Source organism: Epinephelus fuscoguttatus, linkage group LG4 (assembly GCF_011397635.1).
Source record: "Epinephelus fuscoguttatus linkage group LG4, E.fuscoguttatus.final_Chr_v1".
NCBI classification, from domain to species: domain Eukaryota; kingdom Metazoa; phylum Chordata; class Actinopteri; order Perciformes; family Serranidae; genus Epinephelus; species Epinephelus fuscoguttatus.
In genome coordinates, this window is record NC_064755.1 from 46,775,030 (window position 1) to 46,902,529 (window position 127,500).

At 43.9% G+C, this 127,500-nt stretch overlaps 2 protein-coding genes across 7 annotated transcripts; both read left to right on the forward strand.

The window, feature by feature from the left end:
* Positions 1 to 12,935: 12,935 nt before the first annotated feature.
* Positions 12,936 to 18,304, forward strand: LOC125888112 (calcitonin-1-like). 4 transcript variants are annotated; one of them, XM_049575328.1, is made up of 5 exons: positions 12,936 to 13,069; positions 13,914 to 14,005; positions 15,168 to 15,302; positions 16,929 to 17,116; positions 17,356 to 18,304. In XM_049575328.1, the coding sequence occupies exons 2-4, from the start codon at positions 13,920 to 13,922 to the stop codon at positions 17,089 to 17,091; spliced, it is 384 nt and encodes a 127-aa protein (XP_049431285.1). In that variant the 5' UTR covers positions 12,936 to 13,069; positions 13,914 to 13,919; the 3' UTR covers positions 17,092 to 17,116; positions 17,356 to 18,304. The 4 variants fall into 4 exon arrangements, with proteins under 4 accessions (XP_049431285.1, XP_049431286.1, XP_049431284.1 ...); XM_049575329.1 differs by having other exon boundaries at positions 12,939 to 13,069; positions 16,932 to 17,116; XM_049575327.1 differs by lacking the exons at positions 12,936 to 13,069; positions 17,356 to 18,304 and adding exons at positions 13,665 to 13,800; positions 16,079 to 16,747 and having other exon boundaries at positions 16,929 to 17,002.
* Positions 18,305 to 31,008: 12,704 nt separating this feature from the next.
* Positions 31,009 to 101,030, forward strand: LOC125887332 (protein inscuteable homolog). Of its 3 annotated transcripts, none has more exons than XM_049574046.1 (13): positions 31,009 to 31,208; positions 58,411 to 58,502; positions 74,576 to 74,942; positions 76,674 to 76,726; positions 76,815 to 76,938; positions 77,358 to 77,471; positions 84,639 to 84,764; positions 92,109 to 92,280; positions 93,165 to 93,343; positions 94,871 to 94,937; positions 95,888 to 96,043; positions 98,240 to 98,316; positions 100,208 to 101,030. In XM_049574046.1, the coding sequence occupies exons 2-13, from the start codon at positions 58,429 to 58,431 to the stop codon at positions 100,334 to 100,336; spliced, it is 1,638 nt and encodes a 545-aa protein (XP_049430003.1). In that variant the 5' UTR covers positions 31,009 to 31,208; positions 58,411 to 58,428; the 3' UTR covers positions 100,337 to 101,030. The 3 variants fall into 3 exon arrangements, with proteins under 3 accessions (XP_049430003.1, XP_049430004.1, XP_049430005.1); XM_049574047.1 differs by lacking the exon at positions 31,009 to 31,208 and adding an exon at positions 44,464 to 44,577; XM_049574048.1 differs by lacking the exon at positions 31,009 to 31,208 and adding an exon at positions 53,856 to 54,116.
* Positions 101,031 to 127,500: the final 26,470 nt, after the last annotated feature.

Below are 127,500 nucleotides of genomic sequence, written 5' to 3' on the forward strand. Positions count from 1 at the left end.
CACATGTGGACGTGGAAAGTCCATGACCAAACGTGGACATGTGACGAGGTCACAGTGAGGATGATGATGTCATGTCAGAGTCTAGTTGTTAATTGGTTGTTTATGAGCTTCAGTGTCTGTAATGTTTGATAGAAGCGTCCAGACTGCAGCTGTTTATGAATCCAGACGTCTTTTACGGATGAAATGAATGATTGAATGATTCTAATAATGTTTTATAAACTCGAGCTGGCAGACACAATCGCTGCTCAGCCCAAATCCAATTCCAGCGTATCTCTGCTGGTCAGGTCGCTGTAATCATGATGAATAGGACTCTCAGCGGCCACTTTTCGGAAACACAGCGCTGCTCCTCAGCATCTGTCAGTGTCTGCAGACTGCAGAGAGGGTTCTCTCTCTTGAATGGAGGTGCAGCAGATGGAGTCAGCCTGCAGCCGGTCACACAGAGATATCAGAGTCCCTCCCATGCTGCGATGTTGAAGACCTCAGACTGATGCTTTCAGGTCGTCTCCCTACAGACTGTGGATGAACAAGGAGAAGTGAGAGCTGCTCCTTGACATTTAGATGCTTCCTTAACTGATGAGCTGTCCCCAAATGTTAGCACGACCTTCACTCAGCCACTCGTCCTGCGCTTTAACAAACAGTACGATGTGTTCAAGAGTCTAGCACCTGCTGAAACCACACATCCTCCTCTCCTCCAGGTGTTCAAACAGCCTCCTCCTGCTCCTCCTCCTCCTCCTCCTCCTCCCTGATGGAGAAGCAGCTACACCACTTGAACTTGTATTTAATCAGGTGGCGAGGCTCCTGTGCGGTGGCAGGCCCTGATTAGATTTGGAGATGGAGAGCCATTACAGGAGGCTGCAGATGGATAATGACTTAAGTGCTGTTTGGCCTTCCTTTCTCTTCAGGAAGTGATTTATCTGGATGGGCCCGGCCTTAACTGACTGGGAAGCGCCCAGCGGCGAGCGCTGCTGCTCATAGATCATATCTCTGAGCTCTGACCCCGTCAACACTCACTGTCCTGCCAGAGCAGAGTTATGCTTCCTATACATGACATTATAACACTGAGTATATGTTCACATGTTCTCGTCCTTCACTCAGAGTCAGCTGTCTCATGTCATTTCAGACATGCGGAGCTGAAACGATGAACAGATCAGTTGACTGGCAGAGAAACATATGGTCATCTTCGTCATTAAAAAAAAAGAAGCAGGTTAGATTTTATTTGTAGGACCAGTTTTATAATAATCAAAACTGAATTAGAAAATAAAGACGAGTCACCATTGATCGCTCAGCGTTCGGCCAAATGTTTATCGTGATATGAAACATCAGATTTTTGTCTCGTATTGAAGACAAGCTGATGTGATTGTGTTTCTCACTCTGTGTGTGAGACTCCAGTGAGTCCGTGACCTGTCAGGTGGAGCGTGAAAACATTTGCATAAACACACTGAGCCTTTCGCATTAGTTGAACTAGTTCCTGCTCCTTTTGTCTGAAACTAAATATGAGTGTTGTCTGTGCTGTCCTAATCTGACCCACGTTCATGTCAGAGCCATTTGGTGAATTATTAGAAATACACAACACAAATAAAAACAACTCTTCAATCAGCAGAGACTGACAGGAAAGATGTCAAAGTTAACACATTAATAGAGTTAGCCCAAATTCCTTTTAACGCCACTCATTTTTTTGATGTGTGATTAACACATGTACGTTCTGTAATTATGACCCTCGGCCCACACCGTCATTTGGGAAATCAGGAAGTGATGCAGCAGGAGCAAACCTCCGTGAGAAGACATGGATAAAGAAAGGCGTCTTTTGAATCCCTGACAGATGGCTCTCTCCACACGACTAAAGTTATCTGCATTTCCTGTCGACCTGAGTTCCTGTCGGAGTCCATCGAGCTGCTTCAACAAACAGGATGTTTAGTTCACCTGCACAGGTGTGACGTGGGACGCTACATTTGGTTAGTGTTATGGTCTGCTTTGAGCACATGTTTGGATCAGTCAGAACCTCGGACTGATAACAGCCCTAATTTATTTCCACGTGCACATTAAGTATTAGAAATGTGAAAAATATTTGGCGATTAGAGCCCATGGTGATGTCATCTATCAAAGACATAGTAGATCAGGGAAGGCCCCCAGTGGAGTCAGATGCTGGTGATGGTGATGATGATGAGATGAAGATGGAGGTGAGGATCATCAGCTCTGTCATGGCGTCAAAACTTTGTCAGTGATACTTTAACACACAGAATAAATGCAGCTGATGTAAATGTAAAATATGAAAATAAAGCTTTGAGGAAAACTCAGAATAAACCATAAGAACCAAACTGACATGCTGACTGTGGAACATATCAATATGTGTTTGTTTACAGGGACAGGATGATCCTCTGTTGGCGTCCTGTAGAATAACCACAGTGTTAAACTCAGTCTTCTGTGTCCATGGTCCACTCAGTGATTTCCTCTGTTTCTCAGATCGTCCTTCATCTGGTGTGAACGTCTCTCTGTGGGTGGCTCCTCAGCCTGTGGAACCAGAGCGTCACTGCGGCTCCATCAGACAGCTTAATGGTTTTCTTTACGAGTTATTGAAGGTAAAACAACGATGAATATAAGTATTGGATTTAAGATCCAATATGAAGCCAACTTCACTCTAATTGTTTTAGTGTAGGAGGAGAGAGCAGAGCAGCAGCTGTCAGATGAGACACAGCGAGACACAGCGAGCGTCTCCTCCACAAACAACATGGTGTTCTGCGGTTTTTATTTCATACTGAGCTTTAATATCATCACAGCAGAGAGACGGGACGCTCTGTCCCTCTGATAGGACATCAGGCCCACTGTGATGGGAGAAGTACTCGGATACTTTAAGGAAATAGAGAAACCACTGCCCATAAAAATACTTCCTGACACACGTCCTCACTGTGACCTCGTCACATGTCCACGTTTGGTCATGTACTTTCCACGTCCACATATGACGTCCATATGACGTGTGTTGGTTGTTGACGTTCTGGGACGCCGTGTCAACTTCAGCCTGTTACATGCATTGTCTGTTTTCAAAATACACTTCTGTTTTCACAGGAAATGTACAGTTTGATACAGTCTCTTTCAAAATAAAAGCACTACGTCGGTACAACACCACCAACTGATGTTTTTTTCCTTCAACAACAACACGTGGTTACGTTTAGCCAACACACACACGCGGTTACGTTTAGCCAACACGCACACACGGTTACTTTTAGCAAACACACACACACGGTTACATTTAGCCAACACACACACACACACACACACACACACACACACACACACACACACACACGCAGTTACGTTTAGCCAACACACACACACGGTTACTTTTAGCAAACACACACACGCGGTTACGTTTAGCCAACACACACATGCGGTTACGTTTAGCCAACACGCACACGTGGATACGTTTAGCCAACACACACATGCGGTTACGTTTAGCCAACACGCACACACACGCGGTTACGTTTAGCCAACACGCACACACGGTTACGTTTAGCCAACACACACACGTGGTTACATTTAGCCAACACACACACGTGGTTACGTTTAGCCAACACGCACACGCATGGTTACGTTTAGCCAACACACACACACGGTTACGTTTAGCCAACACGCACACGCGTGGTTACGTTTAGCCAACACGCACACGCGTGGTTACGTTTAGCCAACACACACACACGGTTACGTTTAGCCAACACGCACACGCGTGGTTACGTTTAGCCAACACACACACGCGGTTACGTTTAGCCAACACACACACACACACGGTTACGTTTAGCCAACACACACACACACACACACGTGGTTACATTTAGCCAACACACACACGCGTGGTTACGTTTAGCCAACACGCACACGCATGGTTACGTTTAGCCAACACACACACACACGGTTACGTTTAGCCAACACGCACACGCGTGGTTACGTTTAGCCAACACGCACACGCGTGGTTACGTTTAGCCAACACACACACACGGTTACGTTTAGCCAACACGCACACGCGTGGTTACGTTTAGCCAACACACACACGCGGTTACGTTTAGCCAACACACACACGCTGCGTTATTTAGCCAACACGCACACGCGTGGTTACGTTTAGCCAACACACACACACGGTTACGTTTAGCCAACACGCACACGCGTGGTTACGTTTAGCCAACACACACACGCGGTTACGTTTAGCCAACACACACACACACACGGTTACGTTTAGCCAACACACACACACACACACACGTGGTTACATTTAGCCAACACACACACGTGATTGGGTTTAGAAAAAAAGAACAGGTTTAGGCTTTACAGTCTGACAGGAAGTGCGTCTGTGGCTGTTGAACCCACCCACCCTACTTGGACTTCCGCTGCCTTAACTTACGTTGTTGTCCCGCCGTGTTTCCACCTGACGCAGCTGGGTGCCTTTTAACAGTAACAGCGACCGGCCGTGTATCGTGCTGACGTAGAAGGACAGCTTTTTTTGTGTCTGATGCCGGAAGTCACTGACCAGGCACCGGTTTGCAGCGACTTCACACACGACTTACTCAAAATGTTTCCTACAGTGCAGAAGTTTCACCTGCAGAATTACTCAGAGGACCAAAATGTAAAGTGCTCACTGTGTTACAAAATATAAGTTTGACATATGATTAACAGAAATACTGTCTGATTTGTGAGGAGTTTTCCCTGAACAGACTTTTCCACAGCAGATATTTGAGGTGTTCCAGCAGGAGAGGCGCCAGGTGAACACGATGATGTTAACGACACCAGAGCTGCATGTCTGAATGTGACAGAGGTCTGTAGAGGGTCTAAAGATGGAGAGGTTACATGCTGTGCAGATTGTTGATTTCTCTGAGGTGAAGTTATAGTTTGGGGCTGTAAAAATAAAACTGACTTGACAAAGAAAAAGAAATCAGGTTTTGGGTGAAGTGGTTACAACCTGAAGATGAATGTATCCTATGACAAACATGGATTTATTTTAATGTTCAGCAAACAAAAAGGTTTCCTGTTTGGGAGTCACTCATCTTCTCCCTTTCTGCGTTCATGGGTTTCAACAAAGACCTTTGCTCGGAGGTTTCTATGACTCATGTGACAGGGAGGAAAGTAAAGTTTAATAAAGTGTCTTTACAGCTGTCAAACTGAGGAACAACTACAGTTAAGTAAATACAACAGTTTAATTTCTTCACTGCATTAAATAAAACTAAATAAACCTCAAAGAAATCCTGGATCAGTCGAGAAACTGTTTGGTATAAAGTGACCTGAATAAAACCTGAGTGTCTGATGAGTTAATGAGGAGCAGCTGTGAGGGCAGGTGGACGATAACGAGGATGATAACGAGGACGACAGGTGACTCACAGAGGACAAAGACCTGTATGAGATCAGAGAACAGACAGAAAACAGAAAACAAAGATCGACATGATTATTCTTGTAAAATCAGCGGAGTGTTTTTTTACATAGTTGATGCAGTTTAGTAGATGAGCCTCTGAAAGCATCAGCAGGAGGTTCAGATGTGCCACAGAGATGGTTAATATTTAGCTTTCTGTAGCAGCTGGAGGTCACGAGCATTTTTGATTAAATGTTTAGTCTTTTGTTACACTGATGATTTCAGATTGCAGCTGGTCTGGAGGAAATCACAACAGGTTCCTCACCACGTAATATGAATGATATTCACCTGGAGAAATCTCACGATGAAGAAATGCCTCTTTAATAATGATAAACAGCTTTTTGACATTAAACAAATGTGTTTATTTGTCGGGGCTCTTTTGGGGTTTAATGAAAATAAGCCTATAAATAAAATCAGAGAACAACACCTGTGGGTGTCAGGTTATTGTCAGACGAGCAAGAACTGAAAAACACGATGACGTGCTGTGATGCAGGCGACAGAGCAGGAAGTTGTTGTGTCACATTTCCTCTTCTGAGCTTTGAGAGTGAACCAAACAGCATGGACACCAAGAGGCGAAGCTCAATAGAACGCCCCATAGCAACAGACTCGCCCATGGTTTCGTCCTACCGCCGCCATTTTGGACTGTCAGCAGACCGCAGCAGACCCGCTTGCATACAAAAACACACAGACAAACTGAAGTATATCGCTATTAATTATGCTTACAATGCTACTCACCTCGTGATAGCTTGGTCACAGCTGCTTTTTCACGTTTTTGTAAAGCAAAATATAGACTTTAAAAAAAACAAAACGAAGAAAAGCGGCCGAGATGGCATCTCTACATATTACATCCACTTATGAGAAGATTAACTTAATTACTCCTTCAAAATCACCCCATAAACCAATCTACCAAAAAATAAATTAATAAATAATAAAAAAATAAATCAATATTTTAACTACAAACACATTAATGGCGACGTCACATAGTCAGGAATAAAGATTTATTTACAGTTTGTACAGTAAGGGGACAGTAATAATAATAATAATAATAATAATAATAATGATAATAATATATAGGCTATTTTAATATGATAGATTTTTTTTTATTTTTTGGTAGATTGGCTTATGGGGTGATTTTGAAGGAGTAATTAAGTTAATCTTCTATAAGTGTTATCTTCCCTCCAAAACTGGCATATTAAATTGATGTTAAAACACTTTAAAAGTTACACCTCAGGAGTTCTTACCTGTCGGGATCCTTCGGGAAACGGTGGAAGGCCAGGTGCGGGGTGTTCCACTGATAGTTGTTGCAGTTAATTGCACTACACTGTTTTCTTTTACTTTCCTCTCCTCTCTCCTTGACATCCTGCATGTTGTCTGGGCGCAACAGTCCAAGCTCAACAGTCCAAAATGGCGGCAGCGCCCCTAGTGGCTGTTGGCAAAAATTCAACGGAGCTTCGCCTCTTGGTATCCATGCTCTTTGAGTGAACTAAATCTCTGTCTGACGTTATCTGCTGACATGAGCTCTGTATCAGGTGGAGGAAGAACCAGCACGTCCTGGATGTGTCTCTCCTCACCTCTATTAAGTCCTGAGGAAGGGGCGTGGTCACACTCTGATTGGCTCAGAGGGAAATGAACCAAGCTGCTGTCAGTTCAGAATCAGACTCCGCCCACTGAGCGACAGGTAATCTCAATAATCCTCCAATCAGCTCAGGTGAACTGTGACGTTCAGATAAAACGAGACACAACAAAGTCTTCGTTTCAGAGGCCGTTTACACGTGGCCGGCTATTTTCATAAACGGACATTTCACCGTCTCCGTTTTCAAAAAGATCTTCGTTTACATTTACCCGTGTATATATACACAAGAGCACACCAAACCTGCAGGTGGCAGTGTAACGAGAAGCTCAAACCTTCCATGTATCCATTGTCACCATAGCAACATAGGTCGCACTTTTGACACAGGCGCAAGTTCCGGCGCATACTGTGACGCCAGCTGCCTATAACTCCGTTTATCTCCGTTTATCTCAGTTTACATGCAAACGCGCAACCGGAGTTTTCAAAATCTCCACTCTGGCCGGAGTTTTTAGAAAGACTCATTTTCAGAGGAGAAATCTCCGTTTGCGTGTAAACGAAGGGCACAAACGAAGGAAGATGTCTCCGTTTATCAAAATCACCGTGAACGTGTAAACGGCCTCTCAGATGATTTCAAACTGATTCTGCCAACAGGTGCTCCGAACCCTGCTCACCTTTCAATTATTCATCCTAACATGCACCCTCAGCTCCCGTCTGACCGACATCATGAGGTGAACACACAGCAGAGTGAACACGTCTTTCTGCTCGTGTGTGTGTGTGTGTGTGAGCGCCTACATATGTGTGTGTTCTGCAGATACTGAAATCTGGTGACTTTAACATCACACTGACATAAAACACAGAGTCCAGTTATATCAATAACTCTGTGTGTGTGAGTGTGTGTGTGTGTGTGTGTGTCTCAGCATCACTCCTGCAGGTGTGCTGTACATTTACACATGAGCTGCTTCACAGACTCGAGTCATTAAAATGACACACAGCACAATGTTAGTTCACACCCAATAAGACGCAGCATCAGATGCAGCGGCGGCGGCCGTCCCCGTGTCCCTGGTAATAAGTTCCAGCAGGGTGGGCGTGATGATGTCAGCGGGGGAGGCCCGCCATCAAAGGTTACCGTATCGACTTCACCGCTCTAAAGTTTATTCAGGAAGTGAAGGAAACTTCAGAGGAGTCAGGGCGGCCTGCAGCTCCCCAAGGAGAAGACGACCCAGAGGGAACGCCCACGCTGAAAACACTAGCACATATACGTCAGCACACACATACAGTAAGATACACACACACACACACACACACACACACACTCAGTTTGTCCGATCAATGTTCAAACACTCGGCACACACTGACGAAGATAATATCAAAACTGAACTCTTACAAGACGGACGTCCTTTTGTTTTATACACACACTCTCTTACACACACACACACACACACACACACACACACACACCTTATTCTCTTTGTGCTCAGACTGGTACGTAGAAAGTCAAACTGGTCAGTTTACAGGTGTAACATGTAAACAAACTTGAGGGCAAACACAGACGTCATTGTAAACAATCTCAGGAGAGTTCAGAGTCGTGGTTTCATGTCACCTGCAGCGTGGAGATAAACTCAGCAATGACGTACGTTACACAACAGGTGGAAGGAACAGTGACGTCGTCTCAGCCCGACAGTGGCCGAGGAAACGGTCAGTCGCTCACATGTTGATATTTAGGAACGGATTTTCTCCTGAAACAAAAGTTGGTTCACTGATGTTTAAGATGTTTTTACTCGCTTTTTATCAGCAGCCAGAAGATTTGTAAAAAAACAATTACAAATACTTGTTTTGGCAAATATCTATCACAACAAAGGAAACAAATAAACCACAAGCCAGAAACAAACAAACAAACAAAAGATAAACAACCCAAAGCAAACAGAGGGGATGGTGGATGGTGTGACAGAGACACGCCTGTTGAGCTGCAGACAGTAGCCCTTTCAAACAGGAGTTGTGCAAATGTGCAGGAAAGCCCAATCAGTGTTTTTCAGCATTGGCAGTATAAAAACAAAATCGGGGAGTGCAGCAAAATGCCGCCTACCTACTTTTGTTTATACAGAATGTGCCTTTTTCGGGGCAATGGGGGGCGTGAGCAAGTAACAAAACGTGTAGCTCAGCGTGTGACGTAAACAGTGACGTGGGAGGGAAGCCGCGGCTGGTCAGTCCTTCGGTGATTCTCTCGTAAGTCGGCCCGTCCTTCACCGTCCCCGTCATCTGACGGTTAATGGCCTCTTCGTTTGCGAGGACAAGGAGGGCGCACAATTCCTTGTCTCCCCAGTTGCTCATCTTTACAGTGTCTGTCAGGTTTGTGTTTCCCTCTTGCTACTAGCTGCTCGCTAATTCCTGCTATCAGCTGTTTCCTGTTTATCCACCGCCAGTGGCTCGCACGTGCGGCGTCATCAACAGCTCCTCCCACAAGTCATCAACAGCTCCTCCCACAAGTCATCAACAGCTCCTCCCACAAGTCATCAACAGCTCCTCCCACAAGTCTTCAACAGCCCCCCCACAAGTCATCAACAGCCCCTCCCACAAGTCATCAACAGCTCCTCCCACAAGTCATCAACAGCTCCTCCCACAAGTCATCAACAGCCCCTCCCACAAGTCATCAACAGCCCCTCCCACAAGTCATCAACAGCTCCTCCCACAAGTCTTCAACAGCCCCTCCCACAAGTCTTCAACAGCTCCTCCCACAAGTCATCAACAGCTCCTCCCACAAGTCATCAACAGCTCCTCCCACAAGTCATCAACAGCCCCTCCCACAAGTCATCAACAGCTCCTCCCACAAGTCATCAACAGCCCCTCCCACAAGTCATCAACAGCTCCTCCCACAAGTCATCAACAGCCCCTCCCACAAGTCATCAACAGCCCCTCCCACAAGTCATCAACAGCCCCTCCCACAAGTCATCAACAGCCCCTCCCACAAGTCATCAACAGCCCCTCCCACAAGTCATCAACAGCCCCTCCCGTTGCAGAAGGCCACCTCAGTCTGTTTAAACTAAAAGGGTTCCACCAATACGTCTACCCTACGAGGCGGAAAATTGGGCACCTCGGATCAACTCGCCAATCCGGCGCTGTGTGTCAAAACGGCCCAACATTCGTGGAAAACCTGGCAGTGTAAAAGGGGCTAGTGTTCAACACCAACAAACAGCACCGGGTGTGTTTCAGTGACTTGTCTCTGTGTTTCCAAACCTTGGTATGTTGCAGTGATCTGTCAGCACGACTGTTTCCTCCTCAGCCGAAAACCTTTTTAGCCAAAACATGAAGTTTTCCAAAGCAGAACCAGGTGTTTCTGCGCCTGAAGCTGACCACACCTTAACCACAGTGTTGCTGAAAGCACAGTGTGATTTTGCCCAGTAGGACGTGTTCCTGGACCAACACTGCAATCAACCAATCACAGCTCTCTGACATCATCAGTGTGCTGCTCCTGTGCTTCTTCTGAACGAAGTTTTCCAAATTAAAGTTACAACAACTGAACAAAAAGCTGCGGCAGAGTTAGTGAGTTAGCTTGCTAGCCATGTCGGTTATGCTAACGACTAAACTCCCTAATGGGCTAAAATATTGCTCACTTATATTCAGCGTTATGTTGATCCAAGACCATCTTCATGTTGATCCAGGACCATCATCGTGTTGATCCAGGACCATCATCGTGTTGATCCAGGACCATCTTCATGTTGATCCAGGACCATCATCGTGTTGATCCAGGACCATCATCGTGTTGATCCAGGACCATCTTCCTGTTGATCCAGGACCATCTTCATGTTGATCCAGGACCATCTTCGTGTTGATCCAGGACCATCGTTGTGTTGATCCAGGACCATCTTCATGTTGATCCAGGACCATCATCGTGTTGATCCAGGACCATCTTCATGTTGATCCAGGACCATCTTCGTTTTGATCCAGGACCATCTTCGTGTTGATCCAGGACCATCATTGTGTTGATCCAGGACCATCGTTGTGTTGATCCAGGACCATCTTCATGTTGATCCAGGACCATCGTCATGTTGATCCAGGACCATCATTGTGTTGATCCAGGACCATTGTTGTGTTGATCCAGGACCATCTTCATGTTGATCCAGGACCATCTTCGTTTTGATCCAGGACCATCTTCATGTTGATCCAGGACCATCGTCATGTTGATCCAGGACCATCTTCATGTTGATCCAGGACCATCTTCATGTTGATCCAGGACCATCGTTGTGTTGATCCAGGACCATCTTCATGTTGATCCAGGACCATCTTCCTGTTGATCCAGGACCATCTTCATGTTGATCCAGGACCATCGTCATGTTGATCCAGGACCATCTTCATGTTGATCCAGGACCATCGTTGTGTTGATCCAGGACCATCTTCATGTTGATCCAGAACCATCGCTGCAGTGTTGATGTCGACATAAACAAATTATAGTTTCAGCATAATATCATGCACATGTCGCCTGTGGCCTGTAGAAATGTACAATAAAGACATTTTCCTGGCCGTTGCTCAGCTCTGACCCGGCGGTGCAGGACACAGAGTTTGGGCTGAAGCTGAATATGAGAACTGAAGTTTGATGTTTAAACAGTTGTTGCTGTCCTGGTCGGTCTGCAGCGGTGCGTCGTGCAGCATGGAGGACATGCAGATAGAAAGTAGTGATGGAGGTTGGTGTGTTGAGTCCCAGCGTCTGTCTGTGTGAACTGTGATTTAGCGTCTGACATGGCCGAGCCGTGCAGCTCAATAGCACTAAAAGGCTCATCCTGTCTAATGGGGTTCCTCTATGACGCAGACGCAACCCTCCCTTATCTTACTCTGACATATGATCCACAACACACACACACACACCTACTGTACATCCATTCATTCTGTGCACACACACACACACTGATCAAACACACACTTACTGTACACACACACACACACACACACACACACACACGCTGCCCTGCACACTAATGAAAAGGAAGGGAACTGAGAGGACGCTGCACGACAAACAGTTGTGTAATTGCTTTTGAGAAACGGCTCTTGTCGGAGGCTGTCATCGATCGGCTCTGCCGAGGACCACTGGTTTACTCAGTGTGTGGGCGGAGGCAGTGATCATTACTGGACCCACTGTGGTATCACTTTATTAAGTCAATGTGGTTGGATGTTTGAGTGGAGGTGGGGGAGGGAGGTTGTCATGCTTCATACAGGCGCTGCTGCCACATGATGAAACACATACACACAGTTAAAGCTGCAGACAATGAAGATGCTTCAGAGTCTGAGAGGAGTTCATCAGACAGAGTTGATCCACATGTTTTGGTGCAGGATGTGAAGTGAGTTGATGATTTGTGTTGAATCATCTCGGCCCAGATCAGATGCAGATATCACAGGAGCTGATGGAGAGTTGGGTGGTGCACGCTGAGCTGAGCTGAGGCACGATGGGCGTAGTGCTGGACTTCTCCAAACAGCGTTATGAATGAAGAGCTCAGGAGTGCGTCACTGTGTAGTATTCATCCCTCCCCAGCAGATGGCCCCGCCTGCCAGGGCTGAGCTGGGAGGGTGGCGGCGGCGCTGGGGGGGTGAGGAGGGGGGGCCCCTATCGATTTGGCATTTGAGATATAGCGTGCAGTGTAACATTTTTGGAAGGTTCTTAAAATATTTATTGCTGGTGATGCTTCTCCACGGACACCAGTTTGCTTTGCCTCCTATTTAATTAATGACATCAATGCAAATTGGGGGTGTGGGGGTGATGGGGGGGGGGGGGGGGGGGGGTAGCAAATGGTCCAAATGACTGAAGGATTTTGTGAATGGAGCACTTACTGACTGAGCAATGACGTCAGCGCAAAGCCATATCCCTTATTAGTGAGCCAGGGCTGAGGGGAGGCATCCCATTGGCTCGCCGTGGCATCAGAGCAACGCCATTGGCTGCTGGCGGATAATTAAACACCTACACAGTCAATGCACAAATCCAAGTGGTGGGATATATAGGCTGCTGCGTTGGCGCTGCGTGCAACAGAATCAAGAGTTGTTCTGCAAGTTGAGAGAAAGTCAGCTGATCGAGTTTCACACAGAGATCCATACATTTATTTTATTTTTGTTGCTGGTGATTTTCACTGAAGGTAAGAGACGCCTGTGTGTGTGTGTGTGTGTGTGCGGATCAGAGGGGGATGTGGACACTGTGTTCGGCTGTGGTGACGTGATGGTGGTCGTTAATGGGATTGGAGCGTGGCGGCCGGGGTCAGCAGTATCAGCAGCACCATCTGCTGAGGGTCCGTCTGAGAGCTGAAGGCCAGAGACAGAGAGACAGAGACTGAAGTGAACGACAGAGAGTGACAGAGGGGAAGAAGAGATGGACGGAGGAACGGGTGTGTGTGTGTGTGTGTGCTGGCAGCTCATTACACTAATGCACTGCTCCCTCAGGGAGTTGGCAGGCTCGGAGTCCCCCCTCCCTCTCTTCCCTTTTCACCCCTCCTCTTCCAGCAAGTGCTACATGCACCGCGCTGTGTCGGACCCCCACCTACCCTCACACACACACACACACACACTCACATGCAAACACACACTTCTACCTGCAGGCATGTCACAGTGAGCGTACGACATGAGAGAACTACCTGTCCTGAGCCGTGGGCTGAATGTTTTGGAGGAGCACAGTAGAGGAGTGGGGGGGGGGGGGGGGGTGTATCAGGTTTGAGGGTGTTGAGGTAAAAGCGAGGATGTGCAGCAGGAGACCAGAGACAAACAGCGGCACGCTGAGCTGAGCTGAGCTCAACCTCTCTGAGAAGTGACAGGAAGCTCTGATTCTCTGGCTGTAACTTTGAACAGGATCAGACTCAGCTCCTGTGTTTCACACGTATGTTGATGTGTGTAGATGTGTTGTGAACTTGTTGCAGAGTGTGAGTGTGAGCAGTGATGATGGAGGAGTGTCTGATCGAGCTGATGGACGCTGTCTTTCTTGCCGTGTAGGGGACCATGGTTATGTTGAAGATCTCTGCTTTCCTCGTTGCCTACGCCCTGGTCATTTGCCAGATGTACTGCTCACAAGCCGCCCCCGCCAGGTGAGACGCTGCACTGTCTACACACCTCACACACCTCACACACTCCCAGCTGACGGGTCGTTTACCTGCTGCCTACCACACACATGTTGGGAGAGGACGACAAACTGTTAGGATCACAAGCAACCGGTGGGAGAGGAGAGGAGAGGAGAGGAGAGGAGAGGCAAAAAATGCACCTAAAAAAATCTGCAGATATTTTGCACTTCTTTAAAGCTAAATATGTTCACAGTGTTTTTCAGTGCTGCTGGAAAAATATCAAGACGTGAGAGATGTTGGTGACGGGGAGAGATGGAGGGTGCAGGTTTGGGTGGAGGTGGAAGGTGGGGGGGGGGGGGGGGGGGGTTGGAGTCCTTGCACAACATTTTAGGCATCAAACATTCAATTTATTTCATCCTGGTGATTTCTGTGCATTTTTGTACATTTTTAATTTGTCAAAATGAAACTTGTGTGCTTCTCTCATGTTTTTGCAGAGATGCAGACTCACTGACAGACAGTGTGTGACAATATTCATGCACAGAGACTTTACATTTATTTGTTCTGGTTCATCTTAATAATTTATGATGTTGAGTTTCAGCACTTTGTGTGAGCTGGTTAGATTCAGGCTCCAGCTCAGACTGACAGTGTTTAAAATGTGTTTTATGAGTAAATAAGATTCAATAAATGTAATTTCCTCATCAGTATCTAAAGTTAGTTCTTCCTCTCTGTAGAGTTGATTTAAAAAGTGAAGCAGTACAGGAGCGAAGGTGTAATTCACTGAGGGCAGATAAATGACATCTATATATTTATATGAAGCCCCTCCCCTCTCTGTTCCCATGAAGCTATCGATTTAGTCATAAATCTGAGGCGGCTGAACATCAGCTCTTCTCTCAGATGGGGCACTTTCCGCAGATTGTTTCTCGGTGTTGGCCGGGGGCCCTCCAACTCAGACGTCATCCCTCTCTGAGTTGGTGACGTCCCAGTCAACCCCCCTGACCCCTCCTATCCATCCAGCCTCTCCGCCAGCACCCCACCCCTCCACCCCTCCGTCCCCCCCGCCCCTCCCTTTAACTGCAGGTGATCATTCCAGCGAAGGATTTAATGCTTCATCTCAACGTCTTCTTCCTCCTCTCCCCCAATCCCCCTCTGACCCCTGAACCTTCCTCACTCACCCTCCTCTTCACCACAGACCGGGTTTAGAGTCCATGTCAGACCAAGTCACGCTCACGGACTACGAGGCACGAAGGTTACTCAACGCCATTGTCAAGGAGTTTGTGCAGATGACGGCGGAGGAGCTGGAGCAGCAGGCGACTGAAGGAAACAGGTACACAGACGACAAACACGCCACTCCTCTTTTTTAACCCTTTGTTGGACAGAGTGGGTTCCTTTAAAGAACAGGAAGTCAACGTAAACGGGGCAGCTGGACTCTGTGCAGATACTTAGAGAGCGTATCACACTCTGGTTTCACTTTAACTCCACTGAGGATGCGTCTTCTTAGCGCCCGGCTCGGGTTCAGTCAGCCGTAGAGGTATGTGCTTGTTAGCTGATCAAATGGGAGAAAAACATCAGAGGAAAGACGTTAAGACACAAACAAACCCCTCCTCTCCGTCCTGATCCCGCTCCCGCATGGATGAGTTTGATTTCTGAGCCGATGAGTGTTTCCAGGCTGCCTGCCTGCCTGCCTGCCTGCCTGCAGGGCATGTGAACGGTGTGAACACATGAACAGTGTTTGCCTAACAGAACCAACGAGTGTGCATGATGTCAATTATGTGGAGTTGCATGACAGTGGGAAGCGACTGGTTTCTGTTTGTTCTGTGGGTGGAAAAGATGTGACGGAGGGGGCTGACTGGGGGGGGAGGGGGGGGGTGGTGCATGATGGGATGGATGACAGGTTCTTTGAATTGTTGGGGGGGGGGCACGATGCTGTAGAGAGGGGGTTTTGTTTTATATACGTGTGATGGCATGAGACTGAGATGCATGAGAGATGAATGCTGTGAGAATGAAAGATAAGACAGAGGAGATGAAGAGTGTTGCATGTTTTTCTTGCCATGCCTATGAGCCTGTTCTCTGCATGTGTCTCTGTGTGTCCTCCCCCGACAGCATGGACAGGCCTCTAACCAAGCGCTGCTCCAACCTCAGCACCTGCGTGTTGGGCAAACTGTCTCAGGAGCTGCACAAGTTGCAGACGTTCCCTCGCACAAACGTGGGAGCAGGAACACCCGGCAAGAAGCGCAGTGCGCCTGAGAGCGACAGCTATGCAAGCTACGGCGAGACGTTTGACAGCATCTAACCGCTCCTTCATCCTCCCTCAGCTCCTCTTCCTCCTCCTCATCCCTTCTTGTTTTTGGATTTTGTGCCAGTGCATGTTGATTTGACCTGCTTGATTGAGAAGAATACGACCCTTAATTCCTTCTTCCTTCCTCCTCCTCGTTTGTCAGAGAATGATTTGTCCCTTTAATTTCAGACAATCAGATTTAGTTTTCATCAGGAGCCAGTTCAGACCTCCATCTCTGTGTACTGTGCGTGGAGTCATCAGATGGCGTCTCAAAGCCCCTCAAGTTTAAGAATAAAACGACATCACTTAGTAGAAACCATTAATAAATGATCCACTCATGCGACACCATGTTTCTTCTTCAATAAACGTATTTTTCTACCAGGAAGCCGTAGCTCATTTTCATTCTTAAGGTTAAACAGTCAGTGGGTACTTCATGTGTGTAGGATTTTAGAGAATCCTTGAAATGATGTGTGAAGCTCTCGTCCTGCTCGAAGGTAAGAAAAATAAATATGTCATCAGACCTCACATGGTTGATGCATATTTCAACCTGTAGTTTTTCTGTGCTGTGACGTTGATCTAAATGATCTGTGTGCAGAGATACTGTGAGGCTGTGTGTCAGTATTGTGTTAATGTCACAGCTGATCTCGCCTTAACCCCTCGTTTGCTTTCTTGAAGCAGCGTTACAGCACAGAAGCGAGCCTGCAACACGGCAACTTGCGTGACTCACCGTCTGGCGGACTTCCTGAGCCGGTCGGGGGGAATGGGCAACAGCAACTTCGTCCCCACCAACGTCGGCGCCAAGGCCTTCGGCAGGCGGAGGAGAAGTGTCCAGATGTGAGGACTTCAAAACCTTCAGGGACACGGTACGTAGGGTTTCTGCTTTGTCTGTTCTTTGACTGTGATTTCTACCTTTTCTTCATCCTCAGTGTTTCATTATGCAGCGCCTGAAGAGTATCATTACATAAATGTCATCTTCTAAAACATGAAAATATACTAAAGCGTTGTGGACTCATCATGCAGAGATCTATAAAAGGACTAATGATGAACATTAACACCTTTCTTTCTCTCTTTCTTTCTCTCTGTCTTTCTTCCTTCCTTCCAGAGGTTGAAACCTGACAAGAAACATCAGAAAAAAAATCCTGAGAACAAAAACCAACAAAAACAGAATCAAGCAGAGAAAGTAAAACAGTGAACTGGCCCTTTATCCACTCCTCCACCTTCTTACGGGAAAGAAACTCCACCGGACCTCTCGTCCACATCTCCATCCTGTTAGTCCAACTTTTGCTTTTGGCAGAATAAGAGTTAAAAAAGAGAAAAAAAGCACTTTAGTTTCTGTCCATGAACAAATGAACTGATGGTTCCTCTTTTTTATACATGAGTATCATTGGAAAATAAAATGAAAGCTGCAGTGGTTATCACCTGATTTCTTCTCTCCTTTCACCTGGTGCGAGCACATATCTCCTGAGATCCATACATCCTCCATGTTCCCCCCTCCTCCTGAGGGTTCCCTGAGGGACGCCATTAAAGATCAGCCTACCCAAGGCCCCCCCACAACGGCTGTTGTCTTGTGCCTTGATGTAGAACAATTTACATGATTGTACAGTTGTGTTTCGAGACGATAAAGAAGACCCGAGCGGGGACGAAGAGAACGAAGACACATTAATATTGTAAACAATATTGTGAAAACAAATTTCAGCAAGATTAAAATGTATTTTAGATACACTCGGGTTTGGGGTACTTGTGTTGTTCTTCTGAAGGTTTTGAAGCTCTTAGCAATAGGAGGAGGTGTGGGCCGTCACAGCTCATGTTTATACATTCATCACTGGAATATTGATGTTAATGAGAATATTTCCAGAAACACACACGCCCTGAATATCTGTAGCACACATCTAACAAACATTAAAAGCAGACCCACAGTCGAACACTGTTGGGGTCACTCTGTATGCAGCGACAGTCTGCAGGTGGAAACACATCACTTTGACTGAGCGACTCCACGGCAGCATGATGAGATGAAACAAGAGAAACAAGTGCATGGCTAACAGCTTAATAAAAGGCAGACAAACCTGCAGTCAGACTTGTTCTTCTTCAGCGGAGGGAAACAAACACCACACCTGTGTTTAACCAGACTCAGCCCAGATCAGCTATCACAGTCAGCAGAGGGAGAAGTTACAAATATTCTGCAGGTCTTATTGTGCAGAGAAATTATTATTCTTTATTTCAGACACAGCTCACAGAAGCAGCTGCTTCATGTATAATCATTAATAATACTCAGTCTCATTCAGGCTGCACGGAACATGTTGTTTTTACAGCAGCACTCCAACAGGTGGCATCGTAATGATCTGAACAGTCTCACAAGTCAGGTTTTAAAACACGTCTCCTCTGGTGCTGAACGGTCAGCCGCCGCAGCAGATGGTATGTTTATGGTTTGTGTCTTTGCACAGATGAGACGAGGACACCAGTGATTTGATGATGTTTGAACAGCGTCACTCTTCAGCGCTGTGTGAACACAGTGAGGTGTAAAACACTGACCTGTTGAGCTCTGCTGTAGGAAGTCATGGAGCTGTGAGTCATAACAACGACGTGTGGTTTGGATGTGTTTTGATTAATGTCTTTGAAAAGATGACACCTAAAAATCACCTTCTGCTGCTGCTGCTGAGACATCCAATAATAACACCTCACAGGCTGTGAGCTCAGGTCTGGACCCACTGCAGATATCCAGGTGTAGACACTGGTTCCCTGTCCGCTTCAAAAGCATTGGCAGGTTTACCTCTTTGATTTCAGTTGTTGTAGTTGTTTTGCATCTCTTAGTCATTGTTAGATAAAATAAGAACTGTATTTATGTTGTGGGAAACTGCTGTGCAGCAGCAGCAACACAAAGCTAATATATATAAAGGAGTGCAGATACAAAGACTTCAATAATCAAAGACTTAAACAGAGCAAAATACAGCAGATATAGAAATACACTAGCAAACAGTAAGGTTCAAAATATAAAACTTAGCGGTAACACTTTCTACAATGACCACATCTATAATGCATTATAAGGCCACTGATAGTGAATTCTAATGCAGTTATAATGCTCTATGACTGCGCTCATAAACACACATGATGCTTCCTGATGCACTTTATCAACAGTCATTAAACATTAGCCTATAGACGTGAATTATAATGAATTATAAGTGTCTCATGGATCACATAGCATTCAAACACACATATCAGCAAACTAACAGTTGTATAACATACATACATATACACACATAACATATCAGCATAAACACTCATAGTGTGTTATAACAGTCCATGCTATAGCATATAGTGCTATAACACATAGCATATAGCATAACCACATAGCATATCACATAACAGGTTGTAGCACATAACACATAGTATTTAGTATGCTATATAGCCATAACATAACCAGCATATAGCATATGTTTATAACACATAGATTACTAGCTATAACATATACACAACATGTAACACTTTATAGCATATAGCACATAACACATAGCATATGCATACGGCACATAGCACACACATATAGCTAACGTTAACATATACAAGTAACATAACATATGTTTATACATATAGCATATAGCACATAACATATAGCATATAGCACACATATAGCACATATAGCACATAGCACATAACATATAGCATATAGCACATAACACATAGCACATAGCATATAGCACATAACATATAGCATATAACACATAGCACATAACATACAGCACATAACACATAGCATATAGCACATAACACATAGCACAAAGCACATAACATATAGCACATAGCACATAACATATAGCATATAGCACATAACACATAGCACATAGCATATAGCACATAACATATAGCATATAACACATAGCACATAGCATACAGCACAAACCAAATAACATATAGTACATAACACATAGAACATATCACATAGCAAATAGCACATAGCATACACACATAGCATATAGCATACATAGCATAGTATATAGCACATAACATATAGCATATAACACATAGCATATAGCACATAACACATAGCATATAGCACATAACACATATAGCATATAGCACATAGCACATAACATACAGCACATAACACATAGCACATAACACATAGCATATAGCACATAACACATAGCATATAGCACATAGCACATAACACATAGCATATAGCACATAACATATAGCATATAGCACATAGCACATAACATATAGCACATAACACATAGCATATAGCGTATAGCACAAAGCACATAACATATAGTACATAACATATAGCACATAGCACATAACATACAGCACATAACACATAGCATATAGTACATAACATATAGCACATAACACATAGCATATAGCACATAACACATAGCATATAGTACATAACATATAGCACATAACACATAGCATATAGCATATAGCACATAACACATAGCATATAGCACATAACACATAACATATAGCATATAGCACATAACACATAACATATAGCACATAGCACATAACATACAGCACATAACACATAGCATATAGTACATAACACATAGCATATAGTACATAACATATAGCACATAACACATAGCATATAGTACATAACATATAGCACATAACACATAGCATATAGCATATAGCACATAACACATAGCATATAGCACATAACATATAGCACATAACACATAGCATATAGCACATAACACATAGCATATAGCACATAACACATAACATATAGTACATAACATATAGTACATAGCATATAGCATATAGCACATAACATATAGCACATAACACATAGCATATAGCACATAACACATAGCATATAGCACATAACACATAGCATATAGCACATAACATATAGCATATAGCACATAGCACATAGCATATAGCACATAACATATAGCATATAACACATAGCACATAACATACAGCACATAACACATAGCATATAGCACATAACACATAGCATATAGCACATAACATATAGCATATAGCACATAGCACATAACACATAGCATATAGCACATAACATATAGCATATAGCACATAACATATAGCACATAACACATAGCATATAGCACATAACACATAGCATATAGCACATAACACATAGCATATAGCACATAACATATAGCACATAACACATAGCATATAGTACATAACATATAGCACATAACACATAGCATATAGCATATAGCACATAACACATAGCATATAGCACATAACATATAGCACATAACACATAGCATATAGCACATAACACATAGCATATAGCACATAGCACATAACACATAGCATATAGCACATAGCACATAACACATAGCATATAGCACATAACATATAGCACATAACACATAGCATATAGCACATAACACATAGCATATAGCACATAGCACATAACACATAGCATATAGCACATAGCACATAACACATAGCATATAGCATATAGCACATAACACATAGCATATAGCACATAACATATAGCACATAACACATAGCATATAGCACATAACACATAGCATATAGCACATAGCACATAACATATAGTACATAGCATATAGCACATAACACATAGCATATAGCACATAGCACATAACACATAGCATATAGCACATAACACATAACATATAGTACATAGCATATAGCATATAGCACATAACACATAGCACATAACACATAGCATATAGCATATAGCACATAACACATAGCATATAGCACATAATACATAGCATATAGCATATAGCACATAACACATAGCATATAGCACATAATACATAGCATATAACACATAGCACATAGCATATAGCATATAGCACATAACATATAGCACATAACACATAACATATAGTACATAGCATATAGCATATAGCACATAACATATAGCACATAGCACATAACACATAGCATATAGCATATAGCACATAACACATAGCATATAGCACATAATACATAGCATATAACACATAGCACATAGCATATAGCATATAGCACATAACATACAGCACATAACACATAGCATATAGCACATAACATATAGCACATAGCACATAACACATAGCATATAGCATATAGCACATAACACATAGCATATAGCACATAACACATAGCATATAGCACATAGCACATAGCATATAGCACATAACATATAGCACATAACACATAGCATATAGCACATAACACATAGCATATAGCACATAACATATAGCATATAGCACATAACACATAGCATATAGCACATAACATATAGCATATAGCACATAACATATAGTACATAACATATAGCATATAGCACATAACATATAGTACATAACACATAGCATATAGCACATAGCACATAGCATATAGCACATAACACATAGCATATAGCACATAACATATAGCACATAACACATAGCATATAGCACATAACACATAGCATATAGCACATAACATATAGCATATAGCACATAACATATAGTACATAACATATAGCATATAGCACATAACATATAGTACATAACACATAGCATATAGCACATAGCATATAGCACATAGCACATAGCATATAGCACATAGCACATAACATACAGCACATAACACATAGCATATAGCATATAGCACATAACATATAGTACATAACATATAGCACATAGCATATAGCACATAACACATAACATATAGCACATAGCATATAGCATATAACATATAGCACATAACACATAGCATATAGCACATAACACATAGCATATAGCACATAACATATAGCATATAGCACATAACATATAGTACATAACATATAGCATATAGCACATAACATATAGTACATAACACATAGCATATAGCACATAGCACATAGCATATAGCACATAGCACATAGCATATAGCACATAACATACAGCACATAACACATAGCATATAGCATATAGCACATAACATATAGTACATAACATATAGCATATAGCACATAGCATATAGCACATAACACATAGCATATAGCACATAGCATATAGCATATAACATATAGTACATAACATATAGCATATAGCACATAACATATAATACATAACATATAGCATATAGCACATAGCATATAGCACATAACACATAGCATATAGCACATAACGCATAGCATATAGCACATAGCATATAGCACATAACACATAGCATATAGCACATAACGCATAGCATATAGCACATAGCATATAGCACATAACACATAGCATATAGCACATAACGCATAGCATATAGCACATAGCATATAGCACATAACATATAGTACATAACATATAGCACATAGCACATAACGCATAGCATATAGCATATAGCATATAGCACATAACACATAGCATATAGCACATAACGCATAGCATATAGCATATAGCATATAGCACATAACATAGCATATAGCATATAGCACATAACATATAGCATATAATACATAACATATAGCATATAGCATATAGCACATAACATATAGTACATAACATATAGCATATAGCTCATAACATACAGCACATAACACATAGCATATAGCACATAGCATATAGCATATAGCACATAACACATAGCATATAGCACATAACACATAGCATACAGCACATAACACATAGCATATAGCATATAGCACATAACACATAGCATATAGCATATAGCACATAGCATATAGCATATAGCACATAATACATAGCATATAGCATACTTCCTGGGATTTTGAGGGCTGCAACAATGTCTGTCCACTTTGTTGTTTTTGAAGCTAACAGTCTTTCAGTCAGTGACTGCAAGATCCCCAATTTTTGCAAAATCTTATTCCGACTAAAAACTCTCTGACTCATGACACATTGTGTTTAGATGTGAGAGGGTGTCAGACTTTAGTCTTTTCAAATTATTCTTAAGTTATTAATTATTCTATTAAAAGTATTCGAGCATATGATCGACATTAATCACTTATGATGCCTGCTGCTGGGGTTCTGACACTTTGGGCCTGTGGACCTTCTTCTTCTCCAACCAGTCATCAGTAGAGAACTGGTTGTACTGGGCAGCTCCTCAGAGGATTTCTTACAGAGAACATTTCTGTGTTGTACCTCTGGGATCGTTGAGTAAAGAAAAAACATAAGGCGAGGTGAACTTCATTAGTGAAGAATAGTCCTGATGAATATTTACAAAGACCTGTAACAGGAAGTAAACCATTAATTTCACATAAATCAGACTAAGTGCACAAACTGGAGCCTGTAAAGTCATAATTACAGTAACATTCCCACTCTGTATCTGAGCTGCAGCAGACACAGAGCTAAGAGGAGCCTGCAGGGAGGATAAATAAAGGCCCTGCAGTTGTTTGGATGACAAATATGGGATGTAAGTTTGGAAATTCAGGGGATAATGGGCCCATTCAATAAGGGTGAAATTGAAAAACAGGATACAGTTGATCCTGTTTAGTTGCACGGATGAATGCCAAGTGTGCAACGGAGCAAACACAGGACATTTGTCACAGTGTGCATCACACCAGAGGAACACACGAGCAACCAGAACGTCTTAGGTTCAGATGAAATACAAGAAATCTGTGAGAGAGAGTCAACAGCGGACATGTTGTGAAAACTTAAAGCTCTAAATGATTCGCTCTGAAGGAAACTGGGTGACTTGTTAACTCCCAGCTGAGAAGAGACGCATGAAAATATGTGACCTCATGGTATCAGAGGACGAACTGCAGAGAGGGTTAGGGCTGGTGGGGTTCACCTCAAGGGTTAAAAGCCTCATCTGGCAGTTGTTCTTTCCTCTGTCTGTCTGTCTGTCTGACTGTGTGCGTGTGTGTGTGTGTGTGTGTCTGGAGTCATGTGAGAGTCCACAGGGAACCGTTCCCTGCATGACTGAGGAGGAGAAACTGCTCCTGTCTCTCTCTGCATGCTGATAATTGAGGGGGACGGGAGGCTGAGGGCTGATTTGGTGGGTCTCTTTGGTTTTGAGCTTCTTTCTCAGCAGTAATCAAACAACCTCGCCATGCCAACGAGAAACGCAGGCCTAATGGCACACAGCTGCTTTGAATGGGGCCCTTCCAGTTGGAAATTAGATGGTTTGAATGAGAGAAACCGAGAACGAGACCCCATCTCCAGAGAGAAGACGTGTCACAAGTCCACTTCCCAGAAACCCACGCCGCAAACTCATTTCAAAACCTGAGGCTTTGGTACAATCTTCTCTCTTGTGTTTTAAAGGAGCAGTTTGGGAAACAGAGAGCCTGAGTCATGATGTCAGTCTCTTATTGAGCCTTTCTTTAACTCCCTGTCCACCACAGCAGCTGCTGTTAAACTAAAACCTTTGAAATCTAAACAAACTTGCAGTCACAAAGAAAAACTACAGCTCCCATTAAAATCTACGAGCGCAGCAGCAGAGGTGTCTGCATCATCCAAACGTCTCTGAAGAGATTTGTAGTTGTAATATCTGCTGAGTAAAAACTTCTGCAGTGTCTCAACTCTTCTGTCCAACTGTGACCTTCATGGTACGTTCCATTTAAACTGGAAATTTCCAAGTTTCCAGTCAGAGATTTCAACTGGAACGTCCCCTGAGGTCGGATTTCCGACTCAGAAAGTTGGAGGAACGTCACCAATTATGACCTAAAAATCCAGTATGGCTGCTCCGAGCATCAGCGGCAGTGAAAGCTGTCATAAAATAGAATTTATATTTGTCTCATCTGTGTCTCATTAAAACAGTCGTACACACAGTCCTGTCCGCAGACATGTTGTTATTAACTGGTACTGCCAACAACATCTGGGTTTTCCAGCTTGTTGAACGGGACCGTGATCAACTTGGATGTGACGTCATTCCCAGCGGGAACTGCCCATTGGTCCGACATCCCATTTGTTCCGACCATATTAAACCCATTCCAAGTCCGTTCCGAAATCATCATGATGCCCTGTGGTTAAGGTCTGGTTAGGTTTAGGCACAAAAACCACTTGGTTAGTGTCAGGAAAAGATCATGGTGTGGGTTAAAATGAAAAAGAAAGTGACAAACACATAAGCCGTGAGCCTGCTCCGCCTCAAGCGACGCACCATATGCCCACCGCGAGCCGTTCAGCACCACGGACAGTCGGACTAATGGGCTGTCGGACCAATGACATGGACCCATTCCCAGCTCCAAACTTGGACTACACATATCAAGGTAAATGGAACGCAGCATTGACCCGCCGTTGTCGAGGGATTACGAGAAAAAATGTTGCGCCACATATGCAAAAAATGACACAAATCAGACAATGAAACAGAAACTGTTTGTCCTGTTATTACAAAACTTGCATGATACATTAAATTCTAGTGGTAAACCACATGTGTTAAATTTCCTTGAAATCAGTCAATAGGGGGCGCCACCTGTTCCAAATGTACAAACAGCCTTTTGCATAATGTGACCATAATCAATAAGGGTTGTTTTCAAACATCAACAAACTCTGAGGACTTTTTCATTTCAAGAGGCAACAGATAGGATTTCTCACAGTAAATGATACCAATATGTACAGTACCAGTACAAACAGCTCACAGTGAATGACACCAATATGTACAGTACCAGTACAAACAGCTCACAGTGAATGATACCAATATGTACAGTACCAGTACAAACAGCTCACAGTAAATGATACCAATATGTACAGTACCAGTACAAACAGCTCACAGTAAATGACACCAATATGTACAGTACCAGTACAAACAGCTCACAGTAAATGACACCAATATGTACAGTACCAGTACAAACAGCTCACAGTAAATGATACCAATATGTACAGTACCAGTACAAACAGCTCACAGTAAATGATACCAATATGTACAGTACCAGTACAAACAGCTCACAGTAAATGACACCAATATGTACAGTACCAGTACAAACAGCTCACAGTGAATGATACCAATATGTACAGTACCAGTACAAACAGCTCACAGTGAATGACACCAATATGTACAGTACCAGTACAAACAGCTCACAGTAAATGATACCAATATGTACAGTACCAGTACAAACAGCTCACAGTGAATGACACCAATATGTACAGTACCAGTACAAACAGCTCACAGTAAATGACACCAATATGTACAGTACCAGTACAAACAGCTCACAGTGAATGATACCAATATGTACAGTACCAGTACAAACAGCTCACAGTGAATGATACCAATATGTACAGTACCAGTACAAACAGCTCACAGTAAATGATACCAATATGTACAGTACCAGTACAAACAGCTCACAGTAAATGACACCAATATGTACAGTACCAGTACAAACAGCTCACAGTAAATGACACCAATATGTACAGTACCAGTACAAACAGCTCACAGTAAATGATACCAATATGTACAGTACCAGTACAAACAGCTCACAGTAAATGACACCAATATGTACAGTACCAGTACAAACAGCTCACAGTGAATGATACCAATATGTACAGTACCAGTACAAACAGCTCACAGTAAATGATACCAATATGTACAGTACCAGTACAAACAGCTCACAGTGAATGATACCAATATGTACAGTACCAGTACAAACAGCTCACAGTAAATGATACCAATATGTACAGTACCAGTACAAACAGCTCACAGTAAATGACACCAATATGTACAGTACCAGTACAAACAGCTCACAGTGAATGATACCAATATGTACAGTACCAGTACAAACAGCTCACAGTGAATGATACCAATATGTACAGTACCAGTACAAACAGCTCACAGTAAATGATACCAATATGTACAGTACCAGTACAAACAGCTCACAGTAAATGACACCAATATGTACAGTACCAGTACAAACAGCTCACAGTAAATGACACCAATATGTACAGTATCAGTACAGACAACAGTAGACACAGTGGAATTATACCAATATGCACATATAAACAGTCCCCATTCTAGAATAAACGCTACCGTATGGAAACCATGCGGCCGGTTGGAGCTCAAATTGAATGGGAAACAAAGTCCAGTGTTCACTTAGCTGGGCGTAACTTAGCTGGGCGATGTCCGTGGATAGCTGCCTCCGTGAGAGAACAGAAGGAAGGGAGGGTATCACTGTCCGAGGGCTGCCGTAGAATGGCAACCAGGATGTCAGCCGACCAACACTCGCTACCAGCTCCTGGTTGCGGCGATTTGCGATGCTGGCCAGCTAGGAATGAACTAGCAGCCAGTACAGTCAGTCCTCTGTGGTCTAGCTAACATTTAGCCGTGTTACTTACTGATCCATTAGAAAGAAAGCTAGCTGGACATGGGTTTTGAAGCCTCTTTGGTCACGGAGCTCCCTCCATCTCTTGAACGCCTGACTGAGGTTTACTCTTGTTTTTCCTCTTCTTTTATCACTCTCCTTTTTGCTCTTCTTTGCCTCCTCACACAGAGGAGCTCCTTTTCTTTTGCTAGGCCGTTTTTCACTTGTCTCCAAACTTTGTCCGTCTGCCATTGTGCTCGTGACTCAACTATCTCATGCCCAACTCCTCATAAGGACCAGCTCCAGTCCCTGATTGGCTGACCGACCAGTTTCACAATACATGACGCGTTTCCTGCCGTAAAGCAGATTTTTTCCACGAAATTTCGCCCCCGGTGGCAGAAGCTTATTGCAAAGATTGCACAGCCACTAAGTAACCTATGTAAACGCTGATAGTCTGATTTTACTGTGGACACTACCCTGTGCAACCCACATTATTTTCATCATGATATATTTAGGAAAAGATGCTGTCTGTTGCCTCTTTAAGCCATTAAAGCATGTCACCAAAATGTCTCTGCAGTTGACCAACAGGAAGTGACACAGTTTCCAAGATGAGCGTGGCCCAGGAGAGGTTTAGACGTAAACAAACGAGCATCCGTCTGATCGTCATAAAACCTGTTGGTGATTTTTAATGCAGACGTCATGAACCATCAAAGGTCCTGATCTCACTCAGCTTTAAGTCTTAAAGGTCCGTTAAACTGCCGCTTGCTGATATATTTTTATTTTATTTTTACTCATTGAAGATAACCTGCATGATCTGGTTTGGTTTATTCACTTTCTTGATAGAGCCAACAAAAAAATGTCATAGCTTAGTTTAGCTTAGCTTAGCTTAGCATAAAGACTGGAAGCAGGGGGCAAAGCTAGCCTGACCCTTTGGCCTAAAGAAAAGACACCGTAGTAATCAGTGAGCTTTAGAGGTGCAGGTTGCCAGTTGTGTTCACCTTTCACCAAGCTGGACCAGCTGTTCCCTTTGTCTCCAGGAAGCCAATTTTCATAGAGGCCAAACAGTGGTACTGCAGTTTCCAGGGTCTGTCACGTGATGCCATTGGGCAAAAAAAAAAACAAACTTTGCCCATTGACTCACATTGTGAAAGAGACATCTGTAAATCAGTGTATGATTTTTTTGAGTGTCACAAACCCGCAAAATGATTCCTTCCACTGTCAGGATTTGATCCAGTAACATTTGGAAAGTCTAGAAGAGCTGCAAGAGTAAATCATTTTATCCCCCTTCAAGTTAGCGGAGTGCTGAACAAGTCTGTAGTGCGCCTGTTCTCTGGGCCTGATGATACAGAGGCAGCGCTGATCATCTGGGTAATTTCATACCGTGGAAACTGAGCTTTTTTCACTTCATGCACGACTGAGCCACTTTCACAGGAATGTCTTGCCTTCAGCGCTGTATCCAGGTCTCTTCACACATCCATGGTTTCCTCCTGTGTCCAGTCTTCATGCTAAGCTAAGCTAACCATCTTCTGATTGGGGTACTCTTGGTGTGGAAATGTCTTTGCCGAAATGTAGAACTAGTCCTTTAAAGGATGAGGGCTGCCTGAGAATGACCTTCACACATTGCAATGCGTCTCTAAATGTGTTTCAGAGCGCTCTCAGCTGTCGTATTTGCCAGGAAATGAGGTAAAAATTTGGAGGAAATTATCTGTTTACATTCAGATTGAAGCTAAAGCTAATATTTATTGACTCTATATAGTGTGACAGGCCCTTATGTGCTCATGGGAGAGAGCGTGGCACCGCCTCCTTCACATAATCACATGATAATTATTCACTAAAGAATACACCGTGATATTAACTGCAGTAACTCGGAGCAGCTGAGTCCTGCCCGTAATGGGAACCAGCCCACTGCCGTTTATATTTTCATTTTCCTTCCCCATTTTTAAAGCTCCCAATTTTTCCATAAGGTAGTCATTTCCAAGGCCGAGGTGAAACCAGACACCCGGGAGCGCTCGTGGTGAAGGTCCAGAAACAACACCAGGCCGGCCTGACATCCTCTCACCTTCCCCAGTCCCCCTCTCCGTCTTTGTGCGACTGTTTCTGGGAAGGTAAACACCTTTTCACCGTGTCTTAGGGTGGATTTCATTCTGCTGCCATGGCAGTTCCTTCATCTCCCCCTCCTCTGTCCCTCCTCCTCCTCCTCCTCCTCCTCCTCCTCCTCCTCCTCCTCCCTCTGCTGCCACATCTGGAACCCAGCTCCTCATTTATTTATGTGGTCTGTGTTGTTTCTCTTTTTTCAGAGTCTTATTTAAAAGTCCTTTACCTTGTCTTGTTGGCAGTTTCTCTCCATCTGATGAGGTCTGCAATTACATCTGGCCATAACTGGTCACTCTGCAATTACACGGCCCACCACAGAATCCTTCTCCCCCTCCTCCGAGCAGCACCAGCGCTCATACGGCAGACCGAAATAGAATAGTTTCATGTCTGTTTGGACGGCGGCCCAGCTGAAACTATGCTCCGCTGCTTGACTGACAGTGGGATGTGGGCTTTTTTCTCCCCATGAAAACCCTTTAAGGCCAGTCACGTTTAGACTGAGAGCAGTCCCACTCCAGCAGCCTGTGGTGGAGGTTGGACCAGCTGGGCTCCAGGACGACAGTGAGACACAGAGACGGAGTCACTGACAGAGAGGACAGACACAGAGACAGAGTGAAAGAGAGGACAGAGACAGACACAGACACAGAGTGAAGAAGACGAGAACCTTGAAGCTGAGACCATGAACCCTCGTGGGAACAGTTAACCTTTCAGTTGCTGACGGGGTAAGTTTGGAAACACTTCGGTCTGATCTGTGGGAACGCTGAATTGATGCTGGGAGGAACGTTCAGAGTCTTTCAGTTAAGTGTGACTTGAGCAGTGTGTAGTACCTGAGTTACATGCAGTAACACAGTTGTCCACTGGGCTGAGTATTTTCTAATTGGTGATGCAGATGTTGTGCAAGGTGTTCCCACTGCTTTCAAACTCCTGCATTTAAACGGGAAACTTCATGGATGTTAAAGGCTTCTTGAGCAACATCCAGGTTTGCTTTTTTAATCACAGAAACCTTGAAGGTTTCTAAAGATGTCGGCAGTATTCTTACTTCAGAGCTTCTGATTTAAAAAGGATAAAAGTAACAATACTGATCATCTGGACTCTCAGATTCACACAAAACTCTTTTTACACTGTTACATTTAAGATGCTCTGGGGTTTTCTATTACAGTATACCACTGTCGCCCCTAAAAAATTAGATGAAGCACAAAAAAACACTGTGTCACTGCAAAGTCACTCAGAATTCAACTAAACCTTGAACCAAAATCTAAAACCAGTGTGTTGCAGTAATGAAAGTAAAAATACATTAAAATTACTGACACAAAATGATCAGATTAGAGACTGTACACATGCCTCGTTTTTTGCGGCCTCAAATTCATTGTTTTCAGTGTAAACACGTTGCAGGTGCTCAAACACCAGAGCAATGCCGTCGTACCCCACATGCGTTCCTGAGCACCTATTTCACACGGCGCAACAGTTTAGCTTTTGGAACGCAGTCATATGACGAGGACCAGCCAATAGGCTAGGTCAATAGGCTGAGATACTGTGCTTGTTGTGGTTGCTTAGTAACCTTAGATGTAACCGACTGTCGTGCTCTCGAAAACTGGCACAGAAAAGCTACAAGAGTAGCGCCCAGTGCCTGACCTTGTGTTCCTTCTAAGCAGGGTACAGCAGAGGTAGCTACTTTGGGGCTTCAGAGTTTCAGCTAGTATTAAATCATTTTGTCTCAGATGTCAAAGGGATGTAATCCACATATATACCATACAACAAATGCCAGCCCAGGAGTCTCTCTGCTCCCACAGGATCAGTAAACTTTCTGTTGCTGCATATACACAGCTTTGGCCTGTGGCCCTGGTGCTGGGGTTTGCGTCAGCTACATTCAAGTTGTGACAGTTGCAAAATGAAGGCCCTGGTGAAGTCATCCTCTACAAGCCCACATGAACAGTGTGAAGCCAATTTGTCGCTGTGGCCAGAAGTTGAATTACATCTTCCTGGTCCATCACATGATGTCATGGGGCCCCAAATTGACTTTATCCATAGACTCACGTGGTGAAAGAGACGTCAGTGAATCAGTGGAGACGACTCGTTTCACTATCAGAATTGAATGTAATGAATGTGCTAACATTTGGAAAGTCTATAAGAGACAAACATTTAAATAATTTTATCCACATTCACGTTAGCGGAGCGCAAACAGGAAGTTAGCCTCTCTGCTGTGCTTGGCTGCAGCTGGGAGAAATCTTCCTTGAGGGCTTTCTACCAGAAAGGGATCTCTTCGTTAAGGTTTGGAAAAAAGTCCTGGTTTGGGTTAAAATGAATAGATTTCTGTCAGAAAGGTCATTCTGGGAGAAAGCCTTCAAGGAAAACATCTTCCATGTGCCGCTCGGCTGCTCAGCCATCGTATGTGTGCCGGCTCTGTGGACCCCAGGATGTGGAGGATCTGAGTAATTTCATACCACTCAAATACATCTTTCTTGGCTTCACGTGCCACTGAGTAATTTTAATAGAAATGAACGGGGCTCCGCCTCCAACACTGTATCCAGGTCCTTTTATACATCTGCAACTGCGACTGCAGAGTTTGCTAGCAGCTAACTGTTGTGGTCTGATAAACAGAGAGTGGACGGTAAGGAGGGGCTGAGTGCAGATCTGAAATGAATGAACTGTAGAGTTAAGACCAATATGACAGATTCAGTCCTGATACTGTAACAGGACGCCACAGTCAGTGTACAGGAAACACCTGACACGGGCAGGAAGGTCCAATCAGCTGTCAGAATGTCACTGTTAGCTGTTAGCTATGAGACAGATCAGTGCAGCTGACATCAGGACTGTAGACACACTTTGCATTAGTTCAGTAAAATTCATGTGTTGCAAGGTTTGGATTTATACAACAGATCTTCACATCTGCTCTGACGTCTGTACGGAGAACACCGAGCAGGTCGGGAGCAGCTGAACAAGCTGTAAACACACCATGACATCACCTTTTAAATATGGCTGTACACATCCTGTGGAGACACAGTAACATTAGCTTTCACTACGAGTCTTTGTGTTTGTGTCCACCTGATGAATGTAAGTCTAATATTCACCCTCTGTTAGCTCTGTGTTTGGTCTCCACCGACTCCTGACAGATATATCTGTGTCTTTAGCAGCTGAATGTGAAGATTGTATCTGCTGATGGGTGCAGTGCAGATAACGCACAGCTGCTTTACTGAAGCTTTTGTTTTAAAAGCAGCTGCTGTTGGAAATGATGAGAGCGCTGAGAGTGAAGCCGAACAGAAGAAGTTGTCGACTTTAAAACCAAAAGTCTGAGCTGAAAGATGCTAAAACAGTCAGGAGAGCTGCTCTGAACTGAGTCAGGTGATAAGATCATTTTACATCTCACACACTGATTCTGTCTGGTGTTCACATAAAGATACTGAGAGGTGCAGCTTTAAAGCCTTTACAGTTAAAGGACTGTACCAACTGACAGCAGGGTGACAGACAGTCATGTTTCTGTACACAGGTCTGTCTGATGCTAATACAGCCACACATTTTCATTTTAAATCCAACACACTATCCATCAGCGTCCCGTCTGTGGGAACCTGCACTTGCCAATCGATGCTATCAAGATAAATGTGAAGGGTCCTTTGGGGAAACTGCTCATTGCTCTCAATCGGAAAATATTTTCTGTTTTTGTTCTGAGTCACGCTGGAGCGGCGTGCTGGAGCTGAGCGGCATGGTGTCTGTTTAGAGTGGGCTGGTCTGGTTTGTGTGGGAGACATTGGAAAACAACAAAGATTACAGTGATGACGAGGACACGGCGACCACATGTCTTTACTCCAGGCTTCTGTGTGTGTGATGTGGTGGAGGAGAAATGAGTGTGTTTGAGACAGAGACAATTAGAGATTACAGCAGAGGTGTGTCATTATCTTTCTCTGTATTTTCCTTCTTCTCTTTTTGCTCCTCAGTCTCAGTCACAGTCTCAGTGTCCGTCAGCTTCTCTTGAGGCAGTGAACCCTCACTGATGGGCTCTGATTGACATCACCTGTGTGCTCAGTGTTAACGCCTGAGTGGAAAAAGGTGCAGAGACTCTGAACACTGATATGAACTGAACTGAACAGTAAATATGTTGCAAAGACCAGAAGTAAATCTGCAGCCATGTTGTCATGTTGTCACTATATAATTATGTGACAAACAACAACATAGAGCCGAGTACTCAGATATATAATTTAACTTGTTCCGGTTCCTGTTTTGTGTTCGATGTTTTTAGAGCAACATGTGAACATTTTAGTGTCTCAGCAGTTACTGTCATAAAATTCTGCTCAGACATTCATGTTCCCCAGAGGATAAATACAAACTTTATTTAACCAGAACAGGTCCCACTAAGATTAAAAATCTCTTTTCAAAGGTTGTCCTGGTCGAAACAGACAGACAGCAGCTCAAGATGAAAACAGGTGATTATTATCAGACACAAAACAGAACAGATAATACTGCTATATTAAACAGCAACGGGACGATGAGCCGTACAAGCCGTACAATGTATCCTCATGCAACACTTTATATAATATCCTAAGAATCAGCTCCCCACGATTGATGGCACACACTATACATCAAGTGAAACAGGTAAGTAAGCTTCCATTGATTCATTTTGGAAATTAAATTTATGTAGATTAGTGTTAGGAAAGGGAAGTTATGCAGGGTTAGGGTTAGTAATTACAGTAGATTTGTTTTAGAAGAGATTCATAGATTAGGGTTAGTAAAAGAAACATGGTGATGAATTACCTTAATAACTTTGATGATTCTCCGACTTTCCATCTGGAGCCATAATCACATCAAAATTTAACTTGTCCAATACTTTGATTTACGACCTGTGAAACTTACGACATTCTTATCACAGCTGTACTTTGTGTTTACTGCTGTTTAGCTAATGTTAGCATGCTTAAATAAGATGGTGAACATGGTCACCATTACACCTGGCAGTGGCATGTTTGCATTGTCTGTAGACCCTTTCACACTGTCTGTTCAAGGTGGGACTCTCACACCATTATGCTCTGTGAAAAAGGTACAATCACAGAATGGGTCGTGTCACCTTTAAGTCGGCAGTGGTGGTAGCAGCAGCAACGAGACGACGTCTGTATAAACAGGTTAGCTGGCAGGATGGGTCTGACACTTTGACGACTCTCTGTGTGTGTGACCCACCACAGGAGATGTAAAAAGCAGCTGTTAGCAGTTAGCAGCTAACGCAAAGAAGAAGAACAGCAGCTGTTAGCACTTAGAAGCTAACTCAAAGAAGAACAGTAGCTGCTAGCAGTTAGCAGCTAACTCAAAGAAGAAGAACAGCAGCAGCTGTTAGCGGTTAGAGGCTAACTCAAAGAAGAAGAACAGCAGCTGTTAGCACTTAGAAGCTAACTCAAAGAAGAACAGTAGCTGCTAGCAGTTAGCAGCTAACTCAAAGAAGAAGAACAGCAGCAGCTGTTAGCGGTTAGCAGCTAACAAACAATGAGGTCCAGGAGCTCCTTACCCTCCGGGCAGAGGACGAGATCAGCCGCCATATAACAGGGACGCTAAATGATTGTTATTGACATGTGATGTCATTGCTGTTGTTTATAAAGAGCTGCTGTCACATATGTTATATGTCACACTAGAGGCCGACGCTGTTGTGTTACATGTCACGCCTCTTTAGATTATGGAGTGTTGTCTGGTTGTCTCTGAAAAGCAAAAGGAGGACCTCTGTGACGTTAAAGACACACAAACACAATAAGAATGAGCTGAAACATCGTCAGTGTTTCGCTCTGGTCGGCCTGTTTTGACCCCGACTGTTTGGGTCCAAAAATAACCTTTGTGAGAATGTGATTGTTGCGTTCATCACTCTCACAGTAAATGATAGCTTAGCATCAGTTGTAAAGAGAAAGAGCTTCAAACTGAGCGGTTCATTTAGCTACGACGACCACTTCCTGTAAACATCTGCTGAGCTCCTCTGTCTAATAATATGGACCGGTTGGGGATAAATCCAGCAGCATCCTGCCTGGTGAACAGCTGAGGAGGGCGTAGCTAGCGTGGTGAACATGAACCACGGGTGCAGGTGTGGCCGTCACTGTGCTGTCACACTGTTTAATTAGGTTTCTCCTCCTTGGCGGGCGGAGGGGTGGAGACTGTCAAGGTTTCCATCTCTGCTGTGTCTCACCCACACAGTCATTGTCTGAGACATTCAGAGTTTACAGACTATCACTGAGGGTGTGACTGAACCGTGACACCGCAGCTAAAGTTGGAAACACGAAGCTGAACTTGGCTCCACACACGTCTGGTTTTCAGGAGTTGAGTCGAAGCATTGTGAAGTCAGACCAGTGTTCACACAGAACTGGTTTAACATGAAGACTTGGTTCAGTCGTCAGAGACAGAGGTCAGTCCGTCCTCTATAGCTGCTTCTTTGATAAGGTCCCACAGTGTGAGCTGGACCCTGCAGGCCTCCGTCCCTCGCTGTCAGCAGCGTCTCTCTCCTGGCTGAGGTCGTTTCTTTGTGTCTTTGAGTCAGGGCCGGCTCATCTTGGTTCTCCTCCCACGACTCTGCTGCTCCCCACAAGCCATTTCTCACACAGCGACGGGTTCGATCCAGATGCCCACGAACTGTGTTTACCTCAGGGAAACAACTGTGTCACATTTATTCTCTTTCAACCACTCAACATGAATGAATGAATGAATGAATGAATGAATGAAGAACACAGTGTTTAGCCTCTGACTGACTGACTCAGTGATGAAGCTGAGTCCCGTGACAGATGTGGTACATTCCTACACACACATGGCGACAACAACAACATCAGTGGCTCGGGCTGCTGCCTTTGAGGTGCTGACCTTTGACCTCGGTGGAGTCCAGACAACATCTTCCTCCACATGGAGCCAGCTGCTCGTCTCTGACATTCATCACTTTTTACAGCCTCTGTGATCAAAGACAGTTCAGTGAAAGTTAAAATCAGAAGCTGATTCAAACATTCGTTCATCCAAAGAATCAAATGTTTCACAATAAACATTAAAATTAAACTGTTGGAGATTTAGGACTCAAACCTTCTCTGCTGACACAGTTTGAATAAAGCTGGACTGCAGCGTGATGCCTGGATGAGAACATCCCATGTTAATGTGTCAGATTATGGCCGCTGCACGTGTCACGTGTTCATCTTTGACGCCGCTGCATCGTGGGTAACTGTGAGTGTGGACATTTGAGTGTGATGGCGTTCATGACTCAGTGGAGGCTCCTTCTTCAAAGTGGGGACTCAATTAGGAGAGTGCAGGTATAAATTTTTGCGTAGGTGGGCCGAATATGGCAGCCACCGAGGGGCCCAAGGCTGGGAAATAAATCAATACGAGACCGGTTGAATTAGAGCGTCAGCTCAGAGCTCCTCCTGCGCTGACCTCCTTTCCTTCTCCTTCCATCTTCATCTGCTAATTGGAGGGAGGTCACGGCTCTGTGGGCTTCAGTCTGTTTATCTGTCACTGCCATGTTTGCTCTGTGGCTCTCGTTACGGTTCATTGGGGAGATCATGAGAGGAAATGGAGGCTTCAGTTTGCTCTGTGATTCACAAGCTCATTGCTCCTTCCTCCTCCTCCTCCTCCTCCTCCTCCTCCTAGTTGGAGCCGCGTTTGCCTCGTTTTCAAACTGTATGCTTTGACTAAAATGAACAATGACAGCAATATAGTCCACGATGAGCAGCGCTAAAATCAACCTGCGTAGTTGTCCCTCCATTGTGACATTAGAAAGTGTCACATTTATCTTGCAAGTGTACTCTTCTTCAACGTTTGCTTTACTTCCTGGATTTTTCCCACATGGAAATTCTGACCAATCAAGAGCAGCTTTCTCACACAAGGCATTTGATCTGGTCCTCTTGTAAATGCTGCAACACCAACCAACTCTAGGCAATTATACAACTTTGGAACAACCTGAGTCCCTGATTCAGACCAGAGGAGACCACTCTAGGACTGACAGCAGTCTAACAGGTCGAGGGGAAGTGTTCAAAGTCCCAGTTTTGTCTGACCAACAACCAAAAACCAAAATATATTTAAGTTACAATGATATTAATGGAAAAAAGAACAAATCCTCACATTTAACATGAGAATATTTATTTTTGCATGAAAAAATACTAAAACAATTAAAATACTTGATGAATTTTCTCTTGATGAGTTACTTTATACTTTAGACACTGTAAATTGACCCTTTTTGGATTTTTCCTCACTGCACACGACTTTATTTATTTATTGTCATTTGGTTGACTGAACTTATGAAAATAAATTCAATCAATTTTATTTATAAAGCCCAATATCACAAATCACAATTTGCCTCACAGGGCTTTACAGCATACGACATCCCTCTGTCCTTATGACCCTCACAGCTGATCAGGAAAAACTCCCCAAAAAACCCTTTAATGGGGAAAAAACTAAACCATGGTTTAAAGAGAGGGAATAACTGTCAGGAGTTACCTCTGTCACCTCTCTGATATCTGACGTTGAAATCAGCTTCGTTCAGTGTTTATTTCTGAGGATATTGTGTGTGTCTGAAATGAGACATGGCCGACTGTTTTCAGACCTAATTACCCAGAAATCTCTCTGTGTTTACTTTTCGTGCCTGAGGTGCAGAAAATAGCATTTGTTTTTTTGAAGTGCCACGTGTGTTCTCGCTGCAGCTTTTCCTGCATACCTTGTGATTTCTGCAGCAGATATTTACTTATCACTCTGACCATGTGTGTCCCATTTACCCTGCATGAGCCGTCAGCTCAGCACTCAACAACAGGCGCAGGGAAACGCCTTAAATAACTCCACCCTGCCCTGAGCTGGTGCCGGCATTACTCCGTTCAGATGTGAGTGCTGGACGAATCCTCCACCCCTGATTCTTCTCCTCTCAACACACACACACACACACACACACACACACACGGACCCAGCCCACCTAATTTACTCCCACCTCCTAATGTCAAACAGCTGTAGAGTCGACTTGCTGCTGTTACGTCTTCTTCCCGCTCTGCTCTCTTTTTCTGTGTGGCCCCAAATATCAGGTCACTCAGGAGCCCAAATCAGAACCCAGTATCTGTCCAGGTTTATTTATGATCCGCCTGTTGGATCTGAGGTCATGGATTTACATTGAAGGTGCGTGTGGGTGGAGATGGATAGACAGACAGCCGGCTATAAATCGTGCGTATGGATCGTGGTAGACGGCGGTGTTTTCAGCGGCCTGCGCTCTCTGACATGTTAAGGTGGGCCGTAACTGGGCCGATGCCATTTCCAAGGCACTTCATCTAACTGAAGGAGCTGCACGACATAAATGCCACTGACGTCAGTTTCCCTGTGACTGACAGAAAGAAAATCAGGCAGCGATTGCGAGGCTTCGGAGCAGCAGCTGCTGACGGGAATCCGCTTCAAAGGATTGCTTTGGCGTCGTGCCTGACGTCCAACCTGGAGGCTGGTTTCTCAGGAAGTTAACCCTGAAGCTTGGGACACAATGTTCAGGACAGAAAAGCAGCAGACCTGCTCTGTGCTGAGATCACTGGAGATACAGAACATTAACAAGAGTGTTTAGTTCAGCTAAAATTAAAAAGAATAAGAGAAAACAGGCAAAACAGAAACTTTAATAAAAACAGCTTCATCAAAATCACCAGCTGGTGTCAAAACCCCCTCCCTGATGTTCCACCTGACAGTCAGGCAGATTCCTCACAGACTTTCTGTTGTAAAATAAACCTGCTGAGTTGTTTTTATGGAGCGTTCTCATTGAGGGAAGCTGAGAGGTCTTGCTGTTTTATAGAGAGCTCATACTGAGTCTTCCTCCAGAGTCTCTGGGAGTTGTTGTTGGTGCCTGGAAGAAATGTACTGTGGAGTTAAAGATGATTTTACACTCATCCTCTAGGGGGCGTCGTCACTGCTACTGGCTTTAAATTCATGCTTTATGGAATGGCAACTACAGTTAGGTTAAAGGAATACTTCACCCCCCAACGACCACGTGTAAATCAGTTATCTCGTGTTACATCGAATCCTTGAAAAAAAAAACATTTTCTCGCACGCCTCCGATAAACAAAGATTACAAACATGGAGTCACATGAGGCGGCGTTTCACTATTCTACCTTGATTTTTTAAAGATTAGTTTGGACTCACCAGAATCGCACAGTTACACAAACAAAAAAACAAACCAAGTGATCAGGCTGTCTGCTCTGCTTTTAAGGTTTTCTACAAAAAGTCATTTTCTAGAAAACACTAATGAATGTATAATCCACACATTTGGGAAAGTTGCGTTCACGTTACCGATGCACTGACGAGAGTACAGACTAAAGAAGGAAGTTTGGAGGTTAAAGTGGTGGATGGGTCACAGAACACTTTTCCCAGAGGACCAGTGTTTTCAGATCAGTGTGAACTTTGAGTCATTTTAAGGTTCATCGTCACCATGTTTCTTTTCCTAAACCTAACCTCTGTAACTTCATGTTCAGGATGCACTGTCATTCATGGGAGCTAATCTGTAGGATATCATACAAGCCTGATCGATGGAGGCAGCTCCTGTGTTCAGTGAGGTACAATTACTGTTTTTGTCAGTGGAGTCTTGAAGAGATGACAGATGAGTCTACTGTCAGTTGGAAAGGTCTGTTTGTGAAGAACTGAGCATCTGACAATGAGACTTGGGTTGTGGTACGAGGCCCCCGTTTACTTCAATTCATCAAGACTTGCTGTGTGGGAGGAATAAAGTTTCCTTCACTAACACAGGGTGGGTAACTGATACTCAGACGGTCGTGGGGGGGGGGGGGGGGTATTCCTCTCAGGTCAGGGGCAGGTTGTAGTTATAGGAGATAATTTACAGCTCAGGGTGGTCTGGGACTCGGCAGATAAAAACCTTGGCTCTGCTTTGGGAAAGATGGTTAATAAAAATCCACCCATTAACTGCAGGTCTGTGACAGGAAGCAAACTCCAGACTCCTACATTTATTCCACACATGACTGTCCCCTTTACCTTCCACCTCGCTACGTGTAGGGCACGCCACTTCCTGTGTTGGCACTGGATGTAAATTATGAGGTGCAGAATTTTCCAGTGTGGACATAATTCCTCAGGACGCTGGGCTGCATGCCAGTGTCAGGTTTATATCCTCTCTGCACAGGTCACATGATGTCACATGGACCAGCACTGAGACCCAGTGCCCCGTCATGCTGCCATGGGTCTACACACGTGTGTTACAGTTGTGTGTCTTGATTCAGCGACATGTCAGACACTCATCTCTGCATCATCAGAGAAACATCATGAGTTCTGTTGGAGTTGTCCAGCCTGTACGTCCAGGTGTCTTGAAACCATCTTGGGACCCTTCGACTGGTCTGATGATGATGATGATGATGATGATGATGATGATGATGATGAGCCTCTGGGCTGAGACTTCCTGTTCCATGTGCAAGTCATTTCGGCTAAAATGAAGATATTGGCAGATGATATCCGATGGGTTCTGAGACTGCATTTCGGCTGCTGTGTTCTGTTTCTTCACACGGACTGTTTACTTGCTGCCACGCATGGTTTGTTGTTATGACTATAAGAAAGAAACCCGGGTGTTTCCAGTACCAACACTTTGTCCCTTAAATACACCTGCAGCAGGGCAGGAACAGTTCACAGTATTCATGGTTCAGTTTGATACGACACAGCGGAGTCACAGTTTGTTTTTGATACAGTGAAAAAGAAGAATTAGTGGAAAGATGCTCTTGGTTTTTATCTCAGTAGTTATTTTGGTGAATTTGTGGTCGATGTCATCTTTAAGTTCATTTCTCATTCTGGTTGTAATTTTATCTTTGACGAATCTCAGGTCTGATTTCAGTTTGTTCTGCATGATCTGAATCTGTTTGCTGACGCCATCCAGGCTGGTCTGAGACACTGCCGTGGTGTCGTTAGCTTCAGGTGTTAGCATGGTCTTTCTGTCGGTCGGGCAGCTTGACCTTAGTTGTCTGTGTTTTTCTCAGTCTTTGTTTTCGCTGCACCTCAGCTCACTCTCGGGGTTTTTGAGCCCATCTGTGTTTGTCTAGCTCTAAAGTCTGATCTCTATTTTTTACATGTGATGCTGAGTTTTACCTGAGTGACCTGTTACTGCTGATGTCAGAGCTCACTGCATCAGTGTTGTTTCTGTCAGCCCACTGTGTGTCAGCTGTACTGTCCCTCTGGGTTAGCTCCTGACGAGAGCCTGTGGCTGAGCGTCGGCTCGTTCTTTAGCTCGGTGTGTTTTTATCCAACACTCTGTCTCTCCTCATAATTCACAGTGAAACCAACGTGGCTCCAAACAGCAGACCTGCCGGTTATCAGACGGAGACGGTCTTCTGTGTCTGGTCTGGTGATGGTGTTACTCGCCATCTTGTAAGGAGCTAGCGTAGCGTAGCATCTCTCCCAGTGTGTCTGACTGCAGTGAAATGTTATGGTTTGGGTGCGAGCTAACAGAACAATTCAACATATTGTTCAGTTTGTAGTTCGTACCTAACCAAAGCCTCGTACCAAACAGTTCAGTACGAATATGTGTATTTTTACGCCCCTCAGGCTGTTCCTATAAAAAGTTGTACATATCCTGCGTGCTTTTAAAGACTGTGATCACGTGCCCCATGTGCTGATGGCAGTAAACAAGGAAGGTAGGTTGGAGTGGAGGATGGGTCACAGACTTTTGCCTGGAGTCACGTGTTCAGATCAGTGTGAACTCTGACTCATTTTAAGGCACATCTTCACCATGTTCCTTTTCCTAAACCGAACCTCAGTAACTGTACATTAAGGACGTATGATCATAGGATATCATATGAACTGTTCTATGAAAAAACATTGCACCTTAAAATGAGAGTTAAAACCATGTGCAACACATAACCTGATCATAACCACCGTACCTGTAACACTTTATATCTAGATTCTCTTTTTGTTACTACTTGTACGATGTTATTATAATTTATACATACAGTGTTTTAGTGGTTGGAGGGAGAGTGTGCCCTGAGTCTGTAATAAAGGTTAATGTGACAGATAATCACGTTGACCCTTGAACCTTGTGGAAACCAGAGAGTCCTGACCTGGTGTGTGTGTGTGTGTGTGTGTGTGTGTGTGTGTGTTGTGCAACATATCCTTGACTCTAATGCACAAGCATGATTAAACTTGATGGTGTTTATTTCTGTGAGTGTTTCAGCTCCTTCAGGCCCCTGAATGTTATTCTGTGCACGAACCCTCGATACTTTTCAGGGACAGCGGCCACATATTTCATGACACTGTGGTTCAATCTGAGCTGTGTTTAGATTTGAGTTTTGGCTCGGAGTCCTGCGTTGACTTAATCTTGTGACAAAGGCCCAGTCAGTCCAAACCACAGGTTCTCAGATGGATGCAGTCGTGTCTCCTGGTTTTAACCTCAGTGTTTGTTGACACTCGGCTCCGAGGTGACTCAGCTGATGTTTCAGAGGAGAGAAGAAGGCCAGACGATTCTTCGACTCTGATTTGGTTTCCCCCTCGTCTTTGCCACGAGGACGGTGTCTCAGCCAGTTGTGTTCAGTTTGTGAGGCGGGTGTGGTGAAGGTTAGGTCATACATGACAACACCCATCAACCCTGTTATTTTGAACACCACGCTGGGCTGTGACTGGTTTCTTCTTCAGTGGTGCCTCTTCTGTTTTTAATGTCAGTAAAACTCAGTGAAACTAAATGAAGTTTTTAGGCATAAACACCTGTGAGGCTGGCTGTGTGAGGAGCGTGACCTGCTGCAGGGTGACGACAGAGCACTGTGTGAGCAGCATGTGTCAGGTGTCTCTGGCTGATTATGGTCGCATACTCTGCTTTTACCTGACCACGCTGTGAGCCTGTCTCCAATTATGTCAGCGTGACTCCCTGTTAGCCATGTGCTGTGTGTCCGTGTGTGTTTCTCTCTGCAGGCCTGGCTCATTCATTATTAAGCAGCTCCTGATGTTGTGCTGGCCGTTGCTGCTCTGGTGTCAGGTACCCTCCACTGAACCACACCGAGCCAGGATCCAGTTCCAGGAGCTGCTCCTGCAGCCGCTCAGCTCCAAACCCTCGTTAGCTCTGGATCTTATTTATCTGACCAACTGTCGATGGAACTGGGAAACTTAAAATGCATTTGGATATTTCTCTTGGCGTGACGTTGGGGCAGTTTGAGCTCTCAGGAGGTACAGTGTTGCTATCATGTTATTTTTTTCTTGAAAATGAGAATTACGGGTTCTTTTATAGCCGATCATAAAGAACCAGGGCAACAGTGTGTTCACTTCAGCAGACTTGTGGTTCATTTCAGTTCATTTCATTTTTTGCGGAACAAAATGTGTCTGAGGCTCCTCTGGTGTGTGAGGGAGGAGGAGCTGAAGTGTAAGTGCTATCAGTCGTAGCGATCTGTCCTCTTTTATTAGTGTGACATTCAGCAGGGCGGCTGGTTTTATCCCGTGGTCGAGGTTACAGGTCTGTGTGTGCAACATGACCCCGTCTGATCTCATCTGCAGAACTGAAGCCCGTTTAACTTCCATATTATTATGCCAGAGGAAAGAATGCTCCCAGACCCAAATAGAAAGCTCAGTTTTTGGCCTTACAAGGGAATCTTCTCTTTCAGTCCAGTCAGTGGACGGGGACGTTTTCATCTCCCAAACTGGTGCACACAGAGACAGCAGGGCCAGTATGGACAGGCCCAGTCTCTAGTTAACCTTTAATAGACTGTGCTCTCTGCATGAACTGCTATAGATGTAGACCATTTAACTTTTTGTGAACTATGTGACATGTTTGTTGGTGGGCGGGGCTTAGCTGGAGGCAAAACAGTTCTCCACAGACATTCGCTAGCGCTAGCTAACAAGTTGTGTTGTCTTGTTTTAGACGATGGAGGAAGATGATGTGAGTGGTGCGTTCAGAAACACTCATTGTGAGTGTGGGAGCGCACTCTGACACAAACTGGAGCGTTGATAAATTGGGAGCGCTGTCTGAATGAAGCGTTGGGTTATCCAGAGCAGCGCACTCTCAGAGTGGCAGAGCGCACTCTGGACACTCTGTCTGTGGAGACGGAGCAGCAGAGCGCCGAGCGGAGTGAGTGTGTGATTAACTTAACCGTTGGTTCATTCATGTAGAAATATAACGCTGCGTTTCTTCCACCAACAGGGCTCTCATTTTAGTGTAGAGCGTCAGACTGAATTTACCAACGCACCATGTCAGGTCACTCACTCTCCGGGACCGCCAGTGTTACTTGAATAAGTAAACACTGACCAACGGGACCAGACTGGGCGACCCGTATGCTCTCACTCAGTGGATGGATGTTGTCAGAGGAAGCCAATCTTACAAAGGAGGACCACACTTGTTTGTTTTGCTATGGAAGCTAACGTTAGCTAATGTGCTAAAAAGTTAGCGTTGCAGAGAAATCCAATCTTCCTCTTAATCCCTCCCCAGTTTCTGATGAGGTGGACATGATAACCCTTAATACACATAACCTTATTCATCCCTACAACAGGAAATACTTTTTCCCTAACCTGATATGAAGTGTGCGCTGCACATGTGAGCATTTTTGATGATGGCCTCCGTCCAGTCCTTTGGTCTTATCACATTTAACCATAGTTGTCTTTGTTTTTGTTGACGGGCAGTGGCGGCTGGTTTTGAGCCATGACTCCTTCTATTCTGGCTCCCAATAACACAACAAGACAAACACATTTTAACACTCCTATGGAGCCTACAGCCCTGTGGGGGAGAGGCAGGTTTTGCCTCCAGGTGATGACATGACATCATCATTATAAAAGGGTCTATATGTGTGTCTGTTTGCTGCTGTCATCAGGTTGTAGATGAGACGTCTGTTAACCTTTTGAACTGCAGCAGAATGACTCCTCTTGTTGAGCTGTGTCTCTAAGTGTGCAGTACACAGTAGAGTCTGTTTCCTGCCTGATTGCAGCTTTAAAGAGAAAGAAAACTTTTATTCCTATAAAACAGAGACAAGTTCACCACAGTGAGCTGCTCCTGCTTCGCCCTGAGCTCCAGAGTATGTCCTGGTAACAGTGGATGGATGCAGTGTGACTGACAGAAGTACAATGGGAGTAAAACTGTGGTTGTGCTGTCAGGTGCACTGTCAGGGGAGCATTTCACATGTCAGCCGAGTCCATCTCGTCTGTGGAGGCTGCTGTCAGACGCTGAACAATAAGCGGCTCTCTCCAGCTCCCAGATGGATTTATAAAGTCAGGAAGACTTAAATGATCCATTAAGGAGTCATCCTCAGCACAGCATCCACCCTCGCTTCCCTGCGCTGTTTAACTTTCTAACACTTTCATCTCAGAACTATTTCAGCCCTGCGCCATCGCTACAGAAACTTTAGGTAACCTCTGATTCACCCATCGTCCCGTTCAAACTTTAACTTCCCTGTAAACTGCTGAGCAGATGACTCACACTGACCACTCATCAGTACACTGTATACACACTGGAGTCTGTCTCATTCCTACTGAAACACAGTTTACTCCACAGCTGCACTTTATTTGGCTCTGTGTTTGGTGTGAGTCTTAATTACCTGCACATCTCCTGCTGCACGGTCGGTCGCTCACAGACACAGGTGTGTTTGTGTGAATCTAAAGGTGCAGTAATCAAAGCAATATAATGCAGTCCAATGTTTTTAGTTTTTATTTGTTGTATTTGTTGTCACGATAGATAGGTATAAAAATAATGGACGTAACCCCTGTGACCTCACCTACTGGTGATGATGATTCATAATTAATACATTATCTAAAACCTAATTTATTTTATATACAGTAATATTCATGCTGTTTTAAATAAATAATTTGATTGTATTTCCTGATCTTTGCTGTGCAACAGTTGCTGTTATGTGAAAGAAATTAAAGGCCTGTCCCAAATATCGGCCTGTTGATTTAAATGTTAATAGCCCGGCGTGCTAACTGAAGTTTAACAGAAGTGTGTTTTAATGTCTTGTTGCAGTGAGTTAATGCTTAAGTTGTCGTACCTCTGGTTTCATGTTAAATTAAGACAGCTGGATCAAAGCAGGTTGAATTGACTTCGTAAAAACAGGAACATCATTCGGATCAGATCAGTGACCAGAAGGTTAAACACCGGCCCGTGAATAGAAAACTTTCACTCAACATTTGTGTATTTCTGAGGTGTCTTTGTCTCGACAGCAGACAGTGGGGAGCTGAGAGAAAAGACAGGGACAGAGAGTATAGATGACGGCGGTGGTCCTGAATCAGACTCGAATGCAGTACATTAAAGTGGTCTTAGACATCTTGACACCTGAGACACCAGGAAGCAACATTATATTCAGATATATAGATATCAGATATATAGATATAATATTCAACAAATATTCAGATGACGGCAGTGTGGCTGATTGCAGAGCTAAAATTGTAGTCAGTGTTTGTTCGCTTTGCTGAAGTTTACTAAAACCAGACTCCATGTAGATACCGTCCGGCTCCTCTTGACTCTGAACTCTTACAGTAACCTGAACTTCTGCTGTTTAATAAATATTGAATAAACTCTGAAAAACCCATCAGCTGTATTTAGAGAGCTGCTCATGTTACAGGAGTGTTTGCACAGTGCTGTGTTGTTACCTACTTTACCCACAAATCCATCTCCTATATTTCCACTGGTCGTTTCCTCCTCTTCCTTCTCAACTCTTTCAGTCTCCGTCCCAAACATCGTGGAGCCACCATCTGTAGTAAAAATATATGGAAACAGGAATGGTGCACATTTATTCCTGACATCACAGTGTGTCACACTCAAACTGTGACGCTCCTGACGCTGCTGTCACCATCACCAGGAGACATGTCAGGACGGTGACACTGGTTTTCTATCATTAGCCACAGATACATGGAGCTGCTGTACAGTGTGGTGTTGTGTGTCTTTGGGCAGAGTTATATTAAGAACAACAGCCTTCAGTCAGCATGCAGAATGAGTCCATATACTGTACTCTTATTTATTGCATTATTATTTATACATCCTCACTTTAAAATAAAAAAAGTGATGAGGAGACAGTGGAGTGAACTGTGGGAGCTGTCAGTGATTCCAGTGGTGGTTCCCACTGTGATGACCTGGATGTAAGCAGAGTGAAATAAGGTTAACGGGTGGTGAAGCTATAGGGATTATATTACTGTACATCCATGTTCTTATACAGGGACAATAATATCAAGATTAAACAGTCTGCAGCACTTTACTTTACTTTAAAATAACTCAGAGTTTATGTGTTTTCACACAGGACACAAATTTTCTCAGGGAAAAGTCCTGTGTTTGCTTGTCCGAGTGAAACCAACCATATTCTGCAGGATGGAGCAGGTCAGTTTGTTTCAAGAATAATTAACAAGATCAACTTATCCTAATATAATGGCTTATATCTCATGAATGAGTGCCCTGCAGATGGTGTTGTCCCGTTATGTACTTAACGTAAAGTTACGTAGCCTACATTATGCAAAGTTATGTAGGTTAAGTTAAGGAAAAAAACAAGGTCTGAGTGTTGTTACTTTACGTACTTAAAGTTAGGTACTTACAGCTAAGCTATGTGGGTTAGTTTTAGACAAATAAAGTTACGTAGATTAGATTTAAAAAAGTAAAGTTTCGTAGGTAACGTAAAGTTATCAAAGTTATGTGAAGGAAAAAAAAAAGTAATAACGTACCTTAGAATAAGTCAGAGTTTACACACGGGACACGAACACCATGCTCTCGGGGTAAAGTCCTGTGTTTGTTTGACCAATCCACCACCTCATTGTTCCTCCTTACAAAGAGTTTCACTCTTTATACTCCTACTTCCTGCTCCGGTCGGTGCTTGATAATGTGATTGCTGCCTTTACAGTTATGTGGGTTACACATGAATTCTTGTGTGTTACTTTTAGTAGATGGACGTGGCCCATTTCAGAATTGCGGGTACATTTCAAGTTTAGATATAAAACAAAAAATAAGAATGAATTTTTCCATTAAACTTTTTTTCATTCTCATAGAGCACACTTTGAATTTAACATTTCCAGTATTTGCTAACCTTAAACCTGTACCATTTAAAATATTTAATCTGAAAATCAGTGTACTAACAGAAAAAATGTTCAACTCTGTTGCAGACAAGTTGGGTCAAATATATATAGTACTCAAATGTAATACAATTTAAAACCATGTCTTCCCAAGGAGAACTGTTGTCTTTACATCCATTAATTCAATTTTAAGTCTTGCAAGAGAAAGACTCTTTTTCCTAGAGTAAAAACATTAACACATTCAACTGAAAAGTAGCCAAGGTTTGCATTTTCTCTAAATACAGCTTTAAAAATGAATGAAATGCTTTGAAATTTCATGTAGTGAGAATGTTAGTTATGACACAGCTTCTGATCAATTTGTTAACAATACAACATATTTAATGATCAGTTTTTGAAACAAAACCTTAAACAGAGTTGATGTTGATGTAACAGAGTTGACATGAATAACAGAATTGACAACCCATACTTAAAACACCACAAACAGTAACATTTACCTGCCTGACTGAAACTTTTATAACCATTTTAAATGTAAAAACATTTAATCTTAACTAATACATCTGAATTGCTGATCTCTCATGAACTCTGTTTCTTAAACTTTAACATTAATCTCCTGCATTACTGATAATTAAAAAATAAATTTTTAAAAGTAAAAACGCATTTTTAATCCGAACAAATACATCTGAATTGCATTCAATATTTCATGAACTTGAACGGTAACAACACTGAGCTGGATAAAATAGCTTTCAAAATATTTCTAGACTGATGATCATATTGTGGCAAATTCAGGGACAGCCAGGAGTTGAACTTAGCTCCCCAATATCATAGGCAAGCACACTAACCAATCAGCCAAAGAGTCCAATATATTCAAGTTAGGCTAGAGAGTCCATGGTGGTTATTGCTGCCCCTTCAGGAGGTTTGGCCCCATGCTTCACCACACAGCACCCTCACTCCCTCAAAAAAATTAGTCAAATTTCTGCTGCTGACAGCTTCAACTACCTAGAACAAAAATGATTCCATTTTCTTGACCTGGAAAGCCACAAATCTAACCTTTACAATAAAATTACCCAGAATCCATAATAAATGTATAAACTAAAGCAAAATACTTAGAAGTGATTGGGAACATTTGACTCTGTTAGTCATCGTCAACTCTGTTATTGTTCAACTCTTTGAATGAGTAACAGAGTTGATGATAACAGAGTTGACATTTTCCACCACATGTCATGTATAAAAACATAATTTTATGACTTTTCATCATATTATTGTTTTTAAAAATTGAAAGTGAGATTCACTATAATATCACAATAACAGATTTGACATATAATTAATCTACTGTTGGTGTATTCTCAACATTTTGTACAAATTAATAAGAAAAGAAGTAAAACACACCATAATTCCCTCCAAATGTTCTCTGCAGGATCATTTACTTAATATTTTATGTATAAATTGTGCCTAAAACACACATCAAGCATTATTATTGATTGAAGTTCAATATAATTAACAATATTATTTAAAACTGACCCAGTACAGATTTTTTGGGGGGGAAATGATAAAAGCTTTTTCAGGGAAACGTGAAATGTACCCGCAATTCTGAAATGAGCCACGTATGAAGAATTTATTAAGACAGTCTGACATGATTCGCGGTCTTAGTCAAATCCTTCATCTCTCTGTAGGTTTAAAGGTCATTTTAAAACTTTGTTTCATCTTCTGAGAAGACAAGCACCTGGCTCTGTTGAATTAATGTCAGTTACAGTGGATTCTAATCACAAATCATTTCCACAGTAAAATATCACAACAATCATAAATTGTCTCAAACCGATCAGAAGAATCCACTTCTGGTCATCCATCTCCATATGTTCCAACCACTCACGTGGTTTAATATGCCACATATCTGGCTAATGTCCGAGGATGGTGGTAACACAACAAAGTGATGTCTTATTGTGCCATATTCTGCAGAATGGCCAACAGAGACGTGAATGAACAGTTTGATAAGTTACTTTGGACATGCTGACCCTCTCTCAGAGAATCACTGTTCTCTGTGAGGACTTCTTTCAAACATACAGAAGGTGTGTCACACAGTCTGAATTTTAATATTATGGCTTCTCAGATGTTTGTAAAGCAGATTCCTCCTTTTATTTACATCAGTCTGAACTTTTCTGTAATTGTACTTACAGTCTTTAGCTGGTTTCTTTTTGGTTCTCAGTGTAAGGTTTTAATGTTCAGCAGTGATGAATGTAGTAATGGTAGCCTCAGGCGTTGGCTTCTGGCCAGAAAGTTTTGCTCAGAAGGTCATTCAGATCCGTGGACGGGCTGGGAAACTCAGTGGTAAACTACAATGCACTGACCCCCAGTTGACCTTAGTGGTGCTGTAGAGTAGCAGCTGTACTCACTGATTGGACTCGACAGTTCCCAGGTGTTGGTCATCTGTGTGAATGTGTAGCTGGATGATGCTAAAGGCAAAAACTTACCTTCACTGGGTTAGATTTACTCAACCTAAAGAAATCAAATGTGCGGGTATTATGGAAAACTCTTGTTGGACAGTCAAACTGACCAGTTAACTCTGGAGAGGACCAAGAACCAGATCTTCTTGTGTCCTGATTCAGTTCCTCAGCACCCAACACCCAACAAAACTAGAGGAACAAATCTCATTCACAAACATACACAAAAAATGCTTCAAGACCAAAGTTAGAATTTATGTAGGAAATGGGACTCTAAACCATGTTGTAAATGTTCAAACTCTCCAAGTATTCAGGATTATACAGATATACATACCCAGTGCATATCTCAGCTGAGCAAACCAAACCAACCCTAGAATAAGTTAGCACGTCAGTCTTATCTGTGGAATGTAACTACATTTAGACTCACTGAGATAACGGCTGTTGTGTCTGGAGAAAACATGCACGTCTTTCAGTGTCTGGCTTCATGTAGAAGACACGAACTGATGGACAAGGTGGTATTTTTTTATTTTGTGACAAAATTATCAAGATAACTGTCACGGGATGTAAACACCAACTATAGGAGCACTTAGCTGAAATAAGTTTATGTTACGTTACTGTTACATCATCTGATGTTGGTGTTATGTCATCTGATGTTACATCATCCTACACTACCTTAGCTCATGTTACATTAGCTGACATTACATTATCATATGTTAACTTTTGTGACGTTATCTTATGTTACGTTCGTGTTACATCGTCTTACATTGGGTCACCTTACATTACGTTAGTAATGTTACCGTTATGTCCTCTTGGCACGTCATCCTACATTACCTTAGCTAATGTTACATTAGCTTACATTACATTATCGTACGTCAACTTATGTGACGTTAGCTTAACTTACAACACCTTACATTATGTTAGCGTCGTATGTTACATCATCCTACATTATGTTAGCTCATGTTACGTTACATTCTGTTACATGAACTTATGTGACGTTAGCTTAAGTTGGACCTCCAACTGTACCACAGTTTGTTCAATATTGTGCTCTCAGTTTTGTCCACATAATTGTCACTGTTTTATGAACAGTTGTTATTTTAGAATTCTTCATCACGGTTGAGGCGTTTGTGCCAGACATATTCACCCGCTGCATGTGAATATCTGTGGTTCCACTATACTGCACACCACAAACTATTTCTGTGCTCCCTCTCCGTTATTGTTATCTCCAACAAGAAGGTCAGTTTGTCTGTCTGTGTTTCTCAGCATGGTTACAGAAAATTAGCGGCTGGATTTTCATGACACTTTTTCAGAGGGTGTAGCGTGGATCGATTCAGAGCCCACTGAATTTTGGACCAGCTCCTAATCACTATTTTTCACTTTTGTTGACACTGCAAGGCACAGCATTCAGCCTTGGTGTAGATCTTTGTTCTCCGCTGATCTTCTGGTTCAAACTATTTTTACTCTGCTGTTTAGGAACAATCCAACTGTCTCAACAGCATAAATCTCCTTCAGTGTATTATAACTGTGTGGCTCAATGGGTCGAGAGGGGCACGACAACTTCTGGATGATGGGGTTATTTTTAACTGAGACTATTAGAAATCTTTCTATAAAGCACTCAGAATAAATAAAAATCTATTTTACTGACCATGAGATAACTTCAGAGAAGAAGAAGGATGCTATAAAGTGTCCTCAGCGTTGTGCATGAGGAGAAAGGAGCTGAGTCACCAGACGTTCAGACAGAAGCAGTTTACATCAGGCATTATCTGTGTGGCTCTCTGTGTCAGTACAAGGGCCCACTTTGAGCCGGCCCACTGTGTGTGGGATGGGAATGTGGGGTCCACAGCTCGGCACAGCCTTCTTCCAGCTTGTTCCCACCCAACCACCCGTACAGTACCCGAGCTGCTCTGCCGTCCTCCCTACATGACAGCTCTGTGGTGAGACTGTGACCACTGTCTCCTCCTGTGAACCCAGTCTCCAGCTCAATGATAGGACGTGAGCAGCGCGGCACCGCTGAGTCGCTGCTGCAGAGCGTGTCCACTGTATTTAAAGGCCAAAGGCCAGAGGAAACTTCTTTAGTTTGCACTGTGATCTGTAGTCTGTGTACGTTTGGAGAGCAGCAGGAGAAAGAAGCATTTTGTACTTAATCGCTGGCAGTTTTGAAATAAAGCCAAACCATAAGGAATGGGTTACACAAAGAGGCACTCCTGAAACAACGAGGATATTAAAGTTGGAGTACACAGCCTGACTCACTGTGTCCCGAACTCCATCTCATTGATTCAAGCTGGTTTTGGCCTTTGAAAGATGGTGAGTGGCTTCACTTGTTCCTCCTGATTTCCTCAGCTTGATTTCTTCTGTTTTTGTCAAACAGAAATTCATTGCTTCTGGCCCGGCGCTGAAGCTGAGCCGCAGCACTTTGGTATGTTGTTTTCTGCAGAGCAGCTTTTGTATTCATTTGGTGGTTTTACCCAGAATCTGTGAAAGGCATTCAGCTTCACCACAGAATATTATAAAAAGTGCTGCAGATGTATTTTTAACCAGTGATTGTGCAGTTATGGAGAGCACAGACAGTGAGGTCAGTGACCAATCAGATCCTGCTTCATTAAACTCCTTTTATACGTTCGTTAGAGGAGCAGTGTGTGGCACAAATACAAGATTATATTTATAGCTGTGTTTTCATTAGTTTATATTCACGTCAAACTAAGATTCATTGTGTTTCTGCTGCTTCAGAATGAGCTCTTCATATCTACACAGTGATTGGCTCCTATTCTGAGGGGCCACCAAGTTCAGCTACAGTAGCCCAGAGCTGACAAACCAAACACTGGCTCTATATCAGACCTTTAGCATTTACATTACTGAAGCCACTGCAGAGGCCTGAAATGAGAGGTGGGCAGAGGAAGTTGAAATCTGCAGCCTCACAGCTGAATGCCACTAAATGCTTCACATGCTTTCTTAAGTGACAGACGTGAGCATATACAGAGCGCTGCAGGAAAGAATCCTAAAGCGAAGAATAAGTTAACATGTTAGCACTGACATAAGATCTGTGATTAACACAAGCTGAAAAGACTTTAATGATTTGTCCCAAAACATAAAATACGTCAGTAAATACGCCGCTGTGAATTTAGAAGCTTTCGTGTGTCCTAAAAAAGATGGTTGCTATTAACTGACTGAACGAGACTGATAATGAGATTATAGCTTAACGTTAGGTTTATTATTTGGCATATCACATGTGGCATATTCACAAAACCGGTGTTCATTAGTGAAGATTATCTCTCTTAACAAAATGCGTACATATCATAAACCTTTGTTCTCTCGCTGGATTTTTGACAAAGGAGGCTTGACATTAGACAACAGACATGTTACCTCATATTGTTGAAATGTGTTTGACTGACAGGTGATTGTGAACCTCTGATTGGCCACATTAAAAAGTGATTGACACATGCCCCGCCCTCTCGGACACATGCATGCATACGTCTATAACGGTGTCTCTCCGTCTCTGCAGATGGATGATTTTGGCTCTTCGTGGTCTGAGCCTTTAAACACCAGGTCATTATTGATTCCTTGACTGTGTACAGTGACTGTTGTTGTCTAACCTCAGTCAGGCTGCTGGATCCACACAGCCAGAGAACATAAAGACCACTGACCTCACATCAGACACAATCAGGATGACTCTCGTGTTAAACGCAGGAGTTGGCGTGACCAACGAGGGACGGACGTTACATGACACATGACTGGAAAACTGCAAGTGACAGAAACATGCACGCACCATCTTTAAATCCCCGACACACACATGCAAGGAATGAATACAAGTGCTGCAGTAAATCTGGGGCACACATAGCAGCCATTTCCCCAACACACACACACACACACACACACACACACACACACACACAGTTTCTGAGTGGTTGTTATTTTACCCGGCATGTGACATGAGGCCGAGACAGAGGTATCCTTTGTGTAGCCTACCTACAACCGACACGTTCTCCACGGCAACCGAGTGGGGAAACCCACAGGGCCGCTCGGGTTTCAGCCCAGACATAAAAAGAAATGTCCACCCCAGCAAGAAAATTAGCCAGGATCCCGTCACAGCTGACCATCTGCTGAGGAAACTTGGTTTTCTAAAACACTTCCAGCCTTCCTGTGCTGCGGGACTTTTAAACTGAGCTGCTCTCAGCTCCACGGAAACACGGTGTTGATTTAAAATGAATCAAAGCTGCAGCTGCACGCAGACACCGACTGACAACATATTACACTTTATTATTCCAAAAAGACAAACAATACTGCCACTGAGCTGTTTACATGGATCGATGTGTCCTCACAGAACTGTTCATATGATATTCTATAATTAGCACCCCACGACATTAATGGACACTACTAGCAAAATCACACAAAATAATATATCTTATTCAGTTCTCTGTAAACAATATGGCGTCATCATCGCAACATATCATCATGTGTGTTTAGTTTTCCTGCTGTTCAGAAAGTGTTGTGTCGTCTGCCTGACTCCACGTAAACGCAGCATTAATCAGAACATCCAGACTGAATCATCTGTTCATATGAAATATCTACACATGACACGTACAATAATGTAAATTCAGCCTGTCTGATTATATCTTGCATTTATTTTCACTGCTTACAAACATCACTCAGCTGCGACATCAGGATCAGTAAATGACAAACTGTGCAGTATCTGTAATATTTCATCAGCCAGTGATGTGAAGCCACTCAGTCTGTCTCTTTATTATAATCTGTTTACTCATTAATATCACTTTGTGTTTTTACGCTGTTTGATTATTTTACTCCTCTTTGTTTGTACAGTTTAATTATTACACCGATCTGTGTGTCACTTTGTGTTTTTGAATCTTTCCTCAGCTGCTGTGATGTTGCAGAGTTTCCTGCTGTGGGATGAATAAAGGATTATCTTATCTTAAAATAATGTCTCATTGGGACAAACAGTGCAGTATCAGCGTGCTGGAACCGACCACCGACTGTAAACTCTGACATTTGCATAAGCAACGTTTGGCTGTCGTCCCTCGTGCATCGTTTTGCGGTCGGCGTCCACTCACTGCAGAATGACAGAGATCACTTTCAGCCCAATGGCCCTTAACACGGCACTTAGTGGCACGCTCTAAGTGCTCACAGCTGAATGGCTTGATTGGACGACTCATCTCCATTTGTATGGTAATCCAGAGAAGAGCGCTGGAGCGAGCCTGAGGAACATGTAATGGAATCTGTTGGATCTGTGTGTCGATGGCGGTGACCTGCACTCAGTGATAGGGCCGATATAATTCATCCACATCTCTGTTGTAATAATGTAACGCTGCAGTTACATCAGCTCTTCTTCTGTGGTGTTGTGTTCTGACTGCACTCAGTGTGCAGATGTGGGTTTCTCCCTGCTGCCAGACGTCCGTAGTCCTGGCACAGGTCTGGTATAATTTCTGATTTGCTGTGATGCTTTCTCTGAAAATGGCCCCGGAGGAGCTCTGCCAAGACTGCAGTTAAAAGACCCCTCCTCTTCCTCTCTCCTCTTCCTACCTGCATCTTCTTCCTCATCTCTTTCTGTTTTTATCTCCTCACCTATTCATCCGACTCGGCATCTGTTCATCGCAGCTTCTGACTCCGTCTCTAACCCCCCAAAAAACCTCTTTCCTCCTCGTCCATCACCAAATAGTTCCCCTGTTGCTCATAATTACGTAACCCGGGAGTTTCTGAGGAATTGAAGCAGACAGTAAAACAGAAGCAGTGATGCGGCGTTGAGCCTGATCGTCTCCATCTCCAAACTCTACAGATCAGTTGGCGTGAACACTGCGGCACTGAAAGCAGGCCGACATGGGAGCAGAGCAGTGACGTCCCTGGTGCATCACACTTCCCTCTCAGTCTCATTTCTTTCCTGTGAGTTCTCCTGTCGATCGATCCCGTAACACTCTGGAGGCTTTTAATAAAAAGCAGCTGAAACCTGCAGCAGCGTGTGTGTTGGTGTCTCTCTAACTACCTGCTAATTATACTCCACAGTAAACATGAAATCCGGAGGCACACCACTGCAGGATATCATTAACTAAAAGGATTAGAGCGTGCTTCAGGCAGGAGGGCGTCTGCAGCTTCTCCCCGCTGAAAATGGACTAATCTAAATGGGATACATCAATAAAACGGTGGAATAAAGTTGCGGGCACTTAAGAGCGTCAGCCTCTTTTGCTCAGGCTCAAAGTGTAGAGGAAGAGAGTCACTGGATGGCAGCCAGCCAATAAATTAGAAGATAAGAAATATTATTCCACTGGCACAGCAGCGGCTCGCAGCTATTTAAAACAGTAAGCTTTATTGATAATTAAATTACTGGCAGGAAAAAAAGACAAGACAAGAATAGAAGGCTTGGAGGCGGATCAATAAGGAGATATTGTAGTGGATAAGGCTGCAGCAGGATGATGCAGTGTGTGTGTGTGTGTGTGTGTGTGTGTGTGTGTGTTGGCTGTTTATCTGTAGTAACACATGGAAGCAAACGTTTTTAACTTTATTTCTAACAGTTTTGACAGATACATAAGTTGATGACAGAGGTCACTGTGACGCATGTGACCTTGACCTTGACCTTGACTGTGGTGTGTTTCAGGTGCTGAGCTGAAGTAAGATGGCCTCGGACAGGATGGCGACTCCTCAGAGCAGCTCCAGACAGAGCAGCTCGCTGTCTTCATCTCCTACGAGGTGAGTAGTAGCTCAGTGTGACCGCTGACTGCACCCATAGCACTGAGGCAACACGCCGCTCCCTGGTGGTTCGTGGACACGAGGAGAAGTTTGGTTTTATTTGCTGAGAAGTCTGCAGACACCTGACTGCAGTCACAGGGGATCTGAGTTTATTCTGTGCTGCTCACAGCATCAAATTTATCCTGCTTTATATTTCAGTACCATTAAAGGCATTTGTTCATGTGCTCCTAAAAGTAAAAAACTTGGCAGAAGTGGAAAAACCTTCACTTTGAAAGAGTCTCACAGAAATATGTGAAATGACAGTGACACCACATGATGTGGTGGTGGCGGCACGTGGGAGGTTAGTAGGTGTTTTCAGACTGAAGTAACCTCTCTATAGTTCTGAGGACAAAGGACTTCCCTTTTTGTGTCCACATTGTAAGAACAACTGAAGTTCACCTTTTTGAGAGACTTTTCTAGAAAGGACAGCTTTTTTCATCAGTGTCTGACGGCTGATGTCACTGATCGAGTATTTGTCGACTTCAGAGTGAGACTGTGTTGTAAGTCCAGGTTTTACTGAGCAGATATGTAACGGTGGAAATACAGCATGATTTTGACTCGTCAATGTAAAAGTGATGTTTCTAAACCAGCGATCAGCTCACAGTCACTTCAACGTTTGTACTGGTGGTGTGAATGCAAACTGAAAATTGAAGGTCTGTAGTTTTCAGAGCAGTTTCTCTGAGGGAGTCCCTGAAATGTTTGATGTGAATCTGAATGCTCAATGTCACCTCAGAGGTAGTTTAGAGACTCTGTGATGAAGGTTGAGGTGATGGATGAGTCAGCAGACTCAGAACTTTTACCCAGGAGACGTCTGTTTGTGTCCGATGTTAAAGCCATAGTTGGTAATGTTGGAGAGCTAGCAAGATTTGAAAGCGCCACCTCCTCTAAGCTCCGCCCCCTGCTCCCCCTCCCGTCAGTGCTCCGTCCAAAGCCACGAGTCCAGACATGCCTGAATGCTGGTTTGTCCTCTCACTTTATCCAAAGCCTTTTTCGTAGCAGCCTTTTCTGCCTCTGACTTTCTTTTCTCAGCCTGTCTAGTGGGGCGAGCCGTTACAAGTAACGCTAGAAGTGGTGCTTTTGGCTGCATTTTCTCTGCCATTGTTCAGCAAACTCCTGCTAACTCAGTATTTCTGCTGAGGAGTGTGCTGAATATTTCCGGCAACAGTGACACGTGATGAGTGCACGCAGGGAGGAGGGAGGGAGGGGCTCAGGCAATACGAGACATGAAGGCATCTGATTGGTTCTTTCCATTTGTACTGAATGGCAGGGATTGGTCAGAGTTTTTACAGGCCTGCAGCTGCCACAGAGGTCGGATTTTTTTCATTCCTTTTTCTGAACACATTATGTATTGACTCCTCTCAGGATGAAGGACCATTTCACCTAATGTAACAAGAAGTGTTTCTGAACAGGCTTACCAACTATAACTTTAAACCAAAAGTCAACGTTGACTTATTTTTACTTTACATTTATGTTACATACCTACGTGATGATGTGACATGACGTTACGTCACGTTACAATCTCCTTCCATCTTGCGTGAATATTTTCTTCCCTTAATACAACCGAGTCATTTCAATGCAGCACAGTGATTGTGTCAGAAAGCTTTGGTGACGTAAACCTATGGGACAAATGTCTCCTAACAGCCTGTCACAGGTCACAGCCTGATGATCAGAGATGATTTATGCATATATATAAATAGATCCCACGGGACATTTGTTTAAATGTGTCATTAGTTGAACAGTAACTCTGAGTTACTGTTGTGGTTCACAAACTAAAGAAATGACATCATCATTTTTATTTAGTTTTTTCTGAAGATTTGAAGCAAACTGTAGAAATACATCACTCATTTTGTTCTTACATTAATAATACTTTTTTTTTTTTTGTTACTAATTTGTGGCATCATCAAGAATATGAAAAAATTCCCTGAAATATTGTGATATTAATTTAAGGTCAAATTGCCCACTTCTACTGCATTCTTTGACAGAATTAGACTTCAGATAATCGTCCGGCTCAGCTCACTGATTCACTGATTGAGTTAACCTGGTGACTAACTGTCACTGATGACATCGTCAGGTCCACCTGGTGTCAGACAGACAACAGAGCACTGGATAAAAAGCCATGTGCATTTGTTGAGTTCTTCACAGAAAAACTCAATTAAACTGCAAAATATGCCAATAAACAGAGACGCCCATAAAAACAGGTGGACGCTGTGTTCGTTTAAGACAAAGCTCTGGTGAGAAGGAACGACCACAGTTTGGTTTGAAAGGAACTTCTCAGATTTTTTTTTTTACCTGAGTTTGTGACACACAGCTTCCTGTCTGGCTGTTGTTATGAATGTGTTTTACACAAAGCAACTAGACTACAGTTTGTAATGATGTCATAAAAATACTTAACTAAAATGAAAGTCCACATTTCTGATTGGAAAGAAAAACACACCTTCTTTTAAACATGATGAAAAGTTGGATATTTTGGATATGAACCTTCTGCACAGGAAGGTGTGCGAGGGGATGGAAGAGAGACGCTGACGATCCAACAAGTCGATCACCAGCAGATCACTTTGACAAAGTCTTGGCACCATATTTTGATGTGATGTCTGAGCATGTGTTAACTGGATCCACGGCTGCTTGTAAGTGGAATATTCATGTTCTTGAGCTATGTGAACAGCTTGGCAGGAACACTGTCTTGTTTTGGAATATGAGCAGAAAATATTTTGTGCCTGTGGCCGCGGTCTCGGACTGAATGAACTTTAAACGGTTGATGTGTGTGTTGACGGAGAGCGAGGCAGGTCTTGTGGACTGATGCCCCCGAGGCGCCTGAGGTAAATCTCATCCTCACCTCCTTCATATCTGTCCTGGGAAATATTTACCAGCTGATGTTTGATCAGAGCTGTTGGTTCAATAAATCGCTCTGAGTCAGGATCCAACATCGACTAATGAAGAGGCAGTCAACAGCAGGAAGATCAGAGGTCAAAACCTCACAGACAATACAAACACAAACACACACACTCCTCCTAAACACACACACACACACACACACACACACAGACACACACACAGACACGCATACAGGACCTGAGGACATCTGTCCACAGTTAGAGTTCAGATCTGAGCTGAGTATCTGCACAAAAAACTGAAGATTAAAACCAGAAATGTGAGAAGTGTTTGGACACATGTGGCGTCAACATGGAGACGGAGAAATGTGCTCACACCAAAGAACCTGAAGCAAAAACAGCTGCTGTCATGAAACCTCCAGCTGACCTGATCTGGACTCTGAACTGTCGAACCGTCAGCCTCGCAGCCTTCATCCATGGACGCAGGATCAGACTGTGGGCCCCCGGGCACAGGCATGCAGAGGGCCCCACCACCTCTCCTACACACACTCAGACTGTGAGCTGGTGTCACGTCTTTAAACCTTTGCCTTCATGACAGCCGAGGACGGAGGCATCATGTTTTCAGGTTGTCTGTATCTCTGTCCATCCATCCATCCATCCATCCATCCATCAGTCCATCCATCCATCCATCCATCCATCCATCCATCCATCCATCCATCCATCAGTCCATCCATCCATCCATCCATCCATCCATCATCCATCCATCCATCCATCCATCCATCCATCCATCCATCAGTCCATCCATCCATCCATCCATCCATCCATCCATCCATCCATCAGTCCATCCATCCATCCATCCATCCATCCATCCATCCATCCATCCATCCATCCATCCATCCGTCCTTGTGAACAGAATATCTCAAGAACTCCTCAAATGAGTTTCTTTGAATTTGACACAAATGTCCACTTAAACTCAACAATGAAATGATTAGATTTTGGTGGTCATAGGTCAAAGGTCAAGGTCATTGTGACCTTGCATACATTTCATTCTGGTGAATGTAATATCTCAAGAACATCTTGAGGGAATTTCAATCAGAGACAGAGGAATGAAACAAAGATAAAGTTTAATCCACATCATGAGTGAAGAGATTAATTAGTGCTGATTAAGATTTAACAGATATGTATATATATATATATATATATATATATATATATATATATATATATATATTTGTGATCAAGGACACCTGAGCGGCAGCAGGATAAATCCCTCCATGGAGTCCAGATACTGGTAGTGGCTGATGACTCTGAGGCTGATGAGGCTGATGAGGCTGAAGGTGGTGATGGGTCGGTGGACAGTATGCACTGCTGCAGCATGAAAGGACTACAGGCAGAGAAAGAACCATATTTAAAATGATAGGCTGACAGAGAAGGTGTGTCGCTGTGTGATTGGTTGATTGTGGAGCTGATCAGATTGTGAGCTAGAAAGTCACAGCCTGAGCATGAAAAGTATCACCCTGCTGACTGAACTTTCACTTCAGCTTCATCAGTTCAAATTAGGCACAAACGTCCACTCAGACTGAAGAATAAACTGTGTAGTGTTGTGTCTCTTTGTGGTTCCTTTGCGTGTCTCTTTGTGCTCATTTTGAGGCTCCTCCTGGTTGGTCAGTGTTAATATGAGTGACATGTTGGAGGTGAAAGCTCGGGGCCCCCCTGACATGTCGGGGCCCCTGAGCCTGGGTCCATCCAGGTCTTCATCACAAGCTGAACAGTTTGGTCTTTCAGATCAGTAACTGCCAGTTTATGTTGCTTAATAGCCGTCTTTTCTCGTGTTTTATGAACTCTGATCCAAAGAAAACTCTTCTGGGGCCCATCGTGTGTTTTCAGTCTGTAAATAATCCGTCGCTGCCGACTCCCAGACACGTCTCTTTTTGGAGAGACACGAGATGAAGCTCTTATCACCCAGCAGTGATTTATATCTGTGTTGTGAAAGTGTTGGCTGCTGATACGGGGAAATCCTCCTCTTCATCACTTGAGTCATCGATAACATATCTGAATATATATCTTGTGACAGTTTGGTGTTTCCGAATGCTTACACAGCGTCGCAGAAGACACGCGATGGATGCTGCTGGATCTCAGATCAGCGCAGCTGTCACGCCATACATACGTAACCAGACACATAAACAAACAGATCATCTGTGACTCGCTGTCTTTGTCTGTCCCTCACAGTCAAACAGAGATCGTGTTCGAGCGGCGCACGGCTCAGTAATTCATCTGATGAAAGGAACCAGAGGACTGAAGAGTATTAAAATAAAGAGCAAACACAGATGGAGGCACACATGCACACAGCTCAACAACAGGACAACATGTGTGGACACTCGGGGCCTCAGGTCACAGTCTGAAACAGAGACTCTGTTGCGGTGCTGCGAGCAGGTTAACCACGGTTCTGTGTCGTCTTCTGTCTTTGGTACATTTTTCTTATGAAGCTGTGGATGTGTGTTTGCAGCTCAGGCAAGAATGCTGGAAGTTGCATAAGTGTGGGTTTGCTGATGTGAGGGAAAAAGGAAAATGAGAGAAGCCGTCAGCTGGAGATGGTTTGAGACAGAAGGAGAAAAGAATCCACAGTTTAATGTCTCGCACATCGGCCTGCAGAAGGTGGACTTTGATGCCTGTGTGAGGGCAGCAGGGCGAGTCAGACAGAATTAAGTTAGAGACACAAAGAGACGCAGAACGTGAGAGGAACAGATTCACAGAGCTGCTTTAGGTGAGCCTGCTCCTGGCTGCACACGAGAGGCCGTCTGAAACATCTGGGACTCAGATGTCTGCATCCAACTGTACCAGTCAGAGGCCACAGTATCCTCTTACTGATCGCTACTTCAGGAGGAGCACAGGCCCGACCTTCGCCCAGAAAATCAGGGCGTGACCTTCACATTAAGAAGTACCATTAGACATATGTTTTCACCATTTTGTGAGCTCATCTGTCGGCCCGTCACGCAGCCAGGCAGCGTTTCGTAAAGTTTTCAGCTGAGCGCTGTGTGAAAGGAGAACTGTGTGCAGGAGAGGAATGCATTAACATCTCTGTATATGTGCCTCCATATTTAATTCTTCCTGGGACAAGCGTGTCCTTGTTTCCTCCTTCAGTCGGAGCCAAAGCCACAATGGTCTGGTCCTTGACATCTCGCAGCTCATTCAGCCCACATTTCCATTCACTGGGCCCCGATGGACTGCGGTTCTGTTGGTGGTATTTGAGAAAGATTTCCATGAGTTCATCAGGCGTCAGACGGAGATATTCATGAAAACTGGACGACAGTGGAGGCTGAATGACTTCCATATCGGAGAGCTGTGAGAGAAGAACACAGTGAACTGAAGGAAGTCAGATCTAAAAACATGAGCGAACACATGTTTGTATCCCAGACCAGCTGCTTGGCCCGTCACTGACGCTGCATTCAGACGAGGACAGTTCCAGATGTCCTCATAAAACATTTGGATTTTCCCAAACTCCTCACTGGACCGTACCATCAGTGCACACTGGTTTCTAATATGGATCAAATTCAGAGTCTCCAGGCCTCTTATTCACCTTTGAAGTTTTGGTTTTATGTGTATCTTTATTTTAAATAAAAAGCCAGCAGAAAGATTTTTTGCTGTAAAACCAGTTTGTTGCATCGGCCCAGTCGTCAGGAGAAAATGTTGGCGTTGAGTGTTTCTGTAAAACCATGAACATGTTACATTTGCATGTCTCATACGTGTGATATCAACATTTATGACGTGATATATGTGAGCTGATGAAGTCAGCAGGAGGTGGAGGGGACGGCGGAGAGACGGCTGCTGAGCTGCAGATCATCGACCAACACCAACAAACTACAGAACATTTATTACTTGAGCACACTAATAAGAAATGTCTTTGTTGATTAGATCCCATCGAGAGCCGTAGTAGAACAGGAAACTCCTCCAGGGTGTAGATGCTGGTGGTGGCAGAGGTGGTGAAGATGAGATGAGATGAGATGAAGATGAAGATGAAGATGGAGATGAGATGAGATGAGGATGAAGATGGAGATGAAGATGAAGATGGAGATGAGATGAGATGAGATGAGGATGAGGATGAAGATAAAGATGGAGATGGAGATGAGATGAGGATGAAGATAAAGATGGAGATGAGATGAGGATGAAGATGGAGATGAGATGAGATGAGGATGAAGATGGAGATGAGATGAGATGAGATGAGATGAGGATGAAGATAAAGATGGAGATGAGATGAGGATGAAGATGGAGATGAGATGAGATGAGATGAGGATGAAGATGGAGATGAGATGAGATGAGATGAGGATGAAGATAAAGATGGAGATGGAGATGAGATGAAGATGAGAAGAAGGTGAAGAAGTGTTGATGATCTGAATGTGAGGAGGAGTGGGATTTTGGTGAGCTCGTCCTGGGCTCTGGATACGAGGCTGGAGGAGAACAGGCTGGAGGAGAACAGGCTGGAGGAGAACAGGCTGGAGAACAGGCTGGAGGAGAACAGGCTGGAGGAGAACAGGGTGGAGGAGAACAGGCTGGAGGAGAACAGGCTGGAGGAGAACAGGCTGGAGGAGAACAGGGTGGAGGAGAACAGGCTGGAGGAGAACAGGCTGGAGGAGAACAGGGTGGAGAACAGGCTGGAGGAGAACAGGCTGGAGGAGAACAGGCTGGAGGAGAACAGGCTGGAGAACAGGCTGGAGGAGAACAGGCTGGAGAACAGGCTGGAGGAGAACAGGCTGGAGGAGAACAGGGTGGAGGAGAACAGGCTGGAGGAGAACAGGCTGGAGAACAGGCTGGAGGAGAACAGGCTGGAGGAGAACAGGGTGGAGGAGAACAGGCTGGAGGAGAACAGGGTGGAGAACAGGCTGGAGGAGAACAGGGTGGAGGAGGGTGTGATGGTTCTGCCTAAAATAACAGCTGACAGCAGCAGAGGAGAGAGAGCAGATTTAAAAGATGACAGTAGCATCCTGATTGGCTGAAGGAGATTGTGGTGAAGTTTGACTGGATAACTAAAAGAGTAAAAACAGCCACAGTCAGCTGATTGGAGGAGGCGGTGAGATGGAGAGCAAATGATGAAAGTTTTCCTGACTGAAGTTATGCTGAGCTTCATTTGTTTTCTGACGACCCCTCTTGGCGTTTGAGCCGCTGAACCTGGGTGTTTTTCACTGATGCTTCATGGCGTTTTCCGACAACTTGTGTGCCACGACGTGATAATTTTCTGTCCCTACAGTACCACACTGTACAGTACGCCAGAAAAAGATTTAGTATATCCTAGCACAGAGTCTGTCAAATGCAGTATGCCAGGATGTTCTACTACATCAGGTCTGATTTTGCAGTCTGTGAGTCAGCATGCTTGACTGTCTGTTCTGACCCACAATCCTCTGCACAACGGACGATGCGTCACATGAGCTGATTGACAGCTGTCAGCTGCAGTGACAGATGACGGTAGGTGTAGGTGAACTAAATAACCACAAATCTTACAAACAACAAAAGGACAGAACTGTAAAAACAACAACATTTTTTATCTCCATGGTAACAGCAGTAAGGTCAGAGGTCAGGGTGTGATGTCATGAGACAGACTGCAGCTGCAGGACACACTGAAGGTGAAAAGAGACCGTCTGAGATTCAGAAAACACCCAGAGTGGTTTTTGTGCATAAATGCGACCACGTCTTCATCTCAGTGTTGGTGACAAAGTTTTAATGTATCTGCACAAATGTTCAGTGACTGTGGTTTAAAGACACGTAAAGCAAATATTCTCACAGCTCAGACACATACAACATGTTCTGCTTTTTCACTGATGAATGACTTTAAAGATTAATGACGTGTCAAAATTAAATTATTCAGTTATATCCACTCTGATGTCTGTACCTGTGTGTTACCTGTATGTTATGTTAATTAGACACTGGATCATTAGAGCGGACCGACTGAGCCACACAGCATGTCTTTACTGTAACTGAGTCACTGTGTATGAAGTGTTGAACACGCCCAGTGAAGAGAAATCACCCCGAGGAACAAACCACTTCCTGCTGTGGACGAACCTCCACACGTGAGTGACAGCAGGTGGTTGGTGTCAGACCTGCAGCTCGTACAGTAAACTCTGTGCTTTATTTGGTTATGATGCGATCAGAGGACGAGCCACAGACGGCACAGTTAACGCTCACACTGTGTTTTCATGCTGAAACAAAGTGAGTCACTTCCTGTGATGAAGGATTCTGTCAGATCTCCACGTTTGTGCTTCACCAAGTGTTAATCTGGTGTTTTCCTTCTCGCTGCTCGGCGAGGGTTTCCCTCCGCTGTCAGCTGATGATCTCGTCTTTACAGCAGCCGGGTGTCTTTAAAGGATGTACTGGGTTACTGAGGTTCATGTGACTGATGTTTTACACTTTATCATCTAAAGTCTGAACATCATATCTGAGATGAGTCGCTGCATTTAACCAGCAAGTTGTTTAAATTGCTATAAACGTTCCCTCTGTTAGAAACATGTATGTCATTAACTTCCTGTTGCTGAAACCTCAGTTTGTTCTTTTAAATCCTGGATGAACAAGCCAAAATAATATGAATGAAGGAAATATACTTGTAATGTGTGTGTGTGTGTGTGTGTGTGTGTGTACTTGTACATGCTACATAGTGACTTGACACTTATTTTACCAACAGAGTGAGGACACTTTTGGAAAGTAAGGACCTTTGGACGCTCCTCAGTTTTTCAGAGGCCAGTTTGAGGTTTTAAGACTTTTGTTTAGAGTTCAGGTTACAGTTAGGTTTAGGTTACAGTCAGGGTTAAAGGTCGGGGGTAGAGTTAGGGTTAGTGAATGCATTATGTCAGTGAGGGTCCTCACAAAGATAGGAGTACAAGATTTGTGTGTGTGTGATGTCAATAAGTTAAACAGCATAAAAACAAACTGCGTGGCCTCTACATACGTGTCACACCTGAGTTATTGTAATAACGAGTCTCTGACCTGTAAACAGCAGCGAGTCCACGTCCAGGCAGCTGTTTGTAACTCCCTCATATGTCTGAATCAATAAAACACAAGGGTCTGAAGGAACCCCGCCTCCATCAGCCCAGCTCTGCTGTGTGGTCCAATCAAATTAAATGTATTATTGTAGTTATAAGACACAGCCACACCTGAGCTGCAGGTGAGTGATCATCATCACCACCATCACCTGCTGAGACCATGTTCCATGTTGGACCTGATGGATGCTGATGAAGCAGGATGTGTTGATGTGCAGCACTCGTCCTCCAAACTCTGCGTGGTCCTCTGGAGAAGCTGCTCTCTGAATGTCAGTTTGTGACGTCTCTTCAGGAGCTGATGACAAATTATCTTCTAACCTTCTCCATCCAACAGCCAGCTTCCAAACACACTGTGGTGTCCTGTCATTGAAACAGCAGCACTGTTCAGGTCCTGGTGCTTCAGGTGGAGCGGCCCACAGTGCATCACTGATGACACCACCACGGTGTTACAGTGTTGGAGCCAGACTGTAAGTTCAACAGTAACTGCTCACAGGGCCGTCTGTGTGTTTCATGGACGAGATCAAACCATCAGTGATGGTCCACACAGACCTGTTAGCTGCTGGTTGAAGCTGCGACTCTTCTGGTTGCAGCTCTCCAGAGTTGAACTGCACAATGATGCAAAGATGCAAAATTCTCTCTGCCACAGGAAGTGAATGTTTTATTCACCTCTTCCCTCACGTTGAAGAGAAGTAAATTGTAGATAAATTTCCCTCGTGTGTCTGAACCATGATCACATAGATGCAGAGTATTTGAACCCTCACACAGCCGGCCATCACAGCTACATGCTAACAGACCAGCCGAGCTCTCTCTGAGCTTAATGTGGGCCTGACGCATCTGCGAGTGTGACATCACACCATCAGACATTTCCTAACTGTGCAGATGTCAGTCAGTGAAGAAAATGGAGCATAATGCTGAGGTGTGAGGTTTGTTACACTGCCCCCTACAGTTTGGGAGGACATCAGTTTACTGTGAGGAGGAGCAGAAACTCAGAGAATAAGACCCCAAACATTTCCTCGCCATGATTCTGCGTCAGATCACACACATGACCATCAGTGTGGAGAGGCGTGACTGAGGCTTCACACTCTGAAGTCACAAACATTAGTCTGTTTTTGGTAAATGTGGGGCTGAGTTGAGGACAGGCGACCGTGGAGCCTCTCAGTGACTCATCCTGCAGAACAGCGTGAAAAAAGTGAATCGTGTAAAAGCTCAAGTTTTATTTTCACCTGCTGTGTGACAGGAAGAGAGCACCAGCCTCAGCCCCTCCGTACAGCCTCACAGGACTCTGCATGTTTCTGGACAGACGTGATGTCATCATGTCTTTTAATCTTCACAAAGTTTAAGATATTTTCTTTGTGGTTTTATGTCTGTCTCAGACCTGTTTACACGCTACAATTAAGATTCATTTATTTTACAGACGCACGCTGCAGTCCCGTTTTAAAGCTGTTGATATTCCATATTTTCCTTATTGTCCCATGCCAGCAGTGTGTGAGTGTCTCTCAGAACTTTCTGTCGTCCCTTTCATGTCCAAGGACTTTCAGTTCTTGCACGCCATAAAGTTTTATTGACAGCTGTGTAGGATCAGAAACTCTGCTGTAAAACAACCTCAGAATTCTGCAGAAATCCTTTAAAAATGTCTCTAATATGACTTCACACGACAGTTCAGAGCAGCTTCAGGCCGCTCGGTTTAATTAAACAAGTTTGGGTGTCATTAAATGTAGATTCAGACTCTGTGTCTGATCGTCATACACAGAGGACACTGAACACAGAGGACACTGAACACAGTCAGGGGACACTGAACACAGAGGACACTGAACACAGTCAGGGGACACTGAACACAGTCAGGGGACACTGAACACAGTCAGGGGACACTGAACACAGAGGACACTGAACACAGTCAGGGGACACTGAACACAATCAGGGGACACTGAACACAGTCAGGGGACACTGAACACAGAGGACACTGAACACAGTCAGGGGACACTGAACACAGAGGACACTGAACACAGTCAGGGGACACTGAACACAGTCAGGGGACACTGAACACAGTCAGGGGACACTGAACACAGAGGACACTGAACACAGTCAGGGGACACTGAACACAGAGGTCACTGAACACAGAGGACACTGAACACAGAGGACACTGAACACAGAGGACACTGAACACAGTCAGGGGACACTGAACACAGTCAGGGGACACTGAACACAGTCAGGGGACACTGAACACAGAGGACACTGAACACAGATGCTCAGGGACAGAAACATTTTTAAATCTCACTCCACGGTGGGATCCCTGTGTGGATAATAGAGCTGCTGTCGTCTGACCCTCTCTTGGCCCTGCATGTAAATATTTGTCATTCCCTGCGAGCTGAAGAGCACCGCTTCCCCTCCTTTGGAAAACAAGCCTATTATTATCATCTCCCTTTTTTTTTCATCTCTCCCCGCGGTGCTGAGGGGAACGTTTTGTGGCTTGATGGGCGTGTAAATCAAGACGGGTTCATCCTTCTGTGCTGCTGTTATATAACTGTGGAAAATGGTTTGAAATGGCCGCAGCGGCTCTGATGATATGAAGAGACTGTTTCCACACTGCTGCACACTTTACATCTGCCTGTTTATACGTGTCCACACTCACAGTGTCACTTTGACACAGCTCATGGCTGAGAAACAGAATACGAGTCTGTTCCTCTGCAGAGACCAATGTGTCGCTTAATTGTCTGAAATGTAGGAAAATGATGGCGATTAAGACATGAGAGCTCTCCATCTCCTCCTCCTCCTCCTCCATCTCCTCCTCCTCCTCCTCCTCCTCCTCCTCCTCCATCTCTCCATCTCCTCCTCAGTGGCTAATTTGACTCACTTAGTTTGAGTCACAGTGTTGTTCAGCGCGGGGTGATTAATCTCTGTAACAAGACACACTCTGAGACCTGCAGAGAAACAAGAAAAACCCTGAGGCAGGTTCAGTCGTATTTTATTTGCAGGGAACGTTTAGGAGAAATTAATTTCTTTAATCGCTCAGATTTAAACTGAAACTCATATCTCATCCATTTTCAGAAGTCAGGACCATCACTATGAAGCCATTTAGCCCACTTAGCAGAACAAGCTCCATATTAATGAGTCCTGCACTGTGTAACACTGAGCACTCATTTATTCCAGTCTACATCCACAGCTAATTACATCTTCATCCCCTCACACACCACCCAGATTTATGTGCACGCACAGTCTGAACCGGTGAGCTTCACCGAAATCTGCAACCTGCAGGTTTCACTGCTTTACATCCTTAGTCCTCCTCCTCCTCCTCCTCCTCCTCCTCCTCACCCAACAGCTGATCGACTGTGAAATACAGATACATACGCATCTGTGTGTGTGTGTGTGTGTGTGTGTGTGTGTGTGTGTGTGTGTGTGTGTGTGTGCAGGTAAAAATAGTTTGAACGTGTTGGACTGTGTTACAGACAGGACTCAGCTGACACAGAAACAGACGGGACTTTAATGTGTTTTTACCGTGACGTTTCTTAAAGTAAAGTTCATGTTGTGTAAACCACACGCATGTAACATCTGTCAGACGTTCATCAACACATCTACAGAGTTGAGATAACATGTATATGAGCTGTCATCTGAAGGTGGAGGAGAGGGTGGATGGCATGACACCACTGCAGACCACTGTTCAACACCAACAACTAACAAACCAGGTGTCTTTTACCGAGACATGCGGCATGTCCAGCCACGATGGTGGCACCTGAACTGGGTGTGCGTTCAGCAGACATTGTGAATGTTGCACCAAAGCGGAGGGTTTTTTGAACGAGACATCGCGGCCTTTCCAGCACATTGTGGCACCAAACAGGTGTTTCTGAGGGAGACATCACGGCACGTCAGGCGGTGAGTGCTGCACCAAATGCTGGTGTTTTTCAGCAAGACTCTGGGACATTTCCAGCTGCGACTGTGGCACTACAGCCGGGTGTCTTTAATATGAAAGACATTTCAAGCCACAGACTGTAACTAAACACTGCTGGTGAAATGTAAAGTTTGCAGATATTTGCTGCAGGATAACAAATGTTGTGTATCTTTGTAGAAACGTACGCTGACACTTCTTCACTGATGAAGCTGCGTCACCTCTCAATAAGAGTTTATTCTGACCCTAACAAACTGAACATGAGTGTCATCAGTGAGCAGCTGTGTGTGACCTCGCTGTCGTCTCACAGCCGATATCATCCTGATGATGAAGTGCTGTGTAACCAGCTCTGGTTAAAAGCTGAAACCCGATACGTTGCAGATGTTACGTAATGATGTTGGCTGCTGCTGCTGGTCAAAGACAGATCTTTGTTTCTGAGCGAACACACAGACACAACGCTTCAGCACGCCATCCCATATTCAATAGCAATGCAATAACCAGAGTCTCCATGGAGCTGCAGACGAAGCCCAGAGAGCTCAGAGGAAAATATCAGGTTCATTAGAGACCTGTTCCCACGTGTTGACTCAAAGCAGAGGTGGCTGTTGAAGCCATCGACCCGTTCTCTCTCAGGGAGCTTTGACTCAGCGGTGGCGGGACTCTGGATTGAACCCTTAAGCCTGCGTTGATTAGGGAGGCTGCAGGGAGAGGCTGGAGTGGGGAGGAGTGTTAAAGCGCCTCCGTGTTCAAACTAACGAGTGTGGAAACTGGCAGTTATTGGTGGATAATTGACCCCGAGCACACATCATTGATTTGAGGAAGGCTGTGGGGGCGTGAGCGCCGCTGTTACACTGTGTGGCACAAACGTAATGGTCATTTTACAGAGGAAGAGCGTGGGTTTTATTTTCATCTCCAACGATCATTTTAATAAGACTGTAGACTCTCACACTGCGTCTGTGCAGTTCTCATCTTACATTTGAAGCAGTGTGGTTCATTTTATTGTAACATTACATTAATAACATCAGATTAATCTTCTATAACGTCTGTAACTGATGGCTCGCACATTATTTACTGCACCTGTTCATCTTTGTCATTCAGCCGCATTCAGCTCACACTGATGACACATTTTACTGTGAAAGGTTTGAAACGATTAATCTTCAGACGGCAGAAACAAACAAAGCCTCATTAGTTACGACTGTGAGTCAGGGAGTCCTAAGTAAGTAAATCTTTATTTATACAGCACCTTTCACAGCTCGAAGTCACAAGGTGCTTCACAATAAATACACAAACAGTTAAATAAATAGAAAACACAGCAAGTACAAACAGCAAAAGATACAGTGCAACTGAAACAAAAACAACAATCTACATAATTACTGACAGCTGTCCAAACGCCTGCCTGAAAAGCTGAGTCTTCAAATGCACCTTAAAGACGTGGACAGAGGGTAAGGATCTCACGTCCAAGGAGTCCCAAAGCTTTGGGGCCACGGATTGAAAAGCTCGGTCACCTCGAGTTTTCAGCCTCGTCCAAGTCACAGCCAGGAGCGCCTGGTTAGAAGACCTCAGTGACCGGTTCAGGATGTGGAGGAGCTCGCAGGTGTGAGTGGGGACGACTTTGTGGACGGCTCTGTATGTCAGGACCAGGACCCTGAACTGGAATCTAAAGTGAACAGGGGGTGATATGGCAAGACTTATGTGACCAAGTCACAGTCTGACTCAGTTTGTCCTCAGCATGGACACACAGTCTGTCCTCAGCATGGACACAGTTTGTCTTCAGCATGGACACAGTCTGTCTTCAGCATGGACACAGTTTGTCCTCAGCATGGACACACAGTCTTTCTTCAGCATGGACACAGTCTGTCCTCAGCATGGACACAGTTTGTCCTCAGCATGGACACACAGTCTGTCCCTGAGGTCATGTGTTGCAGCAACATGTTTCTGATTTCCTGTTGTGAAACCGTTCAGACTGTTTGTTGATTTTCTGTCTGTAAATCGATTCAGAGGCAAAGAATGAATTTAGTCTGCGAGCACAGATCGATGGAGACGAGTGAACTCTGGTCTGAGCGACCTGACCTCAGTCTGATGGATCCACATGGACAGACTGATTATTGATGCTTTGTAATAAAATCCAAACATGGACGAGTCATTTAGAAAAATCTGCAGCATTTGATGAATCTTGATGTGGTGAAGTCCACACGTCTCCTGTGTCCTGTGTGTCTTTCATCAGGTCGTCCTCACGCTCAGCTGTCTCTGTCTGATAACGCTCTGTCTCAACCTTCCTTTATCTCCCTGTGTTTGTTCCTCCCACAGTACCCGCATGCAGTCTCTCCAGGTGGACTCGGTCCAGCGCTGGATGGAGGACCTCCGCCACATGACAGAGGTGGAGTGTATGTGCGTCCTCCAGGCCAAACCCATCGGGGTGGAGGAGGACGCCCAGCAGGGCGAGCTGATCGTGGCCTCTGGGGTCGGAGCGGGGGACCACGTGGCCAGAAACAACCTGCAGACGCTGCTCCGCCGAGCGCTGGTGGTCAGCACGGAGCTCGGCAAGATGTTCCAGCGTCTGGAGAAAGGACGCTGGCAGAGGGTCCACAGCACTGCCGTCAGGGCCAACTGCCACGTGCGTTCACTGGTGCACGAGTACAGCGCCGCCCGGAGCACGCCGCCTGAGATGCAGAAGGTGACTGTTGACTGTGACGCCCTGTGTGACGCTCTGTGTGACGCTCTGTGTGACGCCCTGTGTGACGCTCTGTGTGACGCTCTGTGTGACGCTCTGTGTGACGCCCTGTGTGACGCTCTGTGTGACGCTCTGTGTGACGCTCTGTGTGACGCCCTGTGTGACGCTCTGTGTGACGCCCTGTGTGACGCTCTGTGTGACGCCCTGTGTGACGCTCTGTGTGACGCCCTGTGTGACACTCTGTGTGACGCCCTGACGCCTGTGTGACGCCTGTGTGACGCCGCTCTGTGTGACGCCTGTGTGACGCCTGTGTGTGTGTGACGCCCTGTGTGACGCCCTGTGACGCCTGTGTGACGCCTGTGTGACGCCTGTGACGCTCTGTGTGACGCCTGTGTGACGCCAGACGCCTGTGTGACGCCCTGTGTGACGCTGTGTGACGCTCTGTGTGACACCCTGTGTGACGCTCTGTGTGACGCTCTGTGTGACGCTCTGTGTGACGCTCTGTGTGACGCCCTGTGTGACGCTCTGTGTGACGCGCTGTGTGACGCCCTGTGTGACGCTCTGTGTGACGCGCTGTGTGACGCTCTGTGTGACGCCCTGTGTGACGCTCTGTGTGACGCCCTGTGTGACGCCCTGTGTGACGCTCTGTGTGACGCCCTGTGTGACGCTCTGTGTGACGCCCTGTGTGACGCTCTGTGTGACGCTCTGTGTGATGCCCTGTGTGACGCTCTGTGTGACGCTCTGTGACGCCCTGTGTGACGCCCTGTGTGACGCTCTGTGTGACGCCCTGTGTGACGCTCTGTGTGACGCTCTGTGTGACGCTCTGTGTGACGCCCTGTGTGACGCCCTGTGTGACGCTCTGTGTGACGCTCTGTGTGACACTCTGTGTGACGCTCTGTGTGACACCCTATGTGACGCTGTGTGACACTCTGTGTGACGCTCTGTGTGACGCCCTGTGTGACGCCCTGTGTGACGCTCTGTGTGACGCCCTGTGTGACACTCTGTGTGACGCCCTGTGTGACGCTCTGTGTGACGCCCTGTGTGACGCTCTGTGTGACGCTCTGTGTGACGCTCTGTGTGACACCCTGTGTGACGCTCTGTGTGACGCTCTGTGACGCCCTGTGTGACGCCCTGTGTGACGCTCTGTGTGACGCTCTGTGTGACGCTCTGTGTGACACCCTATGTGACGCTGTGTGACGCTGTGTGACACTCTGTGTGACGCTCTGTGTGACGCCCTGTGTGACGCCCTGTGTGACGCTCTGTGTGACGCTCTGTGTGACGCCCTGTGTGACGCTCTGTGTGACGCTCTGTGTGACGCCCTGTGTGACGCTCTGTGTGACGCTCTGTGTGACGCTCTGTGTGACGCTCTGTGTGACGCTCTGTGTGACGCCCTGTGTGACACTCTGTGTGACGCTCTGTGTGACACCCTGTGTGACGCTCTGTGTGACGCTCTGTGACGCCCTGTGTGACGCCCTGTGTGACGCTCTGTGTGACGCCCTGTGTGACGCCCTGTGTGACGCCCTGTGTGACGCTCTGTGTGACGCCCTGTGTGACGCTCTGTGTGACGCTCTGTGTGACGCCCTGTGTGACGCCCTGTGTGACGCTCTGTGTGACGCCCTGTGTGACGCTCTGTGTGACGCCCTGTGTGACGCTCTGTGTGACGCTCTGTGTGATGCCCTGTGTGACGCCCTGTGTGACGCTCTGTGTGACGCTCTGTGTGTCCTGTTGTTGCAGTATGAGAAGTCTCTGCTGGACAAATGTATGGAGCTGACCAACATCACAGAAAGGTAAAACTCTGACATCACAGACGAACTAATAAACATCCAGGTGTGTCTGTGAGACATCATCCTGTCCAACATGTCTGTCCTCCCACAGGTGTCTCCACACTGATGACGAGTTCTTCCTGAAGTCCATGAGGGAGGCCATCCATGAGATCCTCACTGACGTCAGTGATTCCTTCAGTAACATGATCGACATGGCTCTGGCCAATGAGATCAGGGTACGTACCTGAGTCATGACCTCCGACTGTCTGAGAGACTGATACATGTTCACCTGTGTCTCTGTCTGACGTGAGCTGTGACAGGTGTTCAAACTGAGGACAGCAGCTCTGTGTGTGGGAATGATAATGCTGAAGACAATGTCTATAAAAATAAAATGACAACTTCAGAGTAATTCATTAACCTCTGCACCACCTCACATTTGACTGTGACTGATGTGTTTCTCTAATAAACGGCCCTCAGATATGATTTGGGTTCAGTGAGATTAAAAATAAGATGTGGGAAAAAATCTGAATGATCCTGTTCCACGTTTCTGAGTTTGGTGCCAGTAAAACCATCTGAAACTGGTCAGAGTTCCTCTGTAGACGGGGACCTGCTCCCTGTGCCGAGCTGCTAAATCATTCACACTGTGTGTCTGCAGGTCCTCATCAAACAGATCGAGTCCTCCGACAGCGTTCACACCATCGGCAGCGCCATCAGTAACCTGCTGTCCCTCACACAGGACGGACCTCAGCTCTGCAGCATCATCGCCAAGGTACTGTGGACACACATCACTAACACCACCCTGGTGTCCTGCTGACATCACTAACACCACCCAGACCACCAGTGTGACTGGGTGGAGATTAATTCCCAGCAGCACCCAGTGAAATGTGTCTGAGACAAAATTCTTCCTGCTGAGACCTGTGAGGTCATAGATCCTGACCTGCAGACCTGCAGACCTGCAGACCTGTAGACCTGCAGACCTGCAGACCTGTAGACCTGCAGCTGTCTCTCTCTGCAGGCCTCCATAAATCTATTTGACTGTGAGATAAGACCAGACGCACCAGACAGCAAGTCTCAACCAGCCATTAGTGAGTCCACTGATAAGACTCTTTCTGATGGGCCTCACACACACACACACACACACACACACACACACACACACACACACAGAGTCAGATCGATCCTGTCAGCTCCCATTAGGACTCAGCAGTGGTGACAAACGTAGGTTGTTCAGGCATCTTTACCTTCCTTCAGTCGCTGTGCAGCACCGCCGGCCCTGTGGCCCCTCAGAGCGGCTCCTGATAATGAATACCCAATACAGACATCCTCCACCTGTCGTTACACAACCTCCTCCACCCACTGTGGTCTGCAGCAGGTGGAGGACTCCCTGTCACAGTATCCTTTGGCTCACATCTCTGCATCACGTTATTCGTGCTCTTGTTTTGAAAAGCTGCAGTGAGCTGTTTAAATATTTGTGTGATGCTGCGTCTGCGTCTCTGTGTACACACTGTGTTTCATGAGACGTTTACATGTTTGATATATGTAACATGATACCTGATACTTTCTGTACCAGTGTATCTGTGTGTGTGTGTGTGTGTGTGTGTGTGTGTGTGTGTGTGTCACTGTTGCAGCATGATGAACAGAGATGGATGATGATGATGAACAGAGATGCATGGTGGTGGATAATCTCTGGAAGCAGCAGATGGTTTTAACAATGTTAAGCAGAATAATGGACCTCAGACAGTTTGAGGCGTTGGCAGGTCGTCGGCGAAAATGAGCACTCTGTGTGATAATTAGGTCTGAAGTGGTCGTTTCCTTCCGTCTGACAGCAGCACGTCCTTCTGCTCTTTTTATTTGTTTGTTGCTGACACATCACGTCAGGGTTGTTGTCGGGTCATGAAGTCATGAAGTCAGACAACAGATTGACAGTGTGAGGATGGACTCAGTGACACTACAGTTTACTCAGAGAGAGATGTGTTTGAAGCTGCATCTGCTGATGTTTGCTGTAGTACGAGTTGGTGGGATTTTTTTAAAAATCAATTTACATTTACAGCAATTTACAGCAACATGCTTCATATTTACTTTTCTTATTAAAAGAAATAAATGTCATGCCAATATTTAAATTAAATGTAAATACTAAATGTTTAATATTAAATCTAAACATTAATTTCAAACATTTAGCCAATATGCACATGAACACTTAGACTAAGAATTTAAATTATTTAAAAAAGATTTTAGTTTGATATTTAGATTTAATGTTTAACATGCAGATTAAAATGTAATATTTAGATTTCATTAACTTGTGTATGAGTCATTTAATTTGTTTGCACATATTAAATTAAATATTTGCATGATGATGATGATGATGATGATGAAGAGAGCAGCACGACTCATCTACATGAAGAGAACTAAAACCTTTGTGTTGTTGAAGTGAACAAAACAAGAGTGTGAGAGCCTCTCCTCTCCTTCTCTGATTAAAACTCGTGGTGTTAAATCATATTTAGAGTTTTATTCTCGTAGAGTCTGTTGGCTGAAACTGCTGCAGGATCCTTTAATTGTTTTCCCGTTCACACTGTGAATACTGATCACATGATTTATCTCGACTGAATGATCCCGACTCGTCAGGTGAACTGAGCGGGTCACAACGTACCACGCTGATGATTTTCAAACAGTTCGTCTGATGACCCGCTCATAACCACAAAATAAAAGCTTCACATTTATACAGCAAAACATTTTCTTTAGTTTGACAGTGAGAGATCACACACACACACACACACACACACACACACACACACAGTCTGACAGACAGAGTGAGAACACGCTGACGCCACACAGCAGACACCAGGCTTGTTACATGTGTTTAACACTGAGTCTCTTCATCAGTCACACAGCTGCAGTATCACAGAGCGACTGTGACATCACGTCTCACTGTTTACCTGTTGTCATGACGCAGACTCATCCACACGTGTCCTCGCTGCTCTGGCACTGTGATGACATCATGATGTGGCCATAACTCAGGCCTGCTGAGAGGCAGCGTGAGGTCAGACCGACCGGCAGAGAGGTCACAGACAATTACCTGTCAGCAGTAAATGTGATCACTGTATGTTTCTGCAAACGTGTCACTGACATGTCATTATGCAGCGGGAACATTAACACGCTTCTTTATGTTTCGACATCGTTGTGGTAAATGTTGTGTTACGGTTCGACACACTTCGTTATGGTTAAAAGGAAAAGATTATGTTATAGCTCAACATATTCATGTCTGAGGAACCACGCCTTCGTTCTGACGCCCCATTGGTCGTCACACACCCAGATGTCCAGGTGAGTGTGTGCTGGACCAACGACACATCTGGTACAGTAGAAAACAAATCAGCAGCTGCTGTTCAGACGGGTTTAATGCAGAGTGACGTGTGGAGCTGGCGGCTCCTTGTCAGACTGCTGATAACTGACAGAAGGTCCTCATCTCACACGCCAGTCATGTGACCCTTGTCCCAAAAACAAACACCTTTCACTCTGGAGTCCAGTTTCTCTGAAAACACACAGTCTCTGCAGCTACTTTCAGTTTCCCACTTTGAGCCACTGATCTCAGGAGTTTGTCACCGACCTGCTCCTGCTTTCTCAGCGCTCCCAGCTCTCCCAGTGCTCCCAGCGCTCCCAGCGCTGCCTGTGTTCAGTCAAAACATGAAATGGACACTCGATCTAAAGTGGGTTTTTTAGACTAATCAAGCTTCAGGACTTTGGGCTGTCAGAACAATGGACAGTCCCTGCTGGAGACACAGCTGTGACCCAATGAAAAAACAACCGCTTTTTGTGGCTTCATCCTGACAAGAGACGCAGCGACCTCTCTTTCAAAAACCAAATGTGTTTTTTGGAAACACAGTGATAGAGACAGCTGCCTTTGGTGGCTAGAACGTTGCTGTAATGACTTGTTGATTGGCGTAGTGTCACACCATCACCTCCACCTCCTCAGATACTACGTCACTTTAAACATTCTGATCTGACATGTATTAAACATTAAAATGTATGTGGTTTACAGAAATGATCAATACCGACATCATGCGGTGTAAAAACTTAAGATGTGTCAGTTTAAATCAGCACAAACACAAGAGTGTCTCTGAGTCTCATGGCTGAGCTTTGTCCACCAACCTTTTCTTGAACGCAGCAGAAACTAAACATTTTTAATTTAAACCTTTCTATGTGTAAATGAAGCAGTGAAGTGCCTGGTGTGTCGGGAGGCTGCAGGCGTCATGTGAACAGAGTTCAGTTCAGGAAACGATGAGATGGAAAGAAATTACACGCTGCGTCAGCCTTCATGCAAACAAACAGAGAGAGAGGCGTTTTCAGACGAGTCGTGGAGTCTCACATGAGGATGTTTGTGCAGTGTGAGGATAAATGTGTTCTGTGGGCTTCACTGAAGGAGTGAGGATGAAGTCAGTGGAAACAATACAACTGCAAGAAACAACCAACCAGCTGTGAAAAGGAGAAGCAGCAGGGGGAAGAGGAGGAAGAAGAAGAAGAAGTCTGTGAGGAAGAAACAAACAGGAAGGTGTCTCTGCTGTACGCTGATGATCGTCTGAATCAAACTGGTCGTCAGGATGGATGTCTGATGTGTTAAAGAAACATCGCTGAGTGACTTTTACACACTGGCTTCTCTTGCTGCTTTACTGCATGTCTGCACAAGCTGCTGCCGTCAAATGTACAAATATCACTGCACATATAACTGCAGACACTGTTGTAGCTAGACAAGGTTTATCATTGAACTGGTCACATGATGTCCCACACATCTGCGCCCCACGAATGACGTCACGTCTCTAACCTTCAGTGACTACAGAGGTCAGGTTTAGGAACAGAAACGCGGTGAGGACTCAACACGTGACTGCAGTCCGCTCTCTGTATGAGCAGCATCAGTTAAAGTGAACTACAGAGTCCTGCAGAGGAGCCAGCTGTTACATCTGCTGTTGACATGCTGATCTGAGCACAGGTCCAGCACATGTCACCATACACACCTGTGTGTATCACATCTACTCACCACTTGTGTTCGGATTTCTGCCGACCTCACTCACGTTAGAAAGGTTCAGTTATTTACTGTCCACACTTTGATCTGCTCTCTCGTCACGTTGGTCGTTGTGTTAGTGCAGCTGGAGATCTCACCGTCAGCTGAATCCAACATGTCTCCTTTCTGACAGCAAACTGATTGACGGTTCCTCTGTGGTGTGTTTCTGCAACTCTCTGGTGTCAGAATCACAAACAAGTTTTCACATAGAAGAAATTAGCCTCAGTGTTTTGGTGCATAAAGATAAATATAGTGAGAGAAATACTGCAATAAATATTAAATACAGAACAGAACAAACAATATAAACAGTCTGATTCAGACTATGTAGAATAAGAAATAAAATCTGCTTCATGTGCAGTTTGAGAGGGTTTGGCAGTTTTGTGCAGAAATGTGAAAAGTTCACAGTATGAGTGTAAAAAGAGAGATGCTGTGCATGATGAGGAGAGGTGAACGTGACGCAGCTGTAAAAAGCTTTAATGTTGTACAGTCACAAAATAAACTGAGCATCAGTAGAGCATGATTCATGTGCGTCACAGGAACTGACCCTCTTCAGCTCCCATCGTCCTCTGAGTCTGTGGAGTTTGACAAAGTTTACTGAGAGCTGTCTGTCAGCGTTCCTCCAGGTACGGCGCTGGAACATTATTGCGTAGGCGGCGAGCGGGGCGGAGCGGTCAGGCTGGAGGGCAGCATGATTAGTCACTCGGAGCCCCGGCAGCACGGCCTCACACGGCGGCCCGGTATAATGGCCTTGTTAGGATAATGGTGGTAGTTACAGGCTTCGTCTTCCTCCTGGTAATTCAGCCTATCCACACGCTGAATACGACTCAATACCTGCAAGTGTTTGTTGTCACAGCGGCGCTGTGGTGTCGACGGCGAGCCGACACGTTCCTGTTTGTTTACACCAAACATCATCCAGCAGAAAATGCTCAGCCATTACAGAGAGCTCATCATCTGTTTTCAGGAAATATGTATATCGTGACGGGATGAGTGTGATCAGTCACATCGGGTCCCGTGGACTCTTTAACGTGCTGCTGTCGGCTCTCACAGCTCGCAGCTCCTGTAGCACGCAGATATTTGATCCATCAGGTCACACAATCATGTGTGCTTCAAGACAAGAGCTGACGATGACGTACGGAGGGATGAAGAGTAACATCAGAGTCTCTGTGCTGCAGCCCCACATCACAACAAACACAGCGTCCTCTCAAACGTTGGACACCTGGTCCTGAGCTGCTGCTGCTGCTGCTGGACACACAATGTCTCACAAAGTGTTTCCACATGAGCAGTGTCTACATGTGCAGCCCGCTCTCTTTTACACCTCATTTACATATTAATGAGTTAGTGTGGCTGTCGCATGTAGCGATGGCTGACATCACGTCCAGAGACAGGTGATCAGGGACGGACGGTGGACACACGAAGCTCAGTGTTAAGTAAAACAAGTAAATGGATCACATGACCTCACTGCTGACCTCACTACACCGGCTCCCTGTGTCGGCCCTCGGCCCTCCGTACGTCATATCAGTTTATGTTCCCTTCAGATCTGAAACGTCCTCCTCTGCTTTGTTTTTAAATGTTCCTCGTGTGTCCCAGATGAGTCCTGCTGAGGGCGCTCTGTGTCCTCACCGCCTCCAGCTCTGCGATCATTGATATTTTTTTATCTGGATTTTAAATGTGTCGAGTTTATTGTGACTGTGTCTCAGTCAGACAGCTCAGGTTTGAATGTTTGTTTCAACAGCAGAGCATCTTTAGAGTTTGTGACTTTGGCCTCAGCGCTCCCCACAGAGAAGTTCACTTGAGATAACTGAGGGTGATGACTGAATATTTCCTCCTGTAGCCGCAGCCTTTGGGTGGAGGTGAGGCTGAATCAGCACTGATGCAGGACATGTTCACAAGGTGAGGAGAGAGCTGGGAAGATTCTGCAGCTTAAATGGACCGCCAGACTGGGAGGGTGTGTTTGTGATGACATATGATGGAGAGTGACGTGTGACGTGTGAGTCAGTGCGGCTCCAGTTGACGGCCTGAAGGAGCTCACAGGCGTCACGCCATTTTATTAGTTTACTTTCTTTTTATTTGGTGGACTGTTAATCATCTCTTTTCTGTTGTCAATTTGTTCTGTGTTGTTTGATTTGATTTTTGGATATTTTATTGTCTTGTTGTCGTCACCCTCTGGTCCTGGAGAACTTTGTGTTCAGTGTTTGTGTCTGGGTCGTTCCAGTTTGACCATGTGAGGCACTTCAGACTGAGCGCTTGTAGGAAAGCTGCTGTATGAATACAGTTGAGTTGAGGTGAAGACAGTTACAGCAGAATAATTCAGACTGTGTGGTTAAGTTCAGGCAGCAGCAGCAGCAGCAGCTGGTGCAGGACGGAGGAGGATTGTAGTTTATTTCATACATTTCTATAAAACTGCAGACACTTTGTTCTTTATCAGACCAACACCAGGATCTGTCTCTGACCTGAACACAGTGCTGCTCCCGTCTGAACACGTCGTGCACTCTCACTGCCTGCAGATATTACATGAGCTGATCTTTGGTGTGAAATATGAAACTTGACTGATGTGTTCATGAACAACATTTCTGTCTGTATCATGTGGAACTTAAAAAGTTTGATTTCTCATCAACTTATTTTTATTAGTTTTTATCAGGATGTAGCAGCTTTATTTAACTCAGAGACTCATGGTCAGTTCAGACATACACGTACGCACACACACACACACACACACACACACACACACACACACACACACACACACAGTGGATGAACCCTGAGATGGTTTTACTGTTGTGAATTAGGGACTGAGCTGATCTCAGGTTGATGTCGGAGCAGATTTATGAATCACTGTACGTCTCTTTTACTGCACAAAGATCTGATGAGTGTCTGGTTCCTTGACAGGAAGGAGCTGTGGTGGCCTTGTTCAAGATCTGCAGGCAGGACCGCTTCAGAGAGCTGTACGCTCACGCTCTGAGGACCGTCGCCTCTATCTGCTGCGTGGAGGAGGGCATCAACCAGCTGGACAAGGTCAGTCAAGTCTCACACGCTCAGACAACATGAGGGACAGAGGTCACTGAGTCACAGAGGAGAGATTTCACTCTTGATTTCAGGGTCAGATCCAAACCTATAAAAACAGAAAGTAAAATATCTCATGAGTTTTGTTGTGATGGATAAAAGTGGTGATGTGGATGTATGTGAGACAGACAGACAGACAGACAGAGACAGACAGAGACAGTGAGACGTCTTCGTCCCTTCAGTCCACACTGACTGTGTTTACACTGATCAGCTGACGGAGCTCAGTAACGTCTGAACTACTGCACGTCGTCTCTGTGTTATGACTGCCAGGACAGTTTATTTTCACAGGTGAATGAATGTGGGCCAACAGAGGCAGCAGGAGGAGGAGCAGGAGGAGGAGGAGGAGGAGGAGGAGGAGGCTGTGGCTGCACAGAAACACAGTGATTTAAGACAAGGCTTTCTATACCAGGAAATAATCCAAAGTACGTGCATGAGACAGTCTGTGAAACCAATCATGTCCCTTCTCCTCCTCCTCCTGCTCCTGCTTGTCCTCGTCCTCCTCCTTGTCCTCCTCCTCATCGTCCTCCTCCTCCTGCTCCTGCTCCTGATGCCGTTCACTAGAATCTACCGTGGCACAATGAAAACATCCAATCAGAGCTGAGGAGCGTCTGTCGAGCCGTCAGTCGCTGCTCATGAACTCATGAACTGTTTCCAGAAACAGATTTGTGACCCGGCCGCCATGTTGGATCCAGCCAGCTGATGTATGGAGCTCTGCTCAGCAGCAGAATGAACACAGGTCATAATGATCTTTACAGGATCGAGTTCGTACCAATGTTTGGTTTCTTTTTTTTTTTTACTGCCTTTGTTACGGTGCAGCTGCAGAGTGACACGAGGGAGGAGTGAGAATGAGGGTGACACGCAGCAAAGAAAGAGAGAAGAAAATGTCTTTCAAAGTATTTGAGGTTCAGAAGTTATTAAAAATAAAACCATTTAATTAGTTTGCCTCTGCACTCAGCCCAGGTAAAGACCACACGTCCTCCTCAGTGCTTCATTCATTATCTGATGTATGTTTCACAGCACAAACTCTCCCCTCTCATTATAACGGACGGTCCCTTAGTGCGGAGGGAACACTGACACGCTGACACATACAGAAAACCATTTAATTACCATTGAAACATGATGAAACTGGTGATTACCTGAATCAACAGCATGTGTCCTGTAGATCAGGAGGAAACACCTGTTACAGGTGAGTTCATCCTCTGACACTGACAGACTGGGTCAGAAGTCGTCTGTTTATGTCTCATGATGAATAATTAATGTTCAGCTGACACAAACAGCCTCTGTCGTCTCTGTCGCTGTCATGTTTCTGTCATGTTTCTGTCATGTTCCTGTGTTCAGGGGAAACTTTCGTCTGCAGCAGCCGACGTCTCGAAGCTTTAGCTGGATTAAATTTTCATGAATGAGTTGAGCAGGTTGAGCTGGCCGAGGGCAGACCAGGAGCTGCCTGTAATTTTAGGATGGCAGAGAAAGCAGGTGTCTGACTGTGATACAGTACACACACACACACACACACACACACACACACACACACACACACACACACACAGATGAGTCATGATTTACAGTGCAGAGTGCAGAGATGAGGTCATCATACCTCTGAAACTCCTGACAGGTCACAAACACTCAGACCTGAGTCACTCCTGTGTGTGTGTGTGTGTGTGTGTGTGTGAGACAGAGACACAGAGATAATGATACATGCATCTTTGTCGTTTGTCCTCGTTTGTTCTCTGTGGAGAATTCGAGCACAGAAACAACAGACACACCTGAAAGACAAATATAACCTGATTCCTGCTGCTGATGATGACGAGCGCCACAGCGGCGTCTGTGTTCACGCACAGAGCAGCTGGGATGGCGTGAATCATCCGAGTGCGGAAACTCTTTAACGGGAACCAAAGTCCGCCCCAGATTAGCAGCCCCGTCCGTCCCGGGAGAGATGCTGTCAGGCGAGTCTGCGCCACCAAGCGCTCAGCAGAGATCGCTCAGGCTTGAGAAACACACCTGTCAGTGATGGAGAGGAGAGGCCGGCACGCATCTGTGCTGCTCAGCACACTAACTTAGTTTATCCCCAACTGGAACATTATGTAACCACAACACGGTGATTATTGATCAGGAACACAGCTGCCGCACACACACACACACACACACACATAAAGACATGGAGTACAGACCATCAGAGATTCAGACTGACTTTACCCCCCAGCTCTGAAACTTAGAATGAAATTCAAAATCGTTTGACGGAGGAAGCAGTGAGGCTACGGTGGCCTGGAGGGGGCGGTCACATGACTCCAGAGGAGGGTTTAATTCTGAGAAACTAATATACGTCCAAACCAATTCCTATTTCCTGAGAAATGTCAAAACAGGACAAACTAATAAAGTTGTAGGCGTCAAACTAAAACGCCTAAAATACAAATATATGTGTGACTACAGAAATACGTCGTCCTGTGGGCGGATGTAAAACTCAGCAGCACAACATGAACTTCCTTCAACAAATTCACCTGTTGGAGGCTCTGCTATCAACAACAAGTTGTCTGCCATCAGCTGTGTGTGGACAGAGAAGAAGAGAACATGGAGTCTGTCTCACACTTTGAAAGTGGACAGATCACAGGCATTAACTCAGCACTTCCTGTTTCCAGCAGCTGCAGTGACGTTCAAGCTGCATGAAAATGTTATCTTCATACTGACGTTCATGATAGCACCTTGGAAATATGATTTTATTTTGTTTTATAGGAAGGAGAGGACTTTAGGAAGGAGAGGACTTTAGGAAGGAGAGGGCTCTAGGAAGGAGAGGACTTTAGGAAGGAGAGGACTTTAGGAAGGAGAGGACTCTAGGAAGGAGAGGACTTTAGGAAGGAGAGGACTTTAGGAAGGAGAGGACTCTAGGAAGGAGAGGACTTTAGGAAGGAGAGGACTTTAGGAAGGAGAGGACTCTAGGAAGGAGAGGACTCTAGGAAGGAGAGGACTTTAGGAAGGAGAGGACTCTAGGAAGGAGAGGACTCTAGGAAGGAGAGGACTCTAGGAAGGAGAGGACTTTAGGAAGGAGAGGACTCTAGGAAGGAGAGGACTCTAGGAAGGAGAGGACTTTAGGAAGGAGAGGACTTTAGGAAGGAGAGGACTCTAGGAAGGAGAGAACTTTAGGAAGGAGAGGACTTTAGGAAGGAGAGGACTTTAGGAAGGAGAGGACTCTAGGAAGGAGAGGACTTTAGGAAGGAGAGGACTCTAGGAAGGAGAGGACTCTAGGAAGGAGAGGACTTTAGGAAGGAGAGGACTCTAGGAAGGAGAGGACTTTAGGAAGGAGAGGACTTTAGGAAGGAGAGGACTTTAGGAAGGAGAGGACTCTAGGAAGGAGAGGACTTTAGGAAGGAGAGGACTTTAGGAAGGAGAGGACTCTAGGAAGGAGAGGACTCTGGACAGAAGAAACAACAAGAGCTTCATAACCTTTAGGTTCACTTCCCTTTGTCTCAGACAGATCAGTGGAGATGATCCCTGTCTGCTGAAGACCTCGTTGGCAGGAGGTAAAGAGGCCGTTACTAAAGCCTGGCTCCACAAAGACTGTCGGCCATTTTGTTAACACTACTTAGATGTTGTGGAACAGACGACCTGCTCGTCACGACTCCAAGAAGAGCTGTGAGAAAAACAGAGGAGAACATGTTGTGTTTATTCAGCCAGGGAGACAGACGTCACATGATTCCCGTGATGTCCACGTTAAATCATCCCGTCAGCATGTATTTGTCTTTTCTTTTCTTTGTGCTGCTCTTTATTTCTCTGTAGATTTGGTGCTTCATGAAGTCAAAGAGTTCATAAAGTGTGAAACAGACGCACAGGTCGAGGTGTTTTCTGTCGTCGGTCACAGGCTGAGATTCTGTGAGCACTTCCTGAGAGCAGGCGTCGTAAACTTTGTTGTGACTCCTAAAGATGCAGAAAAGTTATTTGGCGTGGGCCCAGAGAATAAACTGAATGAGATCCATCCGCTCTACGGTAAATGAGGAGATGGGGAATATCCTATTTTAGGGAGGAGGAGGAGGAGGAGGAGGAGGGGTGGGGGTGTGGAGGAGAGTGGATTGTTCCACGTCAGTGGGTCGCGATGGCACAGTGCTGCTGACGTCCACGGAGACAAAAATAGGGAAGTGCCCTGTGAAGCTGAGCGCTGATGCTCGTCAGCAGATAAGACTGACAGGTGTGACGTCTCGCCTCAGTCTGGATCCTCTAAACTTTAGTTTGCAGGAGAGGCGGCTGGCGGCGGCTCGGCATCACAAACACGCTCACTTTCACTTGAAGACTGAAAAGTGACTGAAAACAACATGTTTGTGATGCGTCAGGGAGTTTTCTCCAGGACATGATGAAGGTGTCGGTCTCCACCCTGCAGACCAACATCCTGCAGGTCATGACTCTGAGTTTAAACTGATAATATGGACGACTGTATCAGACTGTGTGTGTGTGTCAGACTGTGTGTGTGCTGATGACACACACTGACATGTGATCAGGGTTTAATAAGAACTACAGTCAGCTGCTGCAGGAACCTTTGGAGCAACACTGCCCCCCAGTGGAGGAACGTCTGCTCTACATCTTCATCACTTACCTAACACACACACACACACACACACACACACACACACACACACACAGAAGCAAACACAAACAGCCACGTGAGATAAATATGAGCTTGTGGCCCTGAGAGAACTGTGAACAGAGGATGATGATGATGATGATGATGATGATGAAGATGATGATGATGATGATGAAGATGATGAAGATGATGATGATGATGATGATGATGATGTTCACACTCTGAGTGATGCCAGCTGACTCGTATACCACAGTTTGTTGTCGGCCATTAAATCACAGTTTTAATTGGGATGGTGTTTTACGGGCGGAGCTGTGAGCTGACACTGAGGACGCCGAGGACTCAGGTCCCTGTGACACGTGTCAGACCTGTTTCCTGTGCTGTCGGAGTGTTTAACAAATAACTTTCAATAAATGTGTTTTTATGTTTTCGTTCATTTTTATTTGACTTTATAAAAAAGACATTAAATCACACAAAACTACAAAAATGTCACGGATGAAACAATAAAGTCTGAAACTTGTTTCCAGCGAGGTCGCTGATGTGAGGAGAGTAAACATACCTGCAGTCAATGACATCATGCTGTCAGCCAACCAACCACAGCGCAGCATCTGCGGATCCTTAAAGAGGCTTCAAGGTCTTAAAACATGAAAGTTGATTTCAGGAGGTGCAGATCAACAAAGCAGCGCAGTAAAGACACATATAATCCTGATAAAATCGCTTCAAGTCAAACAAATAAAGTAAATAATAATTTTGACCATGTGTGTCGGTGACTCACGCTGACTGTCTGAGAGATGGAGACGTAGCTGTGTGTTTGTTTGTTTGTTTGTTTGTTTGTTTGTGGACACCAAGTTGATGTTTTCAGAAATTAATTCATATCTGAAAATACACTTTCTTATTGTCTTATATTCAGCTATGTGTTTATTTGTCATGTTGCAGCTGCTTTGTTCTGTGTTGTATTGAAAGTAAATATGTTAGCGAGCTGCTGCTAACGCTAACACTAATGCTAACTGACAGTGCAGCACCTGTCCACTACAGTGAGATGAGCTGGTTAGCCAACAGTTATGTACCATTGATAGATATTGGTGAATTAGCTGTGTTAATATTTCAGGTGTCCTGTGAGCATCAGTGGATCTTTGAGTCAAGTCAAGTCAACTTTATTTATAGAGCACATTTAAAAACAGCAATCACTGACCAAAGTGCTTTACAATGGACACAATTATGCACAACAAGAAAGATAATCAACCAAGACAGTAGAGTTCGTCTTGAGTCAATTCAATGAAAAAGATGAATATCAAACAATATGTTCTCGTGATGAATCACCAAAAGCTAAGGCAAAGAGATGGATTTTAGCCGGGCTTTGAATGTATTTAAAGAGGGTGAGGATCTAACTGTTTGTGGCAGGCTGCTCCACAGTTTCGGACCAACAGCTGAAAAAGCTCTGTCACCTCTGGTTTTCAACTTTGTAAGTGGGATAGAAAGCAGTGATTTGTCAGTGAGGGGACGAGAGGTGGAATAGGGAGTGAGGAGTTCTGAAATATAATCTGGTGCTGGTCCATGCAGTGCTTTAAAAACAAATAAAAGAGTCTTAAAATCAGTCCTATACTTTACAGGTAACCAGTGAAGCGAGGCCAATACAGGGGAAATGTGATCACTTCTCCTGGTACCAGTAATGAGTCTTGCTGCTGAATTCTGAACGAGCTGCAAGCGTGACAGAGTTGACTGGTTGATGCCGGTGTAGAGGGAAAACAATAATCTAATCAGGAGGAGATGAAAGCATGAACCAGAATTTCTAAATCTTTTATGGACAGAAATGATTTAAGTTTTGCAATGGATCTTAGATGGAAGAAGCTTGAGCTGACAACTGAGTTGATCTGTTTATCAAATTTAAAGCCAGAGTCAGATGACACCAAGATTCTTTACATGAGATTTTAAATGTGAAGACAGAGGGCCAAGAGCACTGGTAACAGAGGCAGAAGTGTCTGTAAGGCCAAAGATGAGGACCTCAGTTTTGTCATGGTTCAGTTGAAGAAAGCTTCGTGCCATCCAAGATTTTATGTCATTAATACAGAGTAATAGTGAATTAATGCTGCAAGGATCTGATGGATTCAAAGGGAGGTACAACTGGGAATCATTTGCATAACAGTGATAAGATATATTGTATTCCCTTAGTATAGAGCCTAATGGAAGCATGTATAGTGAAAATAAAATTGGGCCTAAAATGGAGCCTTGGGGAACACCATAGGAGATGGGAGCAGAGGAAGAGCACACATTAACAATTTGGACAGAGGCTGAGCGGCTTTGGAGGTAGGAAGCAAATCACTCACTGTGTGAGTGACAGATTCTGACAGAAACCACCGAGCACAGTGATGCTAACACATGTAGCCATGCTACATCTGCAGCTGCAGCTACAAGCAAACACAAACCAGAGAAAACCCAAAACTATCCAGAGAATCATCACGTGCGGCTCAGTATCTGTAGCTGGGGTCTCTGCTGCGTCTCTCTGTGAGCTGACGCGTAATCGTAGTAATCCTGGTAAAGAATTAAACCAACACAGGTCGGCAGCTCGGGATGAAACCGTGTAGCATGAGTGACTCTCAGCGACTGACAGTGTCTCAGCTGTTTTCCTTTAACGTCTCGTCTGTCTCAAACAGATGACTGTTGATATATCAGATGATGGTGATGATGATGATGATGACGATGATGACGGTGCGTCCTGTGTGTTGTGTGGCGTGCAGGTGGATGGGATCCTGTGTCTGGCGGACATCTTGACCGATGAGAGCAGCGTGGAAGCAGCCAGGGCGGAGGCAGCAGCGGTCGTGGCCCAGATCACCTCGCCTCACCACACGTCCACCCAGCACCTCGCCAGCTTCCTGGAGAGCATGCACGACATTGTGACCGCGCTCATCAGTGAGTGGACTGATGATGTCACCCTGACCTTTGACCCATAGTCAGTCTGACCAAGGGCTGTTGTCAGGTTAACAAATAACCAACAATGAATAGTTCAGAAAATTAGACTGACAGGATTGTTTTGTCGTCTGGTGATGTGATGGATCTGTGCGGAGGGCGAGGTCGTACACGCTCTCTGTCACACTCCTCACTAATGTACTGGTGGCGGTAAAACATTAAGACGCTGCAGTGCGGCACGCCTGTCTGCAGCGAAGTGTTGGGCGTTAGTTTGAAGCTTCATGTCACTGAGAATAACCTGTAGCTTGTTGCTTTGTCGCTCGCAGTGTGAACACGGCATCAGAGAATCCATTTGCACTTGCACTGAGCCACGTGGTGATGTGACAGCGGATGTTAGTGAACTTAAAATATTGCTGCTGGAGGGAACTGTGGGACGCCACTGTCTCTGTCCTCCATAAAGGATGGTGCAGTGTTTCCTTTGCTAATGCAGAATTTAAAAAATGTAATCTTTAAATGTTTTATGAGGTCGGGGAAAAAGAAGAAGTCAAAGCCCAAAGAGACAAACGATCCAGAAACTCTTGAGGGAACCTTCGACCCAATCTGAGGATCATTCAGGGTTCATTGTGGATTTATTTTGGTTAAGTTTTTATCAGGTTCAGAGCAGATATTTGATGTTTCTTTACAACAAATATTCTATAATCAAATATTTTAATGAATGAAGTGAATTATAAAACAAATAAAAAAGATTTTAAGACTGTTCTTTGCTGTTTCAGAGACTGCATCTCAGACTGTGGTGAATAAGAATCAGTCAGTCAGTCAGTCGGCGCTCTTCATAGTGTCACATGTGATGATCTGTATCTTAACTGAGTGACGTCTTCCTGTGTCAGAGCTGTGTGAGAGCGCCTCCTGTGGTGAAGTCTTCCTCCTGGCGTCTGCAGCGTTGGCCAACATCACCTTCTTTGACAGCATGGCCTGTGAGATCCTGCTGCAGCTCAACGCCATCCACATCCTGCTGCAGGCCTGCAGAGACCGCCAGAGAGTCGACACGCCGTACTCCAAAGACCAGGTGCACAACCTGCACACACACACACACACACACAGTCACACACACACAATCACACACACACACACACACACACAGTCACACACACACACACACACACACACACACACACACACACACACACACACACACTCATAAATATTTTTTCATATTATATTTAATTTTCCTCAGAAATCACACAAACATACTCAACCCACGCACAGAAACAAAGACTTGACTGAAATAAAAACAACATTTCACCCGTTTCATAAACAGGAAGTAAACAGGACTTCTGTCCAGTCTGTGTCAGAGCGAGAGAAACTTCAGAACAACCAAACAGGGCGATGAACGGGTCAATCTGAATGTTGTAATTATGAAATACTGAGACAAGATAAAGGAACAATGTGAGGACACAAAGTATTACCTGGACGACCTTTGGTTAAAAGGATAGTGCACCCAAAAATGTAAATTCAGCCATTATCTACTCAGCCATATGCCGATGGAGGCTCAGGTGAAGTTTCAGAGTCCTCACATCACTTGCGGAGATCGGCGGGGAGCAGCTAGCACACTTAATGGAGGCTAACGTCCAAGAACACATAATTGAAACCACAAAATATCTCCATCATGCCCATCCGTAGTGATCCAAGTGTGCTGCAGCCCCGACATAAAAAGTTGTTTGGAAAAACGTCATATGAACTCTGTTTTTAGCCTCACTGTAGCCTGTAGCTCTGACTGCCTCTCTGTGCTCCACATTTTTCAGATTATTGATTTGTACAAAGCTACGTGACAATAAATCTGTTTCACTGTGACTGTGCTCTGAGGTGCTGCTCAATAAATCTGAAATATTATAGATAACAAAAAACAGTAACTGAACAGTGACAACATGAACTTTAAACAGAGGGTGAACATTAAGAACTCTGAACTGAGCAGAACTTGTTCTGTAGTGAAACAGCAGCAGCAGATGATGATGAAGATGATGATGATGAAGAGCTGCAGGAGCACTGGAAGCATCATTTTATTTTGACAAGCTTCAGTTCAGTTTAAACTGTGAGGTTCACAGGTACAAACATTATTTTACAATCAGTGTTATTATTATACCTACTATTCCCCTTTGATTATAATAATAATAATAATAATATAATAATGAATAATAAATAAATAATGATAATGATAGTAATAATAATACCTTCTTATCTGAATTGTTTTTGTCATGTGTGATTTTTATTTTGAAGCACAGTGAGTCACCCTGCTGCCTCCTTCCTCACTCCTCCTCCTCCTCCTCCTCCTCCTCCTCTCTGTAACGACTGCTTAAATATCTTTAAACTCTATTTTAAATCATTTTAATTTTTTTGCCTTTGACCTCTTGTCTGCACTTTTAATATTTTTAATATTGATTTTTAAACCTGGAAATTATTCAGTATTTAATTTTAATGTCTTCCTCTGTCTTTACTCTTTTGTAAATAATCTGTGTCCTCTATTATGTTTAATATTTTATTGCTGTGTGAATCGTGATGAACAAATAACATTAACTCTTTATTGTTTTACTGTCAGGTGGTGACCATCTTGGCGAACCTGTCAGTGTTGGAGCAGTGTGCCTCTGAAGTCCTGCAGGACCAAGGTAATCTGATTACAACTGTTACTGTGGATTACATCCTACATATCAATATATTTAATGGGTGAATCTGCAGATGGATGAAGGACAAACATTTTTAGGATCCAGTCTGATTTGATCATTTTATATCTTGTTTGTATTTCAGGTTGTTTTTCACACTGAACCTTAAAACCTTGTTTTCTTATACTTTTTATATTTGCACTCTTTTATATTTGCATGTTTCACTTGAACTTCTCCCAGTATGCAACATTTATTTGATTTTAAAGTACAAGCAAGGAAACAGGTGTAATACCTCTTTGATCCTGAAGAGGGCAGCATCAGATAAAGTCTGTGAGGAAGCCTGGCAGAACTTCACATTTTAACAACTGTAATATTTTCACTCATTAATCGTGTGTTTCATGAGTCCATCCTCCTCTACATGTTCCTCTGTCTCTGTGATTTCATTTATTCTGATCTAAACAGACCTTTATGTCTTCAGAGAACTGAACATTTTGGGAACATACCCATTCATTCCTAGATATTCTCAGAATGTCTTGGGAACCAAACTTTGCAACCGGGGCTGAATCTGGCTCCATCAGTCACTTTACATTTCCATATAAGCTTCATGTCTCTCTCCGGCCTCCTGTAGTAAGGGTCCATGAAACAAGTTCTTCTTTTACATCCTGCACATTAAAGTCACTTTGTTTGAGTCTCAGGTGAAGACCTGTGTGTGAAGCCACCTGCACACTGAACATTTATAGACTGTCGACTGTCCTGTGGGTCTGAATCCTCTCTGGCAGTGACGTGTGTAACCTGTGTGGATGTTTTAAACTCATCACTGTGCTGTGTTATGTTTCTGCTTCCTGTCTTCTTCTGTTTCCTTGAGTCTGTCTGTAGCTTCTGACAGCACGTGTCTGTTGTGGCCGTCCTCCCTGACGCCTCTCTGCTTCATGTGCACTGTGTGTGGTGTCTGTTAGGGATCGAGCGCCTGCTGCTGCTGCTGGGAGAAAAGCCGTCCTCCTCCAGTCCATCGGAGGGCGCCGCCTGCGAGCGCGTTCAGCAGAAAGCTGCAGTGACTTTGGCCCGTCTGAGCAGAGACCCTGATGTGGCTCAAACTGCCATCCAGCTCAAAGGTGCAGCTCCAGTTTTATTTCAAGAACACAGTTCAGAGAAACACTTTTTTTTTAGTGCAGCTGAAATTAAGAATGGTTGAGTTTTCTTTACGTCTGAAGGAGACATTTGTATCGACACAGGGAGCAGGTCCTCGTCCACTGAGGCACCATGTACAGCCCAGAGTAATAAACCACACACATGCTCATTGGGCCCATTCACATTTTCATGTTTGCTTCTACACGCTTGGCACACACAAGTTTCACTTGGTTGCAGTTTGCAGCATCACCACTAGATGTCACTAAATTCTAAACAATGAACCTTTAAGGAGTTAAAAAGTGTCTCACAGTCCAGATGTCCCTGTGTCCCCTCGGTGGACAGGACAGAATAGACTGTGAGTCCATTTGTCAGCAGACGTCTTTGTCTGATGAGAAGCAGCTCACAATTCTTTATGACACCTAACATGTCATAACATGTGTCTCTGTTTCATAACAGAAGACTGAAATTATTATTTTTCTTTTAACTTCAGTGGCGTTCGGTTTATTCATCCTCAAGGAGGAGATCCTTTTCCACAGCACAAGTACTGATGGAGGTGATTTTCTAAATGGATTTATTGAACCTTTATTTTAACCAGAAAAACCTCTTGAGATTTAAAATCTCTTTCTTAAGATTGTCCTGGCTGAGACAGACAGAGAGACACAGACGTCAGTTACAGACAGAGACGTCAGTTACAGATAGAGAACACTAAAACAAAATCAGAACTACTCAGCTCTGAAACAGACAAACACCTAATTAGATTACAGATTAATATCTGCTGTAAGTGAACCAAATAAAGTCCACAAACCAGGGGCAACTCCACCTGATGACAAAGAGCAGCTGTAAAACTCTCTGACAGATGATTGTGTTTAAAAGCTTTGAAACGACGAGAGGAACTAAGACGTGAAGCTGTGAGAGGTGGAGTTGACGGTGTGGGTCAGAGGTCGGCGGCTCCTCTCCAGTGGCTCCCTTCGACTTTGATAACAAAAAATAATACAGAAATAAATAACGGTTATTTTTTAACATTTCAATTTTCATTTATCAATGAAAAGAAAAAAAAAATAGAATGAAAATTAAAAAATGTTTTGCATTCTCTTCTCTACAGTCGACCAAAGCTCAGCAGCAGAATTGAGTCTCTGGATCCTGACTGAATCCAAATAAATTGAAAGAAAGCAGAATTTAGATTTGTATGTTTTTACCGAGGGCGGCACGGTGGTGTGGTGGTTAGCACTCTCGCCTCACAGCAAGAGGGTTCCCGGTTCGATCCCGGGCGTGGGAGCCCTTCTGTGCGGAGTTTGCATGTTCTCCCCGTGTCAGCGTGGGTTCTCTCCAGCTGCTCCAGCTTCCTCCCACAGTCCAAAGTCATGCAGGTTAATAGGTGACTCTAAATTGTCCGTAGGTGTGAATGTGAGTGTGAATGGTTGTCTGTCTCTATGTGTCAGCCCTGTGATAGTCTGGTGACCTGTCCAGGGTGAACCCTGCCTCTCACCCAGTGTCAGCTGGGATAGGCTCCAGCCCCCCCGCGACCCTCAAGAGGATGAAGCGGTTAGAAGATGAATGAATGAATGAATGAATGAATGTTTTTACCACTGACTCTGCAAAGTTAAAGTTCAAAATAATCACTAGGAGCCTGCTGCAGCGCCACCTGGTGGTGAAACATGTGACTGACTGCTGTTTGTAATGTCAACAGGCTCATTTAGATCTAACAGGCTGTGTTACCCTCGTTATAAAGCTCCGTATGGTTTGAGGCTCCGGACGAAATTTAAAAAAAAAAAAAATAGTCAAAAATGTCTCTTTGGCTGGTGCTGACCTCTGACCTGGGTGGAGGTGATGACCTGGGTGGAGGTGGGTGATGACCTGGGTGGAGGTGATGACCTGGGTGGAGGTGGGTGATGACCTGGGTGGAGGTGATGACCTGGGTGGAGGTGATGACCTGGGTGGGTGTTGTAGTGCCTCTGAGTTTGCTGTCTACATGAGTTCATTCTTCTTGGTGTCACCTGGAAACGTTCAGAGGAGCAGAAGAAGAAACTTTGCGCTAACGGTGATTTCATTTACAGATTTTACAGGCGGCTGTTAGTGCACAGAAAATGAAGACAACAGTCAGATGCTGAAAAGTGATTTTACTGTGACTGAACGTCACTGTTGTGTCTTCATCTCTTTCATATATCTGATATTTTCTTCAGCTGTTCCTCGTCTGATTGAACTGTGTCGCTCCCCCACTGAGAGGAATAACAGTGACTCTGTGCTGGTCGCCTGCCTGGTACGTACGCAGTGTGTGTGTGTGTGTGTGTGTGTGTGTGTGTGTGTGTGTCCCCATGCCCTTACACATATGTGTAAAGCTCTGCTGCCTGTCCTGAATATAAATGTGTGGTTCAAACGTTGGGGTGTCAGTTTCAGCCCTGACACACTGCACGTTTCCAGCTGCACTCGACATGTCGTACTTCCACAGAACAAACTGAGGGCGTCACACTGCCGGCCTGTTGGTGGAACATCACCGTCTGATTTAATGACATCCACAGGGCAGATATATGTGAGCAGCCACGATGGCTGACCGCTCCCCACCAGCTCAAACGTCGTATGTTTAAATATGTACATCTCATGAATAATATGGCTGCTCGGACTCCCTCTCATTCTGCTGGTAATTATTGAGAGCAGATCTGGGAGCCGACGAGGGGATTCACAGCCCGTAATGGTCAGGAGCTTAATTAGGCTGAGAAATGCCCTCCTCTTCACTGCAGCCACACTCGTCCATCTATTCAGATTAATGTGATTCTATTTTATCCTTTTAGCCCACGGTCCAGTCCGCCGTTTGTGGGCGCTGAGTTTTTACCTTCAAAGGGTGCTGAGCTTTCACACATCGTTTGTAATCTTAAATGTAAATGTTGGAGGGAGGCTCACGGCTCTTCTCACACGTCACATGTGTTACTCCTGTACTCTGCTGAGACAGATCTGAATCCAGGATCTCTGCAGTTTGTATTTACTGTAAATCTGCATATGCACACACACACACACACACACACACACACACACACACAGGTTTTATTTTTATTATTGACGAGAGGAGCCAGGACATAAATTATACTTTAAAAAGTGTTCATGGGCATGTTGTCTAGATTTAAGAAAAGACAGTGCAGATAATATACAGTCACATTTATCATCTACACAACTCCACACACCTGGAGACTAAACTCACCTTATGCTGAACTACTAAACACATTTATTCCATCAGTCTGAACTAGTTTGATACGTGACACAACATGAACAGAGACACATGGCAGCTCATTCAGACTGGTTTTGAAAACAGACACAGATGATGATATTTCTACACTGTGATCAGTCTCGTTCCTCCTGCTGACCTCTGAGAGTCACACTGAAGCTCCTGCACTTAACTTCACCTCTCTAGTTTGTCTCATGTTGCTGAGCTGAAATACAACGTCACAGATATGATTATAATTATAGAAGCACTGTTAGTCAGAGAGCTTCAGAGGAGCGTAGCTGTGACGGAGAGGGTCAATGGGAGCGTTTCCCTCGGATACGACACGTAAAACTTCATCCGCTGAACAAATGAATGTCTTTTCATAAAAATGATCATATCTCAGAAACTAAATAATGATCATTGTTAAAATAACTTCAAGAGAAATATTTACTGTATGTTACTACATTTAAAAATCTTTTGGATCAAAATGTTGTGTGTTTTTATTTTGTAAAATCTATCGATCAATCTAATCGATTTATGAATCTTTTCATGCAGCATTTTCAATACTTTAATCATCATTATGGTTTATTGATTTCCACATCTTTTTAGCTCCGGCTGTGCACACTGTAGGGATCTGGAGTGTTTAAAGATACTCCGAGAGATGATGTCACACTAAGGAAAAATACAGAGTGGGCGCAGGCTGTTTCTACTGCAGAGTTTAAAGGGTTAAATATCTGAAACGTGCACAGGTGTCTGTGTGTGTCTGTGTGTGTGAGTTTAAATAATGTTGCTGTTTGCAGTGCAGCAGGGTCTGTGATGATGATGATGATGATGATGATGATGGTGTGTGTGTGTGTGTGTGTGTGTGTGTGTGTGTGTGCGCGCGCGCACACGCATACTGATGCACATGTGTGTGTGTGTGTGTGTGTGTGTGTGTGTGTGTGTGTGTCTGCAGGCTGCCCTGAGGAGGCTGGCAGCGGGGTGTCCAGACAGCATCGAGGCAGCCGACCACCAGCAGCTGATCAAACCGCGGCTGGTCGACTCCTTCCTGCTGTGCTCCAACATGGAGGAGAGCTTTGTATGACGGCCTGCACCGTTAGCAGAGAGAAGAACTCGTGCACGAGGTCGTGAACACGGACTGTTTCACAACACAGAGACGACTAACGAGCAGCTTCCTGTTTGTCCAAATGTCAAAGTGGACATGAAGAGTGGCGTGAATCTGTGTGTGTGTGTGTGTGTGTGTGTGTGTGTGTGTGTGTGGCTGCAGGAGACGTCTGTGTGTACATACATGTGTCAGTGGTCATGTTAGAGGCGCTGAATGTGACAGTGTTGTAGGCTCATTTCATATCAGTCATTTTGTTCCAGCAGGTGCTGATTTTAAAAGAGAAATTGAACCTGTTCTGGTTTAAAACACTTTATTTGTTCCAACTGTGCAATTATTAATTATTAATTTGTGTCTTCTTATGTCTGATCATGTTTCTGACGCGTCTCTGGATGATGCACTATAATGTCTCCAAACATACACCTGTTCAAATATATTTCCTGTTTCTTTATTGTTTGCAGTCAGCAGCCACTTTATTAGGATCAGTTCATATTTTCATGCTTGTAAACTTTGGCGGCGCTTCGTGAGTATTTAAAATATGTTCAGATGATGCATGGCGTGGCGACGGGATCGATTTGGCCTCGTGTACAAAATATAGTTAAAGTGCATTTTATGGCATGTTGAGCTCTTATTGTCTTGTTTGCCATTAATATCAGATATTATATTTGCCACTGGAGAATGGATCTATAGAAATGCTTTTGATTTTAAATAAATGGTCTTTATTTAAAGAGAGTGAGTTGTTGTGTGCCATGCATGGAGTGAAGGCAGTCAGCTGACGGTCAGTGTGTCACTGTGAAATAATCACAGAGCTGCAGTTTGACATGAAGCAAAGTCAGAACAGAAATAACTCCGACACGGGGAACCAACAAGAACACGTAGTTCATGTGTTGGAGAAAAAAAACAACAACATACATGACGACCACATAAAAAGAAAATCAAAGGACTTAAATGAAGACAAAAAAATGCTGATGCTGCTGTGTTTCAGTGACCCTGAAATATCATTCATGAGTTTTAGCTGTAAGTGTTTAGCTTCAGTCTCAGCGCCTCACAGCCTCCTGTACACAACCTGCTCAGCACCAACAACAGACAGACGCAGCTGCTGAACACAGTGAAAACTACAGAGACAGATATTTCCTTCAGGAAGTCGTGGAGACCAAAAACAGGACAAAAGACAGTGAATATTGGACTCTTTATAAACGGCGTCTGCTGCCCCCTGGTGGCTGAAACCAGTTGTTGGACATTCAGGCCGTGTGTGTGCAGATCCACATATTTTTCAAACTGATATTTTTGTTGAAGAATCTGCTGTGAGATGTTTCTGGTGACGACGCTTTACAATGTTCAGAGCATATCTATGATTTAAAGCCTGGTTGTCTCCATCTGGCTCTCAAAATGGAGGCAGCTGAGCTGGCTGCTAGTAGCTAATGATGCTAACAGCCTGAACAATGCTAATGAGGGTTAGCGTGGGGGAGAACTGGAGGGTGGATGTTACTCTACGATGACCGCACCGTTCAGTCTCTGTGGGTTGGGACGCCGTGATCAGTTTGCCAGCAGGACACACGGCCAGACTGTCTACCACAGAGAGGAGCGGACTACAACACACACACACACACACACGCACGCACGCACGCACGCACACACGGAGGTAATGTGACTTCATTCTCTGCTCAGGACGCCATCACCACATGACATCTTTACTTCCTTCATTTGCTCACTGTAAAGTTTAACTTGACAGACTGCAGCTGAGTTAGTGTTCATGTCTGTGGTCAGCGGGAGCGTGCAGCAGGTAAACAAGGTATTTAAAGCAGCCGCACACAGTGACACGTCTCTGCAGAGTCCAGGCAGGGGCCAGTTCGCGCTCCTCGGAGGCCTCCCGACCTCCAGCTATCTCAGAGGAGCTCTGTTTTCTGCACAGATGCAGGCACAGGGATGAGAAGAGCTTTGAAGGAGGTTCACAGAGAGAGGAAGAGGCTAAGAGACGAAGAGGAGGAGGACCCAGAGGTCTACCTGTTGGTCCTCTGTTTGCTACAAGCCTCCAACTTTGCACAAACACAGGTCTCGTTGGGAGGAAGAGCATGAAGAGTGTAGGTGTGTGCGTTAGATCAACTTGTCATCTAAATGTCAGTTTCACACATGATGGAGAGGAAATTTAATTTAAGACGGGTTTTAATGAGAGTTTGAACACATCATCATCATCATCATCTTCATCATCATCATGAGAGGCTGATTACAGAGGAAGATCTGTGATGAGTCAAACTCGTCCTTTGTGTCGTCGTCTCTCTGATAGAAACACTCAGGTTTTTTTTATCTCCCCCTCCATCAGGCCTCCTCTCCTTGGAGAGACAATTGAGGCTCTTGTTGCTTCTCTGTAGCTTCTTTTTAACCTAAGGGCACTGATGCTGAGCCTGGACTTGTTACACTCCAACCCAGAGTTGAGACAATTGAGCTGCTTTGTGTGTGTTGTCCAGCGTCCACGTGGGACTGTGTTCACAGGCCTTTGTGATAGAATATGCTCCTGCCTGGCTTTGTTGAGGCCCAATGAAATATGTATTGACGCAGAGGAGAACTAAACAGACGGCCTAAAAACACAGGTTCCTTTGATATTGTTTTGGTTGGACCATGGCCGCGATGCCGAGGATTGTAGCTCTGGGTTTTTCACTTTCTAAGCTCTTGAACTTTCATTTTCCTCCCTCTCCCTCTCGCTCTGCTCGCTGCATGCTGCTGCCAACTGTATTATTGTCAGAGTTTCAAGGTGGAGAAAAGATAATGTTTCATCATCCAATCAGACGAGGTCTCTCATGAACCATCACTGTTAATACACGAAAAGCACGTCACAAATCAACCAGGATAATGAGAGGGCAGCAGCTCTGTCTCCATAAATCACACACTGTGGAAGAAAAGGATGTAAAGTACGGAGACACTCCTCTGTGACCCCCCCTGACACTTTAATATTTCATGAGCCACATCTTTTGCTTTTGACACACAAAACTTTGTCTCTGTCCGACTCGTTTTCTTTTCACAGGGACGCAAACTTCTTTTTCTTTTTCTTTGAAACTGCTTTCAGAAGTCAAAACTTTACGACTTCACTTCTGCAAAACTCACAAATTAGGATGGAATCATTTGGACAAACTTAAAAGTCGGATCTCTTCAGCAAAGAGATGAAAAGTGAATCGAGTCTTCACTCGTTCACACAAAGAAGTGTCGGCATTTGTTTCCAGTGGTGCGACTCATTTATGCTCAACATTAGATACGGAGACAGACGGAGACTTCTGCTTCATTTTGTCCATATTTGTGCATGTTTTCTGAAATCTTACGGATACAGATGAAACGTAGCAGAATCCCCAGAGATGATGGAGGCAGTGGAGCGTGGTTCAGGAGACATACGACCGTAGAAATGTAAATAATGGTGTAAAGACTGAATGAACAGAAGCCTCGGTCCTCCGTGCGATGACGTCACTGCCTCCATTTAAAGGTACAACATTAAGACCTCGTCCACTGTTGCTTGTTGTTGTGTGAAACCTTTGACTCCGCCCTCTGGGGCCATCTATTGGCTGTATCTATGACATCATAACCTTGAGGGCAGTGACGTATCTATTTTAATACGTAACAGGAGTATAAATCAGTCTTTGGTGGGCTGATGACCTTCACCTGAGCTGATCAGAGGCACAACAGCTCCGTCATCAACAAGGAGAGGGAGGTTATTTCCAAGGTGTGACAAAGTGTGTTAGTTTGGTATATTTGGCTCAGTATGAGCGGTGCCAATGAGACTTTGTAGAACAGCTGCAGAACACAAACTGTAATGCCATCAAAGGTGCTTGTTGGCTCGTCCTGCCTTCAGGTGGAGCCGAGAGGTTTTATTTGTGACACGATAAGTCAATGCAGTGGTTCAATGCTGCGTTCACACAGTGTCAGCAAAATATGAAAAGCTCCTGTAATTCTGTCTTTGGAGCGTTGACACATTACTCCAACATGCTGCCATCGCTGCAGCCTCATTATCACACCTCATACTGAGCCTCGCTGAGCTGCTTCTGTGGAGCGGTTCACTAATAACATGTTAATACATGAAAATAACTCTGCAGCGTTTGAGCCAGCAGTCCCGGGTGTTTCCCACTGACCCGTCCCTGCAGCTTCTGAGGCACCAAATGTGTTATCAGCTAAAACATCTTTCCTGTGCTCAGACCGCTGCAGGACCCTGACAGCTGTTATAGTTTATAGTTATAGGTTTGCTGACATTTTGTGAGATCAGTTTGAGATCCAGGTGTGGTTTTGGATAAATTAATAAATATTACAGATATACCTGGATACCTTAAATAAAGCTTCAGTTCTTGGTCTGCAGCTGTTTGTGCTGCTGCTCATGAAAATAAAGTTATTTGTTGGTGAGCTGAGCAGAGAGGACGGTTTCTCACATGTATCATGCTGCTTCTGAAACTAAAGAGCCAGTCCCACACTAACATGGTGCTGCAGCACATTTAGACCTCACAGTGCTAATTATGTTTTAAGTGGCGTCACCCGTCGGACAGCCAATTAACTGAGTAATATTCCTGTTTACTGTCCAGTCCCCAGCTGGCTCCCATTAAAGGACCCACTGGGGATTTTAATTGCTGAAATACACTGAGAATAAATTAATATCAGCACTGTATGTTCACAACTTTTGGTCGGAGTCAGTGGAGGGTGAAAAGCTAACGCCAAAATGTTCTGGGTCTGTGTACAGTGGTCGTACAGCTTTATCCTGCAGCTGCATCACAAACTCTGATTAAACACACTCCTGTGAATGTCCCTCCAGACTACAGCAGCACAAACTGTAGATAAACTTTATGTAAAGAAAAGAAATCTGAACTTTTAGACCTTCATTTAACATTGATGAACGTGATTATGACAGCTGGCGTCTGAGTGGAGTTTGAACTGTTTAAACTGAGTTTGATAAAATAATAAAGTGGTTCTGAAATACTGTCATCGCCTGAAAAACACACAGTCTGGAGTCTGTGGAGGAACAACAGGACAATCCCACCCGGAGACGCTCCTTTGTTTAACTCGTCCTCTGACCTACAGGGAGCGGTGACACACTGAGACCTGCAGAGATGACACAAGAAGAAGAAGAAGAAAGAGGAGGAGAAGAAGAAGAAGAAGAAGCCTGAATGTCACCTCTGTGGAGATCCATGATGCCTCCATAGATACAAGCCTACAACAGGAACCAAAAGAGAACCCTAAGACAGTGCAGAGATACACTGATCATCACCAACACCACATATTCATGTTCACAGATGATGGACCTGCAGTCTTTGTGTCTCACTGTGAGAAAGAACATAATATTTGGAAAATGAAAACACAACTGTGTTCTCGTTTTCTTTCTCACGTGTATCATGCCGTGGGTCCTTTAATGGGAGCCAGCGTCTCATTAATGAACGAGTACAAATTATGGAAGATAATACTGAAATAGGAGAGTATATGAGAACAACTTTTTAGAGTCGTCACAGATCACAAATTATCCTGGAAACTGCATGTTAATCATATAAAAACCAAAATATCAAAGTCTGTTGTAATGTTCTATAAAACAAAAAAACAGTCTTAACTCAGATTCAGATATTTTATCAGTCTTTCATACGTCCACATACTGACTGTTGGAAGTTTGGGGAAAAACATATAAAACAAGCACCAGTCTGATTTATTTGCTTCAGAATTATAAACAGAGATGATTATTGTGAACTGACAAATAAATTATTATTGATTTTAAAATAGCATCACCAATGTACAGAGTACACAACAGCATGTTACCAAACTGCATCCAGAGCTTGTTTCAAATAAGAAAGTATGAGTGTGTGTGTGTGTGTGTGTGTGTGTGTGTGTGTGTGTGTGTGTGTGTGTGTTTCAGGATGTAAAATTAATGGAATATGTGAGAAACAAATGAAAATGTCAAATACACACATTAGATTTAAAACATTATTTAAACACAGGATGATGAACACACAAAATGTGTTTCTGATATTTGGGCAGAAATCAGCTGATATACTGTTTTTATACTCAGTCCGTCAGTTTCCTATTGCTGTGTGTAATTTACAGGGAGCTGATATAAACGGTAAATGTTTAAAGGGCAGGTGTGATAAGCTGAGGCTTCAGCTCACACCTTTACATCCTGCTGCATTCTCTTTTATGATGTTAATAAAGAAATAACTTAATGTTTATGTGTTCTGCCAGTACATTTGTGTACATAAGGTGGAAAATAGACTAAAGTAAACTGAAGTAATTAACCTTTTCAAAACTAAGCATATTTTATAGGCCTCTGCTCAAAAATTGCATCCCCATAATGAAATGCATATATCTCTGCAACCACAAGGTCTATTGAATACTCCTGGTGTCATGGTAAAGGGAACACTTGTGACATTTGTTCAGATGTGTAAATATCAGTGTGTGTGTTATATGTGAGGAGTAAACGAAGATGGCACACAGCACAAATGAAACATTTTGAGGTTCGCCTAAAACAAAAGCATTTTCAGGATGAGTATCAATTTGTAATGATGCAGCTGCAGCTCTAAAACTCGATCACATCATGGTACAATATGTGAACATGAACTCTGCAAAGGTTGACTCTGATGAAGTGAAGCAGAACAATATTAGAGAGGTTTTAGTACAGAAGATTCAGGCAAGCTCTCCAAAATTGCTCCATGTTTGCATGTGATTTTTGTCATGTACATTCTTATATCTTTCATGTTTTGTTTCTGTAAATCCCGACTGATGTTTAGGATATACACATACAACTGTCTGTTTCGGTTTTCTCCCGCTCCAAACTGACCAATACACACCTACTACATTTGAACCTGAGTTTCTATTCTGAGCTTTGGAGGCCTGTATCGCTGCGACGGCTTGGCTGATCTGAGTGACTGACACCTCGTTTGATTCGTTAGAGCCAATAGAATGATGCTATACCAACCAACATGAGACTGACAACACTGTAAACCAATCAGAGTCAGCAGAACGCCTTGTGGGGAGATGTCGGCTGCTGTGAGTGGTCATTCTTCTGGTTCCCCTGGAACCTTTTTTCCCGCCCAGATTCATTTGAATGACAGACCACACCCGGTAATACGGGAATGGAGCATGATTTAACAGCAGAATGAGCATTTCATGGTGACAATAATAAGGTAAGAGACATATTACAAATATATTTCAGCGAAAAGATTTCTGTTGTTGTTGTTGTTGTTCTTTGGCCTGTAGCTCTCCGATGGTTCATTGGAGCATACGTGTGGAAACAGCAGAGTCTCAGCTTTCATTTGAGATAAACAGCCTGTGTTTTGAATAACGTGTGGTCGAGTTAGAGCCTGAAATAAACCGAATGGGTCGGGATATCGGTGCTGTATGGAGTTGTTGTTGTTGTTGTTGTTGTTGTTTATGTAGTTGTTGTTTGAGCTGTGTTTGGGGCATGTAAAAAGGGTTTTTACAGCCATGTAGAGGTTCTGCTGTTTAATTTGATGTGCAACATCACTATATTCTTCCTGATCAGTGAATTGTTTCACATTGTGCTTGCAAAGTCGCTCTCAAAGTCCCCCAGTTGGGCGACTTTAGGGTTTAATTAAACAGAAACATCAGCTGTCAGAGAAGCAGCTGATGAACTGATGATCAGCGTTACAACAGGTGGAAGAAAATATCCAGTCAGTGTTGTGATGACCTCTGAGAACATTAAATCTGGAGAGTCGTCGTGCAGACAGGATATGATGTATGAGATTCACCATGTGCTGCTCAGACTACACTGCAGGGGACAAATATCTCCTGCTCATGTGGAGGTGGAAGGAAAGAGACAGGAGACATATACAGTACAGGCCAAAAGTTTGGACACACCTTCTCATTCAATGCGTTTTCTTTATTTTCATGACTATTTACATTGTAGATTCTCACTGAAGGCATCAAAACTATGAATGAACACATGTGGAGTTATGTACTTAACAAAAAAGGTGAAATAACTGAAAACATGTTTTATATTCTAGTTTCTTCAAAATAGCCACCCTTTGCTCTGATTACTGCTTTGCACACTCTTGGCATTCTCTCCATGAGCTTCAAGAGGTAGTCACCTGAAATGGTTTTCCAACAGTCTTGAAGGAGTTCCCAGAGGTGTTTAGCACTTGTTGGCCCCTTTGCCTTCACTCTGCGGTCCAGCTCACCCCAAACCATCTCCATTGGGTTCAGGTCCAGTGACTGTGGAGGCCAGGTCATCTGCCGCAGCACTCCATCACTCTCCTTCTTGGTCAAATAGCCCTTACACAGCCTGGAGGTGTGTTTGGGGTCATTGTCCTGTTGAAAAATAAATGATCGTCCAACTAAACGCAAACCGGATGGGATGGCATGTCGCTGCAGGATGCTGTGGTAGCCATGCTGGTTCTTCACAGTGCTTCACAGTGGGAACCAGGCATGTGGAATCCATCCGTTCACCTTTTCTGCGTCTCACAAAGACACGGCGGTTGGAACCAAAGATCTCAAATTTGGACTCATCAGACCAAAGCACAGATTTCCACTGGTCTAATGTCCATTCCTTGTGTTTCTTGGCCCAAACAAATCTCTTCTGCTTGTTGCCTCTCTATAGCAGTGGTTTCCTAGCAGCTATTTGACCATGAAGGCCTGATTCGCGCAGTCTCCTCTTAACAGTTGTTCTAGAGATGGGTCTGCTGCTAGAACTCTGTGTGGCATTCATCTGGTCTCTGATCTGAGCTGCTGTTAACTTGCGATTTCTGAGGCTGGTGACTCGAATGAACTTATCCTCAGAAGCAGAGGTGACTCTTGGTCTTCCTTTCCTGGGTCGGTCCTCATGTGTGCCAGTTTCGTTGTAGCGCTTGATGGTTTTTGCGACTCCACTTGGGGACACATTTAAAGTTTTTGCAATTTTCCGGACTGACTGACCTTCATTTCTTAAAGTAATGATGGCCACTGGTTTTTCTTTAGTTAGCTGATTGGTTCTTGCCATAATATGAATTTTAACAGTTGTCCAATAGGGCTGTCGGCTGTGTATTAACCTGACTTCTGCACAACACAACTGATGGTCCCAACCCCACTGATAAAGCAAGAAATTCCACTAATTAACCCTGATAAGGCACACCTGTGAAGTGGAAACCATTTCAGGTGACTACCTCTTGAAGCTCATGGAGAGAATGCCAAGAGTGTGCAAAGCAGTAATCAGAGCAAAGGGTGGCTATTTTGAAGAAACTAGAATATAAAACATGTTTTCAGTTATTTCACCTTTTTGTTAAGTACATAACTCCACATGTGTTCATTCATAGTTTTGATGCCTTCAGTGAGAATCTACAATGTAAATAGTCATGAAAATAAAGAAAACGCATTGAATGAGAAGGTGTGTCCAAACTTTTGGCCTGTACTGTATGACAATCACTGACACCACAGTTAAATAACATGTAAGTAAATCAGAGGTTAAAACTATCATAAAGGACACAAGCTGTCAGGAGGAGACACAGGAAGTCACCTGTACTCAGAGACACGGAGCTGTTGGCAGATTACAGAGAAGAGAGAGATGGACATTATCCGTCTGAGGATTAAATGAAACTCGCCACAGAACATGAAGCATGCTGCTGGACTGTGTTCACACTGTGACACACAGGACACAGTCAAACATGAACTAACAGACAGACAGGCTGACTGACTGACAGACAGAAGAGGTGTTACATCACCAGGGAATCTGTGAGGGAGACACCAAAGTATGTTCTCAAACTGCTGCTTCATTATTTAACAATCTACTGTCAGTCTGCTGCTAGTCTGCACTCCAGACCAGCAGGTGGCAGTGATGCACCTGAGAGCTGGTCTGTCAAGAAGAAGAAGAAGAAGAAGAAGAAATGTTTGATGAGACAAAGCTATTCAAGAGAAGGCTGAGACACGGGGTCAAACATGGGGGATTGCACATGCGCAGTAAAATCTGGTCTGCACTTCCTCAAACGCTCAGTAGATGGCGTGAGACCGTGGAATAAGGGGGATGTGCATGCATGTCATTTTCACAGCTTATTACTGGACTGTCACTGGTGGCCTGCGTTGTGGGTGAGAATGACAGAGATGCAATTCCGACAACTCCAGGCAGCCGCCGTCCAAAAGTCCAAGCAGACCACACCAAGCGCACTCCTTAATCGTCTGAGCGGATCCTGTGCTTTTTATCTGGCGCCCCTGCTGTCACCCTCCAGCATCGCAGCTCAAGTTACACTGCGCATGTGCAATCCCCCCATGTTTGACCCTGTGTCTCAGCCTTCTCTTGAATAGCCTTGTGATGAGACAGGAAGTGCACGCAGCATGTGTGTCAGAGGTGGAGGTCACATGATGTCATCAGGTGAGTTCAAACACTCAGATTTAAATCTGTGTTTTTGCTGCAACAAATGAAAATGATCTTTAAATGCTGAGTTTAAAGATGATGCTGTAACAGATGCAGAGGCTTAGAGAGGGAGGAGCTGCTGTTTCATTAACCACAATGTGTCCTGCTGCTGCCTCAGGTTGCTGCCTTAATGAACATCATGCTCATGTTGTGGAGATCAGTTTGAATTATTTCAGCCTTGTGTTTCTGTCTGTTGGATGGTTTTAAACACTCTGATACCTGTGAGCGTCACAGGTCGCAGCACCTTTAGTTTGCTCCTTACGTGCGACAGGTTTAGCTGGAGACATTACCTGACGGTGTTGCACAGAAGGTTTCCTTCGTCAAGGAAAGACGTGAAGCCTTTGCTGCACCGACACAGATGGTGTCAGCAGTCAGAGCATGATCTTTTCCTGACCAGCTACCAAACACAACCACACTTTAACCAGTGTTCTTGAAAATGTGCACAATAAATGTGACGTATCTGTGCTTCACAGGAGCCTTACAGAGACAGAGCTGCATTTTGGTCTTGATTTTGATGAGACTGGATATTTTCCTCCTAGAGAAACAACACAATTCAAGCAGAGCGTTTCCTTTGCACCGACTGCACAGGAGAATAATCCAACAATGCTTTGTCTTAAAATAGTTGTGTTTGTATTTCCATGAGACAGTTGGACAATGCTCAACAGGAAGTTTATGAAGTTCTTGAGATCATAAATAGAAAAGTTAAGCTTTTCAAATGATGATCAGAAAACCAGCCCTTAAGAAATGACACACACATTATTTCATACAACTTGTCATCTTGAGTCTGATTTCTGACACATGAATTAGACTCACTGGATTAAAGAGAAAACACAGATAAAAGTTCAGGACGAAGAGTCGACTAAAACTAATAAACATCTTCGTCTCAGACAGACACATAAATAATTTATTCATCTCAAGTGAAGTTAAGGAGGTTTAAGGATGGTACACACAAGCGTGTGCTGAAACAAGCATGTGCCGAAACAAACGTGTGCTGAAACAAACGTGTGCTGAAACAAACGTGTGCCGAAACAAACGTGCAGAAACAAACGTGTGCTGAAACAAACGTGTGCCGAAACAAACGTGCAGAAACAAACGTGTGCTGACACAAACGTGTGCAGAAACAAACATGTGCTGAAACAAACCTGTGTTGAAACAAACCTGTGTTGAAACAAATGTGTGTCGAAACAAACGTGTGCTGAAACAAACGTGTGTTGAAACAAACCTGTGTCGAAACAAACGTGTGCTGAAACAAAGCTGTGTTGAAACAAACGTGTGCTGAAACAAACGCGTGTAGAAACAAACGTGCTGAAACAAACGTGTGTTGAAACAAACGTGTGCAGAAAAAAATGTGTTAAAACAAATGTGTGCTGAAACAAACGTGTTGAAACAAACGTGTTGAAACAAACGTGTGTTGAAACAAACGTGTGCAGAAAAAAATGTGTTGAAACAAATGTGTGCTGAAACAAACGTGTGTTGAAACAAACGTGTTGAAACAAACGTGTGTAGAAACAAACGTGTGTTGAAACAAACGTGTGCAGAAAAAAATGTGTTGAAACAAACGTGTGCTGAAACAAACGTGTGTTGAAACAAACGTGTGCTGAAACAAACGTGTGCTGAAACAAACGTGTGTAGAAACAAACGTGCTGAAACAAACGTGCTGAAACAAATGTGTGCAGAAAAAATGTGTTGAAACAAATGTGTGCTGAAACAAACGTGTGCAGAAAGAAATGTGCTGAAACAAACGTGTGTTGAAACAAATGTGTGCTGAAACAAACGTGTGTTGAAACAAATGTGTGTTGAAACAAGCGTGTTGAAACAAACGTGTGTTGAAACAAATGTGTGCTGAAACAAACGTGTGTTGAAACAAACGTGTTGAAACAAACGTGTGTAGAAACAAACGTGTGTTGAAACAAACGTGTGCAGAAAAAAATGTGTTGAAACAAACGTGTGCTGAAACAAACGTGTGTTGAAACAAACGTGTGCTGAAACAAACGTGTGCTGAAACAAACGTGTGTAGAAACAAACGTGCTGAAACAAACGTGTGCAGAAAAAATGTGTTGAAACAAATGTGTGCTGAAACAAACGTGTGTTGAAACAAATGTGTGCTGAAACAAACGTGTGCAGAAAGAAATGTGCTGAAACAAACGTGTGTTGAAACAAATGTGTGCTGAAACAAACGTGTGTTGAAACAAATGTGTGTTGAAACAAGCGTGTTGAAACAAACGTGTGCTGAAACAAACGTGTGTTGAAACAAACGTGTTGAAACAAACGTGTGTTGAAACAAATGTGTGCTGAAACAAACGTGTGTTGAAACAAATGTGTGCTGAAACAAACGTGTGTTGAAACAAACGTGTTGAAACAAACGTGCTGAAACAAATGTGCTGACACAATTGTGTGCTGAAACAAATGTGCTGACACAATTGTGTGCTGAAACAAATGTGTGCTGAAACAAACGTGTGCTGAAACAAACGTGTGCAGAAAAAAATGTGTTGAAACAAATGTGTGCTGAAACAAACGAGTTGAAACAAACATGTTGAAACAAACGTGTGCTGAAACAAACGTGTGTTGAAACAAACGTGTGCTGAAACAAACGTGTTGAAACAAACGTGTGTTGAAACAAGCGTTCTGAAACAAACGTGTGTTGAAACAAACGCGTGCAGAAACAAACATGTTGAAACAAACGTGTTGAAACAAACGTGTGCTGAAACAAACGCGTGCAGAAACAAACATGTTGAAACAAACGTGTTGAAACAAACGTGTGCTGAAACAAACGTGTGCAGATAAAAATGTGCTGAAACAAACGTGCTGAAACAAACGTGTGTTGAAACAAACGTGTTGAAACAAACGTGTGTTGAAACAAATGTGTGCTGAAACAAACGTGTGCTGAAACAAACGTGTTGAAACAAACGTGTATTGAAACAAATGTGTGCTGAAACAAACGTGTTGAAACAAATGTGTGCTGAAACAAATGTGTGCAGAAAGAAATGTGCTGAAACAAACGTGTTGAAACAAATGTGTGCTGAAACAAACGTGTGCTGAAACAAACGTGTTGAAACAAATGTGTGCTGAAACAAACGTGTTGAAACAAACGTGTTGAAACAAATGTGTGCTGAAACAAACGTGTGCTGAAACAAACGTGTTGAAACAAACGTGTGTAGAAACAAACGTGTGTTGAAACAAACGTGTGCAGAAAAAAATGTGTTGAAACAAACGTGTGCTGAAACAAACGTGTGTTGAAACAAACGTGTGCTGAAACAAACGTGTGCTGAAACAAACGTGTGTAGAAACAAACGTGCTGAAACAAACGTGCTGAAACAAACGTGTGCAGAAAAAATGTGTTGAAACAAATGTGTGCTGAAACAAACGTGTGTTGAAACAAATGTGTGCTGAAACAAACGTGTGCAGAAAGAAATGTGCTGAAACAAACGTGTGTTGAAACAAATGTGTGCTGAAACAAACGTGTGTTGAAACAAATGTGTACTGAAACAAACGTGTGTTGAAACAAACGTGTTGAAACAAACGTGTGTTGAAACAAATGTGTGCTGAAACAAACGTGTGTTGAAACAAATGTGTGCTGAAACAAACGTGTGTTGAAACAAACGTGTGCTGAAACAAACGTGCTGAAACAAATGTGCTGACACAATTGTGTGCTGAAACAAATGTGTGCTGAAACAAACGTGTGCTGAAACAAACGTGTGCAGAAAAAAATGTGTTGAAACAAATGTGTGCTGAAACAAACGAGTTGAAACAAACATGTTGAAACAAACGTGTGCTGAAACAAACGTGTGTTGAAACAAACGTGTGCTGAAACAAACGTGTTGAAACAAACGTGTGTTGAAACAAGCGTTCTGAAACAAACGTGTGTTGAAACAAACGCGTGCAGAAACAAACATGTTGAAACAAACGTGTTGAAACAAACGTGTGCTGAAACAAACGCGTGCAGAAACAAACATGTTGAAACAAACGTGTTGAAACAAACGTGTGCTGAAACAAACGTGTGCAGATAAAAATGTGCTGAAACAAACGTGCTGAAACAAACGTGTGTTGAAACAAACGTGTTGAAACAAACGTGTGTTGAAACAAATGTGTGCTGAAACAAACGTGTGCTGAAACAAACGTGTTGAAACAAACGTGTATTGAAACAAATGTGTGCTGAAACAAACGTGTTGAAACAAATGTGTGCTGAAACAAACGTGTTGAAACAAATGTGTGCTGAAACAAACGTGTTGAAACAAATGTGTGCTGAAACAAACGTGTGTTGAAACAAACGTGTTGAAACAAATGTGTGCTGAAACAAACGTGTTGAAACAAACGTGTTGAAACAAATGTGTGCTGAAACAAACGTGTGCTGAAACAAACGTGTTGAAACAAATGTGTGCTGAAACAAACGTGTTGAAACAAACGTGTGTTGAAACAAACGTGTTGAAACAAATGTGTGCTGAAACAAACGTGTTGAAACAAATGTGTGCTGAAACAAACGTGTTGAAACAAACGTGTGTTGAAACAAACGTGTTGAAACAAACGTGTGCTGAAACAAACGTGTTGAAACAAACGTGTGTTGAAACAAATGTGTGCTGAAACAAATGTGTGCTGAAACAAACGTGTTCAAACAAACGTGTTGAAACAAATGTGTGCTGAAACAAACGTGTTGAAACAAACGTGTGTTGAAACAAATGTGTGCTGAAACAAATGTGTGCTGAAACAAACGTGTGCTGAAACAAACGTGTTGAAACAAATGTGTGCTGAAACAAATGTGTGCAGAAAGAAATGTGCTGAAACAAACGTGTGCTGAAACAAACGTGTTGAAACAAATGTGTGCTGAAACAAATGTGTGCAGAAAGAAATGTGCTGAAACAAATGTGTGCTGAAACAAACGTGTTGAAACAAATGTGTGTTGAAACAAACGTGTTGAAACAAACGTGTGCTGAAACAAACGTGTTGAAACAAACGTGTGCTGAAACAAACGTGTTGAAACAAATGTGTGTTGAAACAAACGTGTTGAAACAAACGTGTGTTGAAACAAACGTGTTGAAACAAATGTGTGCTGAAACAAACGTGTTGAAACAAATGTGTGTTGAAACAAACGTGTTGAAACAAACGTGTGTTGAAACAAACGTGTTGAAACAAATGTGTGCTGAAACAAACGTGTTGAAACAAACGTGTGTTGAAACAAACGTGTTGAAACAAACGTGTGTCGAAACAAACGTGTTGAAACAAATGTGTGCTGAAACAAACGTGTTGAAACAAACGTGTGCTGAAACAAACGTGTTGAAACAAATGTGTGCTGAAACAAATGTGTGCAGAAAGAAATGTGCTGAAACAAATGTGTGCTGAAACAAACGTGTTGAAACAAATGTGTGCAGAAAGAAATGTGTTGAAACAAACGTGTGTTGAAACAAACGTGTTGAAACAAATGTGTGCTGAAACAAACGTGTTGAAACAAACGTGTGCTGAAACAAACGTGTTGAAACAAATGTGTGCTGAAACAAACGTGTTGAAACAAACGTGTGTTGAAACAAACGTGTTGAAACAAATGTGTGCTGAAACAAACGTGTTGAAACAAACGTGTGCTGAAACAAACGTGCTGAAACAAACGTGTGCTGAAAGAAATGTGCTGAAACAAACGTGTGTTGAAACAAACGTGTGTTGAAACAAACGTGTTGAAACAAATGTGTGCTGAAACAAACGTGTGCTGAAAGAAATGTGCTGAAACAAACGTGTGTTGAAACAAACGTGTGCTGAAACAAACGTGTTGAAACAAATGTGTGCTGAAACAAACGTGTGTTGAAACAAACGTGTTGAAACAAATGTGTGCTGAAACAAACGTGTTGAAACAAACGTGTGCTGAAACAAACGTGTTGAAACAAATGTGTGCTGAAACAAACGTGTTGAAACAAATCTGTGTTGAAACAAACGTGTGTTGAAACAAACGTGTGCTGAAACAAACGTGTTGAAACAAACGTGTGCTGAAAGAAACGTGTGCTGAAAGAAATGTGTTGAAACAAACGTGTGTTGAAACAAACGTGTTGAAACAAATGTGTGCTGAAACAAACGTGTTGAAACAAACGTGTTGAAACAAACGTGTGCTGAAACAAACGTGTGCTGAAAGAAATGTGCTGAAACAAACGTGTGTTGAAACAAACGTGTGTTGAAACAAACGTGTTGAAACAAATGTGTGCTGAAACAAATGTGTGCTGAAACAAATGTGTGTTGAAACAAACGTGTGCTGAAACAAACGTGTGCTGAAACAAACGTGTTGAAACAAATGTGTGTTGAAACAAACGTGTGTTGAAACAAACGTGTGCTGAAACAAACGTGTGCTGAAAGAAATGTGCTGAAACAAACGTGTGTTGAAACAAACGTGTGTTGAAACAAACGTGTTGAAACAAATGTGTGCTGAAACAAATGTGTGCTGAAACAAATGTGTGTTGAAACAAACGTGTGCTGAAACAAACGTGTTGAAACAAACGTGTGCTGAAACAAACGTGTTGAAACAAACGTGTGTTGAAACAAATGTGTGTTGAAACAAACGTGTTGAAACAAACGTGTGTTGAAACAAACGTGTTCAAACAAACGTGTGTTGAAACAAATGTGTGTTGAAACAAACGTGTGCTGAAACAAACGTGTTCAAACAAACGTGTGTTGAAACAAATGTGTGTTGAAACAAACGTGTGCTGAAACAAACGTGTTCAAACAAACGTGTGTTGAAACAAATGTGTGTTGAAACAAACGTGTTGAAACAAACGTGTGTTGAAACAAACGTGTGCTGAAACAAACGTGTGCAGAAACAAACGTGTGCAGTGAGTCTGCAGAGCTGCCGTACAGCCAAGTTTCCTTTCTCAGACCTTGAAGGTAAAACAAAACCTGTTTCTTCTTTGTGCTCGGCAGCATTCCTGGTGGACCGCCATGAATTTGTTCAATTGTTGCTTGAGTGCACCGTAATTTGAGCGTGCCAGCAGGACGGCGGGAGGTCAGAATTGACTCTCAAATAAATGTTCCTTTTTGTCCCAAGACGTGCGGCCTTGATAAAATGCTCAGCGTGTTCAGGGCTGCAATTTATTTTTCATGCCGTAAAGTAGAAGACAAACAATGGTGATTACTTTTCAGTGACGGGAAATGAACATTGGGAATCTTTGAGGGGAAAGAGCGTGGAGCGTGCTGAGCAGCGCCTCGTTGGACGGAGAGCAGCAGGAATGAATTAATGAAATGTGCTGATTAAAATTTGAGCAGCTTCAGTCTTGTTAGTGTCAAAGGGTGTTTTTATTAACTGTGTGTGTGTGTGTGTGTGTGTGTGTGTGTGTGTGAGACAGACGGAGATAAAGAGACACAGACTGCTGCTCTGTGGGGACCAACACAACTCTAGTTCAACATCACACACGTCTGAAACCTCCAAACTTATGAACTGCTCCCAGTCCCTCGACTTATAAACCATCATAACCATCATAACCATTATCTCCGTATGACGACAGACCCAAACCCTTCAGTTAAACAGTAGGTTCCTGTCCTTCTCCTCCCTGATGTTGTGTTCATGTTTTCACTCTAAACTCCTGTAAGAAACGATTTACAAACGGATCTTCTCTTCTTTTGTGAGTGGTTGAGAGCACTGTCACCAAGATTAGAGAAAATCATCACCAGTGTTCACACAGCTCACTAATTGAAACATATGTTCTTTATTTCAGGAACTTAAGAAAACAGATTATATGACATGATGTAGATTATTAAATGCTTTAAATGACTTTTAATGATTTATTATTTAATTCAAAAATCCTATTGGTTAATTGAACCCAGTCAAGGCTAGAAAGAGGGATGAGTCCTGCACCTGAACAATGGCTCACCTGCTGCTGCAGGGTGCTTTGACCAACCAGGCTTTACACAGAGACGAGTTTTAGAGATTGTGCCGATGTTTCTGCAGAGACGTCTGAACAGCTGCACAGTGCAACACTCTGGAGCCAAAACTGTTGTGAAACACACATCGGTCAGATCCTGTGCCTCCACACCTTCAGCTGCTCAGTACACCTGGAGTTGTAATTTAACAGTACATCAGTTTTGTTCTTCTTTCTACTTGCCTTTTTCGGTGGCATCTCTTCAGTTGACCTATGGCTAAGCCCCGCCCTCAAACGCGATGAGCCAATCACAGTGCGTATAGCCATTCCCATACACTGGGACATTCTCTGCCTGGACGTCCATTGAAATGCATTACAGAAAGTCAGTTTTTTGGGTTTTATGAGCTTTTTCTGAGATTTGAAGTTTAAAAATGGTCAAACGGTGTGCATGGGGTACATGCAACTCTGACACAAGGTATCCTGAGAGGCTAGGCGACCAGGTGTATTTTTACACTTTAAACCACATCTCAAGCGAGAAAAGTGTCTCCTTTGGATAAAGTTGTGTGGTAACGTTAGACCACAACATCAACTCAACGTGAATAAGATTAACAATGATGTCTACATCTGTTCTAAGGTAAGTCAACATTGTGTTTGAGGCAACATATTGTCACTTTGCTGGAAAGAAATATAAAGTTATCTTTAACATCTCTAGCTAACGTTAGCTAAAGTTAGCCTAACGTTAGCTCCTAGCTGCGTTGTTCATCATGTCACCTTGTTTGCTGGGAGTTCATTAGCCTATTTTGTTCTAGTTTTGTACTTTGGTGATGGTACATCATTGTTAGCTGTTGTCCAAAGGGCTCTAGTTAAGCTAACGTTAACTTCTGGAGCTTAGCTTCATTAACTTATCTGTAATGGCAGAGATAACAAAGGTTGGCAAACGTTATGCTGAATGATTCAGTGTAAATACTGTAGCACCAAACTAACAGAGACACTCTTGGTAAAGATGGTAAAAAGGCCGTTATCCTTTTCTCATATTCTGAGCCAAAAACCTTAACTTCAGTGGCACTTTAACTTGTTGTCTTTGATGGTGACGGCAACCAGATGCGGTTCACAAGCGTACACTGTGACCTGTAAATTTTGGCTTGTAATTTAAGCTTTTCATCGACCTTCTCAACAATAAAATGATGAATATATCCCTCCAATGCGTAGTTTAGGCCCTTTTGGTTACTTCTCAATGACATCTGATCGTCATGTCTCCAAAAATCATCAGTTGCCTCCTGTGAATTGCCGTGTACTGTGACACCTGCCATAGCGCCGGGCACTGAGTGTTGATAGTTTGTCCGAGTGACTGGAGGGGGCGTGGCTTAGCCATAGGTCAACTGAGCCAGAGTTAGGTCTTTGAACGCAGCACATCTCCTGCCCTTATATGGTGTTTAGTGGCTGTCACATATGCTAATTGCAGACAATTGGCAATGTGCCTCTAATTTATGATCAAGTAGCATTCATCCTACTACACACCTGTGTGTGTGTGTGTGTGTGTGTGTGTGTGTGTGTGTGTGTGTGTGTGTCAGAGCACATCTGGATGTTTAGTGCGTCTTCAGTTCACGTCTCTTATTTTGTCTCTGAGAAAGACGAGATAAATGAATGAAATGTTTTTCTATTGTCTCCTGTAAAAACCCGTCAGACCGGCCTGAGGTGACCTCTGTTAACACACTCCTCTGCAAATCATCCAGCATCCATTATCCTACACACACACACACACACACACACACTCCTCTTCCCGTCTCTGGGCCTTTGAGCCCCCCCCCCCCTCACCATTAGAGGCCGTCGCAGCATGCCTCCTCCATTTAGCTCCTCCTCTCCTCTCACAGTAACACACACACTCTCCTCTCACAGTAACACACACACTCTCCTCTCACAGTAACACACACACACTCTCCTCTCACAGTAACACACACACTCTCCTCTCACAGTAACACACACACACACTCCTCTCACAGTAACACACACACTCTCCTCTCACAGTTACACACACACACACTCTCCTCTCACAGTAACACACACACACACACACTCTCCTCTCACAGTAACACACACACACACTCCTCTCACAGTAACACACACACTCTCCTCTCACAGTTACACACACACTCTCCTCTCACAGTAACACACACACACACTCTCCTCTCACAGTAACACACACACTCTCCTCTCACAGTAACACACACACACTCTCCTCTCACAGTAACACACACACTCTCCTCTCACAGTAACACACACACACTCTCCTCTCACAGTAACACACACACACTCTCTCCTCTCACAGTAACAAACACACACTCTCCTCTCACAGTAACACACACACACACTCTCCTCTCACAGTAACACACATACACTCTCCTCCCACAGTAACACACACACACTCTCCTCTCACAGTAAAACACACACTCTCCTCTCACAGTAACACACACACTCTCCTCTCACAGTAACACACACACACTCTCCTCTCACAGTAACACACACTCTCCTCTCACAGTAACACACACACACACACACACACACACACTCTCTTCTCACAGTAACACACACACACACACACACACACACACACACACTCGTCTCTCTTCGCAGGTTTTTTCTCCTTCAGACGACCAGGCTGCAGAACTGTATTTATTTTTTCAGCCTGTAACAGCAGACAGTAGCAAACCACCACTCTGCACCCGTGTGTGTGTGTGTGTGTGTGTGTGTGTGTGTGTGTGTGTGTGTGTGTTATGACGGAGTGTATCATGTATCTGTAGGTTTGAAATGTGTGACAGGCCTGAGTGTGTCTGACACTGTTGCAGTGTGTGTGTGTGTGTGTGTGTGTGTGTGGGATGCAGGAAATGCTCGACACTAAAAATGTTCCTGAGCTGCTTTTTGTTTTCAGATTCCTGCAGTCGCTCAGTTTGTGTCAGGGTCTGAGTGCTTTTTAGTTTCTGATGGAATTTATTCAGACTGGGTCAAAGGTCACAGAGAAACCTTTCAGACACTTATAACCCTGAACAGACAGAGGAGCAGATACAGAGTCTAATGTTCATGACGTGACCTCTGGTGTCTCAGAGGGACTCTCCAGGTTAAACATTAGGACCAGTTTCTCCTCATAAAGTGGATCTTTAATCGTGTGTGTGTGTGTGTGTGTGTGTGTGTGTGTGTGTGTGTGTGTGTGAACCTCAGGTGCTGCCATGATCAGTGCAACCTGAAATGAAATACGTGAAATGACCGCGACCTCTTAACACCGCATTCCGTGGTGGCAGCACGTAATGGGTTGAAATTACGTGCTGCCACCACGAAAACAATGCCAATGTAAAGTCACTTAAGATCATCTCCCATGGTGGACACACGGGTTCCCTCATTCAGTTATGTCACGTCAACCTCGTTTTCCTCAATGATATCTTTAACATTCCTGTATACACACAAAAACGCAGAAGTGTCCCTGACATTAAAATGGCAAATATATTCCTCTGTTATAATTTCCCACCAATAATAGTAATGATAATAATAATGTGATAGTTCAGCTGTACTAGATATTTGTTATAGCCTATTCAAATATTCAGTCCCAAAAACGTTGTTTCTAGAGAACTTGCTAAAATATCTGAAATTAACCATCATGCCTACTTTTTCTTAACATATTTCATCTAGGTGCAGTGTCATTACTAGTTGTAGTTATGCTATGTAGTGTGTGATATAGAGTATGGTGAATGTGCTAGGAAAGGTAGTATCAGCCCTGTTTCTACCTGGAGCTCGCATGTACGGAGCCTGGGTTTGGTTGAAGATGGCAGTGCTGTTTGCGCTGAGAAAGCCATGTGTAAGTAAGGAGGAAGTCCAGGAAGAGAAAGGTTATTTAAGTGTGGGAGTGGCCTATTTGAATCCATTTTGTTTGAGGCCATGCGGCAAGGTGAGTGTGTTTGCTGATCCTGTGAGTTCATTTAGCTCCTTTAACTTTAGCTTATATTGTAGTTATGCTATGTAGCGTGTGAAATAGAGTGTGGTGAATGTGCTAGGAAAGGTAGTATAAGCACTGTCTCTACCTGGAGCTCGCATGTACGGAGCCTGGGTTTGGTTGAAGGTGGCAGTGCTGTTTGGGCTGAGAAAGCCATGTGTAAGTAAGGTAAAGGAGGTTATTGGGTTGGTGTGGGGAGCAGTGAGACCTGGCATTAAGGGAGTGTCTCTGGGACGCTGGAGATCACTGTCTAGCCTCCTGGAGGTGTCGTGGGACCAACTAGATGAAACACTGGTGAAAGGAGGTTCCCACCCGATGACCCCAAAGACATGCTAGTTATCACTGCTCATTCGTTCGTATAGTTAAGCCTTGCCATATTAGCTTATCATAGGGCTTAGGTTTTTCACTGAGTGTTGATCCTTTCTCTAGAGCACAAACTTCTTGTGTTTATTTGAACTCAGAACTAGCCCAGCTAGTGACTGCTGTGAATAGGGCAGCTGACAACAAGGGAAAGACCATGTGACCGCTTGGAAAGACAGCTGACAGGAGGGAAAAGACCCCAAAGGTCCTGGCATGGGCTAGCAACCCATGGTAGCAGTGGTGAGGCCTAGCAGCCTTACTACAACCAAAATTAGCTGCAGCCAACATACGAAAAATACCCCAAGAGTCAGCGAGAGCAGGGGTGGAAGATGACTCACAGGTGGATTACACGGTAACAGACACTGGAACGGACACGACTACGCATTGGATCTGTGACTCAGTGAAGGATAGGGGCACGGACCTATCCACCAGGGCTAGAATTAGCAGCACTCAGGGCAAGGTGAGCGCATCTGTAGAGGTTAAAATTAGCATAGTTGAGAACAAGATGCTTCAGGTTTGTACTTGTGGCTGGCAGAAAGTAACATCAGTAAAAGGCCTCAGAACTCATCAGGGAAAGAAGAAGTGTGTGGCAAAGAAAGGGCAAAGTAGCCGCATTGATCAGTACTTCCTAAGAAGTCAGTCGAAGCAGTCGGATGAAATCCAGCGGCAGGTAGAAAACCACAGTTCGCAGGATATCAGTAACACTGCCACTGAGGAGGAGGAGGGGGTAGTAAGAGAGGATGCAGGTGACACTGAGGCCAGTGTGCCAGTCAGAGAGAGAACCATGGAGCAAAAGGCTAGAGTTAGATGGCCTAGGGCAAATGACAGTAAAGAATGGGAGATAATTAATAGAGATTTGTCAGTAATCTTAAGTAGGCTTAGAGGAAATGCAATAGAAAGGTTAGAAAAGATGGGAGATATAATTTACTCATATGGTGCAGAGAGGTTCGGGGTGCATGAGAGAAAGAGGAGTGAGAGGGTACAGTCAGGTAAGTCTAGGCGGCAAAGAGAAATAGAGGAGCTAGTCAAGGAAAGGAGACAGTTAAGAAAGGTGTGGAGAAAGGCTACAGAAGAAGAAAGGGAGGGAATTAAGGTGTTGCAAGAGGAGTTGAGAAGCAGGCTAGCAGTTCTTAGAAGGGCAGAGCATCTCAGGAAAAAGAGGAGGAAGAAGGAACATGTAAGGACAGGTTTTTTCAGGGACCCTTTTAAGTTTGTTAAAGGATTGTTCAGCCAGGAAAAGGGAGGGCAGCTCAAAGCAGAAAGGCTAGAGGTTGAAGAATATTTGAGAAACACATATTGAGATTTGGAGAAGAATAGGATAGTAGGTTTCCCACCCGATATCCCTCCATTAGAAGCGATAGAGCATGAGATGGATGTCAGACCACCTAGGTGGAAGGAAGTTCAGGAGGTATTCAGGTGTGCAAAGGCTTCTTCGGCCCCAGGGCCTACTGGAGTCCCCTACCGGGTTTATAAAAGTGAACCTGATACCTTTAAATTTTTATGGAAACAGCTAAGAATGGTTTGGGAGAAGCAAATTATCCCAAGAGCATGGCGTAGGGCAGGGGGTGTCCTCATTCCTAAGGAGAAGGAGTCTGTGGACCTTAGCCAGTTCCGGATGATTTCTCTCTTGAATGTGGAGGGGAAGATTTTCTTTAGTGTAGTTGCGCAGAGACTAGCTAGTTACTTAGAAAGGAATAGCTTAATAGATACCATGGTGCAGAAGGCAGGAATACCAGGTTTGTCAGGGTGTTTAGAGCATACTAGCATGATCTGGCACCAGATTCAGGCAGCGAAGATCAACAAAAGGGACCTGCATGTAGTATTTTTAGATCTTGCAAATGCATTTGGTTCAGTACCGCACAGCCTCATTTGGAGTGCGTTTGACTACTTCAGAGTGCCACAGATAGTTGTTAACTTAGTGAAAGCATACTTTCAGAATATTAGGTTGTGTCTAAGTACAGCAGGTTTCACAACAGGTTGGCAGAGGCTAGAAACAGGCATCATGGCAGGGTGTACAATTTCAATTTTCAGCTTTACTAGACATTTGATATATTCAGTAGATGTATCTTTTTACGACTCTATTTTACAACAAGCTGCAAACAAACCTACTGTCCCAAAATTGCCGTTTTTAGAGTACTTTCTAAAATAACTACGATTAGCCAACATCCTTGCTTTTTTTCTTAACATAGTTCATCTCGATGCAGTGTAATAACTAGTTCGGCTTTACCAGATATTAGATATATTCAGTAGATCTATCTTTTTACGACTCTATTTTACAGCAAGCCGCAAACAAACCTACTGTTCCCAAAACGCCGTTTCTATCGTAGTAGCTAAAATATCGAAAATTAGCCAACATCTTTACTTTTTTCTTAACATAGTTCATCTAGGTGCAGTGTAATAACTAGTTCGGCTTTACTAGATATTAGATATATTCAGTAGATCTATCTTTTTACAACCCTATTTAGAGCCCTACTTTGCAAATCAGAAGAACTACAACTATGTTGCTGATATGTATCATGCTGCATGGCACGGTCCCAGGGAATTGTAGTTTTTAAAAAATATAAGTGTTTTTCCTAGATTTGGAAGTTATAAATACTGAATTGAGAGCACACTGTGGACTTTAAGGGGATGGTAAACACACTTGTGTGATCAGATTTTAAATATCTAATTTCTAAATGGGTGAAAATTAATTTTATCCATATCTGACAGCACCCTCAGTTGTTGACTACACTCACATGATAGCTGAGGTCAAGAGCTCTCTATAACAGTTAGTCTCATGTCTGTATCCCCTTTAGCTGCTGAGTTATAAGCCCTCAAACATGCACTGAGGTCAAGGTTCAAAGGTCAATGGCTGAAAGCAGGAGCCATGTAGAATCTTCATACTGACATATGTTACTCTCCAGGTTGAGACCTTTCCAATGATGTGTTTGGTTTAGCTCTATGACAAAGTTTAGATTCTTTCATTGTTTGGACACAAGCCATGCCAGGTGTAGTTTCAGAGAGCACTTTGAAGGCCCCGTGTATAAAATGAGTTTTGTTTGTTTCTTTGCTTGTTTTTTCTTTTTTACTGTAGATAGTTACTAACATGAGTCATCCTCAGATAATACAATGACTTAGATACTATTTATTATTGTTTAGACACTTTATTATTGCTTAGATACTATTTAGCCTATTATTGTATTTACTTTTAGCATGTTCTACTTTTGAGTAATTTCCGAGAAGTTATGATAAAATAAAAAAAATCTTACAGACTATAGGAGACAATCTCTTCAGTGTCTCACGTCAATTAATTAACACTATTTGTTGGCTTTTTATAATGCCTTTTTTTTTTTTTTTTTGCTGCTGTCTCCTGTTGAGAGTGGTGATTTGCTAAATACATTCTACAATAATAATTAGATTAACATTTGGGCTATAATATTGTTGGCTATATTACGCATTTTAATTAAAAAAAACAGAAGAATAAAAGAAATAAACACCAAAATAATTACTGGAAACTTTTTTTATTGAAACTCCTCTCTGACACACACACACACACACACACACACATTGAACACGCGATTGAATGAATGAATGAATGAATGAATGAACATTGGAAGTGGTTCAGCCACAGTCCCGCCGGCTGGCGTGGTCACATTGAGATTACATTCGTGTTTTATTACTAACAAAATGTTTTATATTGACCGTATGAATGGTTTCGTTGTCAAATAAATATTTGGAAACGAAAATATGCTTTGGTGTACTTTTACAGAGTTTTGCAATATGTATACAGCCTACCTGTATCAAAATGTAAAATGTTCAGCAGCGGTTTGTGTGACAGCTGCCACGGTCGGAGGTATAACCAGGGGGCAGCCGCTGGTTCTGTGGCGCTGGCTTGGGGTCCGCTCTCCCCTGGTGGAGTGGAGGGTGGCCGGGTTGCCAGGGGCAGACGGATCCATGTGATGGTGTTTTCTCTCTGGTTCTTCCGTGCTCAGCCTTATTTTTCTCTTCTTATTTATTTATTTATTAGTGGCGTTTGGATTCGGTTACGGCAGACGGACGGCAATCTGAAATGGAATGAAGCCCACAGACAGCAGACAGTAGCTACAAAACAGTAGTGGAACGCGCCCCATCCGCCCACAGCACAATGCTCTTAAAGCTCTACGCTGTCAAAAGCTGGCAAAATACATTTATTTTATTTTATGGCCTTGACATTAACTTGTCATATTGTTGAGTTATCAAGGACACTTCTGCGTTTTTGTGTGTGTACAGGAATGTTAAAGATATCATTGAGGAAAACGAGGTTGACGTGACGTGATTGAATCAGGGAACCCGTGTGTCCACCACAGGAGAGGATCCTAAGTGACTTTACATTGGCATTGTTTTCGTGGTGGCAGCACGTAATTTCAACCCATTATGTGCTGCCACTGCAGAATGCGATGTTAAGAGGTCGTGGTTATTTCATGTATTTCTGCAAGATCAGCTTGAATCAGTGACTGATCAAACAGACGTCTGAACATCAGAGCGAAGGTTTTGTGTTTAAACTTTCTTAAAGCGGCAGAGTCGTTTTCGACATGTTCGTCTTCATCACATCTACGACAGCCTGTTGTCCTGAGCCTAGTTTAATCCTGACTTGTCCTAAACATCAGAGAGCAACTCTGTC

Bases quoted from the DNA above. Each gene is read 5' to 3' on its own strand.
- LOC125888112 (XM_049575327.1), top strand. From the start codon at position 13,920: ATGGTTATGTTGAAGATCTCTGCTTTCCTCGTTGCCTACGCCCTGGTC. The intron at 14,006-15,167 runs GTGAGACGCTGC...TCTTCACCACAG, and splicing joins TCACAAGCCGCCCCCGCCAG to ACCGGGTTTAGAGTCCATGT. The intron at 15,303-16,078 runs GTACACAGACGA...CTCCCCCGACAG, and splicing joins CAGGCGACTGAAGGAAACAG to CATGGACAGGCCTCTAACCA.
- LOC125887332 (XM_049574046.1), top strand. From the start codon at position 58,429: ATGGCCTCGGACAGGATGGCGACTCCTCAGAGCAGCTCCAGACAGAGC. The intron at 84,765-92,108 runs GTCAGTCAAGTC...TGTGGCGTGCAG, and splicing joins GCATCAACCAGCTGGACAAG to GTGGATGGGATCCTGTGTCT. The intron at 93,344-94,870 runs GTGCACAACCTG...TTTTACTGTCAG, and splicing joins CGCCGTACTCCAAAGACCAG to GTGGTGACCATCTTGGCGAA.